The sequence below is a fragment of the Bos mutus genome, chromosome 17 (genome assembly GCF_027580195.1).
Source record: "Bos mutus isolate GX-2022 chromosome 17, NWIPB_WYAK_1.1, whole genome shotgun sequence".
NCBI lineage: Eukaryota > Metazoa > Chordata > Mammalia > Artiodactyla > Bovidae > Bos > Bos mutus.
The window spans coordinates 9,388,379-9,500,579 of record NC_091633.1 but is presented as its reverse complement, the minus strand read 5'-3'; the positions used below and the strand labels follow the sequence as shown (position 1 = coordinate 9,500,579).

Below are 112,201 nucleotides of genomic sequence, written 5' to 3'. Positions count from 1 at the left end.
CTAGCAATATGCTAAGTCTTCTCTGTCTTTTCATGGTTTGATAACTTTTCTTTTTTTAATCACTGAATTATATTCCGTTGTATGAATGTACCAGAGTTTGCTTATCCATTCACCTACTGAAGGACATCTAGGATGCTTTCAGGTTTTGGCAAGTATGAATAAAATAGAATAAATATCCTTGTGCAGGTTTTTGGAATACCATGGGATTTTTAGATGTCTGCTGTTTAATTTCTAAATATGTGGGGCTTTCCTAGCTATCCTATGGTTATTAATTGCTGATTTAATTCTGCTGTGGTCAAAGCACATCCTCTGTAAGGCTTCAACCTTCTGGGATTTGTTAAAGCTTGTTTATGGCTCAGCCTTTGACTTATTTTGGTGAATATTCACAGAGATTTTGGAATCTATACATTTTTTATGTTCAATTAATTTATGGCAAAAGAGGCAAGAATATACATGATGAAAAAAACAGTTTCTTCAATCAGTGGTTCTGGAAAAACTGCACAGTTACATGATATTAGAACATTTTGTCACATAACATACAAAAATAAAGTCAAAGTGGTTAATGCTTAAATACAAGACTGGAAACCATAAAACTCCTAGAGGAAAATATAGGCAGGACATTCTTTGACATAAATTGTAGTTATATATATATATATATATATATATATATATATCCTAAGATAAAGGAGACCTAGGCAAAAATAAGTCAAATGGGATCTAATTAAACTTAAAAGCTTTTGGACAGCAAAGGAAACCATTGACAATACAAAAAGACAACCAACTGGATGGGAGAAAATATCTGCAAATGATATGACCAGTGAGGGATTAATATCCAAAATGTATAAACAGCTTATACAATAATATCAGAAAAACCCAATCCAATTAAAAATGGACTAAAGACTCAAATGATATTTTTCCAAAGAAGACATAAAGATGTTAAACACATCCATGCAGAGATCCTTAATGTCACTATTATCATTCATGTGCATGCTCAGTTGCTAAGCTGTGTCCACCTCTTTGCGACTCCATGGACTATATAGCTCGCCAGGCTCCTCTGTCTATGGGATTTTCCAGGCAAGAATACTGGAGAGGGTTGCCATTTATTTCCCCATGAATCTATAAATGTATCTATTAAATTTGAGAAATCATCAGGAACTATATCTTCAAATATTTTTCTTTTGGTCGCACCCCATGGCTTTCAGGATCTCAATTCTCTGACCAGGATTGAACCCAGGCCACAGAAGTGAAAGCTTGGAGTCCTAACCACTAGGTCACCAGGGGACTCCCTCTCTCTGAATATTTTTATGCCCCATTCTTTTTTCTTTTTCTAAAATTTGAATGACATGTGGTATGTAGATCTTTGAATGTTGTCCCACAGGTCCATGAAACTCTGTATAATTTTTTCCAATGACATCTTTTTCTCCCTGGTCTTAAGGGTGAATAATTTGTGTTGATCTATCTGCAGATTCACTCTTTCCTTTGTCATGTTCATTCTGCTACTGAACCTATCAAGTTAATTCTTCATTTCAGTTACTGTACTTTTTACTTCTGGAATTTCCATTTGATTTTGTTTTAATAGTTCCAGTTCTCTGCTGAAGTTCCTCATCTGTTCCTTCATTATGACTATATTTGGGGGGGGGGCGGAGTTTGAAAATATTTATGAGTTGCTTTAAAGTTCTTGATGCTAATTCTGACATCTGGGTCATCACTTTTTCTCTTTGAGATTGAGTCCGTTTTCTATTTCTTCCTATGTCTAGCACTTGATTTTTGTGTGCTGGTTATTGTACAGACCCTGGATTCTGTTGTTTCTCTCAAGACTGCTAATTTTATTCTCTGGTTAAGAGACAGTCATTCAGGTGGTGCAGCAGTAAAAGAATTCACCTGCCAATTCAGGAAATGCAAGAGATGCGAGTTTGATCCCACTGTCTAGAAGTTCCCTGGAGGAGGAAATGGCAACACATTCCAGTTATTCGTGCCTGGAAAATTGCATGAACAGAAGAGCCTGGCAGGCTACAATCCATGAGGTCACTAAGAGTCAGACACGACTGAGGCCACACACACAAAAATATTCTGATGAAACTACTTGGCCATTGCCACCCCTTACATTCCTTAACCCTTTTATTAATCAGGATGTCCCCTTACAGTCAGTATAATTAGCCCCCTTTATTAAATTGAGGCTTTGAAAAAAGTGAACCCATTTGTTCAAGGTGACATACCTAGTTCACGGCAGAGTCACAATTTGAAACCAACCAAATGACATAACCATATCCTCGATCCACTTCACACCCATTCCCAAACATCTTCAGGATGATTTGGATTCCAGCCTAAAGCCCACTGGAATTGGGAAGAGGTCAGCTCCCTGAAAACCCCCATTCAGGGTAGGGCAATAGTTTTCAACCCAAATCAACAGAATCATTTACAAAACTGAAAAATAAGGACGCTAGGCTCCATTTACTGGATTAGTATCTCCGGCAGCAGGGACTAAGAATCTACATTTTATACTGTTTCCTGGTTGTTGTTGTTGTTTTTCCAGCGGTGCCGCGAGGCTTGTGGGATCTTGTTCCCCAACTGGAGAGATCGGGAGATCGGAGATTGAACCTGAGCCTCCTGCAGTGGAAGTGAGAGTGCTAACCTCTGAAATGCCAGGGAAGTCCCTGTTTCCTTATGAGTCTAGTGCCTAGCCAGTGTTAAAAATCCCTGTGGTATGGGAATTCCTTGGTGGTCCAATGCTTAGGACTTGGCGCTTTCATGGCTGTGGCCTGGCTTCAGTTGCTGGTGGGGGAACTGAGAGCCCTCAGGCCACGCAGTCAAATAAAAAATCCCTCTAATAAAGGCAAAGCACCTCCCACCAGTATTCCTTTTCTTCTGTAGCTCAAGACTCTGACTTTGGCATCATGCTTTGCCCAGGTAGTGACAGTGGCACTGGGCCCACGTCCTGGCTCCGTCACCTGTTAGCTAAGTGGCCTTGGGCGGCTGACCTGACCTCTCTGAGCCTTTTGCCTTCTTTCCTCTTCAGTGCAGATGATAACAGCAGCAACCTCATGAGGCTGTTGTAAAGATTCCATGAGATAATGCATATGATGTATTTTGCACAGCACCTGACACCTGTAAACACTCCATGGAGAGTAGCTATTATGATAAACATCCTCAGCTTTTCTGCTGCCTGGAGCTCTGTCCTGTCTCCTACCTAAATCCAACTTCCAGAGTTAAACCATATCTATAACTTCTAAGGTATTTCAAAATCCCTCTCTCCATAAAGTTAACCCAGCCTCTATCTTTGCAACTGATCCATCCCCACTGATGTCCCTCTGCTCTGGAGCAAGAAGGTTTTTTTTAAAAAAATTCTTCCAGGTCTTCATTTTGGTGAGCAAAATGAAGTTGCCCCGAGGCATGTGTGATCTTGGCTCCCCAACCAGGGATTGAACCCACTTCCCCTGCATTGGAAGACGGATTCTTAACCATTGGGCCACCAGGGAAGGCCCAAAAAGCATTTTAAATTGAGCCCAGAGCCTGGAAGTGCTTCTTAGAACGGACTCAGATACCCTCCGCCTCAGCCTGTGCTCTTTCTTGCCTATGATTGGGACCTCCTAGGCCATGCCCTCTGCGTGCATGGTGGTAAAGAATCCATCTGCCAATGCAGGAGACTTGGGTTTGATCCCTGGGTCAGGAAGATCCCCTGGAGAAGGAAATGGCCACCCACTCCAGTATTCTTACCTGGAAAATGCCATGGACAGAGGAGCCTGATGGGCTACAGTCCGTGGGGTCGCTAAGAGTCAGACACAACCGAGCAACTAAACCACCACGACCACCAGGCCACACCCTCACGTGAAGCCCTGAGTGGCAAGTCTGCATTCCAGAATGAGATGTGAAAGTTGCAAAACCAGACTTAAACCTTTGAGACAAACCAACTTTGTTGCTGAGAGTCAGGCCTGAGTCAGTGTCCTAAGGGGAACCTGGGCCCAACCAAGAGGACTCATGGAAGGCAAACTCCTGACACCCCATTTCTAGAAGCTGGCTGGGATACGAGAAAGGACTCACCACCACCCTCGAAGTTGCTCCCCCCCATCTGCTAGACTTCTCCCCAGGACTCCTCCCCAGGGAAATTTTCCTAGGTGGCACATGGCCCACCCCAAGGTGACTAGACACTCTGGGGGCTCTACCGCCAGCCAAAAGCATCTCACAACCTCCATCTCAGGTCAGGCCTATAGGTTTGATGAACATAGAACCAGAGGGGTCTCTGAGCTGGGAATACTCCTAGGGAGAAAGGCAGGAGGACCCCCTTACTTATTGGGTGTCAGATGCCGCACATCCTTTATCTGACCTCATCCATTGTAATATTGTCTGTTTTCCTCACCACTGAATCCACAGGGCCTAGCAGAATAGACACTCGGTAAATATTTAATTACAGTAATAGTGAAATAGCTACCATTTATTGAGTGCTTATTATATGCCAGGCACTTTTCAAAGGGCTTTGGGTCTCTTAACTCACACAGTACTTGCTGGATGAAAAATCTGATAACTGCCCTATGAGGCTAGACTGTTCCTAGTTTACGAATAGCGAAACTGAAAATACAGAGGTAATAAATGGATGGGGACCAGGCTTTGAATCCAGAGAAAGGTGACGACCTGGGAAGCAAAAGGGCGGGGTGTCCCAGTTTAAACAAATGCGATGGGGGTGCAAAGGCAGAAACAGAGTGGACTTTGAAGCAAGCACTTTTGAGGGAGAGGAAGCAAAGGGGGTGGGGATGGGGGGGACAGCCAGCTGGTCGCCTCCTAGAGCAAGTGTTCTGGATGTGACAAGACAGCCCAGGCCCCTGCCCTAAGAAACGCTGATATAATGTCCCCCAAAACCACACCCCCTGCCCACAGGAAGGGGTGGAAAGGAGCCTTGAATTTCGTCACGGCCACCGTGGGGCCTGCAAAGGGGAGGGTTTGGGCTGCTGCCCCAGTGATCATAAGCCCCCACTGCCATAAACACCACTGATCAGGTCCTCTCCTAGAAGTCCAGAGCCGGGGTGTGTGTGCGTGTGTGTGTGTGTGTGTGTGGCGTGTTTGGTGGGGGTGGGGCATGGCAGGCTGCTCCCCAGCACCACCTGGGATGAGTCACAGGTGACGCCCCAGCCCTGGAGCCTGGACAGGCAGAAGCACAGTGCCAACCCCACCAGTGGTTCTGAGCATGCTCACCCACTTGGCCTCATTCCTAAGATGAGAAGGCCCAGGTGGCCTTGCTGAGGGGCTACCGGGCTGACCTGCCCTCCTGGGCAGGCCATTCCGCCAACCTGACTTCTCAGGTGGGCCAGGCACCCCCACAAGGCAAATCCTGGTGGGGAAAGAGCAGTGGCCCCTCTGCCCCTCTCTCACTCTTCCCACAGTGACACAAAGGACCGAGTCTGCCCTGGGCGCTCAGCCCCACCCAGCTAATCTACCCCAAAAGACCAGTGACTCACCTGATCGCCTGATCACTTGCTTCTTATCTCCCCTGCTGCCTTGAAGCTCCTCCCTGTTGCTCCCACTGTACATCTGGGGTGGAGCTTGGCATAGAGCTGGCAAACAAACAGTTGCAGTTGGGCCTCGAGTACAGCAGGGACCACGGCCACAGCCAGGTCTACGCTGACGGTCTTGGTGCTCCAAGGCCTCCATAACCGCTCGTGCCCCGTCCTCACCGCATGGTGGGCACGCAGGTCCTGTCCTGGACACCGTCCCCTTCACTGAATATCCTCGTGATGCTGTGGGTTCTGACAAGTGCTGTGGCACTTTGTGAGGTCCCAGAAGAGAGCAGTTACTTCAGGAGAGCTTGGGCTGCTGTCTGCTGTCTGGAGGGTGGGGTGGAAGGGGTGCGTCTCAGGCCCTGTCCCCCTGCCTGTTGACCAGGGAGGCTATTTGCTGACCCCTGCCGTGTTTCCCGTGGGCCTTCTGCAGGGAGGAGGGGGGCCCTTGCCAGAGCTCCACGCGAGTCCCTTTTAGCCTTCTCACCACAGGCTTCTCCACCCACAGCCAGCAAGGACCACGTGGGCACACACAGTCTCCGATTGTTCCCAGCACACCCGTTCTCTCCCATCTCAGCCCCGTCCTCTGTCAAGCCTGCCCTCTCTGCCAGTTGCCTTCCTCCTATGATTTTTGCCTCAGGGCCCTATTCCTCCCTCTATCCGGCTTCTTTCTGCCCCTCCAAGCCTGCTGGGCTGGTTTGAGCCTGTCTGAATTCCAGGTTCACCTGCCTGGACAGGATATCAATTCGTTTCCAAGAAGCCCACAGGCTGTACCTTATACCTATGCTCCCCAAGCCATTTGGGGACTCGTCTGTTTCTAACCCACAGGGCCTCACTGGAGGGCATTGTGGCCTGAGTGCCCAAATCTAGCTCAGCCAAAACATCCTTACCCAGGAACTCCGCCCAGCCATCAAAAAGCTGGGGGAACAAGGATTTACTGTATAGCACAAGGAGCTATATTCAATATCTCATAGTAACCTATAATGGGAAAAAGAGATTAAAAGTGTGTGTGTGTGTGTATATATTTTTTTTTTCACTTTGCTGTACATCTAAACCTAATACAATATTTAAAGCAACTGTATTTCAATCAAAAAAGATTATTTCATCCTTCTGTATAGCACAGGGAACTCTGCTTAAAGTTGTGGCAGCCTGGATGGGAGGTGAGTTTGGGGGAGAATGGATACATGTGACTGAGTCCCGTCTGCTGTCCACCTGAAACTATCACTACATTGTTAATTGGCTATATACCAATATGAAATTAAAAGTAAAAAAAAGAGAGAGAGAGAGAGATTACTTCAAAAAAAAAAAAAGCTGAGGGAAGAGAAAGCCCATTTTCAAAGCACCCACTCTGAGCCAAGACTCCTGCTGTGCCCTTCCAAATTTAAGATCTCAGAATCCCGTCTTTCATAAACATTTAATGAATACCTCCTCAGTGTCCGGCTGATCTTTTTCACAACATTCTTGCAAACTATTATTTCCATTTGAGAGGTGAAGAGACTGAGGGTCAGAGAGGTTAAGGGACTTTCCATGGGTTACACAGCTAGTGAATGACTCCAAAGTCCGTGCTCATCTCCCTCTGCCACCCCTATCCCAGTCATGGCCTTAAAAGACATTCAAGGACATTCAAGGACAACAGGGGCTTCCCAGGTGGCGACAGAGGTAAAAAACCCACCGACTGATGCCGGAGACACAGGTTCAATTCCTGGGTCGGCAAGAGCCCCTGGAGTAGGAAGTGGCAACCACTCCAATACTGAAAAATTGGAAAATCCAATTTTCCTTGCCTAGAAAATGCCATGGACAGAGGAGCCTCGTAGGCTACAGTCCATGGGGTCGCAAAGAGTCGGACATGACTGAGTGTGCACGCTCACAAGGACAATAAGGCAGAAACTGCAGCATTCTACCCACCGAAACAAGAGATGCAAATTCAAGTGCCTCTTGAAAGTCAAAGTTGTTCAGTCATGTCTGATTCTTTGCGACCCTATGGACTATACATTCCATGGAATTCTGATATAGCCTGGCTATATCAGGCTGACAATTTGACCCTCTAGAAGATGCTCCATGAACTTTGGAAGGATTCCATTTCTATGAAACACCTGGTTTTGATTTTTTGCACTGCTTTGGAGCCCTCAAGATACCCCTCTCTCTAGGGAGGGGAGGTTAAGGGTGAGGAGACATAAGTCACACGCATCCGAAAGGCAAGACACACTTAAGGAAAGACACATAGGGGGAATGCCATGGCTGTCCAGTGGGCAAGATTCCATGCTTCCAGCGCAGGGGCTGAGGGTTTGATCCCTGGTCAGGGAACTAAGATCCCACACATGTTAAAAAAACAAAACAAAACAACTAGGGCTTCCCTGGTGACTCAGTGGTAAAGAATTCATCCGCCAATGCAAGAGACACAGGTTCCATCCCCAATGCAGGGAGATCCCACATGCCACAGAGCAGCTGGGCCTGTGTGCTGCAACTATTGAGCCTGTGCTCTAGAGCCCACGTGCTGCAACCACTGAAGCCCTCGTGCCTGGAGCCTGTGCTCAGCAACAAGAGAAACCACCGCAATGAGAAGCCAAGCACCGCAAATAGAAGCTGGCCCCCACTAGATGCTACTAGAGAAAACCACGTGCAGCCACAGGGAGCCAGCAAGGCCATAAATAAAATAAATATTGTTTTCAGAAAAGACAAGACATAACAAAAAAAGTTAAGAATAAAAAAAAAAAGGCAAGACCTGTGGTTATGTCACAGGGGACCACTTGAAGGTCTGAGCCCAAGGGTTGCCAATAGAATCTAGGTAACTTTAGCAGAAAGGAGGTTGTTGGAAGGATACCTGTAAGCTTAGAGAATTGGCGAGTGAGACAGGTCTGAAAATTGGCAGAAACCCTGGGGAGCGGAACTAGATGACTGAAACCACAGCTAAGGATTTTGCCACAAAGAGCCTGCTGCCTCCAAGGGACACTGGTGGCCACCCGAAGTCCAGGCCACCTCTCCTCCCATGGAGCCTTCTGTCTGTGCTTCAAGGGATTCCATCCAAATGATCCAGCCTGGTGAGAACAAGTATTTGATATTTTTGTTCCATACAAAATCTGATATCTGATCTACAAGGTGGATCCTCCAAACTACAGGAATGAGAGTTGGGACTGGAAAGACACACACACACACACATACAAACATAGACAGTCCAATCCATGGTCTAAGCTGGAAGGGGTCTTGAAGAGGCTCTTATCTTTCGGTTTCAGGATGGAGAAACTGAGGTACAGAGCAGACCAATGACTCGCTCAAGGTCACAGAGAGAGCCTGTGTTTAAGCAACACGTTGAACCCAGGACTCCTGACTCAGGTTTTCTAACTGAGCTGTAAAGCGCTTCAGGACTCATCAGTAAGGAGACAAATGTGAGGTGTGGCAAACAGGAAGCCCTCTTGATGGAGGAGGATGGAGAAAGACTGAAGGACCGCTTCTTTATTTTTGGCCATGCCCCCTGTGGTGTGTGGGATCTTAGTTCCCTGACCAGGGATTGAACCCACACCCCCTACAGTGGAAGTCCTCAGTCTTAACCACTGGATCGCCAAGGAAGTCCAGGGGGGATCTCTTAAGATGGCTAAAACTGGGGTAGGCTGTAATAGAGAAATGTAAATAATAATATGACAGCCATTGCTTTGTTGGGGGCTTCCCAGGTGGTGGTAGTGGTAAAGAACCCGCAGGAAATGTAAGAGATGTGGGTTTGATCCCTGGGTTGGGAAGATCCCCTGGAGGCGGGCATGGCAATACACTCCAGAATTCTTGCCTGGAGAATCCCATGGACAGAGGAGCCTGGTGGGCTACAGTCCATAGACTCACAAAGAGTCGGACATGACTTCACATGCACTCACGCACCCATCACTCTTTCTACAGGGTAAGTTCTACAGAGACAGCAATGAGATCTTAGTCCCTGCTGTATCCCCAGTATCTACCGTGGGTTCTGGTACCCAGCAGGTCCTTCATCAATGTTTTTAGAATAAATATGTCACAGGGTATGTGTTGACTATTATGTAATAAAATGTCTTTTAAAAAATAAAAAAGTTAGGGACTTCCCTGGTGGTCCAGTGGCTAAGATGCCAAGCTCCCAATACAAGGGGCCCTGGTTTGATCCCTGATCAGGGAACTAGATTGCTCACGTTGCGACTAGAGATCCCACATGCCCCAGTGAAGATTGAGGATCCTGCGTGCCACAACGAAGACCCAGCACAGCCAAATAAATAAATATTTTTTAAAAATGAAAAGTGTTATTGGAAGTCACTGCGTACCACATTGTGGGTTGAACACTTTGTGTGCCGAGAAATCTCCTTGAATCCTCACAAATCCTCGTGATGCAGATGGTGAAACTGGGGTTCAGAGAGCCTGTTCCCCGCCCCTGGAGGCCGGCTGGGGACAAGCCTGGGCTCAAGAAACCATGGAAGAGAGGTGCGGTCCTGGAGTGGGGACACGCTCTCCTAACGCAACGCTCTGTCATTTAAGAGCTGAGGCTTGGCCGGGCGGGGCCTGGAATTTACCTAGAGACTCTGAAGCCATGCGTAGGAGGCGGTGGCGTGGGGACTCCAGCAGTTGTCAGCACAGCCCGAGGCTGGTCAGAGTACAACGTGCTGAGAAACGCTGAGAAGGCAGCTCAGAGCCTCACAGCCTCACCTCCCCCAGTCCATCCAGAGCCCCCAGAGGCCCAGAGAGGGCAAACTATTTGCAGAAGGATACCCAGCCGATAAGCCATTGAGTGTGTGTGTGTGTGTGTGTGTGTGTGCACGTGTGCTCAGTTGTGTCCAACTCTTTGCAACCCCAGGGACTGTAGCCCACCAGGCTCCTCTGTCCATGGGATTCTCCAGACAAGAGTACTGGAGTGGGGTGCCATTTCCTACTGAAGGAGATCTTCCCTACCCAGGAATCGAATCCACCACGTCTCTTGCATCTCCTGCCTTGGCAGGTGCGTTCTTTACCATTGCGCCCCCTGGGAAGCCCAATAAGCCATCGAGGGGAGGTCTCAAAGTCTGAGTCCCAGGGCTGCGTGGTCTCTCCACTGCCCTGAGACGCTCACATTGGGAGCCAGCGACTCTGCTACAGGCTTCACAGTTGCCCTCGCTTCTGCCTTTCTCCTAATAATCATGCGAGGGGAAGCCGGGACTTGGCAGGGACACCCCCTGCTCCCCTCTGTCCCTCTTAGTCAGCGATCTTCACAATACACCCCCAATTCGACCACTGTCCTCTGTTGGGTTCTCCACTGGCTTTCTGCATCACGTCCACATTTCTTCTCCCATCTGTCTCAAGGTTTTCCAGTCTGCCTGTCACTCCACCTCCCCGCTTTGTTCACCAGCACTTCCTCAGGAAAGTCCCTTTCTCTGACTTCCCAAACCAGAACGGGTTCCACTTCTCTAGGCCTGAATAACTCCTGCCCACCCCGCTTTTCCTCTATGGAGATGATAGAATTTTTAAAGTTATTTATTTATTTGACTGCTTTTTATTTGATTAGCACAATGATTCGACTTACAAACATCACGAGACGGTGACCACAATAAGTTTAGTGAACATTCATCATCTGTCAACGTTGTTGTTGCTGTTCAGTCGCTGTCGTGACTCTTTGCGACCCCATGGCCTGTAGCCCCGTAGGCTCCCCTGTCCATGGGATGTCCCAGGCAAGAATACTGGAGTGGGTTGCCATTTCCTCCTCCAGGGGATCTTCCTGACCCAGGAATCAAACCCACATCTCCTGCCTTGGCAGGCACATTCTTTACCACTGAATCACATGGGAAGCCATAGATACAACATTAAAGAAATAGAAAAAAAAATTTTTATTTCTGATGAGAATAACCCTTGGGACGTACCCTCTTAACTTTCATAAGTAACATACATCAGTGTTAATCATATTTATCATGTTGTACATTACACCCCTAGTAACTGAGATTTTATAACTTCTGTTTTTGTCCACGCCCCACAACTTTCAGGATCCTCGTCCCCATACCAGGGATCCTCAGCAGTGGAAGTGTGCAGTCCTAATCACTGGATCTCCAGGGAATTCCCTGAGGGCTGTGCCTTTTGACTACCTTCGTCCAATTCCTCCTCCCCCTGCCCCCACCTCTGATAACCACAAATATGTTCTCTTTTTCTATGAGTTTGTTTTTTTCTTTTTTTTAATATTGATTTATTTGTCTGTTAGGGGTCTTAGTTTTGGCATTCAGAATCTTTAGTTGTGGCATGCCAACTCTTATTTGTGGCAAGTGGGACCTAAGTCCCCGACCAGGGACTGAACCCGGGCCCCCTGCATTGGGAGCGCAGATTCTCAGTCACTGGACACCAGGGAAGTCCCCCAGTTTGTTTTTTGAAGTGTAATTGATCCACAGTACTACGTTAGTCCCTGTTACACAACACAGTGATTCAGTATGTCTATACATTTCAAAACAATCACGATGATAAGTCTGGTTACCATCTGACACCGTATAAAGATATTACATAATTACTGACCATATATAATAGCTTCCTTAAAGTGACCTTACCTGCATTATATCCTAGGATGTTCAGACACAGATGAACTCCTTACAAAGGGAATTTATTTAAAAAAAAATCAGAGTCGTAACAGGCAGCGTTTCCAACTCCTTTTTTTCCCTGGAATGTCCACCAGGGGGCTTCTTGAGCTCTTTCTCCTTCCAGAACACCCTCGGTCTCAGAGGTGACCACTGTGAGAATGGAGAGATAGCTGAGTTTTCTCCACCAGAGTAAACAAAGCTAATACAATCACAGGTGCAGCTGGATGGGGAAAAACTCAAGCCAGGATGAGAAGCAGAAAGGCAGAGTCTTAGTTTCACTGGCCCTGGGAGTCCTGGTGAACATCCATTTTCTCATCTAGAAAATGGGGATAATCCTATCAAGCATACGGTGTTGTCAGGAGGACCGACTAAAAGCATGTTGTGAAATGTCAGTTGATGCTGCAATTCCCCAGCAGTCCAGTGGTTAAGACTCTGCCTTCCAATGCACGGAGTGAGGGTTCGATCCCTGGTCGGGGAACTAAGATCCCACATGTCATGGGGGTGTGGTCAAGATTTTTTTATATATAAAAACAACAAAAATGTCAGCTGTTGCTATCAAATCACTAAGTTTCAAGGACCTGCTTGACCTGATGTATTCTGTCATAGGGATAGTGCAGGGACTGCCATGCCATCCCCCACCCCAAAATTTGTCCAATTCAGGCCACCCATGTGTGCTGTTTAACACTTAGAACCTGAATGCATTTGGACCGGACATAAATTATTTTTGCCATAGTCTCTGCCACTGTGTGTGTGTTAGTAGCTCAGTCCTGCCCAACTCTTTGCAATCCCATGGACTATGGCCCACCAGGCATTTCCCAGGCAAGAATACTGGATTGGGTAGTTGTTCCCTTCTCCAGGGGATCTTCCCGACCCAGGGATCGAACCCGGGTCTCCTGCACTGCAGGCAGATTCTTTACCGTCTGAACTGCCAGAGAAGCCCAGTCTCTACCATTACCTATTATACATTCCTGTCTCACTGTTGCTTTATTTCACCTGCCTGGCCCCTAAAGTTCTCTGAATTTTCAGCCTCTGGTCTAAATAGAGAATTCATTCAGATGGTACCTGGAATGCTGCATTAATAATCCCAATCACTGCTTTTCATTGAGCCAGCCACCAAGCTGTCTGCGTAATATATGTAAACTGAATATACCCAGGGCTTCTGGTGGCCTTGTCGCTGCATGGTGACTTATTTGTCAGGAAAAATGAAAGTACTTAAGACCCTTTCCCAGTCTCTCAAAAGAATGCAAATGGGTGAGTACATTTTTAACAAAGGCTCTGTTGCAGTGTAATTGACATACAATAAGCTGCACATGTTTAAAGTGTATAATTTGACAAGTTTTGACAGAAGTCCACCTGTGAAACTATCACCACAATCAAGATAATGAATACACCTGTAACCTCCAAGGGTTTCCTCCTGCCTCTCCTGCCCTCCCACCGTACCCAGTAACCACTGGACTGCCTTCTGTCACTGCAGATGACTCTGTATTTTCTGGACTTTTATCTAAGTGAAATCACACAGTAATTCTCATTTTCGCCTGTCTTCTTTCGCTCCGTGTAATTATCTTGAGATTTGCTCACGTAGTTTTATGTATAATTAACTCCTTTCACTTTGTTGCCGAGTCCCAGTCAATGGTATGGATGGAATACCCTGTGTTTATCCATTCACTGGTTGATGGTCACTGGGTTGCTTCCAACTGGGCTTCCCTGGTGGCTCAGACGATAAAGAGTCTGCCCGCAATGTGGGGAGACCCAGGTTCAATCTCTGGGTTGGGAAGATCCCCTGGAGAAAGGAATGGCTACCTACTCCGGTATTCTTGCCTGGAGAATTCCATGGCTCGAAGGGCCTGGCAGGCTCCAGTCCATGAGGTCGCAAAGAATCAGACAGGACTGAGGGACTAAACCCCTTCTCACTTTCACAAATAAAGCTGCTAGGCACATTAGTGGTACAAGTTTGCTTCTGCACATGTTTTCGTGTCTTAAGGGTGGATACCTAAAAGTGAAACAGTTAGATCAGATGGTAGTTATACATTCAGCTTTTTAAGAAACTGCAAACTGGGAATTCCCTGGCAATCCAGCGGTTAGTACTCTAGTACTCTAGTGTTCTCTGAAGTGTAGGGAACACAGATTTGATCCCTGGCTGGGAAAAAGATCCTGCCTGCCCTGTGGCCAAAAAACAAAAGCAAAAAGCCCCCACAAAAAACCAGAACTACGAACTACAAAGTATTGGCATCGCTTTACATTTCTTGTGTGTGTGTGTGTGTGTGTGTGTGTGTGTGTGTGTTGCAGGACTGAACCTGTGCCCCGGCAGTGGAAGCATGAAGTTCTAACCACTGAACCACCAGGAAATCCTCCCACTTGACGCTTCTAACAGCAGGGCATGAGAGTTGCATTTGCTCCACATGCTCACCAGCACTTGATTAGGTCGGTCTTTTTCCTTGTAGCCATTCTAATAGGTATGGATTTAGATTTGGAAGGAGCTTATTTTCAATGCAGAGTATGACTTCTTCAAAACATTTCTTCTTCCCTTACAGAGAGCTCTCCCTAGAGAAGGCAGTCCCTAGACACACTCTCAGATCTCAAAACTGCCCGACCCCTTCTCTCCCAAGATATAACCCAGGACTAGGGTCCTGCATAATAAAGGCAAGGTATCATGGAGCTGAGTTGGCAAGAATCCTCTCCGCTTAGAAGGTGGGGACGGAAAAAGGATGTGAATAACCACACCTCAGTAAACAATAAATTAGCTCATCCAATCCTCATATTAACCCTAAGAGATGATAAACATCCTTAACCAAATTGTAGAGATGATGGAACATGTTCAGTGAGAAAATGACCTGCCCAAGCTCACATAGCCACATCCTGGATTTGCAGCCAGGCACACCCGATTCTAAAGCTTGTGTTGGCTCTCCTCTCCTGCAGAATTCTCCTCTCTGGATGCCACAGTCCTAGAAGGCCTCCACTAGGCTCTAGAGGTGACACTGGGCAAGCAGACATCTGAAATGTGTCAGCTGAGGAGCAGACAAAGGAATTAGAGCCATTTAGCCAGGAAGAGAGAACTCTCAGCAATGACATAAAATTGTCTTCAGACATTCGAAGAATTGTACTTGACCCAGCATATATCATCTTTAACATTCCCGAAAATCCCATGGACAGAGGAGCCTGGCAGGCTACAAGCCATGGGGTCACAAAGAGTCTGTCTGCCTTTTGCCTGTGGAAAACTTTAGTCTATGAATAAGTTTAATTAGAGAAATGAGAAATACAGAAAAAAAGGGTCAGTCAAACGAGACCAAATAATGTAGTGATTAAGGACAGTCAAGACCTTTAGCTCTTTCTCAAGGGCCACCAATAATATTCTGAGCCACATCCTGTGAGCTGTCTTATAGATACTAAAACACCAGGGTGAAGAAATTAACTACACGATGACCAGACTGTACCCAGGACATACACCGCCACAATTCCAAGAACTGGCCTCAAAGAAGTGTGAACAAGTGGACCCCAGAACCGAAGATGAACTGTACTTAACCAAGATGACACTGGTCAGACCACTGATGACCAATCTGAAGATGACTGTCAGAGCTGACTGTGCTGTTTCTGCATGTAGCCTCCTCCTTCTGTCTATAAAGGCTCTTGCTCCACTGGTTGCCAGTGGGGGTGGAGTCGGACTTTGCCCCCAGTTGCTGGCATCTGAAATAAAGCAAACTTTCCTTTCCACCAAACTGTCCTGTTTATTGGCTTTTGAGAGATGAACAGCTGGACCCCTCACCTTTAGGTAACATCTAGATGATAAAAATATTTTCACTATTAATCATCATCATCATCATTTTCTTGATTCATTCTTTCATTTTAAAACTGTCAACAACTAGGAAGTAGGAACGCATTTCAATTTTAAAGGTATTATTGACATTCAGTGCAGGTCAGGAAGCAACAGTTAGAACTGGACATGGAACAACAGACTGGTTCCAAATAGGAAAAGGAGTACATCAAGGCTGTATATTATCACCCTGCTTATTTAACTTCTATGCAGAGTACATCATGAGAAACGCTGGGCTGGAAGAAGCACAAGCTGGAATCAAGATTGCCAGGAGAAATATGGATAATAACCTCAGATATGCAGATGACACCACCCTTATGGCAGAAAGTGAAGAGGAACTAAAAAGCCTCTTGATGAAAGTGAAAGAGGAGACTGAAAAAATTGGCTTAAAGCTCAACATTCAGAAAACGAAGATCATGGCATCTGGTCCCATCACTTCATGGCAAATAGATGGGGAAACAGTACTTTATTTTTGGGGGCTCCAAAATCACTGCAGATGGTGAGTGCAGCCAGGAAATTAAAAGACACTTACTCCTTGGAATAAAAGTTATGACCAAGCTAGATAGCATATTGAAAAGCAGAGACATTACTTTGCCAACAAAGGTCTGTCTAGTCAAGGCTATGGTTTTTCCAGTGGTCATGTATGGATGTGAAAGTTGGACTGTGAAGAAAGCTGAGCACCTAAGAATTGATGCTTTTGAACTGTGGTGTTGGAGAAGACTCTTGAGAGTCCCTTGGACTGCAAGGAGATCCAACCAGTCCATTCTAAAGGAGATCGGCCCTGGGTGTTCCTTGGAAGGAATGATGCTAAAGCTGAAACTCTCATGCGAAGAGTTGACTCATTGGAAAAGACTCTGATGCTGGGAGGGATTGGGGGCAGGAGGAGAAGGGGACGACAGAGGATGAGATGGCTGGATGGCATCACCGACTCGATGGACGTGAGTTTGAGTGAACTCTGGGAGTTGGTGATGGACAGGGAGGCCTGGCGTGCTGCGATTCATGGGGTTGCAAAGAGTTGGACACGACTGAGCGACTGAACTGAACTGAACTGAAACTATTTCATGCATGAACTACAATTAACACTGACTGAATGAAAGCATTCCACCTTGTCATTTACCTGCTATTTCACTATTTTAAATTTTAAACACAAATAAAAACTCCAAGTGGCCATATAGATTGACAGAAATGAAGCAGGCTAGGTTCTGTTTCTTCATCTTGGAAATCACTGTACTATTTTTTTTTTTTAATCTACTGCTTAAATGAGGGCGATATAGTACCAAAGGGGCTGGAAGTGATAAACCATGCCCTGTAATTTTGTATTATTATAAACTTTCTTTTGAAACCAAGATGGCTGAGACCAACTGTGTCAGGGATCAGCTGTATAACTGAGAATTCTCTGAATTAGCTCCCTACATGGAGGGCTTCCCTGGTAGCTTAGTGGTAAAGAACCCACCTGCCAATGCAGGAGACAAAAGAGATGTGGGTTCAGTCCCTGAGTTGGGAAGATCCCCTGGAGGGGCATATGGAAACCTACTCCAGTGTTCTTGCCTGGAGAATCCCATGGACAGAGGAGCCTGGCAGGCTACAGTTCATGGAGTCACAGAGAGTTGTATACAACTGAAGTGACTTAGCAGAGACTACAATGTTTGTTAAAAGCTGCTGCTGCTGCTAAGTCTCTTCAGTCGTGTCCAACTCTGTGCAGCCCCACAGACGGCAGCCCACCAGGCTCCCCCATCCCTGGGATTCTCCAGGCAAGAACACTGGAGTGGGTTGCCATTTCCTTCTCCAATGCATGAAAGTGAAAAGTGAAAGTGAAGTCGCTCAGTTGTGTCCGACTCTTAGCGACCCCATGGACTGCAGCCTACCAGGCTCCTCCGTCCATGGGATTTTCCAGGCAAGAGTACTGGAGTGGGGTGCCATTGCCTTCTCCGGTTTGTTAAAGGAGGAGTTATTTAAAAGTGCTTGTTTTTAATTTATATTATTTGTGTCATATTTTAACTTTAATTTTGTCTTTTTTTATTTTTTTTGCCATGCCACAGGGCTTGTGAAATCTTAGTTCCCTGACCAGAGATTGAACCCAGGCCCTCGGCAGTGACAGCACAGAGTCCTATCCACTGGGCGGCCAGAGAATTCCCTATATCATCATTTCTATTATTAAAATTCAACAGTTAACCACAGAGATTGTTTAGAACCCAAAATCAACTCAGGGGAGAGAATCTTGCCTCTGACCTTATTTAGAATTGCTATTACATTTTTTTCTTTTATTATTTTTCCCCAGTTTTTTTGAGAAATAATTAGAATTGCTATTGCATTTTGATCATTAAAAATTGCTGTTACACTTTCACAATGAAGGACTTTTAGCCTGCTTTATTACAGTTGTAAAGTTGTCTACACCGAATGCACCCCTTTGATGCCCACGACTCCCACTGCCCCTGCCACTGGTACATCACGTGGACACGAAGCTGGAAGAGATGCACAGGCAACAGGCGGCTGTGTGTAGCCTTGCAGCAGCGACTTCTCTGAACCTCGATTTCCTCATCACTAAGAACTGAGAATTTAATAACATCCCTTCTAGAGGAAAGCTGTGAGGTCAAATGACATAGTATGTGTGTATTGTTTTTTTTCCCTCCTGTCCGTTTGGCTTATCCTTTTCCTCTGGGGTGGGGGTCGGCGGGTTGGTCCTAAGAGGAGACTTTAGTCTTGCTGTCTCCTTACTGCAGATGCAGACTCCTGAGTCCGCACTGTCCCTGGCATCTTGCTGTCCACAGCAGGCTCTGCAATGCCCACTGAAGAGGGTATTCTTCCCCTCCCCCACCCTCAAACGGCCCTGCTATCTTCCTCCAAAGTCATCCCCACGACTAGACCTTGAGAGCAGTTCCAGAAGACCTTTACCTAAAGCAGGGGTTCCTGGATCAGAATCCCTGGAGAGCTCATGAAAATCCAGCCCGCTGGGTCCCACCCCTAGGGTTTGTGATTGGGCAGGTGTGAGATGAGGCTGAAGGATCTGCATCTCTAACAAGTTCTCAGGCGATGTGCATGTTGCTGGTCTTGGGACCATACTGAGAACAGCTGACCCAACTTTGTCACATAATTCCGTCTGGCTTTGGTAGTGATGGATTCAGAGTCTGGCCTGAGCAGGTGGACCAATGAGATGCAAGGAGGGGCGCGGTCTGAGCTAAGGGGTGTGAGCAGCCCCTCCCTTTCCTTCCCCAACCCTCTGCGAAACCAAGGTGCCTCAGTGAGTAGCGGCAGCCACTTTGCGACCATCTGGGCAGTTGACCTTCTGGGAAGCTGATGCTGTGGACTGCTGAGAGGGAAGATGAAGAGAATCAGAAAACGAAGATCATGGCATCTGGTCCCATCTCTTCATGGCAAATAGTTGGGGAAACAGTGGAAACAGTGTCAGACTTTATTTTTTTGGGCTCCCAAATCACTGCAGATGGTGACTGCAGCCATGAAATTAAAAGATGCTTAGTCCTTGGAAGGAAGGTTATGACCAACCTAGATAGCATATTCAAAAGCAGAGACATTATTTTGCCAACAAAGGTCCGTCTAGTCAAGGCTATCGTTTTTCCTGTGGTCATGTATGGATATGAGAGTTGGGGACTGTGAAGAAGGCTGAGCGCCAAAGAATTGATGCTTTTGAACTGTGTTGTTGGAGAAGACTCTTGAGAGTCCCTTGGACTGCAAGGAGATCCAACCAGTCCATTCTGAAAGAGATCAGCCCTGGGATTTCTTTGGAAAGAATGATGCTGAAGCTGAAACTCCAGTACTTTGGCCACCTCATGCGAAGAGTTGACTCATTGGAAAAGACTCTGATACTGGGAGGGATTGGGGGCAAGAGGAGAAGGGGATGACAGAGGATGAGATGGCTGGATGGCATCACTGACTCGATGGATGTGAGTCTGAGTGAACTCCGGGAGTTGGTGATGGACAGGGAGGCCTGGTGTGCTGCGATTCATGGGGTCGCCAAGAGTCGGACAGGACTGAGCGACTGAACTGAACTGAACTGAATGATATCAAACCCTCTCAGCTTTGGGATGATGGTGATGGTGACTGGAATCTGGGAACATCACTTAAGCGTTCTGAAATCAACTTACTCCTGACCCAAGACTACCACGTGTTAGGGAAGTCAGTATGTAGGCTTAGGCTGTGGCTCAGCTGTAAAGAGTCTGCCTGACAATGCAGGAGCCTCAGGAGACGCGGGTTCCATCCTTGGGTTGGGAAGATCCTTTGGAGGAGGGCGTGGCAACCCACTTCTGTATTCTTGTCTGGGGAAACCCATGGACAGAGGAGCCTGGCGGGCTACAGTCCATGGGACTGCAGAGTCGGACACGACTGAAGCGACCTAGCATGCACACATGCACGCTTAATCGTAACTCAGGGCTTCCTATCTCTTGTCTTGTACGGGAGTGGTGGGATTCCTATCCAGGCAAAACAGTTTGGGGGAAGCCTTCTGGCCTTAGCTCAGACCACGGCCCTCCTTGCATCTCATTGGTCCACCTGTTCAGGCCAGACTAGCTAGCAAAGCCAGATGGAATTATGTGACAAAGTTGGGTCAGCTGTTCTTTGGTCTACACCGGTGACCCTCACGTGCCCTTTGATTAGTCCTACGGAGCCCCTGAACACTGGCAACATCTCTGTCTCTGTGCCAAGTGTTGGCTCAGGGGTCTTTGTTCAGACTGGCTGCTTGTATTTCAGATGCAGCCTCCCCAGATACTTGGGAACCCCCAAGCCGGTCTCCATTCCCAGGGCATCTCCCACTGCTTCAGCCTTTAGCCCTCCAACAGTTCTTCCACCCCCTTCCCTCTCCTCCCATTCCAATCCCCTGTGTCCTGAGTCTTTAGAGCCGGAGTCATCCTCTCTTCTCTGTGGGTGGGCATGACCCTGGGGTTGTGTGAAACGGCAGCCTTGAGATGCTCCCTTTCTCTCTGAACCGCCTACTTCTGTCTCCAACCTTTTCACAACTCATGAAACATCACCCTTCTCTGTAAAAATGTCAAAGTCCCTGGTGAAGCCCCTCTTTGTAAATTGCTAAGTACACAGTTCGCAGAGTCTGCTGACTGTTAAAAGTCTTTCTTCTCCGAGTTTCTGCTGACTCGCAGAGGGGGGACAGAGGGACTTTGGTCCCCATCGTTTGTTGACTCCTCTGGGGGCAGGAGTGGGGAGGATGGGGTTGGCTGGAACAGCGGGGGTTTCCACGGTCAGGTAGTGGCTGCTTTTCTCTCAAGGTACTTAAAATCAAACATGTCACAAACCACAAAGATTAATTTCCTTTTGAAAACATCCCTCCCCCTTACCTTCTGCACGGGATACTCATATTTCCTCCTGGTTACAGATTTTGATTTGATTTCAGTAATCCTGACCTTATTATGCTAAGGGGACCTCACCCCCTCCCTCCCGCTGGATCACGTTACAGAGACTTTCCACATCAATGGCTCCCAGTGAACAGGCCGAGTCTAAAAGGCTTCTCTCTGTGTGTTTGTGTGTGTTTTCCTGGCTACCAGAGGGCGATCTTGTTTGACCAGACCACACTGATTAAGTGCTCTGCACTGTGTTTCCTGCACAGTAAGTGCTCAATAAATGGAGATGCTATGGTTATCCTTTGTAGCTAGTTACATACCTAATATACATTCTCCTCACTTTTTTCTTTAGTAATAGAATCCTGGTCTCATTGACTACAATAAAGATACTTTTCAGCCTCTCTCACACCAAGGTGTGGTCGTGTGATTTTGCGTTTTGTTCAGTGAATCACAGGCAGAAATACTGCAGGAGACTTTTTTTTTTTTGACCACACCACTCACTCAGCTTGTGGAATCTTCGTTCCCCGACCAGGGATTGAACCTGGGCCACAGAAGTGAAAGCTGTTAAACACTGGACCACCAAACCCTGCATGAGACTTTTAGAGGACTCAACTTTTAATTCGATTTAATTAAAGGTTATTTTTAACCTCAATTAACTAATTTAATTAATTAATTAATTCTTTAATTCAATTCTAAAACTAACCACCCGGGGTCCATGCAGATCCAACATGTTAAGGGTTTTATATCACAAGATAGCCCCACCCCAGACACCAGTCACAAATATTGGATTCATAAGTATTGGGGCATCCATGGTTCTACTCGACTTGGCTACAAAATCAGGGGCTTCCGTGACCTCCTCCTCAGATTGGATGACCTGCTATAACAGCTCACAGAGCTCAGAGAAACACTTTACATACTATTGCAAGTGTTTGTACATGCTCAGCCGTGTCCGACTCTTTGTGACCCCATGGAATGTAGCCCTCCAGGCTCCTCTGTCTATGGGATTTCCCAGGCAAGAATCCTGGAGTGGGTTGGCATTTCCTCCTCCAGGGGATCTTCTCGACCCAGGGATCAAACCCACATCTCTTGCATCTCCTGCATTGGCAGGCGGATCTTTTACCACCAGCACCACCTTACCGCTTTATTGTTACTGTTCTGGCTGCACCATGGGACATGGGGGATCTTAGTTCCCCGATCACGGATCAAACCTGCTCCCTCTGCAGTGGAAGCAAATGGAGTCTTAGCCACTGGACCGCCAAGCAAGTCCCAATTACTGACTTATTATAAAGGATATTTGGGTTTCCCAAGAGGTGCTAGTGGTAAAGAATGGACCTGACAATGTAGGAGACACAAGAGACTCGGGTTTGATCCCTGACTCAGGAAGATCCCCTGGAGTAGCAAATGGCAAGCCACTCCAGGATTCTTGCCTGGAAAATTGCATGGATAAAAGAGCCCGGTGGGTGACAGCCCATAGGGTTGCAAAAAATCGGACTGGACTAAGCATGCCCAGCACGCATAAAGGATGTTACAAAGGACACAAGTGTCCCACCCTCCAGGCTCATGAAAATATCCCCAAGCACAAACAAAGCCAACCCTTTCATTTAGGATTTTCATGGAGATTTCCTTCCTTAGATAAGCATGAATGAATCACCCATTCAGGTGATTACCTCCATCTCTAATCCCACCCCCAGAGGTCACGGGTGGGGATGGGGCTGAAAAGTTTAACCCTCTAACCATGCCCAGGTCTTTCCAGTCCAGATGAAGGCCACCCACCCCTTCACCGTGTAGTTCCCAGTCATCAATCATCTCCTTTACATACAGAAAGACACTCGGTTACTTTGGAGGTACAAAGGTCTCAGAAGCTCTACGTCAGGAATGGGGACTAACATCAAACAGTGTAACAAAAGACGTTCTGATCACCCCATCGCTCAGTTTTACAAGGGTTTACAAGCTCTGTGCCAGGAACCTGGGATGGAGACCAAACACACACATCTTCTGACACCACCAGATCTCCATAACCATGCCTGCAGTGCGGGGGTCTCGTCTGCTCCGCACAGGTGGTCTCTGAATGCCTCCACCCTGCTCTGCGCCCCTCGGAGTCTCCCCATCTCTGTCTGGTGGTTGATTTCAGCAAGTGGAGCGGCCAGCAGCAGACCGGAGGGCAGGGACTTCCCTGGTGGTGCACTGGCTGAGGCTCCCAGCGCCTAATGCCAGGGGCTCGGGGTCAAGCCCTGGTCAGAGATCCCTCGTGCGACAGCTAAATAACCTGCGTGCCACAACTAAGAACTGGCACACCCAAATAAATAAATATTTGGGAAAAAAAAAAAAAAGGCTGGAGGGCAGCACTGAAGCGAGGTGGAGGTATTTATTGCTTCTCCCCACCTCTGGGCTTTGAGTCACCAGTCCTCCCAGCACAGCCCTTCCCATGGCACTGGTAGCCATTCCCAGCCCCCCCACCCAGCCAGGCCCAGACCTGCCAACAGCTCCCCACTGTTACCTGCCCCAGCCCCACCCCTGGACACGCCATCCCTAGGCCTGCCTACATCTGCTCCCACTTTGGTAAAGATCCTGGGCAGGAAAGCCTGTTTGCATCATCTCACTGGATCGGGAAGATCCCCTGGAGGAGGGCATGGCACTCCAGTATTCTTGCCTGGAGAATCCCCTGGAGAGAGGAGCCTGGCAGGCTACAGTCCATTGGGGTTGTAAAGAGTGGGACATAACTGAAGTGACTGAGCACGCATGCACACACTTGAGAAAGTGCCAGCTGTGTCCTGCCAGGACCCTGACCACCTCGCTCTGGGTGTAAAACTGAAAGCTGCACAAAAGCAAAATCTTTGTCCCACCCTGTCCTCCGGACTCTGGGTTCCCCTCCCCCAGGAAACAGTGTTCCCAGGCTCCATTGCATCTCTCCATCCAGAAATGTGACTGCGAGGTTTCTGTTGGCTTGTTTGGGATTATCAATAACTTGTGAGTCAAGCCAGGCCCGTGAGTGGACATGACCCCAGCGCTATGTGGGGAGGACACTGGTTCAGTGCGATTTCCCTCTTGCCCCTTTGTGTCCACACAAAGGCCTTGCTTCCAGTGGGCGGAGTCCAGACCAGGGCTTTCTGGAATTAACCAGGTCCTATGTTGAGATTCTGAAAGAGATGGGAATACCAGAACATCTGACCTGCCTCTTGAGAAACCTGTATGCAGGTCAGGAAGCAACAGTTAGAACTGGACATGGAACAACAGACTGGTTCCAAATAGGAAAAGGAGTACATCAAGGCTGTATATTGTCACCCTGCTTATTTAACTTCTATGCAGAGTACATCATGAGAAACGCTGGGCTGGAAGAAGCACAAGCTGGAATCAAGATTGCCAGGAGAAATATCAATAACCTCAGGTATGCAGATGACACCACCCTTACGGCAGAAAGTGAAGAGGAACTAAAAAGCCTATTGATGAAAGTGAAAGAGGAGACTGAAAAAGTTGGCTTAAAGCTCAACATTCAGAAAACAAAGATCATGGCATCCGGTCCCATCACTTCATGGCAAATAGATGGAGAAACAGTGGAAACAGTATCAGACTTTATTTTTCTGGGCTCCAAAATCACTGCAGATGGTGACTGCAGCCATGAAATTAAAAGACGCTTACTCCTTGGAAGGAAAGTTATGACCAACCTAGATAGCATATTCAAAAGCAGAGACATTACTTTGCCAACAAAGGTTCGTCCAGTCAAGGCTATGGTTTTTCCAGTGGTCATGTATGGATGTGAAAGTTGGACTGTGAAGAAAGCTGAGCGCTGAAGAATTGATGCTTTTGAACTGTGGTGTTGGAGAAGACTCTTGAGAGTCCCTTGGACTGCAAGGAGATCCAACCAGTCCATCCTAAAGGAGATCAGCCCTGGGTGTTCTTTGGAAGGAACAAAGAACTAAAGCTGAAACTCCAGTACTTTGGCCACCTCATGCGAAGAGTTGATTCACTGGAAAAGACTCTGATGCTGGGAGGGATTGAGGGCAGGAGGAGAAGGGGATGACAGAGGATGAGATGGCTGGATGGCATCACCGACTCAATGGACGTGAGTTTGGGTGAACTCCGGTAGTTGGTGATGGACAGGGAGGCCTAGCGTGCTGCGATTCATGGGGTCGCAAAGAGTTGGACACGACTAAGCGACTGAACTGAACTGAAATGATGTTGAGATTGCAACTAACGGACATTAGTCCAAGGCAGGTGGGCCAACAGGAACCAGCTTTAGCAATACCCTAAGCCCTTCCTGGTAATTCAGGTGTGTAAGAGTCAATTTGGGAAAACTAGTTAGGACGAGGAATCCTGGCTGGCAGCCTGCATTTGGCCCCTCAACTCATTTTTGGACTCCCTCACCTGAGTGGTATACTTTTCCCCAAAGAAACCAAGGGCAACTTTTTTTTTTTTGGCTACCCCGGGTCATGCAGGATTTCAGTTGTGACAGGGGTATGTGGGATTTAACTCCCAGACCAGGGACCGAACCTGGGCCCCTGCACTGGAAGCCCAGAATCAACCACTACACCATCAGAGAAGTCCCAATTATTAGGATTCCTAAATGATGTTTTAGTTTTGTTCCCATGGGGTCAGTTCCTCCTGGGGCTTGGAGCCACATTTCTTGAATTCAAATTCCAGTTCTGCCACTTCCTACCTGGGAAACAGTGGGCCAGTTGCTTAACCTCCTTGCCTCAGTTTTCTTATCTGTGAAATAGGGAGAAAAACAGAACTTACCTCATAGGGCTGTTTCGAGGCTTAAAGGAGCAAATAAGGGGCTTCCCTAGCCGTCCAGTGGTTAAGACTCTGTGAGTCCAAGGCAGGGGGCACAGGTTCTATCTCTGGTGGTAGAACTAGATCCCACATTGCTGCTGAGTTGTGTCCAACTCTTTGTGACCCCATAGACTGCAGCACGCCAGGCTTCCCTGTCCTTCACCATCTCCTGGAGTTGGCTCAGACTTATGTCTGTTGAGTCGATTATGCCATTCAACTATCTCATCCTCTGTCACCCTCTTCTCCTCTTGCCCTCAATCTTGCCCAGCATCAGGGTCTTTTCCAATGAGTTGGCTCTTTGCATCAGGTGGCCAAATATTGGAGCTTCAGCTTCAGCATCAGTCCTTCCAATGAATATTCAGGCTTGATTTCCCCTGAATCAACCAGGGTTGATTGACTGGTTTGATTTCTTGGCTGTTTAAGGGACTCTCCAGATGCCACATACTGCACGGCAAAACAAAAAGGAGAAGATAAATGGACATCGTTTGAATGTAAAATGTGAAGCAGGGCTTGGCTGGTAGTAGGTGCTCAAAAATCAGCCAATTTTAGAAGGATGACAACTGACGTTTAACCAAATGCCTACTTGCTGTATAAATACAATTGCCGTTTATCTCACTGAATTCTCATGGCAGTCTCTCAGGTCCACCTCGTCCCTACTTTACAAATGAGGAAACAAGTTTAAAGATTATGGGAATGTTCAGATCAACAGTTAGTACAAGGCAAAGCTTGTAATAGCCCTCATAGTCAACAAAAGAATACAAAATGCAGTACTTGAGTAGAATCTCAAAAAGAACAGAATGATCTCTGTTTGTTTCCAAGGCAAACCATTCAATATCACAGTAATCCAAGTCTATGCCCCAACCACTAATGCCGAAGAAGCTGAAGTTGAACAGTTCTATGAAGACCTACAAGACCTTCTAGAAGTAACACCCCAACAAGATGTCCTTTTCATCATAGGGGACTGGAATGTAAAAGTAGGAAGTCAAGAGATACCTGGAATAACAGGCAAGTTTGGCCTTAGGCACAAAATGAAGCAGGGCAAAGGCTAACAGAGTTTTGCCAACAGAATGCACTGGTCATAACAAACACCCTCTTCTAAAAACACAAGAGACGACTCTACACATGGATATCACCAGATGGTCAATACTGAAATCAGACTGATTATATTCTTTGCAGCCAAGGATGGAGAAGCTGTATACTGTCAGCAAAAACAAGACCAGGAGCTGACTGTGGCTCAAATCATGAACTCCTTATTGCAGAATTCAGACTTAAAGAAAGTAGGGAAAACCACTAGACCATTCGCATATGACCTGAATCAAATCCCTTACAATTGTGTAGTGAAAGTGACAAATAGATTCAAGGGATTCGATCTGATAGACGAGTGCCTGAAGAACTATGGATGGAGGTTCACGACATTGTACAGGAGGCAGGGATTAAAACCATCCCAAGTATAAGAAATGCGAAACGGTTGTCTGAGGAGGCCTTACAAATAGCTGAGAAAAGAAGAGAAGCTAAAGGCAAAGGAGAAAAGGAGAGATATCCATCTGAATTCAGAGTTCCAAAAAATAGCAAGGAGAGATAAGAAAGCCTTCCTCAGTGATCAGTGCAAAGAAATAGAGGAAAACAAAATGGGAAAGACTAGAAATCTCTTCAAGAAAATTAGAGATACCAAGGGAACATATCATGCAAAATGGGCACAATGATGGACAGAAATGATATGGACCTGACAGAAGCAGAAGATATTAAGAGGTGGCAAGAATACACAGAAAAACTGTACAAAAAAGATCTTAATGACCCGGATAACCATGATTGTGTGATCACTCACCAAGAGCCAGACATCCTGGAGTGCGAAGTCCAGTGGGCCTTAGGAAGCATCCTTAGGAACAAAGCTAGTGGAGGTGATGGAATTCCAGCTGAGCTATTTCAAATCCTAAAAGATGATGCTGTGAAAGTGCTGCACTCAATATGCCAGCAAATTGGAAAATTCAGCAGTGACCACAGGACTGGAAAAGGTCAGTTTTCATTCCAATCCCCAAAAGGACAATGCCAAAAAATGTTCAATCTACTGCACAATTGCACTTATCCCACAGGCTGGCAAAGTAATGCTCAAAATTCTCCAAGCTAGGCTTCAACAGTACGTGAACCAAGAACTTCCAGATATTCAAGCTGGATTTAGAAAAGGTAGAGGAACCAGAGATCAAATTGCCAACATCAGTTGGATCATAGAAAAACAAGAGAGTTACAGAAGGACATTTACGTCTGCTTCACTGAGTACTCTAAAGCCTTTGACTGTGTGGATCACAACAAACTGTGGAAAATTCTTAAAGAGATGGGAATGCCAGACCACCTGACCTGCCTCCTGAGAAATCTGTATGCAGGTTAAGAAGCATCAGTTAAAACTGGACATGGAACAATGGACTAGTTCCAAATTGGGAAAGGAGTACGTCAAAGCTGTATATTGTCACCCTCCTTATTTAACTTATATGCAGAGTACGTCATGCAAAATGCCGGGCTGGATGAAGCACAAGCTGGAATCAAGATTGCCAGGAGAAATATCAATAACCTCAAATATGCAGATGACACCACCCTAATGGCAGAAAGCGAAGAGGAACTACAGAACCCTTGATGAAAGTGAAAGGGGAGTATGAAAAGGCTGGCTTAAAGCTCAACATTCAAAAAACAAAGATCATGGCATCCAGTCCCATCAGTTCATGGCAAATAGATGGGGAAACAATAGAAACAGTGACAGACTTTCTTTTCTTGGGCTCCAAAATCACTGCAAATGGCGAGTGCAACCATGAAATTAAAAGATGCTTGCTCCTTGGAAGAAAAGCTATGACCAACCTAGACAGCGTATTAAAAGGAAGAGACATTATTTTATCGACAAAGGTCCCTATAGTCAAAGCTATGGTTTTCCCATGTATGGATGTGAGAGTTGGATCATAAAGAAAGCTGAGCTGCAGAAGAATTGATGCTTTTGAACTGTGGTGTTGAAGAAGACTTTGAGAGTCCCTCAGACTGCAAGGAGATCAAACCAGTCAATCCTAAAGGAAATCAATCTTGAATATTCATTAGAAGGACTGATGCTGAAACTGAAGCTCCAATACTTTGGCCACCTAATGCTAAGAAATGACTCATTGGAAAAGACCCTGATGCTGGGAAAGATTGAAGGTGGAAGGAGAAGGGGACAACAGAGGGTGAGGTGGTTGGATGGCATCACTGACTGATGGACATGAGTTTGAGCAAGCTCTGGGAGCTGGCGATGAACAAGGAAGCCTGGCGTGCTTCAGTCCACAGTGTTACAATGAGTTGGACACAACTGAGCAACTGAACTGAACTGAAAGCTTGTAATAGCCTGCCCTCTGGGCAACGCCACCACATAGCCCTGGGGCTGAAGTGTGACAACCTGGCTAAAGAATTTGTTTCCTCATTTTAATTCACACCACTGAAGGTCTTTCTGGGCTGTTTGCTTGTAGGAATCATGGTTAGTTACCTTGTAAACACCTGGAGGGCTATATGAAGAAAATGAAAGTGGCTCAGTCCTGTCCCACTCTTTGCAGAATTCTCCAGGCCAGAATATTGGAGTGGGTAGCCATTCCTTTGTTGGCAAAGTAATGTCTCTGCTTTTCAATATGCTATCTAGGTTGGTCATAACTTTCCTTCCAAGGAGTAAGCGTCTTTTAATTTCATGGCTGCACTCACCATCTGCAGTGATTTTGGAGCCCAGAAAAATAAAGTCTGACACTGTTTCCACTGTTTCCCCATCTATTTCCCATGAAGTGATGGGACCGGATGCCATGATCTTTGTTTTCTGAATGTTGAGCTTTAAGCCAACTTTTTCACTCTCCACTTTCACTTTCATCAAGAGGCTTTTTAATTCCTCTTTGCTTTCTGCCATAAGGGTGGTGTCATCTGCATATCTGCGGTTATTGATATTTCTCCTTGCAATCTTGATTCCAGCTTGTGTTTCTTCCAGTCCAGTGTTTCTCATAATGTACTCTGCATATAAGTTAAATAAGCAGGGTGACAATATACAGCCTTGACGTACTCCTTTTCCCTAGTCAAGGCTATGGTTTTTCCTGCGGTCATGTATGGATGTGAGAGTTGGACTGTGAAGAAGGCTGAGCGCCGAAGAATTGATGCTTTTGAACTGTGGTGTTGGAGAAGACTCTTGAGAGTCCCTTGGACTGCAAGGAGATCCAACCAGTCCATCCTAAAGGAGATCAGCCCTGGGATTTCTTTGGAAGGAATGATGCTAAAGCTGAAACTCCAGTACTTTGGCCACCTCATATGAAGAGTTGACTCATTGGAAAAGACTCTGATGCTGGGAGGGATTGGGGGCAAGAGAAGGGGACGACAGAGGATGAGATGGCTGGATGGCATCACTGACTCGATGGACGTGAGTCTGAGTGAACTCCTGGAGTTGGTGATGGACAGGGAGGCCTGGTGTGCTGCGATTCATGGGGTTGCAAAGAGTCGGACACGACTGAGCGACTGATCTGATCTGAGCCATTCCTTTCTCCAGGGGATCTTCCCAACCCAGGGATTGAACCCAGGTCTCCCTCATTGCAGGCAGATACGTTACCATCTGAGCCATCAGGGAAGCCCAAGAATACAGTAGTGGGTAGCCTATCCCTTCTCCAGCAGATCTTCCGGATCCAGGAATCAAACCCGGGTCTCCTGCATTGCAGGAGATTCTTTACCGGCTGAGCTAGCAGGGAGGTCCAGGAGGGCTGTGTTTTTGCACTTGCATGATCCAGGGAAAATTTCCTGAGGTGTTTGTTCAAAGGAGGGATTCCCTGGCAGGCTTGCTAGCAAGTCTGATTCAGGAACAATGCGGGCGGGACCTTGGATTTCTGGGTCTTTTTTTTTTTTTCCCCTGCTCCCCTGACCCGGAGTTCTAAAGAAAAGACAGGGTTGGAAATTTCTGCTGTGTGGAATAAGAGCGCCCTCTGCTATCGGTAAAGAGGATGACAGTAAAACGGACGCAGCCATTGCGGAGTTGTCGGGCCCCTTCCTTTAGCAGGTGTTTGTCCTGCCTCGATTTTTCTTCTACCCTTCAGGGTCACTGTGTGCTCAGATCAGAGCTGGGCAGGGGCAAAGGCGAGTAAAAGGAAGGTCAAGGTTCTCCTTGTTCTCGCAGAATTTACAATCGAATTGAATTCATAAGACATCTTCAGGAAATCATGAGAAGCTCATTCAGAAGCAGTGGACGGGGCTCCATCCGGCAAGTATCTCTTGAGCATGCGCTGTGTTTGGAGCTTCACGAATGTAGGTATCAGTACTTGGGAGCCCTTGGCGCCCAGGAATAGACATACCATAGTTCTTACATCTGTAGCTTATAGCTTGGTGGGGGTCCAGGGACAGACACATAAGATGCGGGACCAAACTCTGAGCATCTCGTGAACCTGGGGTGGGGTTTGGAGAGGAGGTACCACCCAAATAAAAGTGCCTTTATTGTTTTTCTATTTTATATCTATGAAAATAAATATTCATGCTAAACTATTTGAATAATACAGAAAAGGATAAACAAGAAAGTAAAAATCACCTGAAGTCTAAGTGAAGAAGTGAAGTGAAGTCGCTCAGTCGTGTCCGACTCTTTGCGACCCCATGGACTGTAGCCTACCAGGCTCCTCAGTCCATGGGATTTTCCAAGCAAGAGTACTGGAGTGGGTTGCCATTTCCTTCTCCAGGGGATCTTCCCGACCCAGGGATCGAACCTGGGTCTCCCGCATTGTAAGCAGATGCTTTACTGTCTGAGCTATCAGGGAAGCCCTGAAGTCTAACCACCTAGCAATGTTTGCAAATGTACCTTTGAAGTCCATCTTTCCACATGACGCACTGTGTTTTAGGGACTTCCCTGTAGCTCAAACGGTAAAGAATCTGCCTGTGATGCAGGAGACCAGGGTTTGATCCCTGGGTGGGGAAGTTCCTCTGGAGAAGGGAATGGCAATCCACTCCAGTATTCTTGTCTGCACACACACACACACACACACACACACACACACACACACACTGTGTTTTATACTGACGCACGTATGTACACCCAGTCACTTTATTATACATGCAGCATTTTATTCAGGCTTCCTTTCTTGTTTTCTTAAGATCTTTATTGATATATAATTCATATATATAACTCATCCACTTAAAATGTCAGCTCAGGGACTTCCCTGGCCATCCAGTGGTTAAGACTCCATGCTTCCAATGCAAGGGGCATGGGTTCGATCCCTGGTCGGGGAACTGAAATCCCCCATGTCCTACAGCCAAACAAAGTCAGTTTAATGATTTTAGTATATAACCAGAGTTCTGCAACCATCATCATCATCTAATTTCCCCAATTTTTAAAATTGAGATTTAGTAGACTTATAACATCGTATTAGTTCAAGGTGCAACGTGACGGCTCGGTTTATGTCCGCATATATTGTGAAATGACTACCGCAGTAAGTTTAGTTAACATCTATTACCTTATATAGTTACAGATTCTTCTTCCTTTCTTTTGACATTTATTTCTCTTTCTCTCCTTCCGCTACTGTTTTTTGGTTTTCTTTGTGCATACTTCTGTGTCAAAGATGTTGACAGCTTGTATTATATCCTTTCTCATCTTTCCCAAACACACACATACAACCCCATTTATTGTTGATTTGCAGAGTAACACGATTCAGTTTTCTACCCTTTGATGCAAGGAGCAGGCACACTTTGAGCTTAACCCTTTGAGTGTGGAGTCAGGAATCTGAGCTTCTAATCCCCAACCCCAGGCTTTCTGTGGCTGCTGGTTCTGCTCCCTTGAGTTAGGGAAGGCTGGCTAGTGAAGGCTCATGTTGCTGTGGGCAGCAGGAGGAGTCAGGAGGAGACTCAGGAGGATCCTGAAGACAGGTTCACAGGTGAGGGTCTCCAGGTAAACAGTGTGTGCAAAAGCCTTGGATGGGAGACAGTTTCAGGTATGCTGTGGAGAGGACAAATTCTGTGATTGGGTAGAGAGTGGGGTTGAGGTATTGATGGCCTTGGATGCCAGAATCAGGGCTTAAGAATCAAATAAAGCAGGGAGCAGGAACTCTGATGTGGAGAACTTTTGCAAACGAAGGAGAAGGGGGAGGCAGAGGATGAGATGGTTAGATAGCATCACCAACTCAGTGGACATGAATTTGAGCAAACTCTGGGAGATGGTGAAGGACAGGAGAGCTTGGCATGCTGCAATCCATGGGGTTGCAAAGAGTCGGGCACGACTGAACGACTGAACGAGCAACAAACAATGGGAGTGGAGCAGCCACTCATTCAGCCATGGGGAGTGCTGGTAGTGTGTCAGGCACGGTGCTGCTGCTGCTGCTAAGTCGCTTCAGTCGTGTCCGACTCTGTGCGACCCCACAGACGGCGGCCCACCAGGCTCCCCCGTCCCTGGGATTCTCCAGGCAAGAACACTGGAGTGGGTTGCCATTTCCTTCTCCAATGCAGGAAAGTGAAAAGTGAAAGTGAAGTCGCTCAGTCGTGTCCGACTCTTTGCGACCCCATGGACTGCAGCCCACTAAGCTCCTCCGCCCATGGGATTTTCCAGGCAAGAGTACTGGAGTGGGATGCCACTGCCTTCTCCGGTCAGGCACGGTGCTTTCTGTGAATTACTTCATCAGTCCTCCTAACAGCTCTCGGGACAGATAGCATTTTCATTCTCATTTTACGGAAGAAGGCAACTGAGGCACAGAGAAGTAAGTTGCCCAAGGTCACACAGTTGGTAAGTGGCAGTCGTTGCTGTTGTTGAGTCGCCCAGTCATGTCCGAGTGTAAGTGACAGAGCCAGGCTCAAATCCAGGCAGTTGGACTTGAGTCTCTGCTTTTAACCACTGTGTCTTTTTTTTTTTTTTTTAGTATTTAGGTATTTATTTGGTGTGCAGTCTTAGTTGCAGCACAGATCTTCAGCTGTCACTGTGGCACACAGGATCTTTAGGTGGGACATGGGAACTCGTAGTTGTGGTATGTGGGATCTAGTTCCCTGACCAAGGATCACAGCTGGGCCCCTGCATTGGGAGCGTGAACTCAGCCACTGGGCCAGCAGAGAAGTCCCTAACCACTGTGCCTTATTCCACCTCAGCACCTTTAGTCTCTTCATCTGTAAAAACCAGCACAAAGATGACAAGGCCAGTGGGAAGTGACACTTACCCAGAACAACAAACAATGACGACACCAACCAAAATAATAGTAACAAGTATTTAGCAAGCGTGAACTGCCTCAAAGGCAGGGTGGTATGGAATAGTGGTCAAGGGGTTGGATTCTGACATCAGGGAGATCTGGGTTCAAAGTTAGCTCTGCCAAGCACTAGACAGGCAGATTATATAGCCTCCTAGAGCCTCAGTTTGCTCACCTGTAAGATGAGGCTAAAAGTACCTACCTCATGAGGCTGCTGAGAGGTTAAATGAAAAAAGCATGAAAATTGCATATAGCAGCGACTGTTCAATAAAGGTTAAAAGGCAGTGGGGCTGGGAGGAAGAATAGTCTGAGAATGAAAACAGATGCGTCCTGAGGTGGGGTTGGTGGGGGTGGTAACTAAATTCCGAGAGAGCCCTGAGATTGGATGACAGGGCACCCCTCTTGTGCTGCTTCCTAAGTAGAAGCCTATGTCTTGCCAGAATGTTGCAAACATCTGCTCACACAGTAGGCGAGAACGGTGATAAAAGTTCACAACTACAGTTTACTGAACACCGTCTGTCCGAGAGCATCTCTTGGGTCCGCAGTTCCCAAGTTGTGCCTCCAGGTAGGTGCCCCTGGGCACCACAGAATATTTTAGAGGATTTTTGAAAGGAACACAGCGACATCTATCGGCCAACGTTCAAACTACCAGGTCAAGGTAATTTGCATTTTGAATGTTAGATGTCCTAACTCTGTGAAGCTGGGTTTATGGCAGTTGTTCTGATTTTTTTAAAAAGTTTCATGTAAAAATTTTTGTAGGACGGGAAATGAAGGGGCTCATGTTCAATCTAATTCCCGGGTTTGAGCAGTTGTATAGAGCCCAATAAATCCACTTATTTCATTAGTACATACTTAGGATTATTTAAGAAGAAACAGTACGTGAACCGAGAACTTCCAGATGTTCAAGCTGAATTTAGAAAAGGCAGAAGAACCAGAGATCAAATTTCTAACATCCATTGGATCATAGAAAAAGCAAGAGAGTTCCAGAAAAATATCTACTTCTGCTTTATTGACTATGCCAAAGCCTTTGACTTTTTGGATCATAACAAACTGTGGACAATTCTTAAAGAGATGGCAATACCAGACGACCTTACTTGCCTCCTGAGAAATCTATATGCAGGTTAAGAAGCAACAGTTAAAACTGGACATAGAACAACTGACTGGTTCCAAATTGGGAACAGAGTTATGTCAAGGCTGTATATTGTCACCCTGTTTATTTAATTTATATGCAGAGTACATAATGTGAAATGCTGCACTGGATGAAGCACAAGCTGGAATCAAGATTGATGGGAGAAATATCAATAACCTCAGATATGAAGATGTCAACCCCCTTATGGCAGAAATCAAAGAAGAACTAAAGAGCCTCTTGCTGAAAGTGAAAGAGGAGACTGAAAAGTTGGCTTAAAGCTCAACATTGAAAAAACAAAGATCATGGCATCTGGTCCCATCACTTCATGGCAAATAGATGGGGAAACAGGGGAAACAGTGACAGACTTTCTTTTCTTGGGCTCCAAAATCACTGCAGATGGTGACTGCAGCCATGAAATTAAAAGACGCTTGCTCCTTGGAAAAGCTATGACCAACCTAGACAGCATGTTATAAAGCAGAGACACTACTTTGCCAACAAAGGTGCGTCTAGTCAAAGCTGTGGTTTTTCCAGTGGTCGTGTATGGATGTGAGAGTTGGACTAAAGAAAGCTGAGCGCCGAAGAATTGATGCTTTTGAACTATGGTGTTGGAGAAGACTCTTGAAAGTCCCTTGGACAGCAAGGAGATCAGACCAGTCGATCCTAAAGGAAATCAGTCCTGAATATTCACTGGAAGGACTGATGCTGAAGCTGAAACTCCAATACTTTGGCCACTTGATGCGAAGAATTGACTCATTTGAAAAGACCCTCGTGCTGGGAAAGATTGAAGGTGGGAGGAGAAGGGGACGACAGAGGATGAGATGGCTGGATGGCATCACTGACTCGATGGACAGGAGTTTGAGCAAGCTCTGGGAGTTGGTGACGGACAGGGAAGCCTGGTGTGCTGCAGTCCATGGGGTCACAAAGAGTTGGACATGACTGAGAGCAACTGAACTGAACTGAAGAAGAAGCTAAAATATTATTTTTCTTTCAATTTACATGCATTTTCAAGGGCTTCCCTTGTGGCTTAGCTGATAAAGAATCTGCCTGCAATGTGGGAGACCTGGGTTCGATCCCTGGTTTGGGAAGATCCCCTGGAGAAAGGAAAGGCTACCCATTCCATATTCTGGCCTGGAGAATTCCATGAACTTTACAGTCCATGGGGTTGAAAAGAGTCAGACATGACTGAGTGACTTTCACTTCACTCAAGTGGCAACTAAGTTGACGTAAATACTTAATTGTTTTGACCTCACTTACTTACTAAACGTAACTGTTGGGTTTTGTTTTTTTTTCCCCCACAGGGAAGTGGGGAGGCAAGTAGGGGCTGCCATAAAAAAAGAAATTACTGAGACATTGAGGGTGCCTAGAACCAAGAAAGTTTGGAATACTTGCATTAGGTGTAAAAAGTTGGAGATCTATATCTCTGTTTTATACATCAGTCAATAAAGGCAAATTCATTGCCTGAGGCCACCCATTGGGGTTGGGGTGTGTGTGTGTGTGGGGTCCGTGAAATTCACACTAGGTCTCATGTGATTTTCAACAAGGCAAAATGCCTCTCCCAACCTCTATGTCCATTCAGATGTGTCCCCTGATTGTGAAGAAGGGCAGATTGGGGCCTGGATCCATCCCTTTCTGTTTGCCAAGCATCAATATCTGACACCCTTCTCATTCAAGAGGGGAGCCCTACTCAGGGGGCCCAGGACAACAGCCTTTGTGTGCGGTGGGAGCTGAAGTTGGGCCCTTGGTGGTGGGGCTCTTTCCTTAGATACCCTGCAGGATCTCCCTACTCCTGCTCTTAGTCCCCCTCCCAATTAAATCCACCTTCCGTCCCCAAGTCACTGGCTCAGGCACCTGGCTGCCAGGGGCCCCAGAAGTTAAGGACTTTAAAAGTCGTGCCATGGGACTTCCCTGGTGGTCCAGTGTTTAAGACCGTGCTTCCACTAAAGGGGATGCGGGTTCGATCCCTGGTGGAGGAGCTAAGATCCCACAGGCCTCTTGGTGTGGCAAAAAAAAAAGTCGTGCTGGGCATCCAGGTCCCACGCAATCCGGCTCCACCTTCTAGGCGAGAGTCTCCGAGGGGCAGCTGCAGGTGCCATGCAGCTTCCTGGAGCGGGTAACAAAGGCGAGAGCCACGAGGGGACAGCACATGGCGTCCTCCCTGACCTTTGGCTGGACTTGAGGATCTGCCCCCAGTGGTGAGCTGCCTGACCCCAAGGCTACTTATGCTAGAGATAAAGGGAAGCACTGGAAGAAATGTGGGGGTCCCATTTTCCCAAGGGGCAATTGCCAGCACCATCCCGTGCAGTTGGACTGCCAGGCTCTAGGGGGACTCTGAGCAAGCTGTTCCACCCCTCTGAGCCTCTGTTTTCTCCTCCACAGAGGGGGAATAACAGTGCCTACTTCGTAGAGTGGTTCTGAGCATTTCATACATTACTAAAGGTTAGTGCAGAGCTGAGTACATGTGGTCGGTGTGCAATGAAATATATTCAGTCCATGAATATTTATTGAGTGCCTACTAAGTACAGATGAGGCAACATTCTAAGCACTGGGAGTGAGCAAGACAGACAAAAGCCCAGCCCTGGGAGGAGTGAGGCGGACTTTCTAGCAGAGGCAGACAGACCATAAAAAACCAAACATCATCCCGACTCAATGGACATGAATTTGAGCAAACTCTGGGAGATGGTGAAGGACAGGGAAGCCTGGCATGCTGCGGTCCATGGGGTCGCGAAGCATGGGACATGACTGAGCGACTGAACAACAGCAGTGTAAGTAAATGACAGAGAGGTACAGTCCAGTAAAGATAGGATGTGAGCCGTGCATGTGATTTAAATGTTTCCAGTGGCACCATTATAAAAGTACAAAGAAATGGGTGAAATTAAGGTTTCTAATTTTTAATGTAAGATGTTTAAAAATGTAGTTTTAAGATTAAAATCCTTCGGGACTTCCCTGGCGGTCCAGTGGTTAAGGCTCCATGCTTCCAATGCAGGGGGCATGAGTTCGATCCCTGGTTGGGGAACTAGGGTTCCATAGGCCACAGAGCGTGGCCAGAAATTTTTTTTAAAATACACACACACAAAAAAAGCTTTCACCTAAAATATTGTTGTTTCGCCCAGAGGCATCAGCCACATTTCAGGGGCTCAGTGGCCACATGGGCCTCACGGTTGCTGAATGTGTCAAGTGAGTGCAAAAATTAAGACTTGACCAGCCCGCTTTTCCCTCTGCTGGCCTGGCCTGGTCTGCAGCAAGAGCCTCCTGGCCACATGACGCCTTCTCCCCTCCACTGTTGGCAAGCATGACCCTGGTTCCTCAGACCCCTGAGAGGTGCCCCAGCCCAGGGGCTCCTCAGCACCACCCCGCCCACTCCAGGCAACGGTGTGCACCCCTCGTTCTGGGGGCTTATGGCCACCCCAGGGAACAGACAGCAGGAAGTTTTTCCAGGCTCTTACTGGAAAAGGGAAGATGTGGGTTGGTGGGGTGTGAGGATGAGTTTTTGTCCAGGGCTTGGATCAGTAGGAAGTGAGGGAGGGCTGGAACCTGCCTCTATTTAAAATTTGATATTTTTTGTTCATCAGATTTTTGGCATTAATTAAGAAATATGTTTTATTCATATATTATAAAATTTGTCCATTTAAAGTGCAAAATTCAGCAGTTTTTAGTAAAATCACAGAGTTGTATAACATCACACAATCAATATTAGAACATTTCCATCGTCCCCAAAGAAACCTTATTCCCACCAAATAGCCACTCCCTGCCCCGACCCCCATCCCTCCAAACCCTGGCGACCATGAATCCACTTTCTGTCCATATGGACTTGCCTATTCTGGATGTTTCCTACACGTGGGATTGTACAATAGATGGCCTTTTGTGTCTGGCTTCTTTTCACTTAGCATAATGTCTTCCAGATTCACACCTATTGGAGTATGAATCAGGACTTCACTCCTTTTTGCTGTGTGTGCTCAGTCGCTTAGTCGTGTCCAACTCTTGGCAACCCCATGGACTGCAACCTGCCAGGCTCCTCTGTCCATGGGATTCTCCAGGCAAGAATACTGGAGGGGGTTGCCATTTCCTTCTCCAGGGGATCTTCCTGACTCAGGGATCGAACCTAAGTCTCCTGTGTCTCCTGCATGGCAGATGGATGCTGAGACATCAGAGAAGCCCACACTCCTTTTTATGGTCAAATAATACGCCATTGTAAGGACAGACCAGATTTTTTTCTACCCATTCTTTCACTGATGGGTATGTATGTTTTTTTATTTTTTGGCTATGGTGAATTATTCTGTTGTGAACATTCATGTGCAAGTTTTTGTGTGGACATTTCTTTTAAATTCTTTTAGGGTTTGCATTAATTTAGAACTTTTAATATCCTTATATAAACTATTATTTTCTCTAGATGTACTGAGTTTTTCCATCATCCCCTTAAAATTTGCTCCTTAGTCAAGAACTTGACTAGCCTCACCCTGCAGGTCCTGTCCCTGCTAGCTGCGTGACTTTGGGTGAGTTGCTTACCCTCGCAGAGCCTCAATTTCCTCCTCTGTAAAAAGGGCATAATCCCTGTGCCCACTCACGGCTGTAGGGGGCTGCATAGAGGTAATGACGTGAGTTACAGACCCAGTCCACAGTAGACGTGAGTCAACGCGTTTTTCCTCCTGGGAGGCCTGGTGCCCTGGCTGGCTGTGGGGGGTTGTCCCCAAGTGGATGTGACCTTGCCCTGCCCTTGAGGATAGTTGGCCCAACAGCCTGGAAATCGTTGCTGCTTCTGTGCCCAAGGGTAACCTGCTGTTTGGTTCTCTTGCTCCAGCCTGACCCACTGCAAGGTCCTGCGGGGGTGGGGCCGGATGCTGGTCACCCAGAGGCCTCCCCGGCTCCCAGCACCTTGCGTCCCAGCTGTCTGGCCCCCCATCGCCGCCTCCCCCACCCTCCACTCTGCCCGTTCCCGTTGAAGGCCGCGGCTCTACCACTCTCTGCACTGCCATGAGGCCTGCACTGCGCAGGGTGAAGTCCAAAGTTCAGTCCCTTCGCTAAGCACACGGATAAATATGAACCTTGGAGAATTTCCCCAGCTCCAATGTAAACAGAGCGGGCAGGGGCCCTGATTCACTGGCCACTGGGGCCAGGGTTGGGGGTTGGGGGTGCCCACAGGGCTTGGCTAGTGGGGTTTGGGGGGGGCAGCGGGTGCAAGGAGCCTGGCTGGGGCCTGCCTGCGGGCCGGCCAGCACGGAGCCAGCCCACGCGGTCGGGGGAGGCGGCCGGCCTGGTGGCCCCTGGCCGCGTGGCCCGGCGCTAGTGGAGCCATGGTTTCTAAACTGAGCCAGCTGCAGACGGAGCTCCTGGCGGCCCTGCTCGAGTCAGGCCTGAGCAAAGAGGCGCTAATCCAGGCACTGGGTGAGCCGGGTCCCTACCTGCTGGCTGGAGATGGCCCCCTGGACAAGGGGGAGTCCTGCGGCAGTGGCGGCAGCCGAGGGGAGCTGGCCGAGCTGCCCAATGGGCTGGGGGAGACCAGGGGCTCAGAGGACGAGACGGACGATGATGGGGACGACTTCACGCCGCCCATCCTCAAGGAGCTGGAGAGCCTCAGCCCAGAAGAGGCGGCTCACCAGAAGGCCGTGGTGGAGACCCTGCTGCAGTAAGGACCCCTCCCTTGTCCCCCGCTCCCAAGGAGCCCTGAGACAGGGACCCACCCTCGGCTCCTGCCCGCCCTTCCCAGTCCAGAGTCCCATGGGCTGTAGCCTGGTTGTTGCGACGGGGACAGGGCCCGTTAGAGTTTGGAGGTGGTGGGAGGGGGGTTCTGGCTTGGAGGTTGCAGTCTCCAGCACCCGATCCGGCCCTCTGCAGGGTCCTGTCCCCATGAGCCAAGGCTTCCAGCCCAGAGCTTGGGAAGTGGGGCATGCCCGCAGGGGAACCCCAAGATGGGAACAGAGCAGAGAATCCACAATTTGAGTACCCGGGGAGAGAACTGGGGAAGGGGTGGTGGTGGGAATTTTTAGCTACCAGGCACATTTCTAGTCCCCCAGTCCTAACTTCCCAGCTAAACATCAGGGCACACCCCTGGCTAGGGTTTTGGGGGGCCCCCTTTGCCTCCGCAGAACTCGAGCTTTCAGCCCGGAGAACCCAGGTCTTTCTTACCTGTGGGAAATGGAGCCTCAGGAGGGGAGCTACTCCCCTTTCCAGCACAGCCTCAGGCCCCCCATCACCAGCGGGTATCGCTAGAAGCCTCCCTGCTCTGTACCCCCAACCCACCGGCTGGCTCTCCCCATCTCCTGGAGGACGGGGTGGGTCTGAGCTCTCTGCTCCCCTCTCCTCAGCAGAGCCGAGTTGGTTACTAATTACCCACGGGCTTTATTATTTCTCTTTTGTTTTATAAATTTATAAATGGCGAAAGGCTCTGATAAGGCCTGTGATCATTAACTTGTAGGGCTGGTGGCCTGGGGAGGCCTGAGCCATTTCTGACTTCCCCCCAGGTGGGGGTGGGGGAGGTTGGGGGAGGTTGGAGGTGAAGGAAGGGAAGCCTGGGGGCTGCAGGGACAGCACCCCTCCAAGGCTCTGTAACCTCCCTCCTAACAGTCCGGGGAGGGGTGCCCGGCTGAGGTTTCACCGGCGTCATTTCGGGCAATGTTGAGATGAACTCTGGAGGAAGCTACATACAGAGAAGGATGACGAAAGGAAACTGGGGCTCAGAGAGGGGAAGGAGCTGGACTAAGGATGCCCAGCTGGGGCTCCATGCCCCTCTCTTGGGACTGGGGTCGGAGCTGGCGGCAGCTAGGGATGACGGGGTCGGGGGGAGGTGGGTTGCTGAGGAAGAGTTCCTAAAGACTATCTCTTTTCTGTCCAAGGTCTGGATCCCAGCCTGGGGTGGGGGAGGGCGGGATCCATCCCTCAGGGAGCCCTCAGGGCCTGCCAGGCCTTCTGAGGGCCGGGGAGGGGGCAGGGGAGCAGCCAGGGCCCCCTGACTTGGCAGGAGGAGGAGGGCAAAGGGCCCTGCTGGGCTGCAGGGGAGGGGCATAGAGTCAGGCATCACCAGACCCAGGGAGAGGGCAACCTGGACAGGGTGGGGCTGGGCCAGAACTGCTCAGGGCCCCAGATGGGCCTGGGGGCTTTCAGCGGGGAGTAGGGGGCAGGGGGGGTACCAAAGGCCTTACCTGGCTGGGTGGGGCCTCTTGACCAGTAGCCCCTCCAGCAGGATGATGGGTGGACAGGAAGGCTTGATCCACAGCACGCAGGGGTCAAAGTGCTCCCTGGGAACCAGCAGAGACCTGGAGGCGGAGGGAGAGAGAGGAGACAAGAAGGAAGAGACGGGGTTGGGGGTGAGTCTCGGGAGATGGAGAGAGAGACCTGGAGAAGCAGAGTGGAGCGGAGGAGCCAGGAGGGGCCTGGGGCTGACATGTAGCTGGGAGAAGGGGCTGGGGAGAGAGCGAGGTGCCCCAAGCTGCGAGGAAGCTAGAGTGCTTGCCTCCCGCCCCGATTGGGTTTTCTTTAATGCTAACAGCATGCTATTTACTTTCCATTTAAATTTGAGATGTTGCTATAAATTATCAACCAGCTCCTTGTTCCTGCGGAGTTTATAACTAACTACCTGGGTTACTTATTGTTCAGGTAACAAAAGGGATCTGAAAACACCCCGAGGGGGGAAAGTGGGGCCTTGAGCCTCAGGACATAGGCTGAAGAGGGGTGGGGGACCCCTGTGACAGCCCTGGGTGGTGGGGGAAGTTGAGGCTGGAAAGGATGGCGAAAGGGTAGGACTTTCCCAGGAAGCCAGGTGTGACCTAGAGTTAACTTGGACATGTCTCTTCTCATCCTGCCTTGGTTTCCCTGACCAGGACAATGAGTAAAATTCACACTCCCTGCCCTGGTTCCCTGACCTCTTTCTCAGGTACCTCTCTCCCCGCCACCACTTTCCTCCACTTACATTACACTGACTTCACTGATTCCCACCTCAGGACCTTTGCACGTGCTGTACCTTCTCCCTGGACCCTTCTTTCCAGATCTTCCCATGACCAATTCCTTCCCCTTTTTGCTCCAATATCACCTTGTCAGTGAGGCCCTCCCTGATCACCCCATCTAAAGGAAGGTTCCAGCATCATCACTCTCTTCCTCTATTTTCGCTGACTTTCTCCTGAAATGTATCATTACTTATGATCATCTTATTTGTCTGTTTTCTGTCTCGGGCCATGACTACCGAAGCTCTTCCAGATCTGTGTTCACCACTCAGACCCCTGATCTCCAGCCTGGTAGCTGACATTCATGAATAAATGAGTGACAAGTAGGTTTCTCTGAGCTTTGGGGACATCTGCTGCTATGGCCAAGGGAGGAGCTTGTCCCCAGGGCTCCTTCCTGAGTGTCCTCCTAGGTCCTCCTATCCCTGAGCCGCTCAAACTCGAGGGTCTCTGGTCCTCTCCATTGGGCAGTACCAAGGCCCGGAGACGCAGGAAGACAGGGGCTGAGGTGGGACAATCTGACACCCCGACAGAGGCCAGCCTGCCTGGACTTGATCCCCAGCTTGGCTGGGGCAGGCAGTTTTAGTTTTCTGAGCCCCAGTGTTCTCTGCAAGGCAGAGTTGATCATAATGCTTACCCACAGGGTTAAACGGCATGTAAGTGCAACAAACAACTGCTATTATCAATGGTCCCATTTTACAGATGAGCAAACTACGGCTCAGAGAGGCAAAGTGACCTGCCCGAGGTAGCCTTACAAAGCAGGAAGGCCAGGACTTGGACCCAGGTCCTCCACACTTGACACAGCACCCTGAGGTCACATGCCTTTCTTTGACACGTTCATCTCCCTCTTTACCCTCCTCCAGCAGTCTCACTGTTAACCATTGACTGATTTCCATGCAGTGCTCTAGGGCTGACGCGTGCGTGCGTGCTCAGTCACTAAGTCGTGTCCGACTCTGAGATCCTATGGGCTGTAGCTTGCCAGCCTCCTCTGTCCATGGGATTTCCCAGGCAAGAATACTGGAGTGGGTTGCCATTTCTTCATCCAGAGGATCTTCCCGATGCAGGGATCAATCCTGCATCTCCAGCATTGGCAGGCAGATTCCCTACCACTGAGCCACCTGGGAAGTCCCCTAGGGTTTATGAAGGGCTTACAAATGCATGAAACTCATCTTCTCCTCCTGATAACCTATGAAATATTATTAGCCCCCTATCATGGTTGAGGAAACTGAGGAACATGGAAGTTAAGCAACTTCCGAGAGCCACCTGGAGGGTGAGTGGTAGAACTGGGGTTCACGCTGAGAACTCGGCTCCCCTCTAGGTAAATGGCTCTTCAGGCTGGTCTCCCAGCTCTGCAACCTTGGACCCACCAAAATCCCATGGGCCTGTAAGCAAGAGGCCCAAAGTCTCAAACCTCTGAGGGACTCCAGAACCGGCAGGAGGTGGGAGGAGGGAGATATGGGCAGATATCCACCATTCCTGAGCCTTCTTCCCTCTGCTGTGGGGCTGGGAGGCCCCAGGACTAAGTTGCAGGTGGTGATGATGGAGGTGGTGGTGGTAACAATATCGTTCCACTTACTGAGCTCTTACTGTGTGCCTGGCCCTGACCTCAGCATTTCACCCCTGCTAGAAACTCATCCAGTTCTCCCAATAGACAACTGGGAGGCAGACGTGGAACCATCATCCTGTTACAGGGCGGATGAGAGGCGTGTACATGACAGGCGTGAGGTCACAGAGGTGGGATTCGAACTGGGGATTGGCTTAACTCAAACCCATTAGCGTGAAAGCAGGAGATGCCTGGAGACCTGGCCTCTTAATTCTGCCTTGGGGAAAATGTCCTGAAAAGAGCCCTGTTCTTGGAGACTCTGTGTGTGTGTGTGTGTGTCTGTGTGTTGTGGAGGTGGAGAAAGCAGAAAACAGAGACAAAGAGACAGAAAGAGAGTGTGTGTGAAACAGTGACAGACAGACAGAGACACACGGGGTCAGATGGATAGGGAGAGAGCAGATCTTTAATTTGAGCCCGGAGAGGCGCTGCTGAAGGAAGACTGGGCTCCTTCTCTCTGGAGAAGAGACGGAGGGAAGAAGGACCTCTCTCTCAGGAGAGGGATGACTGCAGTTGGGGGAGGAGGGAGGCCATGGGCAGCCCAGCCCCAGAATCAGATAAACATGTTTGCCGTGGAGCACAAGGCTGGACTTTGTCCTGCCCTTCCCTCCCAGGACTGACTGGCATCTGGGGAGCTGGTGGAGGGGGTGGTGGCAGGGAGGAGAGGCTTCTAAGGGCCCCTGAAAGCAGGGAGACAGGGCTCAGGGAGATGTCAGGGGTACAGGCAGAGTGAAATAGTCCTGAGCCCCAGTGAGGTCCCCTTGGACAAGCACACACCTTTCTGAGCTTCAGTTTTCTCACCTGTGAGATGAGTCGACAAGTAGCACCTAGCTTCCAGGGTTAAGATTTAAATGACCAGCCCTTAGCACAGTGCCTGGCTCCCTGTGAATACCCAAAAACATGCATTCTCCCGGCTGCCAATCAGCTACTGACTGCTGACTGTTTTAACTACATCTGTCCCTATCTTCCCTTCCTCCCTCCCTCTATGCGACCTGCTGATAAAAAAGGAGGAAGTCAGAGGGCCAATGAGGATGAAGGTCTCTGTGCCCTTGGGTCTCAGAGTGGGGCAGGCAAGACTGGTTCTTGGAGGAAAGAGAAGGCCCGGGGGGGAAGGCACTGTGGGGTGGGCTTTGGAGTGCTGGGAGCGAGGTTAATTTGCTTTTAGATTTTTTTCACAATTCAGTTTTAAACATGATCTATGTAGTATATTATCAATATATGATATTGATATATATGACACATGATCCTGTATCATTTAATTTACAAAGCGCAGAAGAGTAACAGAGAAAAGCCCCCACCCCGCCCCATCCCTAGCATTCAATCAGTGTCTTCAGTTCTTTCTGTATCCTTCCGGTATTTTATGTGAACACAAGCAAATATGTAGACATGTTTTATCCCAATTAAAAAAAATTTTTTTTAATTTGGCTGTACCAAGTCTTCATTGCGGCATGCAAGAGCTTTGTTGCCTCGGGCGGGCTCTTAGCAGAAGCATATAGGGTCTAGTCCCCTGACCCCGGCCCCCTGCCTAGGGAGCACAGAGTCTTAACCCCTGGGCCACCAGGAAAGACCCTGTCCCACTTTAAATTTTATTTTTTAATATATAATTTTATTTGTTTCTTTTTTGACTGTGCTGGGCTTTTGTGGCTGTGTGGCTTTTCTCTAGTTGCAGCGAGTAGGGGCTAGTCTCTAGCTGCAGTGTGTGGGCTTCTTATAGTGGTGGCTTCTCTTGGGGAGCACGGGCTCTAGGGCATGTGGTCATCAGTAGTTGGGCACCTGGGCTTGGGAGTTGTGGCTCCCGGGCTCTAGAGCACAGGCTCAGCAGTTGTGGCAGATGGGCTCGGTTGCCCTGAGGCATGTGGGCCCTTCCAGGACCAGGGCTGGAACCTGTGTCTGCTGTGTTGGCAGGTGGACCCTTTACCACTGGGCCATTAGGGAAGGCCCCACACAGCAGATGTACCAGACGAACTGTTCCAGCTGGGCTTGTGCAGAGCTTTCTCAGGGGGTTGGAGGGAGGCGCTGCAATCTGGTTGATCAGCATCCTTTTGCTGGACGTTCAGGTTGTATCCAATCTTTGGCTGCGACATGTGATGCAGCAACACGCCGTTTGTCACACATGCCAGTATTGGAAGCCTCCGATTTCTGAAAGCAAATAGCTGCAAAGAGGCGGTGGGAACACAGGCTTAGGATTGCACAGACCTGGGTTCAAATCCCAGTTCTGCCTCTCTCAGCACAGCTGCATCTGCCACGTGATGTAGCAGAAGCTCAGGAGAGGATGAAGGGAAGAGAGGAAGGCTGAGACACAGCAGGAGAGGGAGAGGGAAGGACTTATTTGGTACAGGCAGCCTGACCCTTTCTGTTCCCCACGGTGAGCTGAGGGCAGGAGGCTGAGCAACAGTGGCCTCAGGTCCCTTGAATCCCTCCAGTGACAGAACTACGTACATTTTTTCTTACAAGAAGTTCTTGGGATGCCAGCCCATAACCCTGGGACTCTGTTGAAAAACTAGCCATCCGCCTCAGGGCTGTGTGGAGACTGGCCGCTCCATCGTCTAGGGTTAAGTGCAGACTTTCAGGAGGCATTTTGACGCTATGTAATTTTTATCAGATGAGCCAACTTAGAACTAAATCCCTTGAGCTGGGGCGGGACTCTGCTGGGCTGACCCCATGACCCTGGGCAAGAGATACATGTGACACAGTGCTTTGAGCCTCAGTGACCCTGGCTGTCAAGTGGGAGAATCATGTTTCTCGCCTTCTTGACAGATCCAACTTTTTTCTTCCAGCAGGTCACTCTCATCTGTACATCCACCCGCCTACCCACCTATCCATCCACACATCCATCCATCCATGCTTTCAACTGCTCATCCATCCACCTACCTCACCACCTGTTCATCCATCCATCTACCATCTACCCATCAACCATCACATTGCTTTATCCATCAGCCGTCCTCTCACCCGCCACCCACCATCAATCCATTGTTCATCCCATTACCTATCGATCCATCCATCCATGCTTTTATCCACTTATCCACCCGTCTACCCTACCATCTGTCCATCCATACACCCACCTATCCGTCCATTTATCTACCATCTGCCCATCAACCAACCCATTTATCCATCCATCCTCTCACCCACCACCCACCATCAATCCATTGGCCATCACATTACCTATCCATGCATGCATCCATCCATCCATATATACGTACAGTCATTCATTCATGCAGTCACCAAGGGCATACTCTATGTCAGGCCTATGTTGGGTGCTGAGAACCAGACAGTTCCTGCCCTCCAGGTGTGTACAGTCTCTCAGTGGATAAGACACAGTCACAAATAACATTTCTAGGTAGAATGAGGAGGGGTCTTTAACGGAGGATCCTCCCCATGGGCCTGTGTAGCTTCCAGGGTGAGCCTGTTTAAGTCTACATGTGTGTCCGTGTATCACTGTGTGTTTCTAAACCTTCATCTGTTCCTGTGTGTGCAGGGCTGGTTGGGGCCTGTCTGCACGTCTGCCACGTGTGTGTGTGTCTGTGAATCTCTGCCCCCATGTCCTTGTGTCCTGACATGAGTGCCCATACCTCCCCGTCCCTGAGTCAGGCCACAGGCCCCTAGGCTCCACACCTGCCTCCATCCACCATCCCCGCCTCCCGGGTGGACAGGGCTCCCAGCACCCACCCCTGGCTCAGCAGACGGTCCTTCCCCCAGGGAGGACCCGTGGCGTGTGGCCAAGATGGTCAAGTCCTACCTGCAGCAACACAACATCCCGCAGCGGGAGGTGGTCGACACCACCGGCCTCAACCAGTCCCACCTGTCCCAGCACCTCAACAAGGGCACGCCCATGAAGACGCAGAAGCGAGCCGCCCTGTACACCTGGTACGTCCGCAAGCAGCGAGAGGTGGCCCAGCGTAAGTAATGACCGACAGCAGCCCGTCTTCCCGGCAGGGCCTGGGACTCCCTGCAGCTCGAGGGCGGGGGCTGGAAGTCTCGCCCCCTCCCCATTCCTTGGATAGGCAGATGGACAAAGTCGAGGAGCGGGTGGTAGTGGGGGGGGGGAGGGGAATTCAACCAGCGTGTATCACCTGTTCTGTGGGAGGCGCTCTGGTGGAGGGAAAGAGGGTTGATCCTGGGCATCGAGAGATGGATGAACTGGGTCCCTGCCTTCTAAGAGCGTCCTGTGCAGAGGGGAAGCCAGAGGACAAATCCGCATGATTCGGTGAGATGAGAATTAAAATGTGATAACACCAACAAGAGCCAGCGTTTCTGGAGCACGCACCATGTTCCAGGCCCAGCACAGGGCACCACAGGGAACGTTTCCAAGTGTTGAGCTTGCAGAGAAGCAGCTCCTCTTCCTCACGGAGGCAGGGGCATCAGGAGTGATCACACGAGGAATATGACCTCTTGACTAAGTCTTGAAGTGTCAGTTGAATTTCGACCCCTGAAGATGCAGGGAAGGGAGTTTCAGGCAGAAGGAACAGCAGCAACGAAGGCTCAGAGGCGAGGTGTATGCTCAGGGAACACCTCCACTGCAAACCTGGGGAGAGTTAGGCATGTTCTCATTCAGGGCATGGTGAGTTTTACCACCTGAGCTTCGTACCCTATAGAATCCCAAGTGCACTTCCACACTTTTGAGCCTAAGTGTAAAAAAGATGGGTTTTGATGTTTCTTTTATAATTATCCAGGTTTGTTTTTAAGGCAATACTCATACTTAGTTTTAATAAAACAGAAGAAAGATTTTACAATAAAAATTAGGAGTCTTCTCCTAAAGCAGCCACGGGCATTCCTAGTCTCATACAGATCCTTCCAGAGGTATTATATGCAAACACTGCTGCTATTTAGTCACTTGGTCATGTCTGACTTTTGCCACCCCATGGACTGTAGCCCTCCAGGCTCCTCTGTCCATGGGGCTTCCCCGGCAAGAATATGGTGAATCCTGAGCCACCAGGGATGACCCCCGTGCATACATGAGCCATACACTATATATATATAGATATATATATACACACATCTATATTTCCTCTGCTGTTTGAAGGGCAGCTAGCTGTTCTGTTATTTGGAAGTGCCATTAACTGGCCTCCTACCAAAGAATCAGCTGAGAAAGTGGCTGGGTATCTTCTCTACTGGCTAATACTTGTACTTCAGGCTTGATTTTCAAGGCTAGAATGTTGAAAATAACTCTTGAATCTACTCAGGAGATACAAGTTCAGGTTTCTGCTCTACTGTGTGGCCCTGGAAAAATATTTCACCTCCCTGAGCCTCAGTTACATCTTCTGTAAAATGGGATGGCATATGTGTCCAATGTGAATAAAAGGTGATGCCTACCTGGAGCCTTATATTGAGGACTGTGAGATTATATCTCGGCCCAATAGAAGAGTGTGCAGGGGTTGATTAGTGATGTCTGCCTTGGACACAGGTTAGGCAAGGGGTGACGTGTGCTGTGTGTTTGTCATCACTGGATTAGGCAATTTCTGGGTTCGAGCTGCAAGCTCCTCTGGCTCAGCACCCTGAGAATGAGAAAGAAGCAGAGGCATGCTCAGGCTGATGCGGGAAGGTGGGCTGGCCAGTGTCCTGCTCACAGCTCTCTGTGCCCGCAGAATTCACCCATGCAGGCCAGGGTGGGCTGATTGAAGAGCCTGCGGGAGATGAGCTGCCGACCAAGAAGGGGCGCAGAAACCGATTCAAATGGGGCCCAGCCTCCCAGCAGATCCTGTTCCAGGCCTATGAGAGGCAGAAGAACCCCAGCAAGGAGGAGCGGGAGGCGCTGGTGGAGGAGTGCAACAGGTAGAATGGTTGGCGGTCGGCAGGGCTGGCTGGGTCTGGGCTGGGTCTGGGCTGGGGAAGGCAAGGAGGGCTCTGGATCCTGAGGGAGGCCCCCCAATCCACTCCAATGTTCTTGCCTGGAGAATCCCAGGGATGGGGGAGCCTGGTGGGCTGCCGTCTATGGGGTCGCACAGAGTCGGACACGACTGAAGCGACTTAGCAGCAGCAGCAGCAGCAGCTGTTGGCCCAGGAGTTCTCAGCTCCCATACAGGGCCTGAAACCTAGCTCTGTTTCTGGCACCCACCCCCTACCCAGGGGTCCCCAACCTCCAAATCTAATGCCTGATGACGCGATATGGAGCTGATGTAATAATAATAGAAACAAGTGTTAGTCACTCAGTAGTGTCCGACTTTTTGTGACCCCATGGACTGTAGCCTGCCAGGTTCCTCTGTCCATGGAATTCTCCAGGAAAGAACACTGGAATGGGTAGCCATTCCCTTCCTGAGCCAGGGATCGAACCTGGGTCTCCTGCACTGCAGGCAGAGGGAAGCCCCAACAGAAACAGAGTGCACAATAAATGTAATGCATTTGAATCACCCCAAAAACCATTCCCCGCACCCCAGCCCATGAAAAAATTGTCTTCCATGAAACTGGTCCCTGGTGCCAAAACGGTTAGGAACTGCTACCCTGCCTACCCAAGCGCCTGAGTGGGGCTGCTCATCTCACTCACCCTCCGCTTACTGTGCTCCCTCTGTATGAAGAGACTTAAGAGAGGCTAAGCCATTTGCTCAAGATCGCAGAGCAGACTGGGCTCAGAAGCCAGGTCTGTCAGCTTCAGTGGACTCTCGGGTAGAGAGCCCTGCTTCTCAGTACCTCCCCCAGGCTCACAGAACCTGTCTCTCCAGGGCGGAGTGCATCCAGAGGGGGGTGTCACCGTCGCAGGCCCAGGGACTGGGCTCCAACCTCGTCACAGAGGTGCGTGTCTACAACTGGTTTGCCAATCGCCGCAAGGAAGAAGCCTTTCGGCACAAGCTGGCCATGGACACGTACAGCGGGCCGCCGCCGGGGCCAGGTCCCAGCCCTGTGCTGCCCGCCCACAGCTCCCCTGGTCTGCCCCCGCCTGCCCTTTCCCCCAGTAAGGTCCACGGTGAGTGCCATGTGGGCAGGGGGACTGGGCAGTGGGCAAAGGGAATATGGGGTAAACCACTTAGCACCTCATTATGGCTCCAGCTCCATTCGCACCCTATCCACCCCACCCCTCTCCTCTCCTCTGACCACTCAGCTCCACCCACTGCCCTCTCTTCTGTCCACCGCATTCACTCCGACCTCACTGGATTTCGGTTACTGCAATTCATCCTCGATCAAGCCAACTTAATCCCTTTCAGCTCAGTTCAACTCAATCCAGTTCAACTCACTATAATCTGAGTTTCATTTAAATTTCATACAGTTTTGTCCAATCCCATCCCCAACTGATCAGTTTAACTAAATGTATTTCAAGGAAATTCAGTTAATCTCGTATCGTAGAGTTCAATTTCAATCCAATTCGATTTGATCCAATTCAACTCAATCTCAGTTCATTTCGGGTTTGATTCAGCTTGATCAGTTTCATTTACCTAATTCCAATTCATTCTATTCAAGTTTGCTGCGGTTTAATTTCATTAGCCTAGTTCAGTTTGGCTCTGTTGTCTTTCATTGAGCACTGACTGCATGTCCGGTGTAGCCCTGGGCAGTGGGGGGCCACAGAGCTGATAAAACACAAAGCTTGTGTTCAAGGGGTGGAACAAGCAGCCAGCACAGGGCCTGGCAGGAAGTGGATACTCCAGCAAAATCTGCTGGCTGCATAGAGAAAGATGGTGTGAGTGGCCTGAGCAAGCCAATACAATTTGGGGTGTTGGGGGCCGTGGGCACAGGCAGGAAACTGGGGCGCTGACGCCGGACACTGCTCCCACTCCAGGCGTGCGCTATGGACAGCCTGCCACCAGTGAGGGGGCAGAAGTGCCCTCAAGCAGCGGCGGTCCCTTGGTGACGGTGTCTGCACCCCTGCATCAAGTGTCTCCCACCGGCCTGGAGCCCAGTCACAGTCTGCTGAGCACAGAGGCCAAGCTGGTGAGTGTCCCCCCCACCCTCCCCCATCTCCCCTCAGCTGGGAGATTCTGGGGCAGTACCCGGGGAGGCAGGGTGGGGCCCCACCCTGACTCAGTCTGGCTTCCCCTCCAAGGTCTCGGCCACTGGGGGCCCCCTGCCCCCGGTCAGCACCCTGACAGCACTGCACAGTTTGGAGCAGACATCTCCAGGCCTCAGCCAGCAGCCCCAGAACCTCATCATGGCCTCACTTCCCGGGGTCATGGCCATTGGGCCTGGAGAGCCTGCCTCCCTGGGCCCCACGTTCACCAACACAGGAGCCTCCACACTGGTCATTGGTAAGCTGGTGGGGCTGGAAGGGGGCCATCTGAGTGAGGGCCTCATGGGGTCTCCCGCTGAATCCAGGAATGGGGAGAGCCACTGGGACTCATTCATTCATAGATTTATTGAGTGCCTGCGCCATGCTCCACCAGGGATACACAAGTGAACCAAAGAGCCCCAGAACTCAGTCACCTAAGTGGGGGAGGCAGACGATAAACATAATACACAAGTTACACAATACCTAAGATGGTGAAACAGCTACAGGAAAACAGAGCAGTGTAAGGGGGACTGACGTTTTCTAGGTTTTAGTTTTTTTTTCTTAAAGTTCAGAAAGAGTTTATTCACAGAACTATTATGCAGAAGCTCAATATATGACAGACAGGGAGTTGCTGGGGAAGAGGTACAGAGTTAAGCCCCAAGGCCTCTGCGCTGCTGTAGAACCCCAGGGCACCAAGGAACCCTCTTTGACACACTCCCTGCCCTTATAGTAAGCTGGCAGCTCAGAGAGGGGGAGTCACTTGCCTGGGCCTTAATGCAGTGCAAGGCTGTTTCCGGATTACCTCGTCCCCTCCTCCAAGCCACGGGCTCTAGGAGGGAGGGCTGGTGCCCCTGGGGGTCCGGGCTGGGCCTGGGGACACCACGGAGGTAGCCGGAGGCCTGGCCGACCCCTGCCCCTCCCACCACTTCAGGCCTGGCCTCCACGCAGGCACAGAGTGTGCCGGTCATCAACAGCATGGGCAGCAGCCTGACCACCCTGCAGCCTGTCCAGTTCTCGCAGCCGCTGCACCCTTCCTATCAGCAGCCACTCATGCCCTCTGTGCAAAGCCACGTGGCCCAGAGCCCCTTCATGGCCACCATGGCCCAGCTGCAGAGCCCCCACGGTGAGCACCCCTTGGCCCCCTGCTGGGGGGTGGGGTGGTGGGAACCCAGGGGAAGGGGCGGTGTGGCAGATGCTGTGGTCTGTGTGTGTGTCTGATACTCACAGAAGTGTGAGTGCTTCTGTGATGGGGGCTCTGGGGGTGCTCAGATGCACGTCCATGGGCTGAATACATTTCAATGTGTGAATCCATGTGGTCGTGTGTACACACCCACATGTGCCCTTGGGGCCATGTGTACCCCTCAGCTTTTAGAAAGGTGATATGGTGCATACACCATGAGGACGTACAACACTCTCAGCAAGGCTTGGTCCGACACCCTTTCATCAAACACCATGGTTTCTGCAGCCAAAGGGAGAATTCCACGAAGCAGGGTTAATAGGCTCAGGACCGACTTTGCCACCAGACAAGCTCTAGTACCAACCTGATGAACACCTGTTGGTTTTCAGACCTTTCTGGAACTTGGATTCTTGGATGAGGGAATTGTGGACCTGAACGTCTGTGTGTGTGGCGGCCACCATTTATGTGTGTATGTGGGTGGCTGTGTTTTCATCTGAGTCCACGTGACCATACGTGATTTGTGTCGCTTTTCTGCTGGTGTATGTGTGTTTTGGGGGGGCTGGGACTGCAGATGGAATGCTGGGTTACGCTGTGGAGAGGGGCCCTGGAGGTGGGGGATAAGATGCGCCCCCCTCACCAGGGCACTGACCCTTCCATCCAGGGCCCGTACTGAGTACCCCATCAGCACCTGCACCTCTGGGTCCCTTCCACACCTGCGCTCTCCAGGTGACGGCAGGAGTGGGCTCCCCGCCTCCCCCAGGCTCCTTCCCACAAGACAGGCAGAGCAGGCCCCTGCGGTTGGGGGCAGCACCCATCTCTTCTACCTGGAGCTCCCAGGTTTTAGAAATCAGCCCTGAGTCCCCGACCATTGCCCCACTGCGGGGCTCACCAGGCCCACGCCTCTGCCTTGAGGCCCCTCATGGGAGGAGCCCAGCCGGACCCAGGTGCCATGTCTGTACCCTCCTTTTTCCTCCCTCCTGGCCAGCCCTCTACAGTCACAAGCCTGAGGTGGCCCAGTACACCCACACGGGCCTGCTTCCGCAGACCATGCTCATCACCGACACCACCAACTTGAGCGCCCTGGCCAGCCTCACGCCCACCAAGCAGGTAAGGCCCCGCCCCTCCATGGGCCCTGCCCCAGCCCCCGTCTAGGACGGCTCAGGAGCTGCTCTTCCGCCAGGTCTTCACCTCAGATGCTGAGGCCTCCAGTGAGTCCGGGCTTCACACGCCGGTGTCTCAGGCCACCACCATCCACATCCCCGGCCAGGACCCTGCTGGCATCCAGCAGCTGCAGCCCAGCCATCGGCTCAGCGCCAGCCCCACCGGTGAGCCCCCTTGCCCCACCCCACCCCTTCTCGCTGTCCCCACAGCTGAGGGAGGTGGCGGGGAGGGGTGGACATGCGAGGGGGCACGGGTGCTCTCCTGAAGTGAGACGAGAGGGTGTGAAGCCACAGGAAGCGGGCCTGTCTCACCGGAACATCCATTAACTCGGTGGAGGAAGAAGATAACCTGAAGTAGGGCGGAATAGAAGGTGTGGGAAGGGCTTGCTGGAGGCGCCGGAGATGACTCGTGGATGTGCTCCTCTGGCTCCGCGTTTGGTGTTTTTTGAATCTGTTGCCAACAGTTAAAAAATTAAGAGCTTTCACACCTTTCTGGCTTCTCCTGGGGAGTCAGGACTCACGTTCCCCGGTAGCGACCACAGAGCCCACCATGTGCCACCCAAACCCTGCATTTTCGTTCCCTGAGAACCCAAGTCTGCAGCCCGCAACACCACAGTGACGAGCAGGCACTGTGGAGTCAGGCTGCTGGGCTCTGAGACCCGGCTGCTTGCTAAGTCTGAGTCTTGGGGTCCTCCATCCAGCCCTGGAGGCTGCAGGGACAGTCCCTGAGGGCTCCGCGGTCCAGGCTCTGTGCTCGACCCATGAGGTGGGCAGCAGCACCCCTGTTTTCCAGAGGAGAAAGCACCCGAGGAGGAGAGGGACTTGGAGGTGGTGGGGCCAGGACCCAGACCCAGGTCCAAACTCCACGTCCATTCATTAACCATGTGAATCAGTCAGGGTTCTCCTGAGATGCAGAACCAATAGGGATACACACACACACACGTGCGTATTTAAGAAATTGGTTCATACAACCGTGGGGTCTGTAAGTCTGAAAGCTGCAGGGCAGGAGGCCCTGCTGCAGTCTCCTTCTCTGGGAAGCCTCAGCTTTTGGGCAAAAGGCTTCGACTGATTGGATGAGGCCCACCCACACTGTCAAGGGAAATCTCTACTACTTAACACCAACTTACGTAGGTGTTAACCACAACTGCAAAATACACAGCGATCTCTGGACTGGGCTTTGGATCATGACTGGGTACTAAAAGGCAAAGCTGAGGCATGAAAACTAACCACGACGCTGGTTCACCAGGGCTCCTCTGACGTGCTCGCTGAACTGTGCTGGGGCTGTGGGGGCCACACCCTGGAGGCCCTGGAGCCGGGCTGGGTTAATAAGGCCTGAGAGCTGAGGTGTGACCTTGGGGTTCTAACCTGCTGAGACTCAGGAGGTGCAGGGGTGCTACTTTCCCATCCCAAACACCCTCAGGGACGGTGGTGGTGGGGCATGGGGTCGGGACCAGCGTGGCGGGCACCAGCTGCCTCCTCTGCCTCCGCAGTATCCTCCAGCAGCCTGGTGTTGTACCAGAGCTCCGACTCCACCAATGGCCACAGCCACCTGCTGCCATCCAACCACAGTGTCATCGAGACCTTCATCTCCACGCAGATGGCCTCTTCTTCCCAGTAACCATGGCCTCCCAGGGACCCTGGAGCCTCCACAGTCTGCTGGACGGGTGACCAGGACATCTGAGCCTGCAAACCTTTACTGCTCACCGGGCAGCTGCTCATCCCTGGAAAACTGCGCCTCAGTCCCCATCCCCATCCTGCCAGCTTCAGAAACGGGGCCTTCAGAGGAGGGTTGCTTCAGTGCTCAAGTGGGGACAGTGGAGAGCTGGAGAGCAGAGCCTGTTCCTGGTGGGTCACGGGGAGGGACTGTCCCTGCTGCCCAGGGTAAATCCTGTCGCTTGGAACACAACCACCCCGAGGCTGGGAGCCCTTGCATCCAGCAGGGAACTGCCAGCCACACTTCTCAGGACAGCAGCCCGTGTAGCTGGCAGAGGTCATAGGTCAATGTGGCCCCAACTCTGTCACCTATGCCCCAATCAGGCCATTCCACCTAGCCCCCTTGCTATTAACCGCATGCCCCTTTAGACCTACCTGTCCCCACTCTCCTAAGCCTCACCTGAGTGGCTCCTCTGGGCTGGGGCCTGGGGAAACGCAGGCCTCTCCAGCTTTCTTCCACCGAAGCCAAACTTCTCCCCAGCCCGTGACCTCTGGTTTTCTTCGACATTTTGTCCCCCCTGAGCACCACACCTTCTGAGGCCAGCCTGGCATCCTGCATCTACTGGAAAGCCCCCCACCCCTGCAGGCCTAGGCGTCATCCCTGCCCCTGGTGAGAGCCTGGTGCCAAGTCGAGGCTGTGGGGCGGAACACCCTTCCCGGCTTCGGGAGTGAAGCTGCTGAGCTCAGAAAGCAGCAAGGCCGGGGAAGCAGAGCTGAGGGGCCCAGAGGGAGAAGAGAGGCAAGATCAGTGGAGGGGTTGCACCTGGGAGCTAGGGCCAGCTAGCTGAGGGGAGGGTTCCCAGCCCGCCCCCCCCGCCGAGGAGGCTGAGGTCCTGAGTGATAAGGCAGCCATGTCAGCCCAGGGCTCACATGACCTCATCTCCCGGGTGGGGGGGGGGGCTGCTGCAGATAAGCCGGCCCTCGTAGACCACCTCCATCCTGGATTGAGGACAGGGCAAGGAGAGAACTAGCATCAGCGCAGCCTGCAGTCAGCTGAGAGCGAGCCTGTACATTTATTTAACTTTTAGTAAAGTAAACACGGATCGTGTCCAATATCTTGCTTGTTGTATAGGTGGGGTGGGCAGGCGGAAGGGGGCTCGGGGCCTGAGGAGGGGCGGGGCCGGCACACACACTCTCACATCCCACCTCTGTCTTCCTGGCTCCACCGAATCTCCGCGGCCAGGCCACCGAGCTGGAATGCCTCCTTCACCATGAACTTCTGCTCCTTCTTGCAGGACACGTGGGTCCAGGAGTCCCAGGCCACGAGTGCTGTGACACTCCCTGCAGTCTTGAAGCTGGGGTGTGGGAACACTTCCTGGGGTGTAGGCAGGAGGACCCCACCTGCATGATGCTCATCAAGCTCAGCACTGACTTGGGATCAGGGGCAGCACCCAGATCTCTTGTTACATTTCTGTTCCCTCGACATTTTCCATAATCTGGCTGGCTCAGAGACACGATCACACATGGCATATTCACATTGTGGAGACAAAATTCTGGAAAACCGGGTGTGGGGGCAGAGTAGATCTCTCTCTTTTCTAGACAGTGTTTTATGAAGCCTGTGTGGAGGGAGACACACAAGGGGCTCTGGGGCCTCGGGGGCCCACCCCACCTTGTCTCCTTCAGGTCGTCTCCTGCACCAGACTGAGGCGGCGGGAGCTCGACTACTTGGCCTTCAGCCCTCAGTGACTGGGAATCTCCTTCTTCCTGGGGTCACAGAATGTTCTGGTACCACAGGCCTCAGGGGGAGCACAGGAGGGCAGGCCCCGCTCACCCTATGACCACTTCTCGGCCCCTACGCCTGGGCTGGCCCCAGTCACGGGCAGAGCCTGGACTCGCCAGCCAAGTTCTTACATTGGAGAGGGACTCAGGGCTCAGACAGGCTAGTCCCTGTGGGAAGCCTGAGCTGGTGGGCTCCCGGCCCGCACGCTGGGCTCAGTTCGAGGGAACGGCAGCAGCGCTCTTTGTTGGCGGGGACGGGGAGGCCTCACTGGCCTTCTTTGTCTTTTTCTTCCGTTTCTTCTTTTTGGTCCCAGGGGGCGCCTGGTCTCCGTTGAGCTGGGCAGACTCCTTTTCCTGCCTCCCGACTGCGGCCTTGCTGGTGGCGGTAGCGGCCACGTCAGCACTGTCCTCCTTCTTGGCTTTCTTTTTCAACTTCCGTTTCTTCTTTTTCTCCACGGAGACATGGCCATGGATGGCGGACTCCTGGAGAATGTCAGAAGCGGACACAGCCGCCTCCCGGCAGCGCCGTAACTCCTCGTCGCCATCATCGCTGCTGCCGGGGAGGGTGGGGGGAGTGTTAGTGGGACTCGGGACTGGGCCTCAAAGGCGCCGCGCCTGCCCCAGGCCAGGCCACCAGACGGAGGCCAGGGAGAGACGGCGGTATGTGGAGAACTCAGGCTTGGCCGGGGGGCAGACCTGGGTTCCCACACAGGCTTCTCTCCTTCCAGGCTGTGTGACCTCGTTTCGTGACTTAACCTCTCCAACCCTCAGGGTCTTCACCTATCAAGTGGGGATCTTAACAGAGCCCAGGCTTCACAGGGATGTCCCAGGAGTGTGTGTCAGGCACGAGATAGGTGCTCCGAGAGCAGTCAACATCTAGCCCCCAGTGGAAACTCTCCCGCTCCCACTGAGCTACTATGTCTCCAGCTACCTGGTGGGACTCCTCCTGGGCCCAGGCCTGACTGGGGTCCATGTGGCTATCTGTGGGTGGAAGTGGGGGGGATCTGGCCAAAATGAGGGAACCTGAGGAAAGGACGCGTCATCTCACCTGGAGCTGGAAGGCAACCGTTTCCGGCAGGGCTGGGGAGCAGCTTCCTTCTCGGGGCCTCCAGGGATGGACGTGAAGAAAAGGCGGAAGCCTGCAACCCATGGGGACAGAGTCAGCACAGCCAGGGGCCCCCAAGTGCCGAAGCTGCCCCATCTCTGCCCTCACGGAGCCCCTGGTCCAGAGGGCATCGCTCCTGTCTAATAGAGAGTGGTGCCTCACAGGATGAGAGGCAGCATGCTTCCTTCTGCTGCAGCGAGGGGACTGGGTGCTTGAGGGGTTGCCGGCCACCAAGTCAAGCCAGCAAGTCTCCCGAGGCTTCTGGGACTCAGCAGCTGAGCTACCTGCCTATGGCAGCTTGCAGAGTGGTCAGTGAGTCAGGCAGGGGACAGAGACTTGTGTGCGAGAGGCTGTGGGGTGCAGCAGGCGCTCCTGCTCAGGGTCACCTCGGGCCAGTGGCCACATTCCTGGCCCCAGCTCCCCTCATGGGTCCCCCTGTGAACACGGTCACCATAACATCTGCCTCGGACAGGGCCTGCAGGCATGAAGGAAGATAATATGCCAAAAGGGCATTTCGTAGCTCCAGACTCACAGGCGGGGGCTTAATAAAGGAACGCTGTTATCAATAGTTGAGCTGCTCACCGTCATCCTCCAGGGCGCCTTGCTGCACCTCGGCCTTTCTTGGCTCCTTCACGATTTCTGAAATGGTAATGGAGCTACAGGAAGAGACAGTGGATTTAGGATGAGATTTTGGGTAACAACAACAAATATTCTTTTTAATTAAAACTTCTTTTTGTTGTTGCTAAGTGGAGGGGATAGAGTAATGCAATGCTACTCATGGATGCAGAGGGCCCCCAGCTGATGGGAACATGCCTGGTCACAGCCATAATGTGGTGAAGAGCCCCTGTCAGCTCAAACGATGGTGACTCACTGGTTCAAACCCTACTTTATCCCACAAAGTGCTGAAGAAGTTTTGAAGATACTCATAGTATAACAGAATGCAACTTCAAATAAGGCAAAGAGAAAATGAGAGCAAGAGGGACAGAAAGAGCCGGAAGTGTGGCCAGGAAGCCCGAGAGACTTGCTAGACAGAGGGCACACATTTGGTTCTGAACTTCCTGGCAGCAAGCACGAAAAGGGAAATATGACCAGTTGAGGAAAAGAACGTTTCAGAGGTTCAGCTCCTATAACAGGCAGACCTGCTTTTTTTTTTTTTTAAATATTTAAAAAGCTTGAGTTAATATATATTGACACTCAGTGCCAAGAAATAATATGGGGAGACCCCATGTATTCCCCACCTGGTTTCTCCCTCGGGTAACACTGTGTGTAACTAACATCCATGATCACAGCTGAGAAACTGACTTTGTTACAATCCACTGACCTTTCTCAGACTTCAGACCTGGGTTTTGAGTTCTGATTTTTGTCACTTACTAACAAGGAACTCCATCTCTCTGAACCTGTGTTACCCCTCTGAACACTGGGAGTGATGAGACTCCCGGCCTCCTAGAGCTGTTACAAGGTTCAAATGAGAAAGTGAATTCTAATCCCTGAGGATGGAGCCCGGCTGTGAGCCAGTAAATGCCAGCTATAACGATGATGAAGATGATTACTGCTGTAAGATAAGCAATCAGTAGAGTTTCCTGGTGGCTCAGTGGTAAAGACCAAGCCTACCAATGCAGGTTCAATCCCTGGTCCGGGCAGATCCCACACGTCATGGGGCAACTAAACCCGTGAGCCACGACCACTGAGCCTGTGCTTTAGGGCCTGCGAACTGCAACTACTGAGCCCACGTGCCACAACCACTGAAGCCCGTGAGCCTAGAGCCTGTGATCCCAACCAGTGAAGCCACCGCAGTGAGAACCCCTCGTACCTCAATAAAGACGAGCCCCCGCTCGCCACAACTAGAGAGCCTGAGCAAAGCAATGAGGACCTGGCACAGCCGAAAAGAAAAGATAAGCAATGAGCTCCACAGGACCCCTTTCTCTAGCACAGACAAAGAGGGGAGAACTGCCGAGACCAGGAAGCAGGTCTCGGGGAGTGCTAGCGAGGCAGTCACCTCCCAACTGGAGACCAACGCTCTCAGCAACGCCCTTGCAGCAAACAGAACGATGTGCTGGGCGCTTCTCCTAACTGCCTTGTGTAGGTGCCAGAGGCCTCATCCTGCATGGGACACGGTCTGGGGAGAGGGAACAGAAATGATGCCAACAGGGTCCTGACCCTGAGCCGGGTATCTAACCTGGTGGTTCAGTGTCAGTCAGCAGGGACATCAGGTGATGTCTGGAGACACAGCTGGTTGTCACGGCTAGTGGAGCAATGTTACTAGGATCTCGTGGGTAGAGGCGAAGTATGCTGCTAACCCTCCTACAGCGCTCAGTACAGCCCCACACAACCATGGTGCCAAGCCATGTTGCCACCATGGACAAACCATGTCCATGGTGCCAAGGGACCAACTGGGGTATCATTTCTCTGTGCGTGCTACATTGATTCAGTCGTGTCTGACTCTGTGCGACCCTATGGACTATAGCCCATCAGGCTCCTCTGTCCATGGGATTCCCCAGGCAAGAATACTGGAGTTGGTTGCCATTTCCTTCTCCAGGGGATCTTCCCAATCGAACTCACATCTCTTATGTCTTCTGCACTGGCAGGCAGGGTCTTTACTGCTAGCACCACCTGGGAAGCCCTTAAAACACAAGATACTGGCTCAGGATAGCTGTGCTAAGTCATTTCTTTGGAGAGGAATAAACACAGAACGCTGCAGGACCTATCCTGATGGTGGGTGACCAACACCCGGTGGATTTCCACCTGGGAAGCGCTCGTCACGGGTCACTGCAATGCCAGGTGGCCCTGGTTACCCTGAAGCCGAACGGTCACTGAGAAAAAGCACTCCCTCGGACTGAGATGCCCAACTGACCTTCCTAAACACGTTAAGCACATTCCCAGATTGGGGACTGGCACTAAGGCCATGGGGGTGCAGGCTGCTGAGGGCTGGCCCAAAGTTCTGTCTGGATTAGCAGCAGCTGTGCACTTTGGGAGGGCTCATCTGTCCTTTTTGATGGTTACTTCACATTGAAGGACTATGGCCCAAACATCCTGAGTCTCCCTTTCAAAATCTGCTTGGGCTTTGTCAAGTGAGAATGGATCTAGCCCAGCCTGCCCGGGACCGAGTCCCATGCCACGCCACTGGTCATCCGCGGAACAGAGGCACTGTGGCCAAACATGCTTGGAAGATGCCGGACTACACAAATTTATGCAGGACTCTCTACTGTAGGACTTCTCAGAGCCTTGAAGACACTACCAAGCATCTAAATCTCCCAGGGCAGGGCTTCCCTGCTGGCTCAGTGGTAAAGAATCCGCCTGCCAATGCAGGAGACATGAATTCGATCCCTGATCCAGGAAGATTCCACATGCCGCAGAGCAACTAAGCCCACTAAGCCAACTAACAGAACTACTGAGCCTGCGCTCTAGAGCCTGGGAGCCACAACTACTGAGCCCACATGCTCTAGAGCCCCTGCTCTATAACAAGAGAAGCCACTGCAATGAGAAGCCTGTGTACTTAGAGAAAAGCCTGCACAGCAATGAAGACCCAGCACGGCCAAAAGTAAATAAATAAAATTATAAAGATAAATTAATTAACTTCCCAAGGCACGGTGGGTATGCAGAGTACAGCATTTCTCCACCTCCTCTTTGCCGCTGGAACCCTGGTGCCCAGAGCCACACTCTGGACTCGAGTTCCTGGGCACCTACTTTAGGAATGCTGATCTGGATCTTTTTTTTTTAAAGTATTTCTTTGGCTGCGCTAGATCTTACTTGTGACACACGTGATTTTTTCTTCAGTTGTGGCATGTGGGAGCTAGTTCCCTGACCAGGGACTGAACCTGGGCCTCCTGCACTGGGATCGTGGAGTCTTAGCCACTGGACCACCAGGCAAGTCCTGCCAACCTGGATCTTCACAGGTTATATTCTCGCAGCACCTGTCATACAGTAAGCACTCAAGAAACAGGAATTCTGCTGGTGCCTTGCCCTCTTGTGGTGGGAATAAGCTCTTGCATCTCGGGGTCCCCTCTTCCTCTGGGGGCAGCAGGAGAGCACAGCAGTTAAGAGCAGGGCCCTGGAGTTGAGCCCACTCTGCTCCCTCCTCCGTGACTGCAGGCACATGCTTCTTCTCACAGATGGGAGCCTTCTCCCACAGCTGGAGGACAAGGATGACGACAAGCCCTGCATGGCAGGGTGATACCTTGTGCTTACCACGGTGCCAACTGACATCTGCTGAGCTCCCAGGCCTCGGGGGCCGTGACTCCTGGAATGAATGAATGAGGGCAGGAAAAGAGAACGTAGGTGTTTGTTACCTGTCCAGCAGGGCTCCCAGTTTCTTGGCTACGTGGGCTCGGAATTCGGGGGTGGTCTGAAGCTCGTTGCCGTCTTGTTCATGCTCATCTACCTTGTGCCTGCAACACATACACAAGGACCTCACCTCCTGCCAGCTCAGAGGCTGCCCCCGAGAGGGTGGGGAAGACATGTGTCTTGCTCACCCTGACATACCAGGTATAGCAGGGAGTACATGGGGTGTGTGTGTTGAGGGGGCAGGTGGCAGGGGCCAACATCAATGAATGAAAAGATGAAATCTGAATACAAAGTGCACAGTACCTGAGGCTTGGCTGGTTGGCTGGCAACTTAGCATTTGTAGCATCTGTGGAAATAATGAACACTGAGGTATTTACAGAGGAAACAACTACACCATCTGTTGTGTGCTGGGCACTATTTTATGTCATTTACGCCTATAACTTGTTGAATCTTTCCAAAAACCTGATGGGGCTAATGGGGGTGGGGGTGGAGGTGGAGCAGTCACCATCCCCCATTTACAGAAGAGGAAACTGAGGCAAGGAGATGTAAAATAGCTTGTTGTTGTTCAGTGCTAAGTCATGACTGACTGACTGCAACCCCATGGACTATAGCCTGCCAGGCTCCTCTGTCCATGGGCTTTCCCAAGCAAGAATGTTGCCATTTCCTTCTCCAGGGGATCTTCCTGACCCAGGGATCAAACCCATGCCTCCCTGGGGAAGCCTGTTAAATAGCTTAGCCAAACAGCTAACAAACGACAAGAACTGGGATGAGGATCCAGGCTGTCTGGCTCCACAGCCCCTCTTCATCACCATGCTGAATGAGCACGTCTAAGTGTACTTTGATTCCAGCATTTATTGAGTGCCCACTGTGTGCTTAGCTGTGTGCTAAGTGCTCTGGAAGAGAGAAACGAAGGGGGCTCAGTTATGCTGATCACTGGACGGGGAGTCTTGCTAGGGTCTCAGCTTCCTCACCCCTTAGAGGCCCCTTTCCGGCAAGTTCATTCATTTAAAAATCATTTTGCTGAGCAAGGTATAGGCCCTGGGGATACCATGGTGAACAGACACCAGCCCTTGTGAAGTTCACATCATGCAACCTCTCACTCAATAAATTTGTGGAGCAAGTATGAGCCACAGTTGACTCTAGGTACTGGGGTTGGAGGGGTGAAAGGAAAAAAGGCAGGATAAGTAAAGAAGCAATTGTAGAAGAAAGGAAAGCATTATATATGAAGGGAATCACATAAAGTATGACGATCGTGGAGAGAAGGCATGTAACCCAGTCCTCCTGAAGAGATGGTGTCTCAGCTGTATTAAAGGATAAATGGGAGCCAGACAGGAAGGGGAAATGTGTCCATGACGAGAGACCAACCACATAACTGCTCTTTACTGGGCCTTTAATGTGTGCCAAGCACTGCAGATACATCATCTCCACTCCTTACAACGGTGGGTACTATCCTTAACCCCACATTACAGATGAGGAAATTTAAATACAATGAGACTTAAGTACCCCGCCCAAATTCTTCCTGCTAGTGAGTGGTGGCAGGACTTTACTTTTGGGGGCTCCAAAATCACTGCAGATGGTGACTGCGGCCATGAAATTAAAAGACGCATGCTCCTTGGAAGAAAAGCTATGACCAACCTAGACAGCATATTAAAAAGCAGAGACATTACTTTGCCAACAAAGGTCCGTCTAGTCAAAGCTATGGTTTTTCCAGTAGTCATGTATGGATGTGAGAATTGGACTATAAAGAAAGCTGAGCGCCAACGAAGTGATGCTTCTGAAGTGTGGTGTTGGAGAAGACTCTCGAGAGTCCCTTGGACTGCATGGAATTCCAACCAGTTCATCCTAAAGGAAATCAGTTCTGAATATTCACTGGAAGGACTGATGCTGAAGCTGAAACTCCAATACTTTGGCCACCTGATTGAAAGAAGCAACTCATTGGAAAAGACCCTGATGCTGGGAAAGATTGACGGCAGGAGGAGAAGGGGACGACAGAGGATAAGACAGCTGGATGGCATCACCGACGTGATGGACATGAGTTTGAGTAGGTTTCGGGAGTTGGTGATGGACACGGAAGCCAGACATGCTCTAGTCTAGGGGGTTGCAAAGAGCTGGACGTGACTGAGTGACTGAACTGAAATGAACTGAGTGAGTGGTGGAGATGGAAAGGCATTTCTGCACACAGAAAATAAAAAGAAAATGGCAGAGTTATGGTGACCACAGATGAGAGGACATAGTATGGTCTGGAGCCTAGCTGTGGAACGTGTGGCAGGAAAGCAAGCTGGGAACTGATTACCAAAGGCTGGGAATTGATTACCAAAGGGTTTGTAAATCCTTTTATTTATTTATTATTTTAACTTTTACAGAAATTATTTATTTACTCAGCTCTGCCGGGTCTTAGTTTCGGCACTCTGGATCCTTAGCTGCGGCCTATGAACTTCTTAGCTGCAACATGCAGTCTAATACCCTGACCAGGGATCCAACAAAGGCCCCCTGCACTGGGAGCACGGAGTCTTAGCCACTGGATCACCAGGGAAGTCCCTAGGGCTTATGAGTCCTTTAAAACAAAAGCAGGAGTTAACCTTGCTTTGCCATGGCCTGCTCTGGCAGCCTGGATCCTTCTCAGAATAATCTTTTAGATGCAAAAAATACAACACATAGGATTACAAAGAAAACCAGTGATAGTGAAATTCAGTTATCATTAAGAGTAAAAAGCAAAATTTGGGATACTTTAATACATATGCTTCTTCATTAATGTATTAAAATCTACTGATGGGCCTAAAAATTACTGTAATTTTAAAAAAATTAATTAATTTATTTCTGGCTGCGCTGGGTTTCCGTTGCTGCCTGAGGGCTTTATCTAGTTAAAGCAACTGGGGGCTACTCTCTGGTTTCTGTGCTCCGGTTTCTCATTGCAGAAACCGGCTTCTCTTGTTGCAGAGCACCGACTCCAGAGCTTACCAGCTCTGTGGTTTTAACGCTCAGGACTTAGTTGTCCTGTGGCATGGGGGATCTCCCCGGACCAGGGATGAAACCAGTGTGCTCTGCACGGGCAGGTGAATTCTTAACCTCTGGACCACGAGGAAAGTCCAAAATTACTTTAATTTTAAAGCAGGGATGAGTGGAAACGATTTTTTTCCCAACATATTGTGAATAAAATATTTTTGATATATCTGAAAGACTAATGGGATTTGAAAGTCTGAGACTTTTGTTAAGACAAAGTAACAGGTATCGCCAAAACTACTGCGGTTGTTCACACGCATGATGGAAAGACAGGCTAAATTTCAGAGACTGGAGAAAGTGAGATGAAATATTTTTCCCATTAATATTCACAAGTCCTCTGCACTTTACCCACCATTGGGCGCCCTTATGTTAAGGGGTCTGGGATTTATTTCCAGGGCACTAGGGAATCAGTGAAGGACAAGAAAGATAGTGAAGAATGGGGAAGGCTGGTGTGCTGCAATCCATGGGGTCGCAGAGTCTGACATGACTGAGCGACTGAACAACAGCAAAGGGAGTCACGGTCAAGGAGGTGTGCGACGCAGCTCGCTGGCAAAGTGGAGCCGAAGAAAGGCTGGATGCAAGAATCCAGCTGTCGCAGTAATCTCCGATGAGTGGCGGGCCGCCCAGGGTGCAACAGTTAGGATGGACCCAAGAAGGCAGAGTCAAGAGATACTCTGGTGCCTTGGTTTCCCTGACAGGGATAATGAACAACCCGCCCCGCTGCCCTGGTCCGTATTTTGACTCTAAATCCTACTCTAAACCCTACCCAAGCCGTGGAGCCTCCTCAGGGAAAGAAGTCGAATCCCGGTGACACCCTCTTCACCGTCCATCCTCTCAGGCCTGAGGGGAAGATCATACGCTCTACGTCCAGACCCCCCGAATATAGTCCCCTACCGACTCCTGGCTTCTCTGGACCCCTCGGGCGCTGCTCCAAGCCCCAAGCCGGCAACGCTGCCTCGCGGCACCGTTCCAGCTCCTCTTCATCGCTGCTGCTGCTGCTGCTGCTCTCCAGATCGCTCATGGTGCCACGGGTGCCGCCACCTTGAAGCACCGCAAAGGATTGTGGGGAGCGCCTCCAGGCGCGGTCGTCCTCTTAGGATCCCCAAAGGGAGCTGAAAAACGCAGGGCATTGTGGGGATTGTAGTTCTTAGACTCAGGCCGTCATTGGTCCTAAATTGTCCTGAAGGGTTTCCTGAAACGTGAGAGCTGGAAGGGCCTAAGAGATCAACAGATCTATCCTTGATGAGGAAAATAAGACCTATAGACAGGCAGGAATTGCCTAAGGTCACACAAGGGGTTAATGACAGTCAGGATCGGTTCCCATATTTTGGTCCAATGCACTTTGATTCTTATCCACTTATTCTACAAATTCAGAAGTCTATTTGGGCATCAGAAGTAACTTAGGGACCTTTGTGTCTGTGGCGGGGTTGGGTAGGGGGCAAGGGGCTTCTAAGGTGGTGCTAGTAGTAAAGAACCTGCCTTCCAGTGCAGGAGATATAAGAGACGAAGGTTCAATCCCTGGGTCAGGAAGATCCCTTGGAGAAGGGCCTGGCAACCCATTCCAGTATTCTTGACTGGAGAATTCCATGGACAGAAGAGCCTGGTGGGCTACAGTCCATAGAGTGGCACACAACTGAAGCGACTTAGCAAGCACGCAAGCACGTCTGTGGTAAAAGTCACATAATATTTTGTTGTTTAGTTACTAAGTCGTGTCCGACTCTTTCGACCCCATAAACTGCCTGGTCCAATGTCCATGGAAGTCCCCAGGCAAGAATACTGGAGTGAGTTGCCATTTTCTTCTCCAGGGGATCTCTCCAACTCAGGGATCAAACTTGCGCCTCCTGCATTGCAGGTTGATTCTTTACTGCTGAGACACCAGGGAAGACCACATAATATAAAACATAATATTTTAACCATATTTAACTGTATGCTTCACATTGTTGTGTAGGGGACTTTTTAAAATGCAGATTGCTTTCAATATCCTAGGGCTTTGCTACTACTCTCAGTATAATCCGTGAACAAGCAGCATCAGCAAACTCCAGAGCCTGTTAGAAATTCATAGTCTTGGTTTCAGCCTAGACCTGAATCAGAACCTGCATTTAAACAGAATCTCCAGGTAATACGGACTTCCCTGGTGGCTCAGCAGTAAAGAACCCGCCTGCCAATGCAGGAGATACGGGTTTGATCCCTGGGTCAGGAAGATCCCCAGGAGAAGGAAATGGGAACCCATTCCAGTATTCTTGCCTGGGAAATCCCATGGACAGAGAAGCCTGATGGGCTACAGTCCATGGGGTTGCAAATAGTTGTACTTGACTTAGCGACTCAACAACTGCAACAACAATAGGCTATTACGGAGTATTGAGTCGAGTTCCCCATGCTATACAGCAGGTTCATATTAGTTATCTGTTTTATATGTAGTGTGTATATGTCAGTCTCAATCTCCCAGTTTATCCCTCCCCTTTCCCCCTTCACCCGTGGTAACCATAAGTTTGTTTTCTACATCCATGACTCTACTTCTATTTTGTAAATACGTTGAGGGGATTTTTAAAACTACATCATCCTCCATCTCCCAGACTTCCCTTATCTCTATCTCACTTTCCACACAGTCCTTACTTTCCAGAGTTGAGAGGCTCATATGCTTAGGCTATAACTCCCAGGACAGCCTTAGCACCTGTGGAAATAAACAAAGACCACCCAAAAGAGAACAAACGAAGTTTATTTATTTCCAACTCGCTATAGCCAGGGAGTTAGCCACCATCCCTTGCCTTTGGCAAAGACACCAAGGCAAGGAGGACAGTGAGACAGTTTTATAGTGGCATAAAGAGAAGGCTTCAGGTATACCCCGATTGAGGTTGTTTGCATGGGAAGCTGGAGATGGGCTAATTAGAAGCAGAGCATCCTATATGATTGGTTAGGGAGCTTGTTTGGATTTCTTTCATCAGTCCTAAATTGGAAGGGAGGGAATAGGGAAGCTAGTAGTTGTTGACCAAATCCTGATGGTTTCCAGTTAATTGATAGAATGGTTCGGCTTCCAGACTGTTGGCTGCAGAGCTTGTGGGTCAGAATTCTATTGTCAAACATGCTCTGGATATTGTTGGTTTGCATACCTAGTCTCATATCCCTCGTCATCCCTCTACTGGCAAGGTTAGGTGAAATCGATGGGACCTAGATTAAACAGCAAAAACGCACAGGGAGATGTTTCAGAAGAGACTAACTGGGTGGAAATGGAACCTATTCAGCTGTCTTTTTGGAGAGGATGAGGGTGGTGCTGGCTCAGACACCACAGAAACCCAAACTCCACTCATCCTGCAGGACTTGGCCTTGGAACTCTAGCTGTTGCTTCTTTCTGAGTAGCCCCTCCCTCACTTCAATCTGACACTTCAGGTCAAGGACTAAGCTGCTGGAGTAAATGGCATAGGTGTGGCTCCCACCGCTGGGATTCTTCACAAAGACCTGCATCTCAGGAGAGACGATCTGCAGCAGAGAGACGCAAGCGTCAGAGAAGATACTGTAATCTGCCAAAGAGGAGATGTTCCTGAGGACCTGTCGCTCCCCACCAGGCTCCTGGAAGGACAGACGCTGTGGGGCCGAGGACTCCAGCTTACACTGGATCTTCTCTTTAAGCTTCTGTATGGACTCATAGGGGTTCACCTGGATGATGAAATCCACACGACCCCACTGCTCCACTGTCACCTTGATGTCTCATGCAAACTGGAAGGGAGAGGACAGAGAGGGGTTAAATCCACCTTCCGCTGTCTGAGGACAAATGTGCCCTTCAGGGATTTCCCTGGTGATCCAGTGGTTAAGACTTCACCTTCCAGTACAGGGAGTGTGGGTTCGATCCCTGGTTGGGAAACTAAGATCCCACATGCCTCGTAATAGAAAAAACTGAAAACATAAAACAGAAACAACAGTTGTAACGAATTCAATAAAGACTGAAAAAGTAGTCCACATTAAAAAAAAATCTTAAAAAAAATTCTGTTGTGTGGATGGACATTAAAAAAGAAAAAGTGCCTTTCACCTGTCCTTGTCTTTACAACAGCAGCAGCTGCAAACATTTTGTTTGGTTGCTAAGTCATGTTCGACTCTTTGCGACCCCATGGATTGAAGCCCACCAGGCTCCTCTGTCCATGGGATTTCCCAGGCAAGAATACAGGAGTGGGTTGTCATTTCCTTCTCCAGGGGATCTTGTGGACCCAGGGATCAAACCTGTGTCTCCTGCACTGGTAGGTGGATTCTTTTCCACTGAGCCACCAGTATCTCATTCTGAACTTCTAGCCTCTGGCAGCCAGAGAGGAGACATTACCTTCAGTTTCCAGTTGGGGATGCATGTCTCATTGTTGTCATAGCAACAGGACTGTTTCAGGCAATGTCGGGCACTCTGAGCCACTATATCCCATCTGTAGCCTGTTGCCACATTGTAGGTGGGGTCAGCCGGATCCAAGATGATGGGCCTGCAACACAGAGAGAGGGAACCCAGGTTCTTTCTTGTTTGGAAGCCTGAAGGCCAGAAAGAAATCTTCTTGGCAATCATCTGAGCATCTGCTGTGTTCAGAGCCCAGGGTTGTCAGTCCAAGAGGGTCCACAAATATTTCCAGAGAGTAACAGAATGACGAGGGCTTCCCAGGTGGCTCAATGATGAGGAATCCGCCTGCCAATGCAGGAGACTCAGGAGACCTGGATTCGATCTCTGGGTCAGGAAGATCCCCTGGAGGAGGAAATGGCGACCCACTCCAATATTCTTACCTGGGAAATCACCTGGACAGAAGAGCCTTAGGGGGCTACAGTCTGTGGGGTCACAAAGAGTCAGACTCGCCTGAGTGACTGAGCAGCAGCAGCAACAGAATGAAGAGGGTTCTGTTTCCAAGAATTCCTCAGGACTTCCCTGGTGGTCCAGTGGCTAAGACTGCACTCTCAGTGCAGGGGGCCTGGGTTCGATCCTCAGTCAGGGAACTAGATCTTGCATGCTGCAGGTAAAGATCCCACAAGTAGCAACTACCATCGAAGATCCTGACTAAATGCCACAACTAAGTCCCAGTGTGGTCGAAATAAATGAATAAATACTTGAAGTAAATTTCTCTTGGGGAGAGTATTTTAGGTGTTTGTAAGGAATCTTTGAGGTGTACAGAGGTTGAGACCCCCAAAGCCATGATGGAACAAGAATAGCGGTCCCTCAGGCAGACCACACCAGCATGTGGGCCTCTTAAGTTCAGAGCTTTCACTTTGCTGAACAGACTACATAAATGAGTTCAAACCTAGAGCTTCTGAATTGCTTTGGAGGATAACAATACCGCTGGTACCATTTACTGATGTTTCCTGAGGCACGGGGTCAATCTCTGAGTAACCTATTTTAATCCCTGCAACAATTCTCTAAGGTACGACAATGATGGTGGTGGTGGTGATGATGATGATGATAATTTCTCCCCACTTTACAGATGAGAAAACTGAGGCACAGACCTCCCTAGGTTCTCCCAACCTGAACATGGGATTCTGATCCATCTCCTCTGCCTCAACGGAGGGGAGGTTGAGCTTCCAAGTGTCTCTCCTCTAGGTGACTGTTGAATAGATATTTTAAAGACTATTGGCTTGAAGGGGTCTAATAGCTGACTGAGGTTGCATGGGGTGACCATAGATCTTGGATGTCAAGCCCATGATGAAGCCCTAGCGCTTGTGTGGTTTCCTGTTGTTTTATTTGGCTGAGCTGGGTCTTAGTTGTGGTGTGCCAGTTTTCATTGTGGCACATAGGATCTTGGCTGCGGTACATGGGGTCTTTTTAGTTGTGACTTGTGGGATCTAGTTCCCTGACCAGGGATCAAACCCAGGCTCCCTGCATTGGGAGCATGGAGCATTAACTACTGGATCACCAGGGAAGTCCTAAGACCTGGCCCTTGTACCCCAGGAGCTTTTGACTTAGGCATGAGCTGAGACTTTATCTAAGTGACAGAATGTGTTAGCAGGCTAGTGACATGAACTGGACACTTTAGGCTCCATGCTTTCAACCCCCAGCATCCTGGCTCCCTGAAATGCTCCTGCCTGATGGAGTCAGGGAGCAGTGCCACTCCATCCTGTGGATTCAACTCATCTGATCCAAGTGACCCACCAGGTGAGCTGGCATGTGGAGCCTCTGCCTAGTAATCAAATTAGTTCCCTCTGGAGTTTGGACCAGAAATGATGGATGTTCCTCATCACCTTGGAGTAAGAGGGGAGCAGGGCAGGTATGGAGAAACAGAGGCAGTGAGAGGGTAGGGAGCACATGGGCCATGAGAGGGAATGACAGAGAAGAGGAGTCTATACTAGTTTGCCTCAGGTCCTGATGGTTTTCCCAGGCCAATATTCTGGGCATCCATACAATAAATTGTCTTTTCATAAGGAGACCTGGTTACTCTTTCTTGTTAAAAAAAAAAAAAGACCTGATACTCACATGCTGCTGCTGCTGCTGCTAAGTCGCTTCAGTTGTGTCCGACTCTGTGCCACCCCACAGGTGGCAGCCCGCCAGACTCCCCCGTCCCTGGGATTCTCCAGGCAAGAACACTGGAGTGGGTTGCCATTTCCTTCTCCAATGCATGAAAATGAAAAGTGAAAGTGAAGTCGCTCAGTTGTGTCCGACTCTTCGAGACCCCATGGACTGCAGCCTTCCAGGCTCCTCTTCCATGGGATTTTCCAGGCAAGAGTACTGGAGTGGGGTGCCATTGCCTTCTCCGGACACTCACATGAGGGAACAATAAATATTCTTATGATATTGCTTACAGTGACCTAAAGCTTCTAGTACAAAGAGTTGTCTCAGGCTGGGTTCTCCCAGGAGCAAAACCTAAGATGAGGGTTTGAGTGCAAGTCATTTATTTGGAAGGAGGTGCCAGGAAGCACCAAAGAGCAAGTGGGAAAGTGAGACAGGGACAGGAAGGATGCCAATAAAGGATATGCATCAGGGTGATTATCCCTGTGAGCAGCTGGGGCTTGGACTCTGAGAACTAGTGTAGAACACATGACCCAGAAAGAGTCCCTCCATCTGAGACGGCAGGGAGCTGAGGTATTTACACACCAATCCCCACCAGTCACTAAGGGAAGCTGAAAACCCACAGGCAGAGGGACACAGGTGCCGAAAGCTGGAGGTTGAACCAACCTTCCCTGAAATGGTAAAGGCCCAGGGGATACAAATGGGCACAAGCAACATGTGTTACAGTACTGAACATTTAGCTGGCATCTATCATAGACTAGATACAGTGGCCCTTCACGTATATTTTCTCTGACTATCCTAAGAGTCCTGCATGGCTGGTGCCAATTACTCCTGTTTTGGGCTTCTGTGGTGGCTCATCAGTAAAGAATCTGCCTGCCAATGGAGGAGATGGGGTCAATCCCTGGATTGGGAAGATCCGCTGGGAAGGAAATGGCAAAACACTCCAGTATTCTTGCCTTGGAAATCCAACGGACAGAGGAGCCTGGTAAGCTATAGTCCATGGGGTCTCGAAAGAGTTGGACAACAACAACAACAACAACTCCTGTTTTATAGACGAGGAATGGAGGCTCACAGAGATGAGAAAACGGCAGAGCTTGGATTTAACTTGGATCTCCATGGTTCTTTTTAGTTTCTCATGCTGGGAAAAAGCACTGAAATGGTCTTCTGAGGGCAAGAGGATTAACGTAGAGTGGAGTGATAGCTCAAGGAATAAGGAAAAGGCTTATAGCCCCTAAGGCCCTGGCGATTTGAAAGGTGATCACCTTGAGATGTCAACTGTGTCGGGGTGAGATATCTGCTTTTCTATTTAATAAAGTCCACCCAGGCTTCCCTGGTGGTCCAGTGGTTAAGAATCCGCCTTGCGATGCAGGGGACACAGGGTCGATCCCTGGTCCAGGAAAATTCTACATACAGTGAAGCCCATAGTAGCCACAGCTACTGAAGCCCGTGCACCCTAGAGCCAGTACTCCACGACTAAGAGAAGCCCCTGCAGCGAGAAGCCTCTGAACCACAGCTAGAGGGCAGCCCCCGCTCACCGCAAGTGGGAGAAGCGCATGTGCGGCAACAGAACTCAGCACAGCCAAACCGTAAAATAGACAAATCTTTAAATATATATATTATATATAGTGATTTTATATATAAAATAAAGCCCACCCAGGAAACTCGATACCACCTTTCCCTTAATTCTCTTTCTCTGAGATGTGGCTGGCACGCGACGACCCAGTACCTCTTTTCTTTGAGCTGGTTTCTGACAAAGTCCTCAATGACCGGGTTCTGCAATGTGTAGTACTTGGTCCAGTAGATGCAGAGACGCTGATACTTCGTGAGCAGCAGCAGCACAGTGACCAGGCCTTTGTCCAACCTGAAACGCTCTTTCTCCTCAGTACCCGTTTCCCAGGCGTAGATGGTCAGTAGCTCAAGGGCATACATTGGGGGCAGCTCCGCCCTAGGGCACTTGGCTTTCACATACTATTGAAAGACATGGGAAGAGAGAGAGAGACCCCAAGATTCCTTAGAAGGATGACATTGGACCCGAAACTGGAAAAATCCAAGTTCTTGTCCCAGCTTTGCTACCTACCCAGGTGTATTCTTGGCCAAGTCACTTTTCCTCTCTGGCCTTAACTGGGTTTCCCCATCTTAAAATTAAGCAACTGGGTGAGTCCAGTGGGTTTCAAACTGTACTTGACATAACTTCTGGAATGGAGGGATGAAGAAGTATCCCAGGGAGTGAGCAGGGACTTTCCTGGTGGTCCAATAGCTAAGATGCCATGCTCCCAGGTTCCATCCCTGGTCAGGACACCTAGATCCCACATGCCATAACTAGAGATCATGCCACAGTGAAGGCAAAAGATGCCACATGCTGCAACTAAGAGCTGGTGCGGCCAAACAGATAAACACTTAAAAGAGAAAAAAGGGAGTCAGCAGGTTGGGCTCTGTCACCAGCACCCCAAACGAAATAACTCTATTTTAATCTATTTGGGCTTCCGGGAGATTTCTTTTAAAGAAAAATCTTCTTAGCTAAAGAGGAAAAAAATGTGTTTGTGTGTGTGTTGGGCGACTATGTTATCATTGCTGTTTAGTTGCTAAGTCGGGTCTGACTCTTTTTGACCCCGTGGACTGTAGCCTGCCAGGCTCCTCCAGGACTAGGTAATAGCTGAGAATCTGTACTGAACATTGGGGTTGCTTCTCTAATAGGTATGTCTTTCTCCCCCATTGTTTAGTGGCCATGCTGTTTGGATGCGATTGGCCCAATCCTCATCTCCAGGGTTGACCCTGACTGGACAGGATCACGAGGATAAACCTATTCCCCCTTGCCAAGTGATTGGTTCAAGAGATGCCTGGTGATCTAAGCTGGCTCAATTTGAGTCAAATCTAGTTCTTTTGTTCTGTGGTTGAAAGAAGAGAAGTCTAAGTGAATGTGAGGGCAGGAACAGATGCGGCCATTTTGCCACCATGAGGGAAACCAGCTTGGGGACCAAGTTGACATATAATATTGAGAGAAGCTGTTCCAGATGGCGCTAGTGGTAAAGAACCTGCCTGCCAATGCAGGAGACATAAGAGATGCGGTTCCATCCCTCGGTCGGGAAGATCCCCTGGAGGAGGAAATGGCAACCCACTCTAGTATTCTTGCTTGGAGAATCCCATGGACAAAGGAGCCTAGTGGGCTACAGTCCATGGGGTCGCAAAGACTCAGATATGACTGAAGCAACTTAGCACACACGCACACACAAGAGAATTACAGAGAAACAGAGCTGGAGCCTTCACCAAACGGTGCCTGAAGCTCTCTCCACTGTTGTAGGTTTTCACACATGAGCTGATAACTCTCTTTATTGGTTAAGCCCATTAGCGTTGGTTTTTCTGTTACTCTCAATTAAAAAACAAAAAGAAAAAAATTAGAATTTCTTCTAATTTCTAAAAAATTACCCAGGTTAATGTTCTATTTTTGATGGCTATATGAGGTGGCGGTGGGGAGACAAAGCTTTCTTTCTTTATCTCCTACCCTCAGTATTAGAGAAGGAAATGGCAACACACTGCAGTATTCTTGCCTGGAAAATCCCATGGATGGAGGAGCCTGGTAGGCAACAGTCCATGGGGTCACAGAGTCAGACATGACTGAGCAACTTCACTCACTCACTCACCCTCAGTATATGGCTATACATAGTGCAAACTTAAATGATAAATTATTCCAACTGACATCTCAAAAATTTTTTTAAAAAATGACTTTGTGTGTGAGCATGCACAAACTTGGAAATCTCTGAGATCAGTGATATTCTTACAGTTAAGATTTTGTGAAATCAAATAAAACCCAGAGAATCTAACTTACACATTCCTTGGCTCCAGTGGATGAATTGGTAAGAATCAAAAAATACTTTCGAATCATAATTGTAAATGACAACTCCTGGGATGTTACATAGTCTCCAGATAAAAATGAACTAACAACCTTTTTAGCATCACAGGACTCTAGTTCTGTTTAACGTATCATATACTCTTTGTGTCCTTGAGGATTGATCAACATGTCTTGTAACACTTGGTTAAATAAAAATTCTCAAATAAAAGAAAACATCAAATGAATAATACTGAGTCAAGAAACTTTCAAAAACCATATGCAGCCAACATCTTGTCTTAGAGGCAGAGTCTTTTAGGCTGTTTGTTTTTAGGCCGTGTGGGGACCGTGGTTCCCTGACCAGGGATGGAGCCCAGTACCCCTGCAGTGCAAACATGGAGTCTTAACCACTGGACCGCTGGAGAAGTCCCTCAGAGGCAGAGACTTGTACAAAGAAAGGGCTATAGAAAATAAAGCTGGTATGTTTTTCTGTGGACATTGCCAATAAATGTGCATGACGTATTCAGGAAGAAAACACTTTGTACACTTAGCCAAACAAACAAAACAAACAGATCATTCTTTTGAGTTCCATCTCTTCAAATCCACAAAACTTTGGATCATTTCCTGTTTAAGTGACTGACTGGCCAAAAAAACCAATTTCCTTCTTGACTTCGGTGTTGCTAATATCTGAAGATACATCACAACCTTTGTTGAGGTGATAACTATGTAAGGAAATGCTATTTTCCCACATACACATACTAATGTAAACAAACTTTCATAGTATCTTGATTTTTATCTTTAAATACTATTTTTTTCTTTTTTGGTATTTTTTTCTTTTTTGGTATTTTTTTCTTTTTTGGTTAAACCAGTCTAAACTCTGACTCTTACCAATTTTTTTAAAATAAGAAATCATTTTTTTTCTTTCTCATTTTTTGTTTGTTTCTGAGTCTTCCTTTCATAAGCGGAGATGACTCTGCTCATCTGGGTATTTGGAAATACCCTTGGTACCATGCAGACATCCTATGTGAAATCTAAAAAGTAGCTTGTCATAAAACAGGTAACTAACTAAATCCTCTCCCTCCCCACGACCGTTGCCCCTCCTCACAGTATCCCCCTGATGACAAGTCTGGTTCCTGCCTTTTCTTCTCCTCCCTCCCCCATCTTCTGCTCTTGCCCCCATCAGGCAGTCTCCTCACCTCGAGGTACCAGTGTTTTACCAGCCGCAGGAGGCTCTTCAGCTTGGTTGGCTTGTATTTCACGAAGTTTCTCTGCAGCTCGCTGAAGGATGGGGAGAAGTATCCAAGAGTATGGCAGGCCTTAATCAGTCTCACATAGACCTCTGGGGAGGGCTGAAAGTTGGGAACAGAAGGCCCTGAGGAGGCAAAGGGGAGACAGTGAGGGCTTAGAAAACCCCAGTTGCTAATAAGTCCTCTAGGGTTTTTGTTGTTTAGTCGTTAAGTCATGTCCGACTTCTAGTGACGCCGTAGACTATAGTCTGCCAGGCTCCTCTGTCCATGGAATTTCCCAGGCAAGAATACTGGAGTGGATTGCCATTTCCTCCTCCAGGGGATCTTCTTGACCCAGGGGTCGAATTCACGTCTCCTCTATTGGCAGGCGGATTCTTTACCGCTGAGCCAGTGGGGAAGCTCTCAGGAGACTGCTAATTCATTTGAGTATCTCTCCAGGGAAGCCTTTCAAGATCTTTCTGTGTTGTTGGGTGTTGTCATTATAGACATGCCTAAATCGGCTAAGTCTGCCCCTGCCCCTAAAAAGGGCTATAAAAAAGCTGTGACCAAGGCCCAGAAGAAGGACGGCAAGAAGCGCAAGCGCAGCTGCAAGGAGAGCTACTCCGTGTACGTGTACAAGGTGCTGAAGCAAGTCCATCCGGACACCGGCATCTCGTCCAAGGCCGTGGGAATCATGAACACCTTCCTCAACGACATTTTCGAGCGCATCGCTGGCGAGGCATCGCCCCTGGCGCATTACAACAAGTGCTCGACTATCACATCCAGGGAGATCCAGACCGCCGTGCGCTTGCTGCTACCTGGGGAGCTGGCCAAGCGTGCCGTGTCCGAGGGCACTAAGGCTGTCACCAAGTATACCAGCTACAAGTAAATATAATATGCCTAGCCGCTGTTAACGGAGAAGGCAATGGCACCCCACTCCAGTACTCTTGCCTGGAAAATCCCATGGATGGAGGGCCTGGTGGGCTGTAGTCCATGGGGTCGCTAAGAGTCGGACGCGACTGACCGACTTCACTTTCACTTTCCAGGGAAGCCTGGAACCACATAGCTTGAAAGACTAAAGGCTTGCCTTCTTGACTGTCCTTCTGGAGAATGAAAAGTGAGTTTTGCAGAAACAGATTTATAGATATAGAGAACAGACCTGTGTTGCCAAAGAGGGAGACAGATGGGTGGGGTAGGGATAGATTGGAAATTCGGGTTTAGCCGACGCAAACTATTATATGTAGCGTGGGGAAACAACCACCCCCAGGGTAAGTGTTCCAGAGTCACCCCAGGAGTTGCTCTAATGCTTTCCCTTCCTTGACTCTCCCTTCCTCTCCAATCATATATTTATCTGCGTGATTCCTTGATAAATCTGTTTGCCCCATTGAACCACAAGGATAGCCAGAGCTGAGTCAGTCCCAGGCATTTCAGTCGCCCAGCACCCAGCACGGGATGTGGGTTGAATGGGTGCATGCAGGCGTCTGCACGTGGCCACAAAGGAGAGGTGAAGGAGCTGTGGGTCCTCCCCCTGGGGAGGGCAGGTGTGTGAGTCAGGTGGGCTTTCCCTTACTCAGGACCCTGTAGGCCGGCACAATGGTGACAGTGACTTGCTCTTCCATCTCCCAGGTCTGAATGGCAAAGGCGACAGCAGAGGTGACTCTGTGGACCAGCCTCAGGTTCTGGGGCTGGAGGTGAAGCAGATCCGGGCAATCCGTGAGCTTTTCACAGAGCATGCTCAGAACATGCTCGTGGTGATTGTGGTTGCTGGCTTCCTCCTGGAAGCTGCTAAAACCGCTCAGGAACATCACCAGCTCCACCTCCGCGTGGTTCCTGAGCACCGTGCCATTCCCGAAGGAGCCCACCTGTGGAACACAGAGTCCCATCACCCCAAGGCCACTGCTGGGACCAGGGAATCCCTAGGGCTCTTCCACGGATGATCCCGTTCATCGCTACCTGCCTCACCGATGGGTGGGGAGTACCCACATCACCTCTTTATAGGGGAGGAAAGTGGAGAGGTCAAGACGGCAAGCCGCTCACCCAGGGTCACACAGTGGATGTGTCAAACCCAGGCAGCCGGACTCCACAACCCATGTTTCTTACTTACTCCACTGCCTTGCTTCTGAGACTCAGCCTTATCTGCAAGAGTGATCCCCACTCCAAGGAAACCATCGTCCTCTACAGGGTGGCAGTTGGAGGGTTCTGGAGGGTGGGAGGGGCAGGTCTGAATAATTCTGTGCTCTGTGTGTGTGTGCAAAGTCACTGCAGTCGTGTCTGACCCTTTGGGACACTGTGGACTGTATAACCCGCCCGGTTCTCTGTCCATGGGATTCTCCAGGCAAGAATACTGGAGTGGGTTGCCATTTTCCATCCCCAGGATATCGTCCCAACCCAGGGATCAAACCTAAGTCTCCTGTGTCTCCTGCATTGCAGGTGGAGTCTTTACCTGCTGAGCCATCAGGAAAGCGCCCAGTTGAGGTGGAGGGACTAGGATAATTATCCCCATTGTACAGATGAAAAAAAGGAGGCAATTGGGGGTTAACTGATTTGCCATGGACTCATAACCAGGAGTCATGGTCACAGTCAGACAGAGGGTCAGAACACAGGGTGTGGTTCTTCTGCCTCTTTATTTCCAGTGACCCAAGTCTTCGTGCCAGGCCCTGCTTTCTGTGGAAGAGAAGTCTGCCATCTTTATTTTCCTCTTCCTTTGTTTTTGGCCTCACCATGTGGCATGCAGGATTTTAGTTCCCCATCCAGGAATCCAGGAATCAAACCCACAACCCTTGCATTGGAAGCGTGGGAGTCTTAACCACTGGACCTCCAGGGAAGTCCTCCTTTTCCTTTTCCATTTTTCTTTCTCCACCTGCATTCAGAGTCAGCCTTTCTGCCCCATGTGAGAGCATTGTGGATGGCACTCGGTGTGCCGAAGAAAGCCACAACCCCTTGAAGGCTGTGCCCTTCCTACCTTTCCCAGTGGGAAGATACGGGCAGAGAGGGAAGAACATTCTAGAGCAGGCTGTATGATTTGCTCCAGTCTAAACCTATTCCAACCCAAGGATAAGCATTCACTCATATGGGCCAGCACAGCTCACCAGATTTTCATGGGAGGGAAGAGGGTTTAAAGCCCAAATAAAGTGCTAATTTCTCAATAGCCGTTGCTCTTTGGGTGTCTCTATTATTTATTAATTTCAAGATTGGAGAAGGTTGCAGGCAGGATTTGAGGGCTGGGTTAATACCACTTCCTGCCGTCAAAACTCATGTTTGAGACATCCTTCCGTCCCACTCACTTGCCCCATGCCATTCTCAGGGTTGGTGGGGTGGGGTGACTTTGGTCTGGGAGGAGTCATACTGGTGCTCCAGGCCCAGAAGAAAGCTCGAGCAAAAGTTGATAACAATGCTTTTGTTTTTGAACATTGACTAATCATTTAGCCTGCACCATTCTATCTGGTTGACGAGGGAGAGATGATGATGATGGTGTGGGTGTGTGCTCAGTCGCTCAGTTGTGTCCGACTCTTTAGGACCCCATAGACTACAGCCCACCAGGTTCCTCTGTCCATGGAGATTCTCCAGGCAAGAATACTGGAGTGGGGGCTTTCCCTGATGGACCAGTGGTAAAGCATCCATCTGCTAATTCAGGAGACACAGGTTCAATTCCTGGTCCGGGAAGATCCCACATGCCACAGAGCAACTAACCGCACGTGCCACAACTGTTGAGCCTGTGCTCTGCAGCCCAGGAGCTGCAACTACCGAGCCCTCGTGCCACAGCTACTGAAGCTGGTGTGCCATGCAGCCTGTGCTCTGCAACAAGAGATGACACCACAATGAGAAAACTACATTGCAATGGAGAGTAGCCCCTGATATCCACAACCAGAGGAAAGCCCATGCAGCAACGAAGACCCAGACAGAGCATGGCCAAAAATAAATAAATAAAATTATATATATAAAAAAAAATGCTGGAGTGGGTTGCCATTTCCTCCTCCAGGGGATCTTCCTGACCCAGAGATGGAACCAGAGTCTCCTGTATTGGCAGGCAGATTCTTTACCACTGAGCCACTGGGGAACACTTGCCCCCCACCTGCACTGCGATGCTGGTGATGTCATCCCAATTACACAGAAGAAGACTGAGATGGAGGGTTTGAGAGACAAGACTGTGACTCTAAGTTCACCCGGCTAGTGAGGGAAGAAGCCAAGAGTCAAGCCCACGCCTCGTGTCAGAATGTGTGGTGTCTCATTTCTAAATCGCACGGCTTCAGGCTCTGGGTGTTGGGGATGAGAGTTAAAAAGTAACATGGGCCTGCAGCTTCTAGATCCTTCCCTCAAGCAACTGCTCCTAAAGGCAGAACTAGAGCACTGAGCTTCGAGTCAGGAGTCCTAGTGCTAGTCTTGCCTGTACCACCAGCTTGCTGTGTGAACGTGGAAAGTTTCTCACCCTCTCTGTGCCTCAGTTTCCTTAGTGTTTACAGGAAGGATTGGCTGAGACTGTCTGCCTCCAGGACCTTTCATGTTGGGAAGCTGAAGCTGGTGGATTGAATTAAGAACATGTAGGGTTTCCCTTGGAGAAGGCAATGGCAACCCACTCCAGTACTCTTGCCTGGAAAATCCCATGGACGGAGGAGCCTGGCAGGCTGCAGTCCATGGGGTCACTAAGAGTCGGACACGACTGAATGACTTCACTTGCACTTTTCACTTTCATGTATTGGAGAAGGAAATGGCAACCCACTCCAGTGTTCTTGCCTGGAGAATCCCAGGGACGGGGGAGCTAGTGGGGGATAGACTCTGTGAGTCTATGGGGTCGCAGAGTCGGACACAACTGAAGCGACTTGGCAGCAGCAGCAGCAGCAGGGTTTCCCTAGTAGTCCAGTGGTTAAGAATCTGCCTTGCAATGTAGGGGACACCGGTTTGATCCCTAGTCCAGGAAGATCCCCTATGCAGTGGGGCAACTGAGCCCCTGTGCCACCATTGCTGAAGCCTGAGTGCCTAGAGCCTGTGCTCTGCAACCTGACAGGCCACTGTGGTTGAGAGGTCCATGCAGCACAACTAGAGAAAGCCCTGGTGCAATAGCAAAATCCCCAGTGCAGCCAAAAATAAAATAGATAAATAAATTTAAGAATATGTAGATTTTTACCTGATGAATGAGGTGGCACAAGCCATCCATACGGGCAGGTAGCTGCCCCAGCAAGCTCCCCTGTAGGGTAATGAAACTCACGGGGCCATTTGGAGGAAAGACACAGTTTCAGTATACCCATACAAAGGAAGTGGAGTCATAAGATTTATTACTTACACAAACAGATAACTAATGAGGACCTACTGTACAGCTCAGGGAGCTCTACTCCACTCCGTTTGACATTTCCTTCCCATTTAGGTCACCACAGAGCACTGAGTAGAGTATACTGTATACTGAAACTGTGTCTTCAAAATGACTTTTGAAGTGTGATGAGGAAAAACAAACAACTGCGTCCCTTTGCTGTACAGCGGAAACTAACATTCTAAAGCAACCATACTCCAATAAAAATTCATTAAAAATTAATTTTAAAAAAGGCTTATTACTACAGATCCCAGAAGCAAGGGGACTCAGTGAACTGGGGAGAGAGCAGGCCTTCTCCCCAGGTCACAATTTAGCAGGGTAGAAAGCACCTAGTTCTTACAAGGTGATTGGGGCAGAGGTTACTAACGTTTCGCAGGCTTAACTTTGAAGTGGTTATTTTATTTTATAATTTAAAAAATCCATCTTGACTCTATATTAGAAAAAACTTTTAAAAATTTTCATTATTTATTTTGGCTGCATTGCGTGGCTTATGGAATTTCTCTGACCAGGAATCGAATCTGTGTTCCCTGCAGTAGGAGTTCAGAGTCTTAACCACCAGACCACTGGTGAAGCCCAATAACTGGTTATTTTAAAAGGTTCCACCAGGAGAAACAAAGCATAAACTTGCAGGGTGCCCAAAATTTATCTAAAGGTCCAGACTCTGGACTTTTGGTGTTAGCAGGATCATCATACTGTAAGGCGCCTAGGCAGCAACTCAGAAAAAGAAAATTGTTTTTTTGTTTTTCCTCATCACACTTCAAAAGTCATTTTTCTCATCACACCTTTCTAGTTTTGATCCGCTTGGAGTATTACCCTAGTTAGGACCAGAGGTGACGAGAGGCAGCTCCTGAAAGGGTTTGGGGGTAAAAAAGCTCAGTGGGGGCAGCCCAGAGTGGAGTAAGAAATCCCAGCTTCACCACCAGCTGTGTGACCTTCGGTGAGTCCTCATCTCCCTGATCTTCCATTTAAAAACAACAACAACAAAAAAACTTTCCTTTATCAAAAATTGTAAACATAAAAATAGAAAGAGAAAACAAAGAACATTTATACCTCCGCCCCGTCAGATTCAACAAGTCTAAACTTGCCATGTTTGCTTCAACTAAGCCACTTTAAAGTAATTTACGGGACTTCCCTGACTGTCCAGTGGTTAAGACATCACCTTCCAACACAGGGCATGTAGGTTCAATCCCTGGTCTGGAACTAAGTCTCGAGACCAAAAAACCAAAACAAAACAGAAGCAATATTGTAGCAAATTCAAGACTTTAAAAATGGTCCGCATCCAAAAATCTTAAAAAATAATAATAATAAAATAAATTACAGAAACTAAGGACCATTGTCCATAAATACTTTAGCATTTATGTCCAACAAAAGAGAACATTTGCCCCCACAACCACAAAACTATTACACTTCAAAAAAAAATTCCCATATATATACATATAAAATCTAATATTCTGGCCATGCTGAAATTTCCCCAGTTGTTCCCAAATTATATTCTACGGATGGTCCATTCACACCAAGATTCAACCAGAGACCTTGCATTGCATTTAGCCATTACAGATCTTAAGTCACTGAGTTTGCATTGTGCTCATCTGTAAACTGGGAAGACGAGTGCACACTTCAGAGGGTGTACAAATTAGAGGCAGTACACTTGAAGGGCTTAGGCACGTGCACCCAAAATGTGCACTATTATTAGCTTCCTTACTCAACTTGCTCCGCTCGAGGCAGCAGTGTGTCGGGATGCTGTGTCTTGAGATGTCAGTAGCATGGACTAGGGATAATGAGGCAAGAGGTCCCTAGCATCCTCAGAGACATGGACCCACGGGTTGGATTTTGCCCAGCCCTGGCTGGGAAATGGAGGGGACCAGTCTCACCTGGATCACCTTCAGCACCTTCTGGTCCAGCCCATGGTCCCCCCGGAAGCGCTGCTTCTTCAGGAACTTCTCCAAGGACTGCACAGCCTTCACCACGTCTTTTTTCCACTCCTTGATGTTATCCTGGCACTGAGCCACAAAGGAGTTCAGCCTAGAAGCTGGGGTATCAAACAGCTCCAGGGATACTGCCATCTGTCTTGAGAGTACCACTGGCGGCTAGGTATGCAGCTATGCACCTACCTATCTGCTGGCACACTCACCCTTCTTTAAGGACACTCCTCTCCAGTACCCTGTGGAATAAAGCACCAGAGTGGACAGGAAACCAGGGGTGTCCGGCTGACCTGGGGCCCCTCTTTATTGAGGCTGTGTACTGTGGCTGGTGCACCCCAGACACTGAGTGATGACTGGAAGGTCAGGTGCCGCCTTAATGGGTGTGGCTTTCAGTCACCCTTCCTGTGGCAAGTTTCGTGTCTCAACTGTTAGTTTTCTTTTTATAAGTTGCAAACTGACATTGGCTTGAGGATGGCCCTGGAAGAGGCAACTCCTCCAGCTGGATGGTATCCACCAATCCCATCCCCCTATGTTGTCATCCAAAACAGGCTGACAAAGAGCAGGGACTTGCTCTAGGTTGAACTGAAGCGTGGGAATTCTAGGGTCCCCAGCACAAACTCTGGAACTCCAGTCTGCCCTTTGTCAGACTCTTAACCTCTCTGACCTTCACATAAATAATCCTTAAAATGGGTTTAGGAATAATACCTGTCCCATAGGGTGTGTGGATTAAGCCTGAGATCATTTAGAAGAGAAAGTATTAAGTACATGTACATATTGGACTTCCCTGGCAGTCCAGTGGTCGAGACTCTGTGCTTCCAATGCAGAGGGCATGGGTTTGATCCCTAGCTGGGCAGCTAGGATTCCACATGCCTCGTGGCCAAAAGCAAAAAATAAATGCAAGTATTATTATTCATTTACTATACATCTAGTGAGGCTTCCCAGGTGGCTCAATGGTAAAGAACCCGCCTGCAAATGCAGGCGACATGGGTTCGATCTCTGAGTTGGGAAGATCCCCTGGAGGAGGAATGGCAACCCACTCCAGTATTCATGCCTGGGAAAGTCCATGGATGGAAGAGCCTGGTGGGCTACAGTTCACGGGGATCACAAGAGTCGGACATGACTTAGCAACTAAACCATCTTCTATTCCACATGTGTGGACAGTGAGGGGTGATGGTATTTGGGAGGTCAGTCTCAAGTAAGGTGGTTAGGGAAGTTCTGAAAAGCAAATATTTGAGCAAAACATGAAGGAGGCAAAGAGTGAGCTGTATGTACGTCGGAGGAAATAATGGGAGAAGGAGCAGCAAGTACAAAGGCCCTGTGGTGGGTGTGAAGAATAGCAGTGTGATGGAAATGGGATGATCAAGGGGGGAAAGTGGGAGGGGATGAGGTTTGAGTGGTACAGAGTTGGGGGCAAATTGTGTAGGATCTTGAAGACTGCTAACACTCTGGCTTTTACTCTGAATGAAATGGGCTTCCCTGGTGGCTCAGATGATAAAGAATCGCCTGTAATGCAGGAGAGCCAGCTTTGATACCTGGGTCAGAAAGATCCCCTGGAGACGGGAATGGCTACCCACTCCTGTATTCTTGTCTGGGAAATCCCATGGACAGAGGAACCTGGCGGGCCACAGTTCAAAGGGTGGCAAAGAGTCAGACATGACTGAGCAACTAGCTTTCACACTGAATGAAATGGGGAACCATGGAGGAGTTCCAAGCAGAAGAGGGACATGGTTGGACTTTTAACAGAATCACATTGGCTCCCGGTGGGAGGATTAGATTAAAAGTGGAGGGTGGGAGAGGTGGTGAGAGCAGAAGCAGGAATTCATTAAGAAGTTACTGCAACAGTCCAAACAAGAGATGTGGTGGCTTGGATCAGAATATTAGGAGTGAAAGGGAGGGAGATGTGGTATTATTTATTTTTCTTATGGAAAATTTCAAACATGAACAAAAGTAGAATATAATGAATACCTATGTGTCACCTCCCATTTCAACAATTATCAAAGTGAAAGTGAAGTTGCTCAGTTGTGTTCGACTCTTTGCGACCCTATGGGCTGTAACCCTCCAGGCTCCTCTGTCCCTGGGGTTCTCCAGGCAAGAATACTGGAGTGGGTTGCCATTTCCTTCTCCAGGGGATCTTCCCAACCCGGGGATCGAACTTGGGTCTCCCCCATTGAAGGCAGACTTTACCATCTGAGCCACCAGGGAACCCCTTCAACAATTATCAGCCTATAGACAATTTTTTATGTTTATTCAGGTCTTCTGCCTATTTGTGTGTGTGTGCGTGTGTGTGCGTGTGTGTGTGTGTGGCCATGTGGCTTGCAGGATCTTAATTTCCCAATCAGGAATAGAACCTCTGCAGTGGAAGCACAGAGTCTTAATTGCTGGGCCTCCAGAGAAGTCCCAATCTAGAGACAGTCTTTTTTGAATGATGTCCCCATCTCCCCTCTTGTATTATTTGGAAGTGAATCCCAGACATCACAGGGGCTTCCCTGGAGGCTCAGTCAGTAAAGAATCTGCCTGCAATGCAGGAGATGCAGGTTCAATCCCTGGATTGAGAAGATTCCCTGGAGAAGGAAATGGCAATCCACTCCAGTATCCTTGCCAGGAGAATCCCATGGACGGAGGAGCTTGGCGGGCTACAGTCCATAGCGTTGCAAAGAGTTGGACACAATGAATGACTAAGCACACGCACACAGCGAAGACATATTTAAAGCCATGAGTCAGGATGACTTCACCAAGGCAGTGAGTACAGAACAAGATGAGAAAAGGACTAAAGACTGAGCCCTGAAACACTTACTAATATTAATAGATTGGAGAAATGCAAGCATCCAGGAAACAAGAATGAGGCGTATCGAAGGAGGTGGAAGGAAAATCAGGAGTGTATCTTGATAGCCAAGTAGAGACGTTGTTCTGGGAAACAGAAAGTGATCCACTGGGTCAAATGTCAGGCAAATCTGTGACTGTGTCCTGAGGGCAGTGGCAAATCAGATGAGTGACCAGAGGAAAGGTTACCACTCTGGGTAGATTGGCCTGGCTGCTTCTGCAGGGAGGGTGGGTTGCAGGGGGCAAAGGTAGACAGACATGTCAGGATGCTCAACTGTGGCCCAGGTGTTAGGGAAGGTGTCCTGGACTCAACTGGAAGCACTGGAGGTGGGAGAAGGGATGGGGTTCTAGGTCTATGTTGAAGGAAGGGAGGACAGGATTTGGTGACTACTGGTAGGAGGTGAGGGAGAAGACAGGATGGCTATCATCCTTTTGGTTGGGGTACCTGGGTAATGGGTGAAGGAATAGAGACAGGGCAGGAGCAGAGACCCAGAGGTAGAGAACAGACCTGTGGGCATGGCTGGGGGCAGTGGTAGAAGAGGGGAATGAATTGGGAGATTGGGCCTGACATACATACACTGCTGCTGCTGCTAAGTCACTTCAGTCGTGTCCGACTCTGTGCGACCCCAGAGACGGCAGCCCACCAGGCTCCCCCGTCCCTGGGATTCTCTAGGCAAGAACACTGGAGTGGGTTGCCATTTCCTTCTCCAATGCATGAAAGTGAAAAGTGAAAGTGAAGTCGCTCAGTCATGTCTGACTCTTAGTGACCTCATGGACTACAGCCTACCAGGCTTCTCTGTCCATGGGATTTTCCAGGCAAGAGTACTGGACTGGGTTATACATACACTACCATGTGTAAAACAGATAGCTAGTAGGAACCTGCTGAATAACACAGGGAGCTCAGCTCTGTGCTCTGCGATGACCTAGATGGGAGGAATGGGCGCGGGTGGTGGGAGGGTGGGAGGGAGAGTCAACAGTGAGGGATATATGTATACATATAGCTGATTCACTTTGTTGTACAGCAGAAACCAACACAATATTGTAAAGCAACTCTACCCCAAATGAAAAACAAACAAAAACAAAGGGAGGAAGGTACAAGGAGGAATGGAAAGCAGGGAGGTCTAGAAGGGTAACTGTTTAAGCCAGAGAGCTTCAAAAAGGTGTCCATATTGCTTAATGTTTCTGGTGAGTTCAGGAATCTAGGCTTGAGATGCACCCAAGAGGCTGCTGGTGATCATGATGGTTCAAGTGTAGGGAGAGCTGGGAGCAGAGGCCAGGCTGGGGGGCGGGTGGGGGGGGGCGGGTGGTGTGTTGAGTAGTAGGTTGGGTGAGGGGCATGAACACCAGGAGTGGAGATAACCCTTTCAAGAACTTTGTTGTGAAAGATGGAGAAAGACAGGATGTGAACTGGATGAAGTGGTGAGGTAAAGTCTGTTTAGTGTCTTAAATACCGTTTGTGGACAAATAAAATGAAAACCCTCAATCATGACACATTTCAGTGTAAACGTTCCAACTGGCTAACCCCAAATGGAGAGAATCACATTTTTAATTACATAAATTCTTAACATATCCAGATTTCCAGAGTCTGGTGGTGCTTGGTCCTTAAACATTCCTATATTACAATGGTTTAAAAGACAAGAGCAGTTTTGCAAAGGGTAGTCAACAATAAAATGAGATTCTAAACATTTGTCCAATGTTTATAATGACAGATAATGAGGCTCAAGGCAAAATAGAAAAGTTATTCAAGCAGTGAACATTCAGACTTGACATCTTAGTTAAAAAATTTTGGGGGGAAATATAATTGATTTACAGTGCTGTATTGGCTTCAGGTATACAACAAAGTGATTCAATAGTTTTATGGATTATACTCCATTTAAAGGGCTTTCCCGGTGACTCAGTGGGTAAAGAATCCACTTTCAATGCTTTAGATGGAGGAGACGTGGGATCAGTCCCTGGGCTGGGAAGATCCCCTGGAGGAGGGCCTGACAAACCACTCCAGAATTCTTGCCTGGAGAATTCAATGGACAGAGGAGCCTGGTAGACTACAGTCCATAGGGTCACAAAGAGTCGGACACGACTAAGTGACTTCACTTTCACTTTCTGTGCTGTAGAATAGATATCAGTTCAGTTCAGTTGCTCAGTCATGTCTGACTCTTTTTGACCCCATGGAAGCATGCCAAGCTTCCCTGTCCATCACCAACTCCTGGAGCTTGCTCAAACTCATGGCCATTGAGTTGGTGATACCATCCAACCATCTCATCCTCTGTCATTCCCATGTCCTCCTGCCTTCAATCTTTCCCAGCATCAGGGGCTTTTCCAATAAGTCAGTTCTTCACATTGGGTAGCCAAAGTATTGGAGTTTCAGCTTCAGCATCAGTCCTTCCAATGAATTTTCAGGGTTGATTTCCTTTAGGATGGACTGGTTGGATCTCCTTGCAGTCCAAGGGACTCTCAAGAGTCTTCTCCAACACCACAGTTCAAAAGCATCAATTCTTCAATGTTCAGCTTTCTTCACAGTCCAACTCTCACATCCATACATGACTACTGGAAAAACTATAGTTTTGACTAGACGGACCTTTGTTGGCAAAGTAATGTCTCTGCTTTTTAATATGCTGTCTTGGTTGGTCATAACTTTCCTTCCAAGGAGCAAGCGTCTTTTAATTTCATGGCTGCAGTCACCATCTGCAGTGATTTTGGAGCCCAAATATAGAATAGATATGTCCTTGTGCATGCGTGTTGTCACCTCAGTCACGTCACTCTTTGTGACCCCATGGACTATATAGCCCACCAGGCTCCTCTGTCCATGGGATTCTCCAGGCATGAATACTGGAGTGGGTAGCCATTTCCTTCTCCAGGGGCTCTTCTCAAGCCAGGGATCGAACCTGCGGGGTGGGGGTGGTGAGGGAGAACAAATTAACACCAGCAGGTTCCCTGGCTCACTCCTCCCCGAGGGGGATGGGCGGGTTTCTTCCTTACATGGGGTGAGTGTAGGGGTGTGTCCAGGAGTCGGGCCAGAGGGGTGGCTTAGGTGTTTTGCCCACCCCTCTGGTGGTGGTGTGTGCAGGGGTAGTGGGGTGGAATGGGAAGTACCCTGTTTTTGCTCCCTACACCTTGTTTTTTGGCTCCAGGCTCCTCAAAAGTGGCAGTTGGGTCTTTGATCTTTTGGGTCCAGCGTTTGCCCCAACTGCACCCACAGGCAGTAATATTTAGTCCTCTGCAGTTTCGTTGTATTTTGTTGCCTGAGGAGGGGTGTGTCCAGGTGCGAGCACTGGGGCAAAGTGTCCCAGGTCCCAGTCTGTCTCAGATTGTGTGTTGATTTTATGGTTTGTCAAAATGCCACCCAGTTGAGCACGTTTCTATGGGGGTGAGGGAAGAGATAGTGGTTAGAAAGGGTGTGGGCTAGGTCTTGGGAAGGAGGAAGATACATAAAGAAGGGTTTTCTTTTCACTTGTATACCTCTAAATGCAAACCCTGAGACAATGATTTGCGTAAGACTTGTTGTAGGAAATGATCCCAAGAGATGGGTGTGGGGGACTGAGAAGCAGGGAAAACCAATCCAAGAAATATCACAAAAGCGATCACTATTGTGGGCAGCTGAGGTTTTGTTAGGGTACGTACACTGACTGAAACCTCCCACCCTGGCCCAGGCACCATGGTGACCATTTGGATGAGTTGTTTGACAGGAGGTCCTGGTAAGGAACACGGAGCTAATAAACCACCACCAAGCAGGAGAGCTCAGGAAAGGTCAAAAGTGACACCACGTGTCCGACCACTTCCCAGAATCCTTATTGTTGGCATCCATCTTGGCTGAACAAGGCATGTACCACCAGGAAGGACTCTGAGTCAGAATGATTGGCTAAAGACAACCCAGAAACTAATCCCATCAACATAAAACCCGAGACTTTGAGCCACGTGGCAGAGCAGTTCTCCTGGGTTCCCTTACCCTGCTGCTCTCAGTCCGGGCATCCCTTCCCAATAAAGTCTCTTGCTTTGTCAGCATATGTATCTCCTTGGGCAATTCATTTCCGAGTGTTAGACAAGAGCCCACTTTTGGGTCTTGGAAGTCGTTCCACTTCCTGCAACAGTTTGATCCCACTGGAGAGAGCAATGTAGAACATGCATCAAAATTATCTATCTGAGAGGTGGAAGAGGGGAGTATGTACTCACTAGTTACTGTCTTTCCAGGGGGCAAGGCTTGCCCCCTGCAGTGTTAAGTCCCTAGAACTTCCATATGTGCCTTGAGTTACTTGGATGTCTTAAGACACAGTCTGGCGAGTCCTACCCCCAGAGGACCTGACTCAGGTAAGTCTGGGATAGTTGCTGATAATTTGTAGTTCACAGAGATGGTGATGCCGATTCTGCTGGTTTGGGGTCCATCTCTACTTTTGAGAATCGATTGTTTAGAGGTTTGAGTACTGAAAGATGATAACATGGGGGGAAAAGGGTAGTTGACTCAAATTCATGGAGTTGTGAGCCAGCATTAAATGTTCTGGAATTACAAGTGTTTGGCCACATCTGATGTGTTTTGAGAGTGATGAAGAATGACTGCAGGACCAGCAAGGGGTAAACGATCAAGAGTCCTGAATGCCAAGCAAAGGAACTTGAACTTAATTCTGTATGTAGTAAGAGCCTATCTGAAGGATTTTATTTTATTTTTTTACTTCTTGGGTTTTTTTTTCTTTTTCTTTTTTTTTTAGAATCCCTGACATCTACCAAGTCTCTCAGCATTTTATTTTATTAATAATTTTATTTACTTTTATTTTTGGCTGTGCTGGGTCTTCGTTGCTGCGAGGGCTTTTCTCTAGCTGCCATGTGTGAGCTTCTCATTGGTGTGGAGCATGGGTTTTAGGGCACAGAGGTGCAGTAGTTGTGACTCCCAGGCTTGAGAGCATAAGCTCAATAGTTGCGATCGTGGGCTTAGTTGCTCCTCAGCATGTGGGATCTTCCCAGATCAGGGATCGAACCTGTGTCTCCTGCATTGGCAGGAGGATTCTTTACTACTAGCACCACCTGGGAAGCCCAGAAATGTGGGTGAGAAGCAGGAATTCCAACAGACAAGAATGACCCTTTTATCCCTACCTTGGCCTCATTTCACCCTGGGCTTCATCACTTAAACTCAAAACACACTTTTAATATTTGGTGCTTGTAGCCATCACAATGTACCACTCTCCACAACCCATTAATGACCACAGGGAACTATAAACAGGTCTGGCTTTCCATGTCACCACATGCATGCTCAACTGCTTCAGCCACGCCTGACTCTTTGAGACCCTCAGGACTGTAGCCTGCCAGGCTCCTCTGTCCATGGGCTTCTCCAGGCAAGAATGCTGGAATGGGTTGCCATGCCCTTCTTCAGGGGATCCTCTCAACCCAAGGACTGAACCTGTGTCTCTTCGCATTGGCAATCGGGTTCTTTACCACTAGCCCTACCTGGGAAGCCCAACCACTTGTACAAGCCGGTACTTTCCCACACTTGATCAACAGATCACTGACACATAAGGACTGTGCAAAGTAATGAGGAAAAAACTTTATTATACATTATGAAGCTAACACGAGGGTTCTGGAAGGAAGACAGGGAGAGGGAAGGAGTCAGCTGTAGGCAACGGGGGAGGGGGTGGACAGCGAAGGGAACAGGACTAGGGCCTCTGTCTGCTGTTCTGAGGACTGACCACTGGGATGGGACAACAGCCTCGAACCACCCACCTTTGAGAGGGGAAGATGGAAGGCGGGGGAACGGAAGGCGCCAGGTTTGCTCTGGAGTTAGAGGGGTTAGGGCTAGACTTGGGTTTCACATGGAAACAGGGCCCACACGAGGCCCAGCCTGGGAGGAAGGTAGACACTGTCTGTCCCCAAAGTTCTCGGCTCAGGTCTTCATCTGCCTCTTAGACTCCAAAGGAGTGGATCTCGCCCTGGAGGAGGAGGACTTGGTTGATGGCCCATCGGTCTTGTGTCCAGCCAAGTTCTCAGCAGGTGATGGGTCCCTAACAGCACGGCGTTTCCTGGCTGTGACCCCCCTGGAACTGGGGCTGCTGGAGGTAGATGGTGGGGTGGACACGCCCCTGAAGGCAACCTTGGCTGGGGGTGGGCTGTCTTCTGGGCTGGAAGTATGGGGGCTCTGCCTGGGTGCACCCCAGGCATGTGATTGAAGATGGGGCAGTAGCTCCTCCAAAGCCGGGCTTATTCTTAGCACTGGGCTTATTCTTAGCCCTGGGCCCCATGGTCACCATGGGGGCTCTGGCCAGGAAGGCCCCAGTGTGGCGGGCCACTCTTCCCACTCTGCTGTGTGTGGTTCTCCGGGCTCCCCTTCTTTCCATTGAAATACTGAGAGCTGCAAAGGGGCAGCTCAGATCCAGGACAGATGCTCTGCTCCCAATGCCCCGAGGTTCTGCAGAGACTCCCGGCCTGCAGGGGGCTGTGCTCGATCCACCAACCGTGGAGCAGCGAGGCCGGCTGTTGGGCCCAGCACTGGGCATGGCCTGGGGCACGCAGGTGTCAGCTGCAGAGCCAGGGGCAGGGGCTGGGCCGGATGGGAATGCAGCTGGGGTGGCAGCCAAGGCCGGCTGGGTGCTGGCATGGGTGACAATGGGGGAGTTGGTGGGTGGAGCTGGGGGGCCTGGAGCAGAGGTTGGGTCCCTGGTTAGGGCTGGAGCTGCCGGGTTTCCATAGTGTGGAGAGTGGTCCCAGGCGGGGGCTCCCTGCTGCTGCACATCAGGGGCCCCAGCGATGGGCTGGGCAGGGGCTCCGGTGTGAGAGGAGCCGCTGAAGAGTCCAGGCAGGCTGGTGCTGACTGTGACAGAGGCCGCGCTGTCCCTGGGGGGCGTCTGCAGGGCCTGGGAAGATGGGAAGAGGCTCCCACTGGAGCCAGGGGGAGACCCGAAGAGGGGAGACTGGGAGGGTGGAATGGTGTCCATGGGGGTGACCTCAGTGTCAGAAGCGGGGTGGGGAGCCAGGTCCCCAGATATGCAGGGTGAGGGCCTGATTTGGAGAGCAGACGGGATGAGCTGGCTGGTGGGGGGCAAGGATCGAGGGTCAGATACAGGAGGACGGCTCTGGTGGGTGAAGACAGGAGAGTTCAGGCACAGAGGTGTGGGGGACCCCATGCTCGAGGAGCCGGGCGCTGCAGTGAAGGCCGGTCTGGCGTCCTCCGCAGCCGGGCCCCACGCCGGGGGCTGGGAAGGGCCTCCTCCTCCTGCCGCGTTCGTAAGAGGCCCCCAGACGGGCTTCTGCTGGAAGCCGGGAAGCCAAGCCGCAGCCGGGGCTGGAGCCAGGCTTTCCGTCGCACCCGCCGTACCTGGCGCGGGGGCTGAAGCAGGGGCAGAGGGGCTTGGGGGCCGAGTAGACAGGCCCGCGCTGCCCGATCCTGGGGAGGAAGCGCGGGTGGGCAAGGTGAACGGGGCGGGGGGCCATGAGTGGGAAGGAGGGCCCGGGAGGGGCTGGGACCGGGGGGAAAGGGGCCCGGGGGAGCCGTGCCGCCCTCCTGACCAGGGATGCGCAGAGGAGGCCCCTCCAGCAGACGCCCGGGTGTCCACTGGCGCTGGGGAGGCCGACTCCCTCTGGTATCTGTCGGGCCGAGGAGCCCTGCCGGGGGCCGGAGGGTCGGCGGGCGCGGGGAAGGGACGGCAGGGCTGCGGGGCCGGGGTCTCATCCCGCAGCGCGCTGTTGATGCGCCGCAACGCCGCTGCTTTCTCCGCGTCCAGGTCTTCCGCGGTGACTCGGAAACCCAGCTCAGGGGGTGGGGGCAGCCTCAGCGGCTCCCCTCGCCTGCGCCGCAGCAGAGGAAACCTGCGTCTTCCTGGCCTGGGACTGTCCGACGTAGGGGCGCCTATCTTCCAGGTTCGTTTCTGCCCCCTGGTTGCCTCCGCGTCCTCGTCAGACCGGCTGTTGCTCTGGGAAGCCACCGGGGCGGCACAGGGCGGCAGCAGGCCCCCCTCGCTCGCTTTCCTCGAGGACCTCCGGGGCAGCAGCCTTCGCGGTATGCCGGGGCCCGTCCTCCTCCGCCCTGGCGGGAAACCTCGCCAGGAGGAGCTGTAGGAGCTCGTGATGGCGTTTCCTTGGGGGCAGGAGCTCACACAAGAGGTCTGGAGTTTCTTGGTGGATCTGTCTACTGAGCTCTTGGCGTGGAGGTTTCTCCGCAGAGGCCCAGGCTTGGGCACGAAGGCAGAGAGGTCTCTCTGGGCCCCCAGGGGCCTAAATGTTGATCGTGCACCCCGAGAGCCATCGGGGCCCCATTTCTGATGATCCTTCCCTGTGAATGCGGGGTCTTCCTCCTGCTGGGCCATGCCCTTCCCGCTGTCTCCCAGGGCCCTCCTCACCATCTTCTCTGTGCAGGAGCCCGGGGCACACCTCAGTGTGGTGGGCGGCACGGGGGTGACCTGCTGCTGGTGCCCACCACACACAGTGACCGTGCCCACTGCGGACGCTGAGCCGCGGCACATCGTGGAGATGCGAGCACCCAGCACTGCCTTCCTCTGATGGCGTCGCCTGCAGAGGGAGGTGAGGACCCCCAGGAAGGAGCGCAGGGTCTGCGGAATCATAGAACACCGTCTCAGAGACGCTGTGACAAAGCGCAGATGCAGAGTCACCGGATATTTGTGGGCTGGCCTGCAAGTGGACAGCGGGGCGACAGCTGGGTGACCTGGGCCGGCCACGGAAAACCGGCGGGTGCGGGATCGGGCTGGGGCTGTCGAGCCCTCCTGGCAGGTGCTGACCCCCCAGAGCCTGGGGTGGGAATGAGCGGCAGGGCCTGCCCAGGTAACTGCCCATAGGGCACGTGTGGGTTTTCGGCGCTTGGATAGAGAGCTGAGCTCAGAGAGCTCTGGTTCAGCTGCCAAGTCAGCCAAAGGCGAATCCAGCACTGCTTGGGGCGTTGCTGGGACAAAGCTCTAGAGCCTGTGAGCAAAGAATGGGCGCGCATGTGCGGGGCGCGAAGGTTCTAGAGGGATGGCGCATGCGCGGGGGAGTGTGTGTATGTGTGTTTGTGTCCCTGGGGTGGCATAGGGATGCTCTGCCGAGCTTGGGCGCTTCCAGATCTCCAGGGGCTGTGGGTTGAAGGTGTTTGCCTTGAAAGTGACGAGCTTCTTGACAGGACAGGCACCCCTTCTCCGGGGCTGAGATCTAATTGTACAGGATTGGTCCCTGCCCAGCAGAGTGGGGACACTGGGGATCAGGGTACCTGGCTCAGCAGCCACTGCATGGGATGGCAGCTTTGACATCAGCACTGCGGGTCCTCCATGATCTTCGTCTTCTGAATGTTGAGCTTTAAGCCAACTTTTTCACTCTCCACTTTCACTTTCATCAAGAGGTTTTTGAGTTCCTCTTCACTTTCTGCCATAAGGGTGGTGTCATCTGCATATCTGAGGTTATTGATATTTCTCCTGGCAATCTTGATTCCAGCTTGTGCTTCTTCCAGCCCAGCATTTCTCATGATGTGCATATAAGTTAAATAAGCAGGGTGACAATATACAGCCTTGATGTACTCTTTTTCCTATTCGGAACCAGTCTGTTGTTCCATGTCCAGTTCTAACTGTTGCTTCCTGACCTGCATACAGATTTCTCAGGAGGCAGGTCAGGTGGTCTGGTATTCCCACCTCTTTCAGAATTTTCCAGTTTATTGTGATCCACACAGTCAAAGGCTTTGGCATAGTCAATAATGCAGAAATAGATGTTTTTCTGGAACTCTCTTGCTTTTTCTATGATCCAGCGGATATTGGCAATTTGATGTCTGGTTCCTCTGCCTTTTCTAAAACCAGCTTGAACATCTGGAAGTTCACAGTTCACGTATTACTGAAGCCTCGCTTGGAGAATTTTGAGCATTACTTGACTAGCGTGTGAGATGAGTGCAATTGTGCGGTAGTTTGAGCATTCTTTGGCATTACCTTTCTTTGGGATTGGAATGAAAACTGACCTTTTCCAGTCCTGTGGCCACTGCTGGGTTTTCCAAATTTGCTGGCATATTGCGTGCAGCACTTTCACAGCATCATCTTTCAGGACTTGAAATAGCTCAACTGGAATTCCATCACCTCCACTAGCTTTGTTCGTAGTGATGCTTTCTAAGGCCCTCTTGACTTCACATTCCAGGATGTCTGGCTCTACGTGAGTGATCACACCATCGTGATTATCTTGGTCATGAAGATATTTTTTGTACAGTTCTTCTGTGTATTCTTGCTACCTCTTTTTAATATCTTCTGCTTCTGTTAGGTCCAAACCATTTCTGTCCTTTATCGAGCCCATCTTTGCATGAAATATTTCCTTGGTATCTCTAATTTTCTTGAAGAGATCTCTAGTCTTTCCCATTCTGTTGTTTTCCTCTATTTCTTTGCATTGATCGCTGAGGAAGGCTTTCTTATCTCTTCTTGCTATTCTTTGGAACTCTGCATTCAGATGCTTATATCTTTCCTTGGTCCCATCACTTCATGGGAAATAGATGGGGAAACAGTGTCAGACTTTATTTTGGGGGGCTCCAAAATCACTGCAGATGGTGACTGCAGCCATGAAATTAAAAGACACTTACTCCTTGGAAGGAAAGTTATGACCAACCTAGATAGCATATTCAAAAGCAGAGACATTACTTTGCCATCAAAGGTCCATCTAGTCAAGGCTATGGTTTTTCCAGTGGTCATGTATGGATGTGAGAGTTGGACTGTGAAGAAAGCTGAACATTGAAGAATTGATGCTTTTGAACTGTGGTGTTGGAGAAGACTCTTGCGAGTCCCTTGGACTGCAAGGAGATCCAACCAGTCCACTCTGAAGGAGATCAGCCCTGGGATTTCTTTGGAGGGAATGATGCCAAAGCTGAAACTCCAATACTTTGGCCACCTCATGCGAAGAGTTGACTCATTGGAAAAGACTGATGCTGGGAGGGATTGGGGGCAGGAGAAGGGGACGAGAGAGGATGAGATGGCTGGATGGCATCACTGACTCGATGGATGTGAGTCTGAGTGAACCCTGGGAGTTGGTGATGGACAGGGAGGCCTGGTGTGCTGCGATTCATGGGGTCGCAAAGAGTCAGACAGCACTGAGCAACTGAACTGAACTGAACTGAACTGTGGGTCCTCCTGCCCTGTCACCTGGTTACATTGGAGAGAGCTGCTAAGAACAGAAGCACCCACGCCACTCAGATCTGTTGGGGTGACAACTGAAATGGCAGCCAGGGCAAGTGGGAGGGACCTATACTCCCTGTGTATTTCCCAGTCCATGTGGGAGAGGAGGAGTCTAAGTTCCATGGGTACTAAATAACACAGAGAGATGTCCTAATCACAAAGAAAATCCATTGTGAACTCAGGAATAACTCAATGGGCTGGACACACCCCATAGGTCAACCCCACCACAGCACTGAGAAACTCTCCTGCTTTTTGTTTCAGCTGAGCTCAGACTGAGTCTTAGCCTTTCTCCATTACTGCAGTAGTCTTCAATATCATCTTCCTTGGCAGTGTAACTTTTTTTTTTTTTTTCCTATTTTTTTAGCCACACCAGGCATGAAGGTTCTTAGTTCCCCACTGGGGTTGGAACCCTGCAGTGGGAGCTGGTGTCTTAACCACCAGACCTCAATGGAAATCCCCTGTTTAACTTGTTTTGGGTGCATTTTTGCTTTGACCACAGTAAAATGTAGAGGCTTTACAGCAATATAGATTTTGTTACCCTTCGCTCTTTGTTATAGTTGTCATGAGCTTCTCCCCACCCTAACCCTCACCCCCACCAACCCCCCACCCCTCACTCTGTGGTGTTAAGTGTTAACAGCTTGGTATTAAGTCCCCAGTGGGTAAGGGAAGGAGAACGTTTTTATAGAGGGGGAAAGGAAGTTGGGCAGGCTCTAGAAAAGAGGTCATGGCTTTTCATTGGCTGAAACCTTGCCAGGAAAGAAAAGGAGTCTTCCTTCTTCCTGTTGCGCTCTGCTATGGTCAAAGGACATGAGAGCTCCCACTCTGCCTCCCAACTCTATTTGACTGTGGTTTTTGTTTATTAATTTTTTACAGAAGCATCATGGTTGAGGTTGAAAACAAGTCTTGTCTTCTCTAGGTGTCTTCAATGAATTAAACAGCAAACAAAGTGACATACCGTACACCCGTCTTGGTCATAAAATAAGTATGAGTGAATAAATACCACCCACTTGGTCAATGAATAAAATTACACTATTAATTCATAATTTTTTCCACCTTAAAACAATAGCCATTAATTATCACACAGTTCTGTAAGTCAGAAATCCATTCTGGCTAAATTGGATTCCTTTCTCAGGGTCTGGAGGTGTGAGGCCAGCTGACTCCTTTTATTGCTTTAGATGACACCCAGAGGACCAGAAAAGTGTAGGGAGGATGAAAATTGGGAGAAAATATAAAGGGAGTCAGACTGATTTCAAATCATTACTTTTTAAAAATATTTTTTGTCCACGCCTTGAGGCATGCAGGATCCTAGTTCCCCCACCAGGGATCGAACCCCTGCATTGGAAGCGCAGAGTCATAACCACTGGAACACCAGGCAAGTACCTCAAATTATTACACACAATTGTTTATCATCCCACAGTAAGTGTTTGTGGCCTACTTTTTTCTGGATATCTTTGTATTTTTCCAAAATCAAGGCCACAGACTCTGCTTTCTACTAAGTTTATCTCTTTAAAGAATTTTTAAGATCACACCAATGGGCTTCCCTGGTGGTTCAGTTGGCAAACGATCCGCCTGCAATTCAGGAGACCAGGGTTCAATCCCTGGGTTAGGAAGATCCCCTGGAGAAGGAAATGGCAACCCACTCCAATATTCTTGCCTGGAGAATCCCAGGGACAGAGGAGCCTGGCGGGCTACAGTCCATGGGGTCTCAAAGAGTCAGGCACGATTAAAGCAGCTTAGCACGCACAATCCAAATAAAACTGGTAACAGATTCTGTTAGAAATGTTTATAAATTGTCCTGGGAGAGCAACATAAACCAATGTTTTGCCTGGAGACAAAAGGAATGGTTCCTAGAGTAAGGAACAGCTGATCAATGGGCATTGGGTGCAGTGGAATTTTGCTGTCATTCAGGGTTAAATACCTTGAGAAAGAAGGAAAGCTGAACATTTACCTATGAATTTAAACTGCTGTAATTTTTAATATTGTCACCCTGCTTATTTAACTTGTATAAAGAGTGTATCATGCAAAATGCCAGGCTGGATGAAACACAAGCTGGAATCAAGATTGCCGGGAGAAATATCAGTAACTTCAGATATGCAGATGACACCCTCCTTATGGCAGAAATTGAAGAAAAACTAAAGAGCCTCTTGATGAAAATGAAAGAGGAGAGTGAAAAAGTTGGCTTAAAATTCAACATTCAGAAAACTAAGATCATGGCATCCGGTCCCATCACTTCATGGCAAATAGATGGGGAAACAATGGAAACAGTGACAGACTTTATTATATTCTTGGGCTCCAAAATCACTGCAGATAGTGACTGCAGCCACGAAATTAAAAGATGCTTGCTCCTTGGAAGAAAAGCTATGACTAACCTAGACAGCATATTAAAAAGCAGAGACATTACTTTGCCAACAAAGGTCCGTCTAGTCAAAGCTATGGTTTTTCCAGTGGTCATGTAGGGATGTAAGAGTTGGACTATTAAGAGAGCTTAGTCCTGAAGAATTGATGCTTTTGAACTGTGGTATTGGAAAAGACTCTTGAGAGTTTCTTGGACTGCAAGAAGACCCAACCAGTTGATCCTAAAGGAAAGCAGTCCTGAATATTCATTGGTAGGACTGATGCTGATGCTGAAATTCGAATACTTTGGCCACCTGATGCAAAGAACTGACTCATTGGAAAGGCCCCTGATGCTGAGAAAGATTGAATGCGGGAGGAGAAGGGGACGACAGAGGATGAGATGATTGGATAGCATTACTGACTCGAAGGACATGAGTTTGAGCAGGTTCTGGAGTTGGTGATGGACAGGGAAGCCTAACGTGCTGCAGTCCATGGGGTCATAAGATTTGGACACAACTGAGCGACTTCACTTTCACTTTTCACTTTCATGCATTGGAGAAGGAAATGGCAACCACTCCAGTGTTCTTGCCTGGAGAATCCCAGGGACAGGAGAGCCTGGTGGGCTGCCATCTATGGGGTCGCACAGAGTTGGACCTGACTGAAGCGACTTAGCAGCAGCAGCAGCAGAGTGACTGAACTGAACTGAACTTTTAATAATCTTGTGAGGAGTAGATAGTCAGGATATTGTAGTTATCAAGAGACAGAAACAGTTACAAAACTAAACAATCATAAGATCAGATGGGTCCTTGCCTTCTGGTGGATATTTCAGAACTTGGAAGGGAGGTGAGAGGTCTGGCTTCAGTTCAGTTCAGTTGCTCAGTCGTGTCCGACTCTTTGTGACCCCATGAATCATAGCATGCCAGGCCTCCCTGCCCATCACCAACTCCCGGAGTTCACTCAAACTCATGTCCATCGAGTCGGTGATGCCATCCAGCCATCTCATCCTCTGTCGTCCCCTTCTCCTCCTGCCCCCAATCCCTCCCAGCATCAGGGTCTTTTCCAGTGAATCAACTCTTTGCATGAGGTGGCCAAAGTATTGGAGTTTCAGCTTCAGCATCAGTCCTTCCAATGAACACCCAGGACTGATCTCCTTTAGGATGAACTGGTTGGATCTTCTTGCAGTCCAAGGGACTCTCAAGAGTCTTCTCCAACAACACAGTTCAAAAGCATCAATTCTTCGGCGCTCAGCTTTCTTCACAGTCCAACTCTCACATCCATACATGACCACTGGAAAAACCATAGCCTTGACTAGACAGACCTTTGTTGGCAAAGTAATGTCTCTGCTTTTCAATATGCTGTCTAGGTTGGTCATAACTTTCCTTCCAAGGAGTGAGCGTCTTTTAATTTCATGGCTGCAGTCACCATCTGTAGTGATTTTGGAGCCCCCCAAAATAAAGTCTGACACTTTTTCCACTGTTTCTCCATATATCTGCCATGAAGTGATGGGATCAGCTCCCATGATCTTCGTTTTCTGAATGTTGAGCTTTAAGCCAACTCTTTTCTCTCTCCTCTTTCACTTTCATCAACAGGCTTTTTAGTTCCTCTTCACTTTCTGCCATAAGGGTGGTGTCATCTACATATCTGAAGTTATTGATATTTCTCCCGGCAATCTTGATTCCAGCTTGTGTTTCATCCAGCCCAGCATTTCTCATGACGTACTCTGCATATAAGTTAAATAAGCAGGGTGACGATATACAGCCTTGACGTACTCCTTTTCCTATTTGGAACCAGTCTGTTGTTCCATGTCCAGTTCTAACTGTTGCTTCCTGACCTGCATATAGGTTTCTCAAGAGGCAGGTCAGGTGGTCTGGTATTCCTATCTCTTTCAGAATTTTCCGCAGTTTATTGTGATCCACACAGTCAAAGGCTTTGGCATAGTCAATAAAGCAGAAATAGATGTTTTTCTGGAACTCTCTTGCTTTTTCCATGATCCAGCGGATGTTGGCAATTTGATGTCTGCTTCCTCTGCCTTTTCTAAAACCAGCTTGAATATCTGGAAGTTCACGGTTCATGTATTGCTGAAGCCTGGCTTGGAGAATTTTGAGCATTACTTTACTAGCGTGTGAGATGAGTGCAATTGTGCGGTAGTTTGAGAATTCTTTGGCATTACCTTTCTTTGGGATTGGAATGAAAACTGACCTTTTCCAGTCCTGTGGCCACTGCTGAGTTTTCCAAATTTGCTGGCATATTGAGTGCAGCACTTTCACAGCATCATCTTTCAGGACTTGAAATAGCTCAACTGGAATTCCATTACCTCCACTAGCTTTGTTCGTAGTGATGCTTTCTAAGGCCCACTTGACTTCACATTCCAGGGTGTCTGGCTCTAAGTAAGTGATCACACCATCGTGATTATCTGGGTCGTGAAGATCTTTTTTGTACAGTTCTGTGTATTCTTGCCACCTCTTCTTAATATCTTCTGCTTCTGTTAGGTCCATACCATTTCTGTCCTTTATCGAGCCCATCTTTGCATGAAATATTTCCTTGGTATCTCTAATTTTCTTGAAGAGATCTCTAGTCTTTCCCATTCTGTTGTTTTCCTCTATTTCTTTGCATTGATTACTGAGGAAGGCTTTCTTATTTCTCCTTGCTATTCTTTGGAACTCTGCATTCAGATGCTTTTATCTTTCCTTTTCTCATTTGCTTTTCGCTTCTCTTCTTTTCACAGCAATTTGTAAGGCCTCCTCAGACAGCCATTTTGCTTTTTTGCATTTCTTTTCCATGGGAATGGTCTTGATCCCTGTCTCCTGTACAATGTCATGAACCTCTGTCTGTAGCACGCTTTGCTGGAGCAGCCGTGAACAGATACCCCACGTCCAAGAGAAACCCAAGTAAGATGGTAGGTGTTGCGAGAGGGCATCAGAGGGCAGACACACTGAAACCATAATCATAGAAAACTAGTCAGTTTGATCACAGGGACCATAGCCTTGTCTGACTCAATGAGGTCTGGCTTGGAACAGGGAAAAGCAAGGTCCTTTCATTGACTTTGACACAGTGCCACCTAGCGGGTTGCTGTGAGACGGCTAGACCCTTTTATGATTACTGACTCAATGGACATATTCAGTCCCTCAGTCGTTTCTGACTCTTTGCAACCCCATGGGCTGCAGCACACCAGGCTTCCCTGCCCTTCGCTATCTCCCAGAGCTTGCTCAAAATCATGTCCCTTGAGTTGGTGATGACATCCAACCATCTCATCATCTGTCATCTTCTCCTCCCGCCTTCAGTCTTTCCCAGCATCAGGGTCTTTCCCAGTGAGTCGGCTCTTCGCATCATGTGGCCAAAGTGTTGTGAGCTTCAGCATCACCATCAGTCCTTCCAGTGAATATTCAGGGTTGATTTCCTTTAGGATTGACTGGTTTGATCTCCTTGCTGTGCAAAGGACTCTCAGCACCACACTTCACAAGCTTTAATTCTATGGCACTCAGCCTTCTTTATGGTCCAACTCTCACATCTGCACATGACTACTGGAAAAACCATAGCTTTGATTATTCAGATCTTTGTCAGTAAAGTGATGTCTCTGCTTTTTAATATGCTGTCTAGGTTTGTCATAGCTTTTCTTCCAATTGTCTCTTTTAATTTCATAGCTGCAGTCACCATCTGTGGAGATTTTGGAGCCCAAGAAAATAAAGTCTGTCACTATGAATGAACTCAGTGGACATCACTGGCTCAATGGACATGAATTTGAGCAAGCTTTGGGAGACAGTGAAGGACAGGGAAGCCTAGTGTGCTGCAGTCCATGGGGTTGCAAAGAGTCAGAAACGACTTAGCAGATGAACAGCAACAACATTAATCAAATGTTAAATATGTCTGCAACTGTCACTCAAGAATTAAAGCCTGTCCAGGGTTTAAAATATTTGAAGAAAAAAATCCAAAATATGTGGGAGCATGTTCAACATCAACAAACTCAAATTTCTTCAAGAGTTTAGTAATAAAGGTTTTTTTTTTAAGTAAAATTTATAAACTTTCATTATGACCTCATATTTTGAATCTCAAAAACATTTAAAATAAGCCTCATCATGTTTTTGATACACCTACGTTTTAATATTTCCCTATGCCATAAAACATGATGATAGCAATAAGAGATTTCTTCTTTCCAGGCACTGATTGACAATAAATGAACTCAAAGTTTTCCTTCAGGTCTGTAGATATTCTTTACAGTTTCAGAATTCTAAGAACTTTCAAATGCAAAACTCGGGTAGTATTAAAAAAGAAACTTGAGGTTCCGGTTTCCAGTGTCACTGAAGAGCCCATATTTTCCAGTTACTTAAGAATACTGGAGACACACGATCCATGGCTACAGTACTTAAAGATTCACTTCCGGTCAAGTCTGGGAGATACCAGGACCCAGATACATGCAAGAGTTAAATGTAGAGCCTCAGTTATCAAGTGCTTTTGGCTGGACGTTTAGCAGAGCCTGTTCAAACTACTACACAACTGCACTCATCTCACATGCTAGTAAAGTAATGCTCAAAATTCTCCAAGCCAGGCTTCAACAATATGTGAACTCTGAACTTCCAGATGTTCAAGCTGGTTTTAGAAAAGGCAGAGGAACCAGACATCAAATTGCCAACATCCGCTGGATCATTGAAAAAGCAAGAGATCTGTATGCAGGTCAGGAAGCAATAGTTAGAACTGGACATGGGACAACAGACTGGTTCCAAATCAGGAAAGGAGTATGTCAAGGTTGTATATTGTCACCCTGCTTATTTAACTTATATGCAGAGTACATCATGAGAAACGCTGGGCTGGAAGAAGCACAAGCTGGAATCAAGATTGCCGGGAGAAATATCAATAACCTCAGATATGCAGATAACACCACCCTTATGGCAGAAAGTGAAGAAGAACTAAAGAGCCTCTTGATGAAAGTGAAAGAGGCTAGTGAAAAAGTTGGCTTAAAGCTCAACATTCAGAAAACTAAGATCATGGGATCTGGTCCCATCACTTCATGGCAAGTAGATGGGAAAACAGTGGAATCAGCAGCAGACTTCATTTTGCGGGGGCAGGAGGGGGAGGCTCCAAAATCACTGCAGATGGTGATTGCAGCCATGAAATTAAAAGATGCTTACTCCTTGGAAGGAAAGTTATAACCAACCTAGACAGCATATTAAAAAGCAGAGACATTACTTTGCCAACAAAGGTCCATCTAGTCAGTTCAGTTCAGTCACTCAGTTGTGTCCGACTCTTCGCGACCCCATCCGTCTAGTCAAGGCTATGGTTTTTCCAGTAGTCATGTAGGGATGTGAGAGTTGGACTATAAAGAAAGCTGAGTGCCAAAGAATTGATGCTTTTGAACTGTGGTGTTGGAGAAGACTCTTGAGAGTCCCTTGGACTGCAAGGAGATCCAACCAGTCCATTCTAAAGGAGATCAGTCCTGAGTGTTCATTGGAAGGACTGATGTTGAAGCTGAAACTCCAATACTTTGGCCACCTGATGTGAAGAACTGACTCCTTGGAAAAGACCCTGATGCTGGGAAAGATTGAAGGCAGAAGGAGAAGGGGATGACAGAAGATGAGATGGTTGGATGGCATCACCGACTCAATGGACATGGGTTTGGGTGGACTTGGAGTTGGTGATGGATAGGGAGGCCTGGCATGCTGCAGTCTGTGGAGTCACAAAGAGTCAGACATGACTGGGCGACTGAACTTAACTGAAGGGATGCCTGGCGTGCTGCAGTCCATGAGGTCTTAGAGTCAGACATGACTGAGTGACTGAACTGAACTGAACTGAGCAGAGCCTGGGAATCAGAGCAGATCAGTTTCACACCTCTGTGTGTCCTGGGTTCCAGGACACATGTTCATGAACAACAGGTGCGATTTTAGCCCCTGCTGAGTAAGATCTTGAAACATGGATTCCAATCAAACATAGGCTTTTATTGTTATTTTACTTATTTTTAAAATGATTTTGGTGCCTCAAGTCACGTAGTTCCCCAAGTAGGGACTGAACCCATGTCCCCTGCATTGGAAGCATGGAGTCTTAACCACTGGACACCAGGGAAGTCCAAAGATAGGAGACTTTGAAAGTCTAGAACTGCCAAGGATAGTGGGCAAGGAAAGGCTTTACCACTGATCCAGGGGAAGGTGGGCAATCACCTCTCTGTGCAAATCTCCAATTGGGAAAAATATTGTAAGTAACTTCAGGATCAAAGGGTTGAGTCCCACCCACCTGGGCTCTGCGAGGAGCAGGAGGTCTGCTGACACTGAAGGAGGAAACAGACAGAGCTGGACTCCACCTTAGGCCTGTTCATGCTGATCATGCTCGGCCACCTCTCCAACGGACTCTGAATTCTGTGTTTAGTGCCTATGGAAACTACAATAGAAGGATAAGACCCTCTCTGGACAGGGGAATCTTGAAGATCACATCCAGGTTACTCATTGCCTAAGAAAAAACATACTGTAATCACTCCTGCCTCCGGACAGGTCATAAATTCTTTCTATATCTATTGGAAGACTTATTATTAACCGTTTGAACACATACCACATGAATGATGGGGTTATTGTGATTGTATTTACCCTTCCTTTGTTTTATGTAAGTCTCAAGGAAATTGGGGTGGTGGGTTAGGACACGTACACATGGGGTATAAAAGATTTTCACAAATGCTGGTTGGGGTCCTTGGTTAAGAGGAGACTCTGCCTTGGGCCCGCCGGTATAATAAACTGCGCTCTACTATCTGCATTGTCCTTCTGAGTGAGTTTGTTTCCCGGAATGCGTGGCTATAACAACACAGGTGGGACTGGTGACCCTGGTCCTCCCAGATCATGCTCAACATTATAAGACCCACAGAGTAGAAATGGGCAGAGACCTGGAATGCACTTTGTCCCCTAAAAGTCATTTTTCTTTCTAATTCCCCAGCCAAACTTTGCCCCTCAATTAAAAGAAAATTAGAATGCTTTAAGGGCTTCCCTGGTAGCTCAGCTGGTAAAGAATCCACCCACAAGGCAGGAGACCCCAGTTTGATTCCTGGGTTGGGACGATCCCCTGGAGAAGTGATAGACTACCCACTCCAGTGTTCTTGGGCTTTTCTGGTGGCTCAGACAGTAAAGAATCCACATGCAAAGTGGGAGACTGGAATATTCCTGGCTTGGGAAGATCCGCTGGAGGAGGGCATGGCAACCCACTCCAGTACTCTTGCCCGGAGAATCTCATGGACAGAGGAGCCTGGTGGGCTACAGTCCACGGGGTTGCAAAGACTTGGACCTGACTGAGTGACTAAGCACACAGCACAGCACAATGCTTTAATAATAATAGAACCATAAATGTTATGGCCTCAGTCTATTTCAGTAAGAAAAGGTCACAGAACACACTGCTTTGAAAATAGCATACAAATTACATTTGTGTTTTTTATTTACAAAATTGGGAAATAAAAAGAAATGCAAGTAACTTGGAATCCTAACTCCTTAACATACCCCCGAGGTAGCACTGCATCGAATTTCTTTCACATTCTTATGTTTTGAGTTTTTTTGTGTGTTTAGAAAGTTTGCAGAACCTCAGGCCGAGAAATGGTGCCATGAGGTGACCAAGGCCATTCCACGGGGCTCCACAGAGGCTGAGGGGTCCCCAGGGGCTGGGCAAATCCCAGCCAGGTGTGAATCCTGCAGGGTCCCCTACTTGATGACAGGGTGACTGTGTGCCCGCAGGGAACTGCCTGCTTGTATGAGCAGGAACCTTGGCGTGCCTCTGTGCGCCTCAGCCTTGTCCAAGGAGACCTGAAACGGGGTGGTGGTGGGGCATCAAGGGCCTGTCACACTGTCACCACACTGATCAGTTGAGGAGCTCCCTGTTCAGCTTGAGAAGGTCAGGAGGACAGGATATTTAACCATGCCAGGGACGCTTTCCACAAAGAATGCAATGGGACCTGTCCCTCCCAGAGTCGTGAATATGGTGGCCCTGCAGGCACGTACGGCCCCCTCTTCGGGGCCTGGAAAGGACTGGGTATCCATTCCCTGGGACATGTAGTCAGTTCACCCTTCATTTGCTGGCACTGATGGGAACCATCAGTCATCTCCCCTGCATGGTCACATGCCGTGGTGGCCAACCCAGGGTACTCCTCTGGTTTGGGGGTTTTCCTGAAGTGCACTTATTCGCCTTCTGCACATCTTCCTACCCTCTCTAACACTCACATTTCCTCTTCTTGCTCTTTTTCATCTCCTTTTACTTTCTTGATTCATTCTCTTGAATCCAGGACAGGAGGATTTCTGGAATTAGATTCCTGATGGAATAACCTTTTTCTAAAAAAAAAATTGTGTAATCTTGACAGCTGAAAGGCAGAAAACAGCTGTGCATGACCAGAGCCATCCAGTGCAGGAGAACCCCCATAGGAGGGGTACCCAGTTTTTCTGATGCCCAGCCCACCTCTATGCTGGCCGCTCAGGATTGCTCAGCACAACTCAATTGCGCAGACTGCGTGTCAGGCGTCAGGATGACCATGGGAAAGCCAGGGAGGGAGGAGGGCTGGAGAGAAATTTTTCTAGACATGGAAGATCTCTGGACCTCAAGTGTCTGGACAAGACCAAGTTCTTTAGGATGAAAATCATAAGAAGGAACAGAGAAGAGCAATGAAGAGGCGTCTACCAGTAGAATGTAAACAGAATAAAAAAGAGGGACATAAGTAGGAAATTAATTACAGGCAGATTGCTGGTCCCCGTAACTCAGTCCTCAGAATCTGTAACACAGGCCTCTGCGTGCACGAGGGCAGTAATGGTGATGGAGTGGCCTTGGGGAAAGAAAGCACAGAGTTAGGGTGGGGGGATTCCTTAAACCCCGGCTGCCCCCCTAATATTTCCACCCCTGGGAGTGCCCTTAAACCAGGGTTAAACCTGAGGCTTCCCACGTGGCTCAGAGGTTAAGAATCTGCCTATCAATACCAGAGACTCGGGATTGATCCCTGGTTTGGGAAGATCCTCTGAAGGAGGGCATGGCAACCCACTCCAGTATTCTTGCCTGGAGAATCCCACGGACAGAGGAGCCTTGCTATATAGTCTGGTTCAGTTCAGTTGCTCAGCCATGTCCAACTCTTTGCGACCCCAGGGATTGCAGCAGGCTATATAGTCCATGAGGTCACAAAAGAGTTGGACACCACTGAGCAACAGAGCACATGATCAGCACATGTAAACCTGAGGACAGGGCATGGAGGCGCTGCCACGAGGCCTGAACGTGCAGAGGGAGTGTCTGCTAGCGTCTGGAGCACACACGAGGGACTCTCTCCAGGTTCAAGTGTTTGTGAGGGAGTCGTGTCTCACCAGATGGCCTGTCTTGTAAATCAACACCAAAACCCAACCCCAGAATGCTAGCACTCAATTCCCAAGAGATGCCAACCAAAAGTTTTGGGGTTTGGCACTGGCAGAATCAGGAAACAGCAGGTCTTGGTGGGGGCGCAGGGGAAGACAAGCTTGCAATACCAAAGCGAAAAAACAAGGTTCCCAAAGCAAGAGACAGAGAGCTCTTATTCTTTTATTAAAAAAAATTTTTTTTTAATTTTCTTGGCTATGCAGCATGGCATGTGGGCTCTTAGTTCTCTGACCAGGGATCGAACCTGTACCCCTCGCATTGGAAGTCAGAGTCTTAACCACTGGGCTGTAGGGAAGTCCTAGAGAGCTCTTAAGTCATGAAATCATAAAAAGGACACAGATTTCCTTTTTCTCTCCCATTTTACACCCTTCCTCCTCTGTCTCTAAAGCAACAGGTATAGCCCAACTGCTCCCAGGATCCTTTTCCCCTTGAATCCTACCTGAGCAGTTCCCTACCTGGGGAGTCTTCGTCCTCGCTACTTGAGTCATATCTTCGGTCAACAATCCAATCTTTAGAGACACAAACATGACTTAATAGCGTAGCTCACTCCTTTCTTCTACTCCAGCTGGGGCCATCACTCTTTCCTCTGAGGTCCCAGAACTTCCCGGGGCTCCCTGGAGCCAGAGCCCTCCACCCAGACATTGATCACAGTTGCAAATCCTCAAATGAGAGAGGGGATTCCCCCTTTAATATCTCACTTCCCCATTTCCACCAAATCTTTCTGGCTCTAGCCTCCAAAGGGATAAGCCTTAAATTCCAACTCTTATGGACACATTCAGACGCGGTCTGTTCACTTGTCCTCTCTCAGATTCTTCCAGAACTGAGAGGGACATGTAAGTTCCCCTTGGGGCTCCTGCAAAATAAAGGAACTCTGCCCCCGAGCCCCAGAGATGAGGGAGGTTTAATGCTGAGACCTCCTGTAATCCAACGGTTTGAGGAAGAAGGGAAGGAGCAGGAATGAAGCATCCTTGGAGGAAATATCCATTTAGTACTAAAATATCTGATGGAGCAAGGGCTGGGGTTGCTGCATCTCAGGCCCTGCAAGCATCCTACACAAAGAGGCCCCGGCACATAACTGATG

The 112,201-nt window shown here is 49.2% G+C and overlaps 4 protein-coding genes across 7 annotated transcripts; 1 reads left to right on the top strand and 3 right to left on the bottom strand.

Moving 5' to 3' along the window:
- The first annotated feature begins 40,494 nt into the window (after window positions 1–40,494).
- HNF1A (HNF1 homeobox A) lies at window positions 40,495–56,598 on the top strand. Of its 3 annotated transcripts, none has more exons than XM_005891490.2 (10): window positions 40,495–40,826; window positions 48,431–48,630; window positions 50,317–50,503; window positions 51,388–51,629; window positions 52,437–52,588; window positions 52,701–52,902; window positions 53,575–53,766; window positions 54,806–54,927; window positions 55,001–55,145; window positions 56,471–56,598. In XM_005891490.2, the coding sequence occupies exons 1-10, from the start codon at window positions 40,495–40,497 to the stop codon at window positions 56,596–56,598; spliced, it is 1,902 nt and encodes a 633-aa protein (XP_005891552.1). The 3 variants fall into 3 exon arrangements, with proteins under 3 accessions (XP_005891552.1, XP_005891551.1, XP_070242109.1); XM_005891489.3 differs by having other exon boundaries at window positions 54,983–55,145; XM_070386008.1 differs by lacking the exon at window positions 53,575–53,766.
- Window positions 56,599–57,682: 1,084 nt separating this feature from the next.
- Window positions 57,683–67,856, bottom strand: C17H12orf43 (chromosome 17 C12orf43 homolog). Of its 2 annotated transcripts, none has more exons than XM_005891491.3 (6): window positions 67,693–67,856; window positions 64,102–64,144; window positions 63,804–63,902; window positions 60,100–60,173; window positions 59,461–59,551; window positions 57,683–58,965 (listed from the first exon to the last, which is right to left on the bottom strand). In XM_005891491.3, exons 1-6 carry the CDS (start codon window positions 67,817–67,819, stop codon window positions 58,626–58,628), a joined length of 774 nt encoding a protein of 257 aa, XP_005891553.1. In that variant the 5' UTR covers window positions 67,820–67,856; the 3' UTR covers window positions 57,683–58,625. The 2 variants fall into 2 exon arrangements, with proteins under 2 accessions (XP_005891553.1, XP_005891554.1); XM_005891492.3 differs by having other exon boundaries at window positions 57,683–58,962.
- A 1,688-nt stretch (window positions 67,857–69,544) lies between these two features.
- OASL (2'-5'-oligoadenylate synthetase like) lies at window positions 69,545–85,847 on the bottom strand. The gene is given in 6 exon segments (XM_014476920.2): window positions 69,545–70,509; window positions 71,105–71,252; window positions 74,979–75,220; window positions 78,272–78,447; window positions 79,872–80,163; window positions 85,475–85,847. Coding segments are annotated over 6 exon segments (1,530 nt in total). The 5' UTR covers window positions 85,667–85,847; the 3' UTR covers window positions 69,545–70,029.
- Window positions 85,848–94,326: 8,479 nt separating this feature from the next.
- On the bottom strand, window positions 94,327–108,088 carry LOC138991417 (nuclear envelope pore membrane protein POM 121-like). Its single transcript, XM_070385568.1, has 2 exons — window positions 107,998–108,088; window positions 94,327–97,169 (listed from the first exon to the last, which is right to left on the bottom strand). Exons 1-2 carry the CDS (start codon window positions 108,086–108,088, stop codon window positions 94,327–94,329), a joined length of 2,934 nt encoding a protein of 977 aa, XP_070241669.1.
- Between the last annotated feature and the right edge of the window lie 4,113 nt (window positions 108,089–112,201).

Excerpts from the sequence above, each read along its gene's own strand:
- HNF1A (XM_005891489.3), top strand. The coding sequence starts at position 40,495 with ATGGTTTCTAAACTGAGCCAGCTGCAGACGGAGCTCCTGGCGGCCCTG. Across the intron at positions 48,631-50,316 it reads GCAGCGAGAGGTGGCCCAGC|AATTCACCCATGCAGGCCAG; the intron begins GTAAGTAATGAC and ends CTGTGCCCGCAG. Across the intron at positions 52,589-52,700 it reads TGAGCACAGAGGCCAAGCTG|GTCTCGGCCACTGGGGGCCC; the intron begins GTGAGTGTCCCC and ends TTCCCCTCCAAG.
- C17H12orf43 (XM_005891491.3), bottom strand. The coding sequence starts at position 67,819 with ATGAGCGATCTGGAGAGCAGCAGCAGCAGCAGCAGCGATGAAGAGGAG. Across the intron at positions 63,903-64,101 it reads GCCAACCAGCCAAGCCTCAG|GCACAAGGTAGATGAGCATG; the intron begins GTACTGTGCACT and ends TATGTGTTGCAG. Across the intron at positions 58,966-59,460 it reads CGGTTGCCTTCCAGCTCCAG|CAGCGATGATGGCGACGAGG; the intron begins GTGAGATGACGC and ends CCTCCCCGGCAG.
- LOC138991417 (XM_070385568.1), bottom strand. The coding sequence starts at position 108,088 with ATGATCAGCATGAACAGGCCTAAGGTGGAGTCCAGCTCTGTCTGTTTC. Across the intron at positions 97,170-107,997 it reads CTGCTCCTCGCAGAGCCCAG|CTGAACCAGAGCTCTCTGAG; the intron begins GTGGGTGGGACT and ends CTGACTTGGCAG.